General features: G+C 42.1%; 5 protein-coding genes and 1 long non-coding RNA gene across 9 annotated transcripts; 3 read left to right on the forward strand and 3 right to left on the reverse strand.

The window, feature by feature from the left end:
* Positions 1–10,753: 10,753 nt before the first annotated feature.
* Positions 10,754–28,682, forward strand: LOC115143962 (stathmin-3-like). The gene is made up of 5 exons (XM_029684470.2): positions 10,754–10,907; positions 24,933–25,028; positions 25,364–25,539; positions 25,719–25,910; positions 26,576–28,682. Exons 1-5 carry the CDS (start codon positions 10,889–10,891, stop codon positions 26,633–26,635), a joined length of 543 nt encoding a protein of 180 aa, XP_029540330.1. The 5' UTR covers positions 10,754–10,888; the 3' UTR covers positions 26,636–28,682.
* On the reverse strand, positions 11,990–30,181 carry LOC115143968 (uncharacterized). Of its 2 annotated transcripts, XR_003865756.2 has the most exons (4): positions 29,656–30,181; positions 25,691–25,788; positions 25,348–25,519; positions 11,990–12,381 (listed from the first exon to the last, which is right to left on the reverse strand). It is a non-coding gene; the product is annotated as an uncharacterized LOC115143968 (long non-coding RNA). The 2 variants fall into 2 exon arrangements; XR_010459724.1 differs by lacking the exon at positions 25,691–25,788 and having other exon boundaries at positions 29,656–30,176.
* Positions 29,454–82,817, forward strand: LOC115143955 (3'-5' exoribonuclease HELZ2-like). Its single transcript, XM_029684459.2, has 20 exons — positions 29,454–29,570; positions 51,925–53,079; positions 53,382–53,565; positions 54,103–54,210; positions 62,565–63,079; positions 64,348–64,986; positions 65,743–66,541; positions 66,663–66,738; positions 67,050–70,539; positions 70,884–70,969; positions 71,115–71,252; positions 71,345–71,500; positions 71,628–71,772; positions 72,040–72,168; positions 76,244–76,436; positions 78,887–79,030; positions 79,390–79,599; positions 79,695–79,851; positions 79,992–80,159; positions 80,454–82,817. Exons 2-20 carry the CDS (start codon positions 52,079–52,081, stop codon positions 80,567–80,569), a joined length of 8,454 nt encoding a protein of 2,817 aa, XP_029540319.1. The 5' UTR covers positions 29,454–29,570; positions 51,925–52,078; the 3' UTR covers positions 80,570–82,817.
* A 1,756-nt stretch (positions 82,818–84,573) lies between these two features.
* LOC115143973 (ADP-ribosylation factor-related protein 1) lies at positions 84,574–88,607 on the reverse strand. The gene is made up of 7 exons (XM_029684486.2): positions 87,982–88,607; positions 87,783–87,870; positions 87,589–87,671; positions 87,368–87,449; positions 86,878–86,948; positions 86,133–86,233; positions 84,574–85,623 (listed from the first exon to the last, which is right to left on the reverse strand). Exons 1-7 carry the CDS (start codon positions 88,072–88,074, stop codon positions 85,536–85,538), a joined length of 606 nt encoding a protein of 201 aa, XP_029540346.1. The 5' UTR covers positions 88,075–88,607; the 3' UTR covers positions 84,574–85,535.
* Positions 88,608–99,786: 11,179 nt separating this feature from the next.
* LOC115143982 (NACHT, LRR and PYD domains-containing protein 12-like) lies at positions 99,787–118,165 on the forward strand. Of its 3 annotated transcripts, none has more exons than XM_065004064.1 (12): positions 99,787–100,582; positions 108,694–108,812; positions 109,468–109,709; positions 109,894–110,028; positions 110,596–110,623; positions 111,187–112,953; positions 113,252–113,425; positions 114,048–114,209; positions 114,293–114,466; positions 115,609–115,773; positions 115,931–115,980; positions 116,183–118,165. In XM_065004064.1, the coding sequence occupies exons 2-12, from the start codon at positions 108,802–108,804 to the stop codon at positions 116,830–116,832; spliced, it is 3,558 nt and encodes a 1,185-aa protein (XP_064860136.1). In that variant the 5' UTR covers positions 99,787–100,582; positions 108,694–108,801; the 3' UTR covers positions 116,833–118,165. The 3 variants fall into 3 exon arrangements, with proteins under 3 accessions (XP_064860136.1, XP_064860137.1, XP_064860135.1); XM_065004065.1 differs by lacking the exon at positions 99,787–100,582 and adding an exon at positions 106,198–107,227 and having other exon boundaries at positions 115,931–115,984; positions 116,183–116,265; XM_065004063.1 differs by lacking the exon at positions 99,787–100,582 and adding an exon at positions 106,205–107,227.
* On the reverse strand, positions 116,583–127,833 carry LOC115143989 (neuronal acetylcholine receptor subunit alpha-4-like). Its single transcript, XM_029684524.2, has 6 exons — positions 127,454–127,833; positions 126,774–126,925; positions 126,417–126,461; positions 126,204–126,313; positions 119,254–120,604; positions 116,583–118,616 (listed from the first exon to the last, which is right to left on the reverse strand). Exons 1-6 carry the CDS (start codon positions 127,512–127,514, stop codon positions 118,479–118,481), a joined length of 1,857 nt encoding a protein of 618 aa, XP_029540384.1. The 5' UTR covers positions 127,515–127,833; the 3' UTR covers positions 116,583–118,478.
* Between the last annotated feature and the right edge of the window lie 16,346 nt (positions 127,834–144,179).

Raw genomic sequence — 144,179 nt, forward strand, 5'->3', positions numbered from 1 at the left:
AGCTTGTCACGACTTCCGCCAGAGTCGGTCCATCTCGTTGTTCAAGCAGCGTTCGGCGGTCGACATCACCGGCCTTCTAGCCATTGCAGATCCACTTTTCATTTTCCATTTGTTTAGTCTTTGTTTTCTACTCACCTGGTTTCAATTCCCCCCATTACATGTTCATTATTTAACCCTCTGGTTTCCCCCATGTTTGTGTGCATGTTTGTTCTATTGTTCAGGCTGTTACTGACGGCTGGTATTTTGTTGCCGGGTTTTGTTATTATTCCTGTTTATTTTGTGGTACCGGTATTTTTCCCGCAGCGTAATGTTGTGTTTATATTGGTGTTATCTTGTATTAAATACCTTGTCCACACATCTCAGCTCTCCTGCGCCTGACTCCTTTCACCAGTTACCCACAGCCTTGACAGAGCTCTCCAGTAGGTACCAAAACATTCAAGCACCCAAGCTAACTGGCTTAAGTTGGCTAGCTTGCTAGCTACTTCCAGACACAAATGAGAGAACAGCTCACTGACCACTTTACTCACTCTAGCAGAGCTGGTTAGGCTGTTGGTGACTGCAACTGTGCTGCTGGCAACAATTTACGCTTACTGACACCGGCCATATTCGTGAGCGTTCATAATTTCGTCAGTTTTTCTGAGCTCTGGCAATACCAGTGAGAGTACTCGGAAATCAGAGTAGATAGCCAGAGCGAATTTACCAGCTAAGTCTATCAACCGTTGTCGCAGAGACATTCTATTGAAATGGTTACTTGCATATTGGAGTCTTTTGTTAAGACATGTAGTTAGCTAGCTAGCTAAACAATGAACCATAATCCCAACTCATGACCTTACTACCCTGCATGTATCTGTAGGTCGCTAACCAACCAGGTTCAATGTTAGCTAACTGACATTAGGCTATAACTAGTAGAGCAAATGGCTCTGAGATATGAATCATAAGTTCATACACGTAACGTTAGCTAGCGAGCCAGCCAGCTAACGTTAGCTAGCTAGCTAACAGTACACTTTTAACTTGAAATGAAAACGACATTATCAAAATTAGAAACGTGTAATATCTGAAAATGTGGCAAGCTGGACTATCTTACCCATATACATCATGGATGGATGCTTCTCCCTGTCACGGATTCCATGGTTGCCCTTAGTTTGAAGATATAATCTGGAGACCGGTATTTTTTCTCAATCTCCTTAGCTATCATACTCTAATTTCACTGATTTCAAAACTCGGTCCTCCAGAAAGTGGAAAGCAACACTTATCAATATATATATATATATATATATATATATATAAAGCTGTGCTAGACAGGATTACCAGCCCAAATAGACAGAAGCGTGCTATATGGCAGACCAATCCAAACTCATCTCTCCAAAAAAAGCATTTTGATTAAAAAATACATTTGTCACTAACCTAAACACAATACCCCCATAATGCCAAAGTGGATTTTTTTCTTCTCCACAATTTCGTGATATTAAATTGATAGTTAGTCTTGTCTCATTGCTGCAACTCCCTTACGGACTCAGGAGAGGGGAAGGTCTAGAGCCTTGCGTCCTCCGAAATACGACTATGCCAAGCCACACTGCTTCTTGACACACTGCTCGCTTCTTGACAAGCCAGCCGCACCAATGTGTCGGAGTAAACACCGTCCAGCTTGCGACCGAAGTCAGCTTGCAGGCGCCCGGCCCAGCACAAGGAGTTGCTAGAGCGCGATGGGACAAGGAAATCCTGGCCAGCCAAACACTCCCCTAAACCAGACGACACTGGCCCATTGTGCGCCGCCTCATGGGTCTCACGGTCACAGCTTGGGATCGAACCCGGGTCTCTAGTGATGCAGTGCCCTAGACCGCAGCACCACTCGGGAGGCCAAAGTGGAATTATGTTTTACAAATTAATACAAAATTAATAAAAAAAGTAAATATGAAATGTCTTGAGTCAATTCAATTCAATTCAACCACTTTGTTATGGCGAGCCTAACTAACTTCAAGAGTAAAAATGTGCTTAACAAGTCACATAATAAGTTGTATTTATCAGGTATGAAGGTAAGTGTCAGGTTCTGACCTTAGTTCCTTTGTTATGTCTTTGTTTTAGTATGGTCAGGGCGTGAGTTGGGTGGATTGTCTATGTTAGTTTTTTCTATAATTTGGGATTTCTGTGTTCGGCCTAGAATGGTTCTCAATCAGAGGCAGCTGTCAATCGTTGTCCCTGATTGAGAATCATACTTAGTTAGCCTGGTTTCACTTTTGAGTTGTGGGTGTTTGTCTTCCGTGTCAGTATTTGTTACCACACGGGACTGTTTAATTTATTCACGTTTGTTGTTTTGTTCCAGTGTTCTGTTGTGTTTGATTAAACATTATGGACACTTACCACGCTGCGCATTGGTCCTCCGATCCTTCTCGCTACTCCTCCTCAGAAGAGGAGGACGAGATCCGTTACAGTAAGACCCAGATGCAGATCACATGGAATAAACAATAGTTTACTATACCAACAGGGGCAGGCAGAGTGGTCAGGTATGCGGGCTCGGAGTCAGGAAGGGCAAGGGTCACAACCAGGAGGGCGAGGAAAGAGAGACTGGAAAAAGCAGGAGCTGGAAATGGGAGACAAAGAGCTGTGAGACATGGGTTTGTCTCTGGACACATGAAAGGTGGGATGTATACGAAGGGTACGGGGCAACAGAAGACGAACAGCAGAGGGGTAATGATCTTGGAGATGGGGAAGAAGCCGATAAATCGGGAGGAGAGTTTGCGGGTTTCCACCCGGAGGGGTAGGTCCCGGGTGGATAGCCATTCCTTCTACTCGAGACGACACCGGGCAGCCGGCGTCCATTGGCGACCCGCTTGTCGTTGATACCTGGAGGTGGTCTTGATGAGTGCCGACCGGGCTCTCCTCCAGGTACGACGACAGTGGCGGACAAACATTTAGGTTCTAGATAGCACCTTTTTTTCTAAGAGTGTATCATACTAAATGGAGTGTCTCCAGATTTACATACAGAATCATACAAAATGCTCTGAGACCAGGTTTCCCACTGTATGAGCTTTCGGTAGCCTGATTGCTTCCAGATTGAGGATGAATCTGCACACAATGCATCCCTGATCACCTTCTGAAGTGGTCAGCCAAATCTGAGCACAATCCAGCCACAATGCAACTTTGTGCGTCTAGACCTGTCTTTTCAACGCGGTCTTTGTATTCTGATAGCAGAAGTTGCATGTGAGTGTCAAGTGTAGACACAGCTTGAGTTGTATGAGTAGGTTTGAGTTGAATATATTAATGTCATTGTGTACAGTATGAGATTGTATGCTCTGACAATGCCACCATAATTGCCATGACTGGTTTGATACAGTTGTATTGAATTGAATGCACAACCTATTTGAATTCCCATAGGAATATTCATAATTTATGTCTGTCAAATGAATATCTCATCTTGCGTACCATAGTAAGACCCTTGTGATGTCTTCGGTCATGTATGTAGTAGTGGTGTCTGGGTAAAATCACTGGGGAAGGCAAGCCTGTAGAAAAGCCATATTGTGGTATTTGCGTTGTTGCTCAATAACCCATTCGTTCACACACCCACGTGAGAGACAAGAAGGCTGTGAAACAAAAAGACAACAGTCACACAGTGGTGGAATAAATTCAACTGCACATATGTTTGTTTCATCACAAAACCGGAGAAGAACATTTGTCTGGTGAAGTCCACAAAGCAAATATTGCATGTAACAGACCTGCATCATGGTTAATGTTTGACAGTTTACTAAACTACTGATTTAGAACCACAGAGTTCTAAATCAGCACAAAGACATCAGGAGCACTGCCTCCTCTATTCCTGCACCATTTTAACTTAAACATTTAAACATCATCAAATCTATATGGCTATACGGTTTAATACACTGAAAATATTAGAACAGAATATCAGATTAGGGACAGTTGAAACTAAGTATCATAGAAAAACTGTGTTTACTTTTTATGTAGGCACGATACCAATTTGGACGAGCTCTCCAGTGGTTCAACAGGGTTTGAGTGTTGCCGAGGATGTGTCGCAATGGCCCTGCTTAATGGATGGAAACTTTCCAGAAGAAGGCACCCACAGTGTCGTTAAGTTGAAATTAGTCAGAGAACAGTTGGAAAAACTAGGGAAAGGCAAGAAAAATAATATACGATGGGATAATTTTAGAAAGTGGGAAGTTGAAGCAGAGACAAGGATGGAGAGAGAGGAAACGTGCATAGAAGGGTGCAGAGGTAATGATGAAAGCTGAAGAAAGGCAAAGCAAGTAGGAACATACGTAAAGAAGAACTGTATCAACATCGTCCAACACCCTACGCTCCCCCACCTCAACAACAGCTACCACCTCCACGACATGGACCCCCAGCAGCAGGAGTGGGGGCTGTGGGGGCGGACGGAGGAGAATCTGAGGAAGACCAAGAAGAAAAATACACGCCTCTGACCACCATACACACTTGAGTTCCAGAGTAGAATTCCGACACCTCAGGACCGCCCCCGCCAAGACCCTAAGCCTCCCGAGCGACTAGTCACCGAAATGACTTGTGAACTCTATCCAGATTTACAACCCCTCCCCCTCCTGTTTTCACACCAACCTCTGCCACACTGTTTCCCCTCAATACCACATCCATTGGCGGGTCATGACGCGAACGCCGCTCCAACCATCCTAGTCCAGCGGAATTGGGAAATTGGAGAAAGGATGGACATCATGAAGGATCTTCCCACTCCCCCTCATAGAGGGGCACAATGGTGGACCCAGTTTTCCACCATAATCTCATCCCCAGACTACAGTCTGGTCTCATGCTGTACACAAGCTGCAGGAAGGGAGGAACAACAGAAGAAACTGGCAAGTGCCCAGCTGATGTTTTATGAGGAAGGGAACATAGGGAACTTGGGAGACAAAGGAAGAGGAAGGGGGGCTGGAAGAGCAAGAAAAGGAAGGGGCCGTGGAGGAGGAAGAGGGCCATGGAGGTGTTATAACTGTCAACAGCCTGGCCACATTTCAAGAAATTGCCCCCAGAACAGGGGTGCTATGGGTGGTTATGATGAAGCTGAGGACAATGATACCTGCTATCCATCACCACCACATGTGACAGCATCTAACCCGCAGGGTAAAGGGGGAAATTGAGGTAGGATGAGGAGGAAGTAGAAGGAAAAGACAGCCAACAATGCCACTTTGGGGAGTATCCCATTTTATCTTCTAACAGTGCAGATTCACCTAATAGGAATGTGTGTGTGGGCGGTGTGAATATTTCCTTCCTGGTCGATTCAGGGCCAACCATTTCTATTTGATCTAAATGTAACAATTTAAAAGTTCTGTTGTCAAAATATGTAATAAAGACCATTGGGGCATCTGGCAATCCAATGGTAGAGAACCTTACTAAACCTCTCTTGGTCAAACTTGGTGATAAAACTTTTGTTTATTGTCCTACCTGCCCTGTAAATCTAATGGGAAGAGACCTATTGTGTAAATTAGGAGTTAGCATTTCTTGCAGTGAGGAGGACCTGGTTGTAACAAGCATCGGTGTCTATACCACGCTGGAAGTACCAGGCCACCATTGGTATTATTCATGGGACTTTCCTGACCCCTTTGACCCACTGAATGCATTTGCTCGACCAGGCCAAACTAAGTGGGAACACTTACACTGCACTGCCAAATGTAGTCATGGTCGAAGGGCCATTTGTTTGAATCGCTTTGCCATTATGAGAAAGAGCAGGAAGAGTTGAAAATATGTTATTTATATGAAGGAACTTTGGGTGTGGTAGCTGTAACCATTGAACTGCAACAGTTTTTCTCTGTGCCCCAAATCAGTTCCCTGTATCTCTATCTCCAAGATAAAGGATACCAAATGGGAAGAATTCGGTACATGGGTGAGGGGCTTGAGGTTGGCAATGCATTGGGAGGCTCAGCCAGATGGGAGAGAATTCTCCTCTGTGGTTGGGGCACGCACGCAGTGCACAGATGGGACAATAAAGTTCCTGTTCCCCTTGCACCTAACCAGCCCGCCCCTGATAGTGCACTGTTGTCTCAGGTTCCGGACTGTTTATGGGCAAAGGATGAATATGACATAGGGAAGATGAGAGGAGCAACGCCTGTGACCGTCTCTCCTAAAGGCACATATTGACCCCACACAGCGTAGTACCCCTTGCATAAGTAGGCAGAGGCAGGCATTGGCAAAATCCTGACCTCTCTTCTGAGCAGGAGGGCTGTTGTCACCTGTACGTCATCACCTTGCAACACGCCAATTTGACCTGTTAGAAAAGCATCTGGTGAATGGAGAAGGGTAGAAGATCTTAGAGCTGTTAACGATGCAGTGTATGGCAGGGCCCCAGTCCAGCCACTATTCTTTCTTCTGTCCCGCCAGGTTCAAATTGGTTTACAATTGTTGATTTGGCTAATACCTTTTTTGGCATTCCTGTGCACCCAGATTCTCAGTACTAGTTTGTGTTTTCTTTTCAAAGACAGCGCCAACAGTGGGCGGTTCTGCCCCAAGGTTACGTTGCAAGCCCCTCCACAATGAGCGCCAACTTGCTGCAATTTGTGCCCCCTAAAGGGAGCACTCTTGTTCAGTGCATTGACAAACTCCTCATTTGCTCTCTTGACAAATAATCATGTTAAATTGATACTGTTGCACTGCTAAAATTTCCTAGCTAATAATGGCCACAAGGCCTGAAAAAAAACAACGAATGTCAATGTGTCCAACAAACTGTTAAGTATTTAGGCCATGTGATTACACCAGGGGGCAGGAGTCTGGCTACGGACAGGGTTCCTAAACCAAGTACAAAAGAACAGATGTTGTCACTGCTGGGAATGACAGGCTATTGTAGAGTGTGGTTAATTGATTACTCTGAAATTGTCAAAAATCTCTCTGATCTCATTCATTTGAAACCCTTGGCCATGGGGATCAGTTTGAGTGCACTAAAGATGGTGAAAAAGCGCTAATTCGGCTTAAACGGGCACACCTTGTTTGGGGTTATCCGATCACTCCAAACCTTTCCATTTGTTCGTTTCAGAAAATAATGGGTTTATGTAATCGGTACTGACTGTGGTAAGATGAGACCTGTTGGTTTCTACTGGAAACGTTTCCATACTGTTGTGCGTGAACTGCTCCCCTGCCTCCGCTCTGTGGCGGCAGCAACGGAGGCAGTGTTGGCCTGTGCTGACATTGTAGCTATGCGGCCATTGACTGTTCATGTGCTTCATTCTGTATTCTTCCTTATCTCACAGGCAAGGACAGAACAACTCACCCCCGCAAAGGCTGTTACATTGGAAGAACGTATTATTAACAAAGCCCCAAGTTACTCTGAAACTCTGCACTGTCTTAAACCCTGCAATCTTACTCCCCACACAGTCTGACGGTGATGCACATGACTGCAGTGAGGTGGTTGACCTCTTTTGTAAACCACATCCTGATCTCAAAAGATGGGCCAATTCCTAGCAGTGATTCAATCTATTTTGTGGATGGTTGTGCTTAACGTTCTTCTTCAGGTGATCCAGTTGCATCTTATATTGTGTGTACACCCCGCAGTATTGAGGAGGCAGCTAGACTGCCCTCCCACTTCTCTGCACAGGCAGCAGAGCTTTTTGCTCTTACAAGCGCATGTGTGTTGGGAAAAGGGAAAATCCCTCACAGTGTATGCTGACTCTCAGTACGCTTTTGGTGTCTGTAGCATATTTGGAACCCTGTGGCAACATTGTGGTTTCCTCACCTCAACTGGTAAACCAATAGCACAGCATAACATGATTAAATAACTGCTTGAAGTAGTACTCCTCTACACTTGCAATTTGTAAATGTCAAATCTAATCAAATCAAATCAAATTGCACATGTGCCAAATACAGCAGTTGTAGACCTTACAGTGAAAAGCCCTTAAACAACAATGCAGTTTTTAGAAAAAATAAGTGTTAATAAAAAATAGATAAGTAAAAAATAAAAAATAAATAGATAAAGACAGCAGTAAAGTAACAGTAGTGAGGCTATATACAGGGGCTACCGGTGCAGAGTCAATGTGCGGGGGTACAGGTTAGTCGAGATAATTTCGGTAATGTGTACATGTACTGTAGGTAGAGTTAAAGTGACTATGCATAGATAACAAACAGAGAGTAGCAGCCGAGTAAAAGGGGGGGGGGGGGGGGGGGACAATGCAAATAGTCTGGGTAGCCATTTGATTAGCTGTTCAGGAGTCTCATGGCTTGGGGGTAGAAGCTGTTAAGATGCCTCTTGGACCTAGACTTGGCGCTCCAGTACCGCTTGCCGGTAGCAGAGAGAACAGTCTATGACTAGGGTGGCTGGAGTCTTTGACCATTTTTAGGGCCTTCCTCTGACTGCCTGGTATAGAGGTCCTGGATGGCAGGAAGCTTGGTTCCAGTGATATACTGGGCCGTAAGCAGTACCCTCTGTAGTGCCTTGCGGTCGTAGGCCGAACAGTTGCCATACCAGGCAGTGATGCAAGTCAGAATGCTCTTGATGGTGCAGCTGTATAACTTTTTGAGGATCTGAGGTCTGATAGCAAATAGGCTTTGTCGTGCCCTCTACACAACTGTCTTGATGTGTTTGGACCATGTTAGTTTGTTAGTGATGTGGACACCAAGGAACTTGAAGCTCTCAACCTGCTCCACTACAGCCCTGTTAATGAGAATGGGGGAGTGCTCGGTCCTCCTTTTCCTGTAGTCCACAATCATCTCCTTTGTCTTGATCACGTTGAGGGAGAGGTTGTTATCCTGGCATCACATGACCAGGTCTCTGACTTCCTCCCTATTGGCTGTGTCATCGTTGTCGGTGATCAGGCTTACCACTGTTGTGTCGTCGGCAAACTTAATGATGGTGTTGGAGTCGTGCCTGGCTATGCAGTCCTGAGTGTACAGGGAGTACAGGAGGTGACTGAGCAATCACCCCTGAGGGGCCCCCGTGTTGAGGATCAGCGTCGCGGATGTGTTGCTACCTACCCTTACCACCTGGGGGCGGCCCGTCAGGAAGTCCAGGATCCAGTTGCAGAGGGAGGGGTTTAGTCCCAGGGTCTTTACTTAGTTATAAGCTTTGAGGACACTATGGTGTTGAATGCTGAGCTGTAGTCAATGAATAGCATTCTCACATAGATGTTCCTTTTGTCCAGGTGGGAAAAGGCAGTGTGGAGTGCAATAGAGATTGCATCATCTGTGGATCTGTTGGGGCGGTATGCAAATTGGAGTGGGTCTAGGGTTTCTGGCATAATGGTGTTGATGTGAGCCATGACCAGCCTTTCAAAGCCCTTCATGGCTACAGACGTGAGTGCTGTGGGTCAGTAGTCATTTAGTCAGGTTACCTTAGTGTTCTTGGGCACAGGGACTATGGTGGTCTGCTTGAAACATGTTGGTATTACAGACTCAGGGACAGGTTGAAAATGTCAGTGAAGACACTTTCCAGTTTGTCAGCGCATGATCGAGTACACATCCTGGTAATCCGTCTGGCCGTGCGGCCTTGTGAAGGTTGACCTGTTTAAAGATCTTACTCACATCGGCTACGGAGAGTGTGATCACAGTCTTCTGGAACAGCTGATGCTCTCATGCATGCTTCAGTGTTGCTTGCCTCGAAGCGAGCATAGAAGTAATTTAAATAGTCTGCTAGGCTTGCGTCACTGGTCAGCTCACGGCTGTGCCTCCCTTTGTAGCCTGTAATAGTTTGCAAACCCTGCCACATCCGACGAGTGTCCGACACGTTTTTCTGACAGTGATGATGTTTTGCTTATAATGTGATTTCATTGGTGTGAAGCCAAATCCAAACTGGCCTCTCCTGTTTGGCTAACTCTGATATATTTTCATCCAGAGAGGCTAAATGTTTGCTGGCATCAATCATACAAATGCTCTAGCTCCAACATACTCTTTTGTTTCAGACAGCACGCAAGCGGTATTGGAGCAGATCTAGGTCCAAGAGGCTTCTAAACAGCTTCTTCCCCTAAGCCATGACACTCTAATCAAATGGCTACCCAGACTATTTGCACCCCCCCCCCCCCTCTTTCACACTGCTGCTGCTCTATGTTATTATCTATGCATTGTCACTCTAATAACTCTACCTACATGTACCTCGATTAACCAGTGCCCCCGCACATTGACTCTGTACTAGTAGCCCCTGTATATAGCCTCGCTATTGTTATTTTACTGCAGCTCTTTAATTATTTGTTACTTTTATTTCTTGTTCTTTTAGGTATTTTTCTAAAAACGGCATTGGTTAAGGGCTTTCTAAGTAACCTTTTCACAGTAAGTGTCACACCTGTCCTCGTGACTGTCTCCACCCCCCTCCAGGTGTCACCCATCTTATTTTTTATTACCAGTTTTTTTTCTCCCCAATTTCATGGTTTCCAATTGGTAGTTACAGTCTTGTCTCATCGCTGCAACTCCCGTACGGACTCGGGAGAGGGCGAAGGTCGAGAGCCACGCGTCCTCCGAAACACAACCCAACCAAGCCACACTGCTTCTTGACACAATGTACATCCAACCCGGACGCCAGCCACACCAATGTGTCGGAGGAAACACCGTACACCTGGCGACCTGGTCAGCCGGTCAAACCCGGACGACGCTGGGCCAATTGTGCGTCGCCCCATGTCAGAGATAAATCCACTTAAATCACTGTAGATGAAGCGGAGGAGACGTGGATTGTGTATGTGTGCCATTCAGTGGGGGAATGGGCAAGACAAAATATTTACTGTATGTGCCCCTCCCCCCCCCTCCCCGGCAGGTTGCAGCAGCCCCTAGTGCTGAACCGGCTGCACAATGTTAATGCAGCCACGCAGAAAAGCTTGTGCACTGCGCCACTCGTGGGCAGATATATACACTCAGCCCTCTGTCTCTCCTTCTCCTCCTCCTCGCTCACATTCTCTCTTCTCCTCCATCAGGCAACATCCTGCTCTCGCCTCCATCTCCAGCAACCATGTCCAGCACTGTATCAGGTAAGGCATATGTTACAACCTATCGTTTATAAAAGGGGGGGATATAATCCTTCTGTTGTATGTTTTAGATGGAATATCTAGATGTTATTGGAGATGCGCTGATGGGTATTTTGATATGTATTGCTCAAATAGGTTCTTCATTTTACATGTAAAATAGATCTTCAGAGCATGTTTTGTTTGATCTAATGTCTGGCCACATCAAATTCCACCATTCATGAATGGATGAGATCTAGGTTTCGCATTTGTTTCATTTGAGTGCTTCTAAAGGTCGTATGTTGAAACTGAGTATGTTTCTCTAAAATGACTTTTTGTGGATTATTTCAGGGGATCAGATGGTTTCCATTTGTGATTAGAGATCTCAGGGATTTACCTCCAGTCATACCAAGGGCTGCGTCTCAATTGGTACCTTATTCCTTATGTAATGCACTACCTTTGACTAGGGCCCCAGGGGGAATTGAGGGGCCATTTGTGACACAGCCAAGGTGTGCCTGCTGGTAAACTGCCGGCTTGATGACGCAGATCTGAAGCAGTAAAAAAGGAATCTCACATTGCATCTTGCACGCAGCAGATTATACAGTTCAAATTCTAAGTCCTATACAGTTCATTATATAGGAATCACCAGGGTATAAACCTCTGACAAAACTATGGTACAGTATCGGATACAAAATATTATATTGAATTCATCTGATTTGATATAGTTTGATACTGACCTTTATTTGCTAATCCCTCTTTTGATGGCGTTCATGATCATGACATTTCACTTTTGTGCCTGTGTGTGTGTGGTGGTGGGGGGGTGGGGGGGTGTGTGTGTGTGTGGGGGGGGGGGGCGTTTTAAAGTGTGTTGAATATGATAGTGAATGAATTGTCTTTGAAAGGCCTAATGGTTTAAATTGGCATGTGGGTAATTTGCAGTGATCTCTGACATGATTACCCCATCCAATTAGACATGTACATAGGATGTCAGTTCAGTTGGATGTCAATATACATTTTCAGCCCGAAAAGTTAAATCTAACATTTCTGTTATTATGAATTGTAATTTGCAACCTTATATTTAAAATACAAAAATGTTCCTTAACTATTGATCAAATCAAATCAAATGTATTTATATAGCCCTTCGTACATCAGCTGATATCTCAAAGTGCTGTACAGAAACCCAACCTAAAACCCCAAACAGCAAGCAATGCAGGTGTAGAAGCACGGTGGCTAGGAAAAACTCCATAGAAAGGCCAAAACCTAGGAAGAAACCTAGAGAGGAACCAGGCTATGTGGGTGGCCAGTCCTCTTCTGGCTGTGCCGGGTGGAGATTATAACAGAACATGGCCAAGATGTTCAAATGTTCATAAATGACCAGCATGGTCCAATAATAATAAGGCAGAACATTTGAAACTGGAGCAGCAGCACGGCCAGGTGGACTGGGGACAGCAAGGAGTCATCATGTCAGGTAGTCCTGAGGCATGGTCCTAGGGCTCAGGTCCTCCGAGATAGAGAAAGAAAGAGAGAAAGAGAGAATTAGAGAGAGCACACTTAAATTCACACAGGACACTGAATAGGACAGGAGAAGTACTCCAGATATAACAAACTGACCCTAGCCCCCCGACACATAAACTACTGCAGCATAAATACTGGAGGCTGAGACAGGAGGGGTCAGGAGACACCGTGGCCCCATCTGAGGACACCCCCGGACAGGGCCAAACAGGAAGGATATAACCCCACCCACTTTGCCAAAGCACAGCCCCCACACCACTAGAGGGATATCTTTATTGATGGCCTATTGCAACCCCCATGGGCCACCGCATTAACACGAGGGATATTAACCAGCGCTAACTCAGTGTTCCATGTTCTGTGCAGCTTCTTTAGGTCTTGTCCTTCCATTCATCTGTTCACACAGATTAGTCTTATCTCTGTCTGAACATTGACCTACAGTATAATAGCTCCACGCTTGATTGAGGAAAAAGAGAATTGGCACCTCATTGACAACAGCTATAGGATCTGGAAGCATCATTCCCCATGCATCCGGCTAAAAGTCAGGCAGATTAACAACAATACTAATTTCACCACTTTTTCATCAAAGAATAACAGTTCTCTGCACAGGTATTACGGATGAAGTATATATACAGCACGGGAAAAAGTAGTAAACATCTTATGGCAATGTGGATTATCATCCTTTCTTGTCATTACTGTTGTTACAGTGTCAAAAGAATGTCTCAAGTAACCGTTTACATAACAATATCCTGTCAGTCAATCATGTATTTTGTGGGAGTATGGTGTCATCCTAACCGCTGTGCTCTCAAAGCTTCAGGGTGGTTGTACAAGGCTAGTATACTGTATGTTCACATTAGTGATCTTTTAGCTAAAACCATGGTAAATATACATTTTCAATCATGTTAATAGGACGTTCATAGTATCCGTTTATGAAATTGAAGCGTTTGATCAACATAAATCCCCAAAACCTCAGGGAATCGCTAAAACATTTATTTGCAGAAACCCAGTGAATTATGCATTTGCTCATAGCCTAGCTGATCATTCTAGTGATACTCTTTTTGTGGTTTGAACCTGTTCTCAAACACACAGATTGTTATATGCTACTGATTAAACACACCTCTATCACACAGTAGGGAGTCAAAAGGAAAGACTATAGGAGAAAAGAGATGCATGTGAATTTGTGTCTAATTTATGCCCAGATTGTCGAGCAAGACAAGAGTCCACATTCTGAAAATGAATCACTGAAACATTTCCTTAATCTCCTAAACAGGTCTTGAAATAAGTCAGTTATATTTTCAACCGGAAAATGGGTTGTGATTACATAGAGTGCAGCAACGGCCGGAAGGGACTTTTCGTGGCAGGTTAGGAGAGCAGTTTAGCTAATGCAATTAAAATGGTATGACTGCCTTAATTTCACTGGACCCCAGGAAGAGCAGTTACTGCCTTGGCAGGAACTAATGGAGATCCATAATAAATACAAATACAAACCCTATGTTACATCTGCTCCTGCCATGCCCTCTACTGCTCATCCTGTGTCTCCTTGACCTGCCACCCCTCCCCCAGTACTCTCTCCCTCTCCCCCTCTCTCTGTGTGTGTGTGATTGTGTGGTCGGAGACAGGTGTGCTGGAGTCAGAGCAGATCCCCACCAGTTGCAACCTGTTCCTCTACAAATACTTAGTCCTGCCACTTCCACACTGCCAGATCGTAATCTCTGCTCAGTCAGTTTATGTTTCTAGCCGTTTGTTACTATTTAGATCCTGTTATCCTGTTGTGCCTGTTTTCCTTGCCTGACATGGTTTTCCACTACGCTACAATTCTGCCCACATCTCCTCATCCTGCTACTCTGTCCTGGACCCCCCACTCCACTGCATCCTTGGATTCCTCTCCGGACCTGCTTACCCTGTCCCAACCCCTCCCGCTCCAGCCTCAGCCTCCGCACTTGGTTTCCTGCAACCCACCTGAGCTTCCCCTGGCCTGCACTCCATCTTCCCCCCGTGTTTCAATAAATACCATGGTTACTTCATCCCAGTCTCCTCGTCGGAGTCTGCTCTTGGGTTTCCCTGTTCCACTCCGTGTAACACACTAACCCTTTTCCTAACCTTAACCCCAGTCTCCTAACCTGCTACGTTAATTCTCCTAACCTGCTGCGTACCTTCTCTTAACCTCCTAAAAAGTAAATTCTGGTCAACCTAGTCAGCACCCTGAAAATGACCTGGTATACAAGGCGGCCATTTTGAAGTATTTTGGGGGAATAATGACTTACAGCTCACACAGTAGGTGTCTCGTTAGGCGTTCAGTTTTTTCCAAAGAGGTTTAGTTTTCAAGTCCTCCTTTTTCACATTAGGTACATAACAATATACTGTATGTCATAGATCCATAGGCTTCTCAGCTCATCATTTTGAGAGAGAGAGAGAGACAGGTGTAGTCTGTTTAGTCTCTCTCTCTCTCTTTTTTTTATTTATTTTACCTTTATTTAACTAGGCAAGTCAGTTAAGAACAAATTCTTATTTTCAATGACGGCCTAGGAACAGCGGGTTAACTGCCTGTTCAGGGGCAGAACGACAGATTTGTACCTTGAACTTGCAACCTTCCGGTTACAACAGTCCAACGCTCTAACCACTAGGCTACCCTGCCGCCCCTCACTTTTTGTAATATACAGTGAAGGCTGCAGATGGGCAATCTGCAGTGAAATGACATGTTTTCGGCCTGGGGCTGAGAGGCTGGATATGATTCACCACTATGTCCTCTGCAGCTCAGATCTGTTTTAATAGAGCTCACAGAGGTAACAATATACATCTTAGTTCTGTTTTAATAGAGCTCACAGAGGTAACAATATACAGCTTAGTTCTGTTTTAATAGAGCTCACAGAGGTAACAATATACAGCTTAGTTCTGTTTTAATAGAGCTCACAGAGGTAACAATATACAGCTTAGTTCTGTTTTAATAGAGCTCACAGAGATAACAATATACAGCTTAGTTCTGTTTTAATAGAGCTCACAGAGGTAACAATATACAGCTTAGTTCTGTTTTAATAGAGCTCACAGAGGTAACAATATACAGCTTATATACAATATACAGCTCAGAGGTAATAATATGGCTGTATCAGTCCAAGGCTATTACCTTAGGGATTTGTCTGTCTAGAGAGGGGTCATTTTTCAGCCATAGAGCCATGCTGTTTCACCAGGCCGTTTCATAGATAGCTGACCACAGGGACTGATGTATGAAGATGTCACGCCCTGACCATAGTTTGCTTTGTATGTGTATGTGTTTTGTTTGGTCAGGGTGTGATCTGAGTGGGCATTCTATGTTGTATGTCTAGTTTGTCTGTTTCTGTGTTTGGCCTGATATGGTTCTCAATCAGAGGCAGGTGTTAGTCATTGTCTCTGATTGGGAACCATATTTAGGTAGCCTGTTTTGTCGTTGTGGGTGATGGTCTATGTTAGTTGCTTGTGTCAGCACATTTGGTATATAGCTTCACGGTCGTTGTTCATTTATTGTTTTGTTCAGTTTACTTTGTGTTTTCGTCATCCATTAAAATGATGCATTCACACGACGCTGCGATTTGGTCCGCTTCTTACGACGATCGTGACAGAAGATAAAACCATGATCCATCTCTGTGGAGGTACTGAACATTTGGTCCTGTCAGAAGCTGCCCTCTGGTATTCTAGGGTACAATTCTATTTTTTTTGTGCATACTACCCCCTCTCCACACATATGCACGCACACATGCAAGAACACCCTAACCCTAAAATTAATCCTAGCTCCTAACCCTAGCTCCTGACCTTAAAATGAATCCTAGCTCCTAACCCTAGCTCCTGACCCTAAACCTAACCCTAGCTCCTGACCCTAAAATTAATCCTAGCTCCTAACCCTAGCTTCTAACCCTAAAATTAACCCTAACACACACACACACACACATGCACAAGCAAACACAAACGCATATTTTCCTGAGTGGGTCTAATATTTTCCTGAGTGCATCATACTCAGCCGAGCGTGTCAATAATTGATGATGGTGCCTGTGAGGATGCCCTTTATCCGTGATGTAAGCAAGGAACATAAAACTAGCAATCTGCTCCACTGTTATTACATCACTAGGCCATTAGCTGTAATGCATCTTGCCATCTTGATGTAATACATGTATCACTAGCCACTTCAAACAATGCCACTTTATATAACGTTTACATACCCTACATTACTCATCTCATATGTATATACTGTACTCTATACCATCTACTGCATCTTGCCTATGCTGTTCGGCCATCACTCATTCATATATTTTTATGTCCATATTCTTATTCATTTCTTTACACGTGTGTGTATAAGGTAGTTGTTGTGAAATTGTTAGGTCAGATTACTTGTTAGATATTATTGCATGGTCGGAACTAGAAGTACAAGCATTTCGCTACACTCGCATTAACATCTGTTAACCATGTGTATGTGACAAATAAAATGTGATTGGATTTGTATATCTAAATAGCTTTATGTATGTATTGATGATGATTGAATGTTGTGTCTAGGGTTGATCCTGCCTTGAGTTGAACGATTGTTGTCCAAGGTCCTTTTGGGACAGAATTATACCAATCTATACCAATAATATGTGTATGCAACAAGTGAAATCAAGTTGAATCTGCATTTTACAGATATATATATATATATATATATAGTGCTTAATTCAAGTAGTATTTGGGATTAAATGAACCATTTAATGACAATACTTGACACACTACTGCTATTCTCTGTTTATTATCTATGCATAGTCACTTTAACTCTACCTACATATACATATTACCTCAATGACCTCAACTAACCGGTGGCCCAGCACATTGACTCTGTACCGGCACTCCCTGTATAAAGCCTCCCTATTGTTATTTTTTTCTTGCATTTCACTGTAAGGTGATACCTGTTGTATTCGGCGCATGTGACAAATAACATTTGATTTGACTTGTATGTGGTATGATTTGAATAATGAATGACGAATCAGAATGAAGAAACTGATTTGTCAGTGAAAAGAAGCCCTTGAATAGCCCGATAGCCAGTTGTTATTGTTGGGGCACAGTACTAGAGGTAGACCACAGCCTCAGGGTGTTCTGTCTATGCCTGCTGCTTCAGACATGGCATCCTCTAGCTGATAGAGAGAACCTGTTCCCTGCCTAGCAGCCAGAGATGCCATCTTGGCAGCACACTGTGATTGTAGACATTGTTAGGAGCACTGAACTCACAGACACACAAGCTACCCCTCCACTCTCTCTCTATCTTGCTCTCTCTCGCTCTCCCTCTCTCTCTCTCTCTCACTCACTCGAATGCACACACACACACACACACACACACCCACCCTCTGTCTCTGAGCTGCTGATTTGAGTAGTACTGCTGCAGTGAGTGGAGAGAAAGGGAGGGTTGGGTTGGGTTTGCACTCTGCCTAGCTAAGACTGCGATTTCCAGAGTGCCTTGCTGCCGCCCACGCCCATCAGACATCTACCGCAGTGACAATGCTTTCAACTCGGCACAGCACAAACCCACTGACCCACATACTGTGTCGCCCGGGAAACGGTGCCTGTGTGTGCCATTGTCTGATTACACCCGCCTCTATTCAATTACCTGGGGTGTCTGTGAGAATTTACAAACATGCATTCAATGATAAAAAAGTACATTCATCTAAGTATACGGTTTCTTAAAGCAGGAAGACTGTTCCTTTGGACTCCTGCTAGATAACACCTGCCTGGATTTGATTATAAGGTTCATTGTGTCATCCTAACATTTCTCTATGACTGCTGCCTGACTGTGTCCAACACCTAACAACAACAAAAAAGTCAAACAATGAGGATGCACTCTGCATATTTTCACAACATTATTTTGATATGAGGAAATCTCTGTGGCTTCCCCCTCCCAAGGCAGGCTACATACCAACACAATGACTGGATCTTTGCGGTATTTTGGATTGTTTAGATATGATTCATTTGGATAAAGTGATATTTTGGGGAGAGGAAATGAGTAATACACATGCATAACAATTACCTCTATGAAGGTGATATAAACGCTAGAAGCTGGTTTCATTAGCATAGTGTTTGTTGTACATTCAGATAAGATGTGCTGTTCATACTCTACTGGGGTGATTTATGTTCATACAGCATCATGACTCATGTCAGAGAAAAGCTAACGTTTGTGTCAGTTGTGGGCCTACCAGTATGTCCAGTTCTAACACTGTGTTGTATACACAAAAATAAATGGTTCTAAACAGTACCAGATAGGGGTTCTTTGGCTTACAAATATTGTTTAACCTTTTTTTGGTGCTATATAGAACCCTTTTAAAAAAGCTCTATAAAGAACCATGCTCATAAGGTTCTAAATGGAACCTGTATGGTGCTATATAGAACCCTTTTTAAAAAGCTCTATAAAGAACCATGCTCATAAGGTTCTAAATGGAACCTGTATGGTGCTATATATAACCCTTTTTAAAAAGCTCTATAAAGAACCATGCTCATAAGGTTCTAAATGGAACCTGTATGGTGCTATATAGAACCCTTTTTAAAAAGCTCTATAAAGAACCATGCTCATAAGGTTCTAAATGGAACCTATATGGTGCTATATAGAACCCTTTTTAAAAAGCTCTATAAAGAACCATGCTCATAAGGTTCTAAATGGAACCTGTATGGTGCTATATAGAACCCTTTTTAAAAAGCTCTATAAAGAACCATGCTCATAAGGTTCTAAATGGAACCTGTATGGTGCTATATAGAACCCTTTTTAAAAAGCTCTATAAAGAACCATGCTCATAAGGTTCTAAATGGAACCTGTATGGTGCTATATAGAACCCTTTTTAAAAAGCTCTATAAAGAACCATGCTCATAAGGTTCTAAATGGAACCTGTATGGTGCTATAAAATTTTTTAAACTTTCCTAAGGTTCTATAATGAACCATTAAATAAGATTATATAAAGCACCAAAAAGGGGTTCTACTATGGTTTCAACCCTGATTGGGGCTATATAGAACACTTTTTGGGGTTCTTCATAGAACCTTTATAGAGAATGTTTTTTAAAATCTTTACTTAACTAGGCAAGTCAGTTAAGAACACATTTTTTATTTTCAATCACGGCCTAGGAACAGTGGGTTAACTGCCTTGTTCAGGGGCAGAACGACAGATTCAGCTCAGGGATTCAAACTTGTAACCTTTTGGTTACTAGTCCAACGCTCTAACCACTAGGCTACGCTGCCGCCCCAGGTTATATAACAGACCTTTTTCAATCTGATAGGTTCTTTGTGGATCCTTTTGAAGAATCATACAGTTATTTTTTTTATTCTAGTCAGCCATTTTATATTGTTAAAATTCCATTGGTGTTATTATTGTGTTAATTCACAAGTTGCGTTGTTCTGTGAAGGGAGTAGTACAGTCGTGGCCAAAAGTTTTGAGAATGTGTCTTTAGATATTTTTGTCAGATATGGAATACTGAAGTATAATTACAAGCATTTCATAAGTGTCAGAGGCTTTTATTGACAATTACATGAAGTTGATACAAAGAGTCAATATTTGCAGTGTTGACCCTTCTTTTTCAAGACCTCTGCAATCAGCCCTGACATGCTGTCAATTAACTTCTGGGCCACATCCTGACTGATGGCAGCCCATTCTTGCATAATCAATGCTTGGAGTTTGTCAATCAATCAATCAATATGTGGGTTTTGTTTGTCCACCCGCCTCTTGAAGATTGACCATAAGTTCTCAATGGGATTAAAGGTCTGAGGAGTTTCCTGGCCATGGAACCAAAATATTGATGTTTTGTTCCCCGAGCCACTTAGTTATCACTTTTGCCTTATGGAAAGGTGCTCCATCATGCTGGAAAAGGCATTGTTCATCACCAAACTGTTCCTGGATGGTTGGGAGAAGTTTCTCTCGGAGGATGTGTTGGTACCATTCTTTATTCATGGCTGTGTTCTTAGGCAAAATTGTGAGTGAGCCCACTCCCTTGGCTGAGAAGCAACCCCACACATGAATGGTCTCAGAATGCTTTACTGTTGGCATGACACAGGACTGATGGTAGCGCTCACCTTGTCTTCTCCGGACAAGCTTTTTTCCGGATGCCCCAAACAATCGGAAAGGGGATTCATCAGAGAAAATGACTTTACCCCAGTCCTCAGCAGTCCAATCCCTGTACCTTTTGCAGAATATCAGTCTGTCCCTGATGTTTTTCCTGGAGAGAAGTGGCTTCTTTCCTTTCCTTCTTGACACCAGGCCATCCTCCAAAAGTCTTCGCCTCACTGTCCGTGCAGATGCACTCACACCTGCCTGCTGCCATTCCTGAGCAAGCTCTGTACTGCTGGTGCCCCGATCCCACAGCTTAATCAACTTTAGGAGACAGTCCTGGCGCTTGCTGGACTTTCTTGGGCACTTCTCGCCTTCTTCACAACAATTGAACCACTCTCCTTGAAGTTCTTGATGATCTGATAAATGGTTGATTTAGGTGCAATCTTACTGGCAGCAATATCCTTGCCTGTGAAGCTCTTTTTGTGCAAAGCAATGATGACGGCTCGTGTTTCCTTGCAGGTAACCATGCTTGACAGAGGAATAACAATGATTCCAAGCACCAAACTCTTTTTGAAGCTTCCAGTCTGTTATTCGAACTCAATCAGCATGACAGAGTGATCTCCAGCCTTATCCTCGTCAACACTCACACCTGTGTTAATGAGAGAATCACTGATATGATGTCAGCTGGTCCTTTTGTGGCAGGGCTGAAATGCAGTGGAATTTTTTTGGGGGGATTCAGTTAATTTTCATGGCAAAGAGGGACTTTGCAATTAATTGCAATTCATCTGATCACTCTTCATAACATTCTGGAGTATATGCAAATTGTCATCATACAAACTGAGGCTTCAGACTTTGTGAAAATTAATATTTGTGTCATTCTCAAAACTTTTGGCCACGACTGTACACAGCGTTGTACGAGATTTTCAGTTTCTTGGCAATTTCTCGCATGGAATAGCCTTCATTTTTCAGAACAAGAATAGACTGACGAGTTTCAGTTCCTTGTTTCTGGCCATTATGAGCCTGTAATCGAACCCACAAATGCTGATGCTCCAGATACTCAACTAGTCTAAAGAAGGCCAGTTGTATTGCCTCTTTAATCAGAACAACAGTTTTCAGCTGTTTAAACATAATTGCAAAAGGGTTTTCTAACGATCAATTAGCCTTTTAAAATTATAAACCTGGATTAGCTAACACAACGTGCCATTGGAACACAGGAGTGATGGTTGCTGATAATGGGCCTCTGTACGCCTATGTAGATATTCCATAAAAAATCTGCTATTTCCAGCTACAATAGTCATTTACAACATTAACAATGTCTACACTGTATTTCTAATCAATTTGATGTTATTTTAATGGACAAAAAAATGACTTTTCTTCTAAAAAACAAAACAATTATTTTCCTCTAACTCCACCACACCTAATGGACAACAGCACTTAGGCTTCTACTTCCAGCTTATACATACTACTGTATATGCATTCTGTGGACACAGTATATTTTACAATAGTTATCTTATGTTTGTTTTTAGTCCCATCCTTCAGCTACCATACAAAACTTTAGTGAACTGTAAAGAACCGTTGAAGAGCTCAAAGGGTTCTTGAGTCCTTATGGTTCCACATAGAACCATCACCCTTCCCAGAACCATTGAGGAACCCTAATATTTTTGTGTGTGGCATATTGAACATTTAGACACTCCTCTAACCTTATTTTGTTGTGCTGGTCAGTAATAGATCAGTGAAGATCTCTTATGATTTCATACAGATACGGGTGTCATTTCTATGAAGTAACTTAAACCCCTGTTGAAAGAGCTTGTGATACTAATAGTCGCTGCTACAAAGTCAAATGAACTTGATGAACCTAGCCAAGTTCAGTTGTGATGAGGCTATCCTTGCTAACATGGTAAGCCTGGCACATGCGTTGCGTGAGGGCCCTGCTGCTCATCTACACTATATAAATATTACATGAGCCAAAGCACAGTGAGTCGAGAGGGAGGAGGAGGTTTGCGGCATACAAGTATTACTTTAAAGTCATTCAACTTGTAGCCTGTGTGCCAGTTTGTTTCTGCCTCAGTCAACTCCTTCATCGCTGCCCAAACATGATTTGGCATGAAAATGACAAGGGAGTTGACTAAAGCCTGAACAACTTACTTTATGTTCATTGTTGAGTTGGTTGGAAGTATTTTTTCAGCATGAACCAGTTCTATTGTCACTTACTTTCGACGACAATGGAGCAGAACCAACCGCTGACTCCAAATGTCAACATGGTTAGCGTCATTCCCAAACCTGAGTCAATATGTTTACTTGAACATCAAGATGTATATTTATATTTATTGTGGACCCCCATTAGATGTTGCCACGGCATCAGCTACCCTTCCTCCGGTCCAGCAACATTAAGGCAGTTTTATACCATTTGAAAAACATTACATTCACAGATTTCACAACACACTGTGTGCCCTCCGGCCCCTACTCCACGACTACCACATACTGTATCTGCAGTACTAAATCCATGTGTATGTGTGTGTATAGTGTGTATGTTATTGTGTGTGTGTGTGTGTCTGTGTCTGTGTGTGTCTGTGTGTGTGTGTGTGTGTGTGTGTGTGTGTGTGTGTGTGTGTGTGTGTGTGTGTGTGTGTGCAAGAGGTGTCAAGAGGTGAAACAAAATATAATTATCTGCGGTTGTGAATAAACACTTGTTATAATTATATATTATTTACACGAGGCACAGGGTTCAGTGGAGATGCTACTGGCAGCTCGGGCTGTTTTTGTGGCAGTGCTCCTAGTAACTTGTCTGCACGGCCTCCTTAGTAAGTTGACTGAACGGCCTCCTTAGTAAGTTGACTGAACGGCCTCCTTAGTAACTTGTCTGCACGGCCTCCTTAGTAACTTGTCTGCACGGCCTCCTTAGTAACTTGTCTGCACGGCCTCCCTAGTAATTTGGCTGAACATTTTTTCTGGCAAGCGTCATCCATATCCATTTAGAGTGGAGGGAACCTAACCCACCTGCACGCACACGCGCACGCGCACACGCACACGCACACACACACACACACACACACACACACACACACACACACACACACACACACACACACACAGTCCCAGTGGGGCGAGTTAAGACCAGAGATAAAAGTATATGTATGAATAATTGAGAATACTTCACGTTACTGGAAGTCGGGTAAAAAAAAAACATTTTTTTTTAAATTTATGAAATACCTCCTGGCATATACAGCAAGTATTCAGACCCATTTACTTTTTCCACATTTTGTTACGTTAAAGCCTTATTCTAAACTTTATTTAAAAACAATTCCTCATCAATCTACACACAATACCCCAAAATAACAGAGCAAAAACAGGTTTTTATTTATGACAAATAACAAAAGGAAATATCACATTTACATAAGTATTCAGGCCCTTTACTTGGTTGAAGCACCTTTGGCAGCGATTACAGCCTCAAGTCTTTTTGAGTATGACGCTGCAAGCTTGGCACAACTGTATTTGAGGAGTTTCTCCCATTCTCCCACTCGATCCTGATTAGTCTCCCAGTCGATCCTGATTAGTCTCCCAGTCGATCCTGATTAGTCTCCCAATCCCTGCCGCTGAAAAACATCACCACAGCATGATGCTGCCACCACCATGCTTCACAGTAGGGATGGTGCCAGGTTTTCTCCAGACGTGATGCTTGGCATTCAGGCCAAAGAGTTCAATCTTGTTTCTCCTTCTGGAAGGTTCTACCATCTCCACAGAGGGACTCTGGAGCTCTGTCAGAGTGACCATTGTTTTCTTGATCACCTCCCTGACCAAGGCCCTTCACCCCGATTGCTTAGTTTGGCCCGGCGGCCAGCTCAAGGCAAAGTCTTGATGGTTCCAAACTTCTTCCATTTAAGAATGATGGAGGCCACTGTGTTTTAAGGACCTTCAATGCTGCAGACATTTTTTTGTACCCTTCCCCAGGTCTGTGCTTCGATACAATCCTGTGATGGAGCTCTACGGACAATTCCTTCAACCTCATGGCTTGGTTTTTGCTCTGACATGCTGTGGGACCTTATGTAGGCAGGTGCCTTTCCAAATCATGTCAAATAAATTTAATTTACCACAGGTGGACTCCAAGTTCTAGAAACATCTCAAGGATGATCAATGGAAACAGGATGCACCTGAGCTCAATTTCGAGTCTCATAGCAAAGGGTCTGAATACTTATGTAAATAATGTGGGTTTTTGGGGTTTTGCTTTGTCATTATGGAGTATTGTGTGCAGATTGATGAGGGGGAAAAAAAATGTAATACATTTTTGAATAAGGCGTAACCAAATGTGGAAAAAATCAAGGGATCTGAATATTTTACGAATGCACTGTACAGTACAGCCTTGATTCACCATTTTACCATTAGACTGTTCACGCATACATTATCTAGTCATATGACGATATCAGCCAGTTTAGCAAATGCTAAATTACTGTGGCATTCACAATAAATGACATATGCCATTTTAAATGTAAGGATAACCGTGGATGTGTTTTCTCGTCTCCCTGTTTTTCAGCCTACTCCGACAAGATCAAAGAGATGTCCATGCTGTCTCTGATCTGCTCCTGCTTCTACTCACAACCACACCCCAACAGCCTCTACCAATATGGAGGTTAGTAGTGAAGAGCTCTGTGTTTGTCCGTGTCCCATAGAGATTATATAAATGCTGTATATGATCTCTCCACTTGTCTGTCTGTCTGTCTGTCTGTCTCTCTGTCTCCCCTTCTATGTCTGCCTGTCTGTCTCCCTCACCTTCTCTGTCTGTCTGCCCTTCTATGTCTGCCCGCCCGCCCGCCCGTCCATCCATGCCGCTCTCTCTCTGTCTCTCTCTCTGTCTCTCTTCAAGCTGCTGTGTGTTAGTACCATAGCATGGTGTACAAACAGGCCAGTAATTCTGAGTCCTGGCCGCCACAGCCTTACTGCCCTAATACCTGCTGTTCTCCACAGACATGGAGGTGAAGTCCCTGAACAAGCGGGCATCCGGCCAGGCCTTCGAGATCATCCTGAAGGCCCCCGCTGACCTCTCTCCGGACAGGCCCCAGCCCCTGCTTTCTGCTCCCAAGAAGGACCTCTCCCCGGACGAGCTCCAGAAGAGGCTGGAAGCTGCGGAGGAGAGGAGGAAGGTAAATGGAGAGCATGACAGAGAATGGGTCAGCATCTCTTCTCACCCTTCGATTCTTCTCACTCTTCACAATCTCTCATCATCTATCCGGTTTCCTCTCGCCCTTCTCTCTTTCTCCCTCTTCGCTATCATTGTCTCCTTCTCTCCCTCACCATCTCTCTCCCTCGTCTCTCTCTGCAGTCTCAGGAGGCCCTGGTGCTGAAGCAGCTAGCTGAGAAGCGGGAGCACGAGCGACAGGTGCTCCACAAGGCTGTGGAGGAGAACAACAACTTCAGCAAGATGGCCGAAGAGAAGCTTAACTACAAGATGGAGGTCAACAAAGAGAACCGCGAGGCCCAGCTGAATGCGCTGAAGCAGCGGCTCCGGGAGAAGGTAAGACACCCACTGACTGTCAATCAAAGCTATGGCCTAACTTAGAAAAAGTGTTTTGTGGGTAGAGAGTAGAGTATCCAAAACAGGATTGGAGGTGATCTTTTGTTTAGGGGTCTTACTGTAATGAAAAAACAAGGAGGACTAAGGCCGTAGTCATGGGCATTGTGAATACTTACTGGAGGAGTGTGATGACCTAGCCGCCTTTCTGGCAACAGGAGGATATGCATTAGTATGAAATTATTAGCCTGAACGCCAGTCTGTAAATGGATGACCAGTCTGTAACTTAAATTGGCAAGGAAACAATTTAGCATTGCTGAATGCAGAAACAATCAGATCCCTCCATTCTTCACTTTTGTTTGATGGCAGTTGATGTTGAAACTCTAACCAGTGTTAATAGAAGAATAAAGGAAAGAAGGGCGCTAAGGAGTATTTCTCTCCACTCATACAGGAGTAATAAAGGCCTAGTTCACTAATTTTGTGGATTTTTTAAATATATATTTTTTTACTGCAGTACCCTCAACACCCCTACTTCCTGCGACTAAATTTCTGTTTAAAATATGGAAATAAAAAGAGAATAGAGAACAATGGTGGTGACTATGTAAATGACCTTCTATTGCAGTATTTTATAGCACATCTTCTCTAATTTTCACTTTGTTTCATCACAGGAAATCCATGCCGCTGAGGTCCGTAGAAACAAAGAGCTCCAAGCTGACCTCTGTGGTTGAAAACATTTTCTACAGTTTTGTCAAGAGATTCTCATCTGATGGGTTTTGGTTGGAGGAAATGCTACTTTTTAAAATCTCAATGTCTCAAAGGCTCTTGCATTGTTCAGTATACACTGGTTTCACAAGATAATAATTTACACAGATTGTTTCTCATCTCTGTGTGTATTTTTGTTGAAAATGACAAACATTTTGAAATGCGATTCACAGTAGGTTAAAGGTTAGATTTACTAAAACTTTGTACCTGTGTTAAGACTGCACCTGTGAGTTCATACAAAGGAACAACATGAAAACAATTGAAAAGTTATTTCTCTGACCTTTTTCTTATTTATTTTTTTAACCTTTTGTTTAAAATAATTATGTTTGGTTCTGTCCAGAAAAATGACCAGTTAATTTTTGCACTAGTGTAAATGCTTGGAAAATCTGTCTCTGTGTCAGACCTAAAAAGCTACTGTAAAAGTGTGGCGTATGTAAAAGTGTGAAATATTTGATTGTTTTGGTGCATGGGGCAGGCGAGAAGAGCTGGTGTGTGTGTACATCTTTACTGTTTGTTTCTGTGTTGGGGATGTTAGGGATTTTGTACAGATGCTAGTTTTATGCGTGTTCATGCACACCTTTTCAGAAGGGTGTGTGTGCGCCTACGTCAGAGAGAAAGGCTGTGAGTCGATTCAAAACATAGTAGTTCAATAGGTAATGTTCAATTCTCATAGGAAGTCAATGTCTGCACTGCATCTGTACTGTGAGTGAATTTGTTCCACATATTTCCAAACTGTCATTATCTTGAAAAATGAGCTTGAGGTCATAACACAATCCCTAATTCTATTGCATAAGGTACTTTATGACATGGGAGCAGAGCCACGCTAAATGGACTCAAGAGTTGCCCCTGTGCTAGAGGCTTGCTCAGACCTCGTGAAACGGGATAATATACCATATTCAGCACAATCTACAGGCAAACACACTAACCTGGCCATTCATCATGTATAGTGACACCCATTGTCAGTTTGTGCAGCTGTCTTCAATCAAACTTGTAGTTAAATTAATCAATTGAGTGAATAAAATGGAGCATAGTCACATTTAGGCCTCAGTTCAATAAAGTTCAGTATTCACGTTGCTGTAGGTCAGGAAATGAATTAGGTTACGACACATATGTTTAATTTGCTTGAAGAGTGGCTTTCGTTCTCGCTTCAGTTTCATTTCCGAGCTACTGAAATCTCCCACACAGTCTGTTTATTTCTGACAGTCACTCACTTGTGACTGTTGAGTAAGTGCCACTGTAGGGGACTACATTGAGTAAAAATATGACTCCACCACAGAATGCCGTAGTTAGTTTGCAGTGAGTTAAGAGTCAATGTGACAGAACTAGTTTTATGCAAATCATATGCAAATAAGAAGGTTTATGATGTGAAGTTTGGCATGCGATGTAGAGGTATCAAATGCTGACATAGCCTGAATGTATTACCAGACACACTTGCCCTTCTAGCAGCATATAGGCAGGCCTAGGTTACTCGTGCCAGGTTTCCCTATACAGTATTATACAGGGATAATGCTGGGATAATGCTGCTAAGCTTCAGTGGGGTTGCGCTAGGACACACAGTGGGGTTATGCTAGGACACAATGCCGTTATGCTGGTGCTTGACTTGGTTGGTTGTCGCCTTGCCTTAAGTAACCTTGACATCGTGCCAACTACTGTTTTAATTATCTTTGTCTAAGATGGGTCCACCAGTCCATTATGCTTACATACACACAGTCTCTGCACATACGACTCTATGTGAATAACTCAACAATAGCTCACCTTTGATACAAGGTCAGCCATTGTGGCTTGCATATAAAGTCTGATAAACTATAATAAAGTTGGTGATACCTTATTTTTTAAATTTACATTTGTGACATTTAATAATTTACATATGTATTGTTTACAATGGTAGTAAAATATGTCACATGAGATCTGATATCATAGCTTTCACACGTCTTTGAAAAATCTAGCCTGGTAAAAAATGATGCTTCAGAATGAATTTCACTGGATCAATAAACCCTTCATGGCACGTTCAAACATGTTTGATTATCTGGTTCATCCGAAGAGCAGGGGACTGGTGCCAAATCACCCACAGGTAACGAAATGGATGATGAATCATCATGTGATAGTTATCTGCTATTTCTCGGACTATTAATCAACGTTTGCATGATTTGTCTGTCATAACGTTTGACCAGTAAAATGTGTTATGTTATAACGGATATAATCGAGGGTCTATAGCAGAGATTATGGAAGAATTCTCTAGTCTTATTCGTATTATTTATCAACTGTATGTTTACACTAGAGTCATTCTGCACAGTATCATATGATGATGCCCTCATGCTGACGCCCAGAATGACAGAAACGAAACTTAACTGTGCATACAATACTAGTGATGGGCATTCCGAGTCTTTTCGGTGTAGGCCAAACGGTTCTTCGTTGAAAATGCTTAAGAATCGACCTACAACCACAAAAAAATAGCTAAATTGCATTCAAATAAACGTTTACCTGGCCAAATTAGATGGCTTGCAAAAAAATCTGGACTAGATTGACGCATTCTCCCCCCTATGGGTTGTTTCTGCCCTGAATATTCACCCTCCTTAGATAATTATTTTGTAACTTCTCTGCAGGAAAAAAGTTATTTTGTGCTCAAAAAGCAGTAGCAGGAGGGGAAAGCAGTACTAGCAGTATGCAAATCAGGGAGCCAAATGATCGGCTCTTTCACCGATGCGATTTGGTTGCCGACGTTCACCAAAAAGAGCCGTTCAAAAAGAGCCGTTCGTTCGCGAACAACCCATTACTAAATTATATTCCAGCGATGGGAGGGATTTATTGTCCCCATATCCACTATAACAGATACAACGGAAGAAACTGGAGTTTCAATTTAATGTGAAATGTCTGACTGTTAAAACTCCTGAAACTATTGAGGTGAGTTCAGCATTTTAAAATGAGTTAATTAACCATGTGTGGGTTATAAGCGAACGTTCTGTAAATAATTGTAAATGTGACGTACCTGCGACTTCCTTCTAGATCAAACCAGGAATTACTTGATGTTGCATTTTTTTTATTTATGAAAACAAATTATCTAATTGTTTCCTGGTGAAAGGTATGCAAGGTAAAGCGGTCTATAAGATCCGTCCAAAACGTGTACGCACAAATATTGGACCATATGTGTCTTTCATACTTTTCGCATTCTTAGCTCGGCTCTAACAATTTCTGTAAACTGTAAACACATTCAAATGAATAGAGGACGGGTACGGAGCCGCGTTGGTTGGGAATTTGAGCTGTGCGTCCATCGTGGACCGTGGTCAATAGATCCATATAGCAAGTTGGGGGCGATGAAACAACAGAAGCACATTAATTTTCAATGAATGAAGCGAAGTGCGCGGGAGGACCGTTGGGCGATGCTAGAATGGCCAGAGAGGAAGAGGAAGAGAGAGGCCCAGCTCGGCAGAAAATCTGTCTCCCTCTAGCAGGTGGCGTTTTTTCGCCCACCAAGCAAGTAGTTTGGTCAACAAAAACATGTATGGCTTATTTGCTACACGAGGCTTATTTGATGGAATAGACGTTTTGTAAGAATGTACTGATATAAATAGGACACGTGACATCCCGGTCACTGAGAGAAAAAAAAACTTCATATCAGAGTTGTCTCAATATGGCTTTGCATATTCATGACATGAGGCTAGTAGCTTAGCATATATTTCCATTGAATACTGGTGTTTGACGTCAACAACCTAATCTAATATTTAAAACATTAAAATAATGAGATGTATTCACCAATCCAAAGAAAGGATAGGTGGGAGCTAGACAGCCAGCAGTGGCGCTTTGTGGACAAAGACTCCCATTGTTTAGGGCGGAGAGAAATGTATCTTGTCAGTATATCCATAATCTTTGGAATGGGCGAGGGAGCTTGAACAGGGCTGGACCAAAGTTGGGAAAACTTTGTACTTGCTATTGACCAATCAACTCTCACTATAGTTTCCAACCCCTAGTGGATTGGCTGTTGATACTTAGCACTACCTAGCCTGGTTGCTAGCTTGCTATAACCAACATGAGGGTGAAGAAATCTTGACTATCTGAATTTACGCGTTAAAAGGATCTCGGCTATCGCAATCGGACGCAGCGTCTGTGGACTATGAATTAAGTGTAAACAATAGTCCACAGACTGCTTTACTAAAGAAATCTCTGTTGGCCAACAGCCTATCGACCAAACAATCGACCAGTCGACTAAATGGGATCAGTCTTAGTTGACTCCATTGCTTCCAACAGTTGTGTCAAGTTGTCTGGGTGTCCTTTGGATTGTGACCATTCTTGATACACACATCTTTTGTCTTGCCTATTCACCCTCGGAATGGCACACACATACACAATCGATGTCTCAATTGTCTCAAGGTTTAAACATTCTTCTTTAACCTGTCTACTCCCCTTCATCTACACTGATTGAATTGGATATAACAAGTGATATCACTAAGGGATCATAGCTTTCACCTGGACTCACCTGGACAGTCTGTTATGGAAAGAGCAGGTGTTCCTAATGTTTTGTACACCGTCTTTAAATAGGCCTACCTCCTTTCTGCATTGGACTCAGGCCTCATGTCTGGGGTGGAAAATTAACTCCTGAAAGTACAATGCTTAGATTCATAATGACATCTTAGATTTAAATCTTTACAAAACAGCGATAGTTTCTTTGCAAAGAAGACACACAGGTTTGGCATTGGAGAAATGCTGTACGATGAATATCTTTTAATAGAGTAGGTAGATAAAATCTTTCCTCATCAATAGCGCTTCAAGCTTGGCACACCTGAGCACTCTGGAGCAGGTTTTCATCAAGGATCTCTGTACTTTGCTCTGTTTATCTTGGCCTCGATCCTGACTAGCCTTCCCCAGCATGATGCTGCCACCGCCATGCTTCACCGTAGGGATGGTGCCAGGTTTCCTCCAGACGTGACACTTTGCACTCAGGCCAAAGAGTTCAATCTTGGTTTCATCAGACCAGAGAATCTTGTTTCTCATGGTGTGAGAGTCTTTAGGTGCCTTTTGGCAAACTCCAAGCGGGCTGTCATATGCTTTTTAGGAGGAGTGGCTTCCGTCAGGCCACTACCATTAAAAGCCTGATTGGTGGAGTGCTGCAGAGATGGTTGTCCTTATGGAAGGTTCTCCCACAGAGGAACTCTAGAGCTCTGTCAGAGTGACCATCAGGTTCTTGGTCACCTCCCCGATCAATGCCATTCTCCCCTGATTGCTCAGTTTGGCAGGGTGGCCAGCTCTAGGAAGAGCCTTGGTGGTTCAAACTTAAGAATGATTTAAGAATGATGGAGGCCACTTGTGTTCTTGGGGACTTTCAATGCTGCATACATTTTTTAGTATCCTTCCCCAGATCTGTGCCTCGACACAATCCTGTCTCGGAGAACTATGGACAATTCCTTCGACCTCATGGCTTGGCTTTTGCTCTGACATGCACTGTCAACTGTGGGACCTTGTATAGACAGGTGTGTGCCTTTTACAAATCATGTCCAATCAATTGAATTCACCACAGGTGGACTCCAATCAAGTTGTAGAAACATCTCAAGGATGATCAATGCAGACAGGATGCATCTGAGCTCAATTTCGAGTCTCACACGGAACCCAAACCGGCTGCGCACGTGCACCATCGTGCATAAATATATATTTTTTGTCCCCCCACACCAAATGTGATCACGACAAGCAGGTTAAAAATATCAAAACAAACTCTCAACCAATTATATTAATTTGGGGACAGGTCGAAAAGCATTAAACATTTATGGCAATTTAGCTAGTTAGCTTGCACTTGATAGCTAATTTGTCCTATTTAGCTAGCTTGCTGTTGCTAGATAATTTGTCCTGGGATATAAACATTGAGTTGTTATTTTACCTGAAATGCACAAGGTCCTCTACTGCGCCAATTAATCCACACATAAAACGGTCAACCGAATCGTTTCTAGTCATCTCTCTTCCTTCCAGTCTTTTTCTTCTCTTGACTTTATATTGCGATTGGCAACTTTCATAAATTAGATGCATTACCGCCACTGACCTCGTTCGTCTTTCAGTCACCCACGTGGGTATAACCAATGAGATGGCACGTTGGTACCTGCTTCTATAAACCAATGAGGAGATGGGAGAGGCAGGACTTGCAGCGTGATCTGCGTCAGAAATAGAACTGATTTATATTTTAGCCCTTGTTAACGCAGACGCTTGTTGGAGCGTGCAATAATTGAATAACATAGATTTCTACATTTATTTTGCAATACGTACGCGACCGGTGTGGTCAGCCTGTCATACATAGCAAAGGGTCTGAATACTTATGTAAATAAGGTATCTGTTTTTTATTTTAATAAATTTGCTTTAAAGTTTCTAAAAAACTGTTTTTGCTTTTTCATTATGGGGTATTGTGTGTAGATTTCTGAGGGGAAAAAATAATTTTAATCAATTTTAGAATAAGGCTATAATGTAACAAAATGTGGAAAAAGTCAAGGGGTCTGAATACTTTTCGAATGCACTGTAGCTCCCCAATACCGTCTGATGAATATATTTAATTTAATACATGAATGGTGACCACAGCCCTTCAAAATACCTCTGAATCGTGTTCTAATGCAATTTTTCCCACCCTGCTCCATGTATTCACTCTATTTCAAATTTGGCTCCCAGTGCAGCTAGTTCCGGGGGTGTTTTGACGCTTCTGACAGTTCCTTCTCTGCATGTTCCGAGACGCGTACACGTTTGCTACCCTGATAGACTGTCTCTCAGACACAGCATGTTGGTGGCACCTTCATTGGGCAGAACAGGCTCGTGGTAATGACAGCAGTGAAATTAGTGGAATGGTATCAAATACATCAAACACATGTTTTCCAGGTGTTTGATGCCATTCCATTTGCTCAGTTCCGGCCATTATTACGAGCCGTTCTCCCCCCCAACAGCCTCCTGTGCTATCAGAGTACCAAACACATAAGCACAGCAGAGTTACAGAATATTGGACCGTTGGCTTTCATACTTTTCTAATTCTCAGCGCAGCTCCAGCAATTTCTCCAACTGTCAACACATTCAAATGAATAGAGGACAGGAACCAAGAGACACGTTGCTTGGGTATTGTGGGGAGGTGCGCATTCAGGCTGTGCGACTCCCGTGGATGGTGGGGGCCGGACTATCGCTTCCTCATTAACGCTTAAGATTGAACAGTCAAAGACAAAGTTTTCCTCTGAAGTAGCCTTCATGACAGCAACTTCAGATATTTTACTGTTACTGGAAGCACATTGCTGGACTGTTGGGACTTGAAGTGAAATGTGATGGGAAAGTATACACTGTCTTTTTTCTTTAAAGAGTGACTGAATGCACAGATGTGTTAAGAAAAACGAGATTTCAGTCTTGGGGGTGTGGTTCATGTGGCAGTTACTGATGTTTGTCTTCCATGAGACACCCTAGTAACAAAGCCAGTATTACTTCCTCAAAATAGTAGTGCTGAGCGATTGTGTTTTGAGGTCATTTCGGTTCGATTATAAAAAATGTATAATGGTTTTCGATTTCAATTTTGATAATTTTTTAAGACATTAAATGCATTATGAAATATAGCTTTTTGATGGAAATTACAAGGCCCAAAAGAGTTAGCATTCAACTGCCAAAACATTGTAAATATTCCATTGTCTCTGTCAAGTCCACATTGGGTAGACATCAGTAGGGAAATAGGAAATTAATATGAAATAATACAATATTTAAGGTGTGTATGTTATTTAGTTTTTATTTGATGACTTTATTATTTTTCATTTTATAAAGTCTTCATCTGATCTCTGCTCAGGCAGTAGCAGTCTGCCAGCCAGACCTAACGTCATCTATGTACTCCCCATACTGTATTGTATGTCTTTAGTCATCCTATTTAGCTACCTTGCCTAAGTAGCCTATGCCAAAGAGCTGTCTGACAAAATAATTTTACTACTTCTTCAAAGGCATACTTTCACGAACTGTCTCTGTCCCTCTCGTCATTGTGTAGATTCCTCTCTCATGCGGTCTATATGGTCTGTGTGTATCTAAACTAATGACACGTTTACATCTTAAAGTATTTCATTATGCAGTAAGTCTTCCTCAGTCTTGCCCCGCTACTGAACAAACAAGTTTAGTGTTTGTGCAAAATGGAGGAGAGACTTAAAAAAAAATTCAAGACAGGATACATATATTATTTCAGGTGATAAAAGATTAAACATGTTTTGTTTAACTACTTTATCCACAACTTGTTTCTGTAAATTTATAGCAAGTCAAGCAAACTTGCACTGCAGAACAACTAGCTAACTAAAAGCTAGGCTAGGTTGAAGATACCATTGTAGCTAGCGAAAATACCGATAATACCTAATAATTATCATCAAAAAGCAAATGTCATTACAATCACAATAAACTTAGATGCACTATGCAGAAATAGCTCTGCCACTTTGACCAATTCAAAACAGTTCTGTAACAATACGATTTGTGCAGTAGGCTATAGGCCCAATACATTATCACTGCACATTGGCTATGCTTGAATTGCCCTGCCAATGTTTTTCTTCTCAGACCATTTTGAGAACATTTTTAATTTGCTGTGTCTCTCTAGTCATGGTTTTAAAAGTTTTGAAATCTCACAGTATCAACTTTTTACAGTCTATGTCTTGAGGAAACTTTGCAGGCACAGTGATCTGAGCTATCTGATGGGCCAGTTTATAGGTGCAGTTGATTTGCTCTCTGGGCCTGCCAGATAGGTGGAGTTCTACCTACAGACACATGAAATTGGTCAAAATGGGAACATTTTGCCTTCCTGTTGATAAGGCTGCTGAAGGAAGTGCATCTACCGCCAACAGCGCAAAACAAATAAAAAAATTGGAACGCAAGGCATTATCATATATTTTTTTTTACAGAAATGTTTGGTAATCGACTAGGTTGGTGACCACTGGTGTAGAGAATCATTGTACCACCTTAACCACTGTGAAATATATTTTCCATAAACCAAAATATTGTAGATTCATCTGTCTGGAGCTGGTGTACAAAACCTAAAGTTCAAGACAAACAGGAAGCATAGAAATGTCGCACATAGAACAGTTCTACAGCTTCTTAGACATGCTTTCAATGAGAATGACAGATCTATAACACAAATTTCTATGGTCATTTGGTTGGGTCGCCCAAAAAGTTAAGTATTGCAGCTTTAAACGGGAGGCAACAGTCATATAATATAATTGGCTTAACAGCCAATGTGTATTATTTAACATGAACTATTAAAATAGTACGTACTTTATAGGAATCGTAGTTGTTTACAAGTTGCCAGCTATCTTATATGTGACTGACCGCCTTTTTTCGCTCTTAGGAAGCAACATTTGAAATTGTGTTTTTTACATTGGATAAAAGCAGAGACACAGAGCTACTACATTTGCATTTGAGGAACAATGGGAAAGTAATTCTGCTTTAAAAGTTGATCAACTTGTATCTTCACTTTTGAGAAAATGGCTCTTCTTTGTCTAGACCCATTCATCATCTCTTTAAGGGTTGATCCGAGTGTTCTGTCCTAACTAGTGGTTAGAGCGTTGGGCCAGTAACCGAAAGGTTGCTGGATTGAATCCCTGAGCTGACAAGGTAAAAATCCATCATTCTGCCCCTGAGCAAGGCAGCTAACCCACGAAGACGTGGATGTCGTTTATGGCAGCCCCCTACACCTCTCTGATTCAGAAGGGTTGGGTTAAATGCGGAAGACACATTTTATTTGAATGCATTCAGTTGTACAACTGACTAGGTATCCCCCTTTCCCTAACAACAACAATCAAGCTAACTGGCTAACGTGAGAGAACTGTTCACTCACCCTAGCAGAGTTGGTTAGGCTGATTTTATGTGCTGCTGGCATAAATGTACACTTTTTTGCCAACGTTTACTGACACCGGCCATTCAACGGGTGTTGAGTGTTCGTAAATTCGTCAGTTATCCTGCGCTCTGGCACACTCAGACTAGAGTGCTCTGAAATTGGAGTAGATATCCAGAGCGAATTTACCAGCTAAGTCTATCAACAGTTGTCGCAGTGACCATTGGAATGGTTACTTGCATAGTGGAGTATTTTGTTAAGACATCTAGCTAGCTAGCTAGGTAAACAATGAACCATTATCCCAACTCATGACGTTGCTACCCTGCATGAATCTGCAGGTAGCTAACCAACCAGGTTCAATATTAGCTAGCTAACATTAGGCTATAACTAGCAAAGCAAATGGCTAGTGAGCCAGCCAGCTAACGTTAGCTAACTAGCTAACAGTACACTTTAACCTGAAATGAACATTTTGAAAAAAGTGTAAGATCCAAAAATGTAGCTAGCTAGACTATCTTACTCGTCCGTATACATCATAGATGGATGCCTCTCCCTGTCACAGATGCCATGGTTGCCCTTAGTTTTAAGATGTAATCCTGACACAGGTGTTTTCTCCATCTCCTTAGCTATCATACTCTAATTCCACTGATTTCAAAAACTCTGTCTTCCAGAAAGTGGAGAGCAACACTTATGCAGTTGTACTACGCGATACATTAAAAGAAAAGCCGCGTTAGAGACGATTACCTACACATACAGACCAGCTCAAATAGACAGAAACGTTGCTATATGGCAGACCAATCCGAACTCATCTCTCGGCATATCCCGTACACTTATTATCTCAGCCAATCATGGATAGGGGGAAGGTTGTCGGCTTTTTCTGTGGCTAAACCACCTAGGTTCGTAATTTAACAATTGTATTCATATTTACAGATGGCATACAAGTCTGTTATTAAGGCACATGAAAGCTCACATTCTGCCCCCCAAAAAGTTTATGTTCAAATGGCTCTCCTGTGAAGTAGTGGCCCTAGTTGCCTAGTTTTCTGAAACGAGTCATATATTCGCAACAAAGCCTCCCTCACTCATGGTGCCAAGCATACCTCGTAAAACTGACTATCCTACTGATCCTTGACCTCGGCGTTGTCATTTACAAAATAGCCTCCAACACTCTACTCAGCAAATTGGATGCAGTCTATCACAGTGCCATCCGTTTTGTCACCAAAGCCCCATATACTACCCACCACTGCGACCTGTATGCTCTCGTTGGCTGGTCCTCTCTTCATATTTGTCACCAAACCCACTCGCTCCAGGTCATCTATAAGTCTTTGCTAGGTAAAGCCCCACGTTATCTCAGCTCACTGGTCACCGTAGCAAGCGCTCCAGCAGGTGTATTTCACTGGTCATAAACAAAGCCAAGTCCTCTTTTGGCCGCCTTTCCTTCCAGTTCTCTGCTGCCAATGACTAGAATGAATTGCAAAAATAACTGAAGCTGGAGTCTTATATCTCCTTTAAGCATCAGCTGTCAGAGCAGCTTACCGATCATTGCACCTGTACACAGCCCATCTGTAAATAGCCCACCCAACTACCTCATCCCCATATCATTCTTTTTTTTGCTTCTTTGCACCCCAGTATTTGTACTTGCACATTCATCTTCTCCACATATATCACTCCAGTGTTTAATTGCTAAATTGTAATTATTTCGCCACTATGGCCTATTTATTGCCTTAAATCCCTAATCTAACTACATTTGCACACACTATATAGATTTTTCTATTGTGTTATTAACTGTACGTTTGTTTATCCCATGTGGAACTCTTTGCTTTATCTTGGCCAGGTCGCAGTTGTAAATGAGAACTTGTTCTCAACTGGCCTACCTGGTTAAATAAAGGTTAAATAAAAAAATATACATATATTTTCATATTTTTCTGTGGTTTAGTAACTTCTTGTTCATCGACGAACTCCGGCTGGCCTGAACATTTACATTACATTTAAGTCATTTAGCAGACGCTCTTATCCAGAGCGACTTACAAATTGGTGCTTTCACCTTATGACATCCAGTGGAACAGCCACTTTACAATAGTGCATCTAGGTCTTTTAAGGGGGGGGAGGACAATGTAGAGTTAGAAAAATGTCAAAGTATGCGGTGTCCTTCAACCGCAAATTGCGTTTCCACTCTATTGTGGATGTCCCCATTGAAATGCATGACATCCATCGCAACGTAACAGAGTGCTTATGGGTAATATGAACAAGGCTTAACGTAGCAGGCTTAAAAGTGTATTCGTCCAGAGATCTGCATATAATGACGAGATGCTCATGTCTCGTTGTCCCAAAGGCGGAAAGGCAGGCGACAAGATTAGGTCCAAAAAAACCCCAATAGAAATGCATTAGGATTATTTTTGACAGATTTTTGGTGATAGTGAAACCTCTCTCTTCACCTCTTGCTCTATGATTCATCTCTGTCTTGAAAAAAACTGTCGCAATGGATTATTGTCATTGTAGTTACTACATTTCTGAGCTGAACTAGATTTGAACTAATATTTGCTGAATGAAAACTACAACTCCCTCCAGCCCAGCATCCTACATCAAATAAAATAAAATGTAATTGTATTTATCACATGCGCCGAATACAACTGGAGTGGACTTACAGTGAAATGCTTGCTTACAAACCTTTCCCAATGATGCAGAGTTAAAATAGTAACTAACATGAGGAATAAAATAAAATACACAAGAATGGAGCTATATACAGGAAGTACCAGTATCAGATCAATGTGCATTGGTACTAGGTACTAGGTACTTGAGGTAGATATGTACATAAAGCCAGGGTAAAGTGACTAGGCATCCAGATAGATAATAATACGAGTAAAATATAGAACAGAGTACCAGCAGCAAACGATGAGAGTAAAAGTGTGTGTGTGTGTGTGTGTGTATGTACAGTATGTTTGTGTTGTGTCGGTATGCGTGTGTGTGCGCGTATGTAGTGTTTGAAAGTTGGAGAGATTTCTGTGGAAGTGACAGTGGAGTGTGTGTGAGTTAGTGTGTATATAAAGTCTAGTGAGTGTGCATAGGGTCAGTGCAAGATAGAATCAGTGCAGATAGTGTGGTTACTATTAATTAGCTATTTAGCATTTGTTTCAGAGCCTGTTGGTCCAAGAGCCGATGCTCCGGTACCGTTTGCCGGATGGTAGCAGGGTGAACAGTCTATGGCTTTGGTGGCTGGAGTCTTTGGCAATTTTTTGGGGTCTTCTTCTGACACCACCTTATATAGAGGTCCTGAATGGCAGGAAGCTCAGCCCCAGTGATGTACTGGGCTGTTCGCCAACCATGTTGAGGGTCAGCGTGGAGGAGGTCTTGTTGCCTTCCCTCACCTCCTGGGGCCGACCCGTCAGGAAGTCCAGGATCTAGTTGCTGAGGGAAGAGTTCAGTCCCAGGGTGCGTATCTTGGGGATGAGCTTGGAGTGGACTATAGTGTTGAATGCTGAGATGTAGTCTATGAACAGCATTCTCACGTAGTTATTTCTCTTCCTCAGGTGGAAGAGGGCAGTGTGAAGTGCAATTGATATGGCGTCATCTGTGGATCTGTTTGGGTGGTATGCGAATTAGATTGGGTCTAGGAAGATGGTGTTGATGTGTGTCATGACCAGCCTTTCAAAGCACTTCATCATTACAGATGTGAGTGCTACAGGGCGATAGTCATTTAGGCAGGGTACTTTGGAGTTCTTGCGAACAGGGACAATGGTGGTCATCTTGAAACATGTTGGGATTACAGACTGGGACAATGAGAGATTGAAAATGTCTGTGAAGACACCTGCCAACTGGTCTGCACATGCTTTGAGAATGCGCCCTGCTATTCCGTCTGTTAACCGGTTTAAATGTTTGGCGAGATCACATTGTCATACGATGAGCTTCGTAGCTGGTGAAATAGTATTCCACCTTCCTCCTATATTGTCCTTTTGCATGTTTGATGTCTCGTCAGAGGTCGTAGCGGGATTTCTTGTATACGTTCATGTCTGTGTGTTGCTCATCGTAAGTGGTAGTTACAGCTTTTAGCCCAGCACTGATGTTGCCTGTAATCCATGGATTTGGTTGGGATATGTTCTTATAGTCACTGTGGGGATGACATTGTCTATGCACCTATTGATGAAGCCTGTGACTGTTGTGGTAAACTCCTCAATGTTATCGGATGAATCACAGGACATATCCCAGTCTTGTACAAGTAAAACTTGTAGACTTGTTGCTAATTCGTCTTACCACTTCCGTATTGAGCGGATCACTTGTACTTCCTGTTTACCTTCCTGCTAAGGTAACTGAGCTAAACGACTACCGCCCCGTAGCACTCACTTCCGTCATCATGAAGTGCTTTGAGAGACTAGTCAAGGACCATATCACCTCCACCCTACCTGACACCCTAGACCCACTCCAATTTGCTTACCGCCCAAATAGGTCCACAGACGATGCAATCTCAACCACACTGCACACTGCCCTAACCCACCTGGACAAGAGGAATACCTATGTGAGAATGCTGTTCATCGACTACAGCTCGGCATTCAACACCATAGTACCCTCCAAGCTCGTCATCAAGCTCGAGACCCTGGGTCTCGACCCCGCCCTGTGCAACTGGGTACTGGACTTCCTGACGGGCCGCCCCCAGGTGGTGAGGGTAGGCAACAACATCTCCTCCCCGCTGATCCTCAACACGGGGCCCCACAAGGGTGCGTTCTGAGCCCTCTCCTGTACTCCCTGTTCACCCACGACTGCGTGGCCACGCACGCCTCCAACTCAATCATCAAGTTTGCGGACGACACAACAGTGGTAGGCTTGATTACCAACAACGACGAGACGGCCTACAGGGAGGAGGTGAGGGCCCTCGGAGTGTGGTGTCAGGAAAATAACCTCACACTCAACGTCAACAAAACTAAGGAGATGATTGTGGACTTCAGGAAACAGCAGAGGGAACACCCCCTATCCACATCGATGGAACAGTAGTGGAGAGGGTAGCAAGTTTTAAGTTCCTCGGCATACACATCACAGACAAACTGAATTGGTCCACTCACACTGACAGCGTCGTGAAGAAGGCGCAGCAGCGCCTCTTCAACCTCAGGAGGCTGAAGAAATTCGGCTTGTCACCAAAAGCACTCACGAACTTCTACAGATGCACAATCGAGAGCATCCTGGCGGGCTGTATCACCGCCTGGTACGGCAACTGCTCCGCCCTCAACCGTAAGGCTCTCCAGAGGGTAGTGAGGTCTGCACAACGCATCACCGGGGCAAACTACCTGCCCTCCAGGACACCTACACCACCCGATGTTACAGGAAGGCCATAAAGATCATCAAGGACATCAACCACCCGAACCACTGCCTGTTCACCCCGCTATCATCCAGAAGGCGAGGTCAGTACAGGTGCATCAAAGCTGGGACTGAGAGACTGAAAAACAGCTTCTATCTCAAGGCTATCAGACTGTTAAACAGCCACCATTGAGTGGCTGCTGCCAACACACTGTCATTGACACTGACCCAACTCCAGCCACTTTAATAATGGGAATTGATGGGAAATGATGTAAATATATCACTAGCCACTTTAAACAATGCTACCTTATATAATGTTACTTACCCTACATTATTCATCTCATATGCATACGTATATACTGTACTCTACATCATCGACTGCATCCTTATGTAATACATGTATCACTAGCCACTTTAACTATGCCACTTTGTTTACTTTGTCTACATACTCATCTCATATGTATATACTGTACTCGATACCATCTACTGTATGCTGCTCTGTACCATCACTCACTCATATATCCTTATGTACATATTCTTTATCCCCTTACACTGTGTATAAGACAGTAGTTTTAGAATTGTTAGTTAGATTACTTGTTGGTTATCACTGCATTGTCGGAACTAGAAGCACAAGCATTTCGCTACACTCGCATTAACATCTGCTAACCATGTGTATGTGACAAATAAAATTTGATTTGATTTGAGCTTTTGTTTGTAAACAGGAAGCAGGAGAATTAAGTCATGGTCAGATTAACTGAAGAGAGGATGAGGAAAGGCCTTATATATGTTTCTGTGGGTAGAATATAAATTGCATTCAGAAAGTATTCAGACCCCTTTACTTTTTTCACATTTTGTTACGTGATAGCCTTATTCTAAAATTGATGAAGTATTTTTTTCCCATCGATCTACACACCATTATGACAAAGCAAAAACAGGTTTCTATACATTTTTTCACATTTTTTCATTTTTAAAAACTGAAATATCACATTTACATAAGTATTCAGACCCTTTACTCAGTACTTAGTTGAAGCACCTTTGGCAGCGATTACAGCCTCGAGTCTTCTTGGGTATGACACTACAAGCATGGCACACCTGTATTTGAGGAATTTCTCCCATTCTTCTCTGCAGATCCTCTCAAGCTCTGTCAGGTTGGATGGTGAGCGTTGCTGCACAGCTATTTTCAGGTCTCTCAAGAGATGTTAGATTGGGTTCAAGTCCGGGTTCTGGCTGGGCCACTCAAGGACATTCAGAGACTTGTCCCGAAGCCACTCCTGCGTTGTCTTGGCTATGTGCTCTGGAGCTCTGGTTTTCATCAAGGACCTCTCTGTACTTTTCTTTGTTCATCTTTGCCTCGATCCTAGTCTCCCAGTCCCTGCCACTGAAAAACATCCCCAAAGCACGATGCTGTCACAACCATGCTCACCTTAGGGATGGTGCCAAGTTTCCTCCAGACTTGAAACTTGGCAATCAGGCCAAAGAGTTCAATCTTGGTTTCATCTGATCAGAGAATCTTGTTTCTCTTGGTGTGAGAGTCTTTAGGTGCCTTTTGGCAAACTCCAAGTGGGCTTTTGTGCGCCTTTTACTGAGGAGTGGCTTCTGTCTGGCCACTTTCCCATAAAGGCGTGATTAGTAGAGTGCTGCAGAGATGGTTGTCCTTCTGGAAGGTTCTCCCATCTCCACAGAGGAACTCTAGAGCTCTTTCAGAGTGACCATCAGGTTCTTGGTCACCTCCCTGACCAAGGCCCTTCTCACCCGATTGCTCAGTTTGGCCGGGCGGCTAGCTCTAGGAAGAGTCTTAGTGGTTCAAACTTCTCCCATTTAAGAATGATGGAGGCCTGTCTTCTTGGGGACCTTCAATGCTGCAGACATTTTTTGGTACCCTTCCCCTGATCTGTGCCTCAACACAATCCTGTCTCTGAGCTCTACGGACAATTCCTTCGACCTCATGACTTGGTTTTTGCTCTGACATGCACTGTCAATTGTGGGACCTTATATAGACAGGTGTGCCTTTCCAAATCATGTCCAATCAATTGAATTTACCACAGATGGACTCTAATCAAATTGTAGAAACATCTCAAGGATGATCAATGCAAACAGGATGCACCTGAGCTCATTTTCGAGTCTCATAGCAAATTTTACATACCGAGTATGTCCACATCACCGTCAGACCATTTTATTGGTAATGTAAAAGTTATATTTTTTTGTGATCCAATTAAGTAATAAAGGCCCGATTGGGAGTGGTATATGGCCAATTTACCATGGCTAAGGGCTGTTCGAATGCACTGTGCCTGGATACAGCCCTTAGCCGTGGTATATTGGCCATATGCCACAACCCCCCCGAGGTGCCTTATTGCTATTATAAACTGGTTACTAATGTAATTAGAGCAGTCAAATGAAATGTTTTGTCATACCCTGGGTATGCGGTCTGATATACCATGGCTGTCAGCCAATCAAGCACAGGCTTGAATCACCCAGTTTTATAATACATAATATAGTACACTTGTAATCCAGAGAGGTTAGAAAAAGTATCTAGATCCTCTGTAAGGCTTGTGGAGGGATCCAAATTGTGGATTTATTTAAAAAAACATGAATCATCAAAAACAAATGACACCTTTGTTTTTAAGCCATGGATTTCGAATCCCTTAATATTATTGTTGGATCTGCTTTTAGTAGCTAACATTTCAATGTCCATAATAAATACAGCTGAAGTTGGAAGTTTACATACACCTTAGCTAAATACATTTACATTACATTTACATTTAAACTCAGTTTTTCACCATTTCTACCATTTAATCCTGGTTAAAATTCCCTGTTTTATGTCAGTTAGGATCACCACTTTATTTTAAGAATGTGAAATGTCAGAATAATAGTAGAGAGAATGATTTATGTTCAGCTTCCCCCCCCCCCCATCACATTCCCAGTAGGTCAGAAGTTTACAAACACTCAATTAGTATTTGGTAGCATTGCCTTTAAATTGTTTAACTTCTTATGGCTTGGGGGCAGTATTTTCGACATCTGAATGAGAAGCGTGCCCAAAGTAAACTGCCTGTTACTCAGGCCCAGAAGCTAGGATATGCATATAATTGGTAGATTTGGATAGAAAACACTAAAGTTTCCAAAACTGTTAAAATAATGTCTGTGAATATAACAGAACTGATATGGCAGGTGAGGAAAATCCATCCATTACATTTTTACATCCAGGAAGTGGGATTTTTTTTTATGTGGGAAGTTTTCAATTGAATGCCTATAGAGTATCTTTTTAATTTAATTTTACCTTTATTTTACTAGGCAAGTCAGTTAAGAACAAATTCTTATTTTCAATGACGGCCTAGGAACAGTGGGTTAACTGCCTGTTCAGGGGCAGAACGACAGATTTGTACCTTGTCAGCTCGGGGGTTTGAACTTGCAACCTTCCGGTTACTAGTCCAACGCTCTAACCACTAGGGTTAGGCCCCAGATTGCAGTTCCTATGGCTTCCACTAGATGTCAACAGTCTTTAGACATTGTTTCAGGCTTGTTTTCTGAAAAATGAAGAAGAATGTGACCTTTCTGTCAGTGGACTGGAGAATCATGCAGTGCTGGGTTGCGCGCGTGACCGAGTGCGAGCCCTTCGTTATTTTTCCTTTCTATTGAATACGCTATTGTCCTGTTGAAATATTATCGATTAATTAGACAACTGACAACCTACGGATTAATTATGAACATCGTTTGACATGTTTCGACGAACTTTACCAGCACTATTAGGATGTATTCGTCTGCATGTTAACCGCCTTTGAGACAGCTGCGGTCATCCCCCGCTTCAAAGGGGGGGACACTCTTGACCCAAACTGCTACAGACCTAAATATATCCTACCCTGCCTTTCTAAGGTCTTCGAAAGCCAAGTCAACAAACAGACTACCGAGCATTTTGAATCCCACCATACCTTCTCCGCTATGCAATCTGGTTTCAGAGCTGATCATGGGTGCACCTCAGCCACGCTCAAGGTCCTAAACGATATCATAACCGACCTTGAGGTCTACAAATGTTTTTTTCTGAGGTCTTGGCTGATTTCTTTTGATTTTCCCATGATGTCAAGCAAAGAGGCACTGAATTTGAAGGTAGGCCTTGAAATACATCCACAGGTACACCTCCAATTGATTCAAATTATGTCAATTAGCCTATCAGAAACTTCTAAAGCCAAGACATCATTTTCTGTAATTTTCCAAACTGTTTAAAGGCACAGTCAACTTAGTGCATGCAAACTTCTGACCCACTGGCATTGTGATACAGTGAATTATAAGTGAAATATTCTGTCTAAACAAGTGTTGGAAAAATGACTAATGTCATGCACAAAGTAGTTGTCCTAACCGGCTTGTCAAAACTATAGTTTGTTAACAAGAAATTTGTAACCTAAATGTATGTAAACTTCCAACTTCAACTGTATGTCCCCATTACCAGTAAAACATAATCTAGACCTATTTCTTTCACTTACTTGCTGTGTTGTTTCGTTGTTGATTTGTTCAGTCGTTTCATTCTCAACCAGGATTTCTGTGGAACGCCGTTTGGGCCTTTGCGTGTCAAAAAAGATACTAGAGTCAAATAACACTTTCACATGTCAAATAAGCTTGTTGACCAATCTGGACCTAAATATGACTGCATGTCACATGCATTAATACATTTTGTACGTAGTTATTACACATTGATTACAGTATCACTCGTATTTCATATGTCACAACGATTAATCGATACGTATGCTATGATGCTGGTAAAGTTGTCTCGCGCACCTACAGGGCTGGTCATAAAAAAAGCTAGCTAGCTCATGGATGCAAACAATGTTCTTCCTAAAAACATAGCAAAACGACAATCTGGTTCAGTAGCTATATTTAGCTAGCTAACTATATAGCTAGGTGTCATCTAAAATAACCCTAATTTATAAAACAGTTGTTATTTGATTAATGGTGGTCGGACCCATCTATGTGAAGCTAGCCACAATAAGGATTAGCCGCAATAGTGAATTGTGCGGTTAGCCTTCAAAATAAAAGTATGTCATTGACATTTATGCTAATTAATACAAATAGTAGAATTATGCCTTAATTGAATAGATCATGCTAAACGAGTTTGGAATGTTGTCATATAAAATCAACATATAACATATAAATCAACATATAAAATCAGACAATAATTTGTTAATTTGACAAAAATCTGTTGAAATCACACTGGATGTATTATACTTTAGAAATGCATTAGGGGCAAACGTATTTCACTGTACAGCCTTACTTATGGATTGTGGATCAATGACATGGGTTATCAGTCTACTCAGTGACACCCATAGAACATTAGAATTGTAGCTCTTATTGCAGGACTCTGAAACAACTGTGAATTGAGCCACATTTATTGTCAACCTATGTGTATTGAACACTATTCCTGAGGATAAACAATACTGCGTGGATGTTTTGGAGTCTGATAACTCTGAGGAGGACGTTAGAAAAAAATATATTGGGTATTGAGAAGACTGATACCTCATTTCATGGATCCCCAATCGTTAGGTAAAACTGTACAGTGCAATATGAATGTCAATACACACAATAGGCTGACTGGAGAGGTGATTTCACACAGTCACAGTCCCGCGATAAGAGCAACAACGCAAATATTTGCATAAACTCTTCAGAGTTGTGTTCTGTGGGTGTTACCGAGTAGACTGAAACCCCATTTCATTGTTTCACATTCCAACCTTGTTTAACATTATCTAGTGTATTTATGGCATGATTCCACCAATTGTAACTTTCAAAGAGGTACTTTTTATTTTGAAGGCAAACCGCAAATCCACTATTGAGCCTAATCGTTATAGCTTCACAACACATAACCCGGTCCGGTTGATCCTCACTAGCCAGATGAAGCTAGCTGGCTGCTTATAACATTAGCTTTGGGCAACAGGGTTAAGTAGCTGGCTAGCTATTTATTTTCATGAACTGAAGTTAATACTTACTCACAAGGATTCCTGTATCATTGCTAAGAATAATGAAAATGACTGCAGTTTCTACTGGTCATTGTTTTCAGGCTGGTTATATTGGTGCTAGCTAGATACCAAGCCAAAGCTAGCTAGCTACCCCAGAAGTTGCGGTCGAACAAATAATGCTTTATTACCAACACGGTATTGTAAACACATCGTTCGTGGCCGGTGTTTGCTTGTTTGCAGACATTTTTGTACAGTTTTGACGGTACTACTGATAGTAGTGGTGGTGCTTGGCTTGCACCTGCAAATTCAGACCTCAACATTCTACACTAGAACTGTGTTATTTAGCGCGTCAAATAGTGTTATTTAACGTGTATCTTTTTTGACACGCAAAGACCCAAACGGCGTTCTATAGTATGTCGTGAAGCTAATAACAGTGACGCTATTACTGTGTAACTCCGGTAGGGCAACATCTGAAAAATAGCGCACTTGGTAGTGTGTACCGGTGCTCGACCAGTCGCAAAAGTCAACATCACCCACGACAGAGAACAGTTGATTGTCAAGGGCAATGAATTCCATTATCTTGGCATTAATTAATTTTGCCTTTGAGTTGTCTCGCTGAAATGTTCTTACTCTTTCAAGCGACTGCTTGACTTGTTGACTGCTCTATCCACACAGCAGACATTGTGGGCTAGGTTAGGAATGCTGTGCTGCACCTGTAGCGCAACATTTTACGTGGCGTTATTATGTCATGTACCTACGTTATATACGTATGCATGTCAGCTTTGACATCGGTTTTGCACATCGGCGTTTAACTTCACATTGGGCCGATACCAATGTTGGCATTTTTAGCTAATATCGGCCGTTTCCGATATGTTCACCGATATACCGTGCATCCCTAGATGGAAGTTAAATATGTAGCTAGATGTAGAAGGCTAATGTTAACTAGCTAACATTATTGGCAATAAATGGAATTTAGGCTAGTGAGCAAGAATTTAAAAAAGATAACCTAGGACATCAAAAACTAAAAGAATGACATTTGCGTTTCTCTACAAGTAGGGTGAGTCAACATGTTTCTTCTACTTGCACGAATGCACACACAAATCAGAACCATTGACAGCCACATCATATTTAGCTTACAGTGATTGAAAATATACTATTTTTGGTATCTTTCAGTTGTCACTGTATTCGACTAAGCATAGGTGATTTAACAATGTTGAAATGAGGCTGGAATAGTGGAGGCAGCTCCTGTTTTCTTTGTGACTTGTGGTATCTCTCCGTGGTTCTAAATGAATTTAGTAGTCCGAAAATGTCGGAAACATTAACTTGCTTGACCATGCTGTAGGTCATGTAACTGTTTGTTACATGCTAAGTATACTTTGTGGACTTCACAGGGCAGATGTTGCTCTCTGGTTTTGTGATGAAACAAAGGTGTGGTTGAATTAATTCTGCCACTGTGTTTTCTCATTGTCTCGGTCCTAGGTCTATATATCACGGTCGCAAGGCATATGAACTATAGAACAAACAATGCAATTATCACAACACATACGTTGTAATATGGTATTTTTTTCTGGCTTGGCTTCCCCAGCTATTTTACCCACGCACCGCTACTGGATAATAGTATGAACATTCTGTATAAAAAAAGTAAAGATACATACGATAAAACTAACTAAATAGCAAAGTTGGGTTGGAACTCGTAAGATGTCAGCCTTCTCCGTTGGCGCCATCTTCATCCAGTTAAAAAATGAAAAAGGGAAGGATTTGATTTCTCATTCGAGAAACGGTGCGTTGGGCTCACAAAGAAACAAACTAAATGGAATTCAAGTAATTGTTTAATAACCCAAAATAGTCAGAATGAAGCAACATCGCATTAGTGGAAACCAAGACTGTTCTTAGGGCAGGCCTGGTTGTAGCTACATTTTTACATTTTAGTCAGTTAGCAGATGCTCTTATCCAGTGCGACTTACAATTGTATCAAGTACATTTTCCCTCAACAAAGTATTTATCAGCAAAGTTTGTGCTAGTGGGAAAGACAAGTTCTGTTTATTTTCAAGATACTCTTCGAAGTTGGGTTTCGGACGTTTTCTGAAGATGGGCACCTGCCCTGAGAACAGTCTTGGTTTCCACTAATGCAATACAGCCAGAATGAATTCCACTAATGCAATACAGCCAGAATTAATCTAAGATAACTCAAGAAATCTTGAATTAATTTTGAAGTTATTGCCGAGGAGGTTTTAGTTACTCAATTTTACATCTAGCTAAGGTGTTTGGTGCAGTATTTCTCAGGTATTTTTTTTTTGCATCATGTTGTCTTGTCTTACGCCAAGTTAACAAACAGATTACGGACCATTTTGAATCACATCGTACCTTCTCCGCTATGCAATCTGGTTTCCGAGCTGGTCATGGGTGCACCTCAGCCACGCTCAAGGTCCTTAACAATATCATAACCGCCATCAATAGGAGACATTACTGTGCAGCTGTATTCATCGACCTGGCCAAGGCTTTCGACTCTGTCAATCACCACCACTCTGTCAATCTTATTGGCAGACTCAACAGCCTTGGTTTCTCAAATGATTGCCTCGCCTGGTTCACCAACTACTTTCCTGATAGAGCTCAGTGTGTGAAATCGGAGGGCCTGTTGTCCGGACCTCTGGCAGTCTCTATGGGGGTGCCACAGGGTTCAATTCTCGGGCCGACTCTCTTCTCTATATACATCAATGATGTCGCTCTTGCTGCTGGTGAATCTCTAATCCACCTCTATGCAGACGACACCGTTCGGTATACTTCTGGCCCTTCTTTGGACACTGTGTTAACTAACCTCCAGACGAGCTTCAATGCCATACAACTCTCCTTCCGTGGCATCGAACTGCTCTTAAACGCAAATAAAACTAAATGCATGCTATTCAACCGATCATTGCCCGCACCTGCCCGCCCATCCAGCATCACTACTCTGGACGGCTCTGACTTAGAATAAGTGGATAACTACAAATACCTAGGTGTCTGGCTAGACTGTAAACTCTCCTTCCAGACTCACATTAAGCATCTCCAATCAAAAATTAAATCTAGAATCGGCTTCCTATTTTGCAAAAAAGCTTCCTTCACTCATGCTGCCAAACATACCCTCGTAAAACTGACCATCCTACCGATCCTTGACTTTGGCGAAGCCCCGCCCTATTTCAGCTCGCTGGTCACCATAGCAGCACCCACTCGTAGCACACGCTCCAGCAGGTATATCTCGCTGGCCACCCCCAAAGCCAATTCCTCCTTTGGTCGCCTTTCCTTCTAGTTCTCTGCTGCCACTTCCTGGAACGAACCGCAAAAATCACTGAAGCTGGAGATTCCCATCTACCTCACTAGCTTTAAGAACCAGCTGTCAGAGCAGCTCACAGATCACTGCACCTGTTCATAGCCCACCTGTATACAGCCCATCTATCTACCTCATCCCCATACCGTATTCTTTATTTTTGCTCCTTTTGCACCCCAGTATCTCTACTTGCACATCCATCTTCTGCACATCTACCATTCCAGTGTTTAATTGCCATATTGTAATTACTTCGCCACCAGGGCCTATTTATTGCCTTAACTCCCTTATTTGCACTCACTGTATATAGACTTTGTTTTCTAATGTATTTTTGACTGTATGTTTTGTTCATTCCATGTGTAAATCTGTGTTGTTGTATGTGTTGAACTGCTATGCTTTATCTTGGCCAGGTCACAGTTGCAAATGAGAACTTGTTCTCAACTAGCTTACCTGGTTAAATAAAGGTGAAATAAAAAAATAAAAATGTAATGATCTGCTGCGCTGGGCAGGTGTTTCACTGTCCGTGTGTTCTGCCATACGATTGGATAGAGCGCAATCACCGCAGCTGTGTATCTGTATTAGTGGGCAAGTGAGCATTGTCGAATCAACACCAAACCCTTAAGGAAGTTATCACTTGCAAAACTCAGTTTTTAACGAGACTGACCTTATGTATAAGAATAGCCCTTATTGTCTATCCTTTTGTAGTCAATTTTGACTTCACTGTGTTGGAGCTCCCAAGTGGCGCAGCGGTCTAAGGCACTGCATCTGTGTGCTAGAGGCATCACTACAGACCCTGGTTCAATTCCAGGCTGTATCATAACCGGCCGTAATTGGGAGTCGACATAGGGCGGTGCACAATTGGCCCAGTGTCGTTAGGGTATGGCCAGGGTAGGCTGTCATTGTAAATAAGAATTTGTTCTTAACTAACTTGCCTGGTGTTTTCATCTCCTCTAGAATCAACTGGCGAAAGGAGGCCATGGACATAGATTACATTGTCTTTGAATAATTGCCACATTCTTGACATTTGCAAATCTTGAACACCATCGTTGTGTTCCCTCCATAACGTAAATCCCACTGTCTTTATATCGGATTCTATGAAGATTCAACAATGCCAGCCAAAGGGACAAGTAGGTCCAACCTGACTGATCTCTTGTTGACATATAACTTTAAAGTTGTGTGTTCTGCATGCTCTGTAAAAGAAAACGAAATCTCGTACACCTTTAAAGCAGTCGACCACCAATGCAGCAGAGAACTTCTATTGGCTAAAGGCAAAGGTACTAACAAATGGAGGCTTGTTTCCCGTCGCCCTGAATTTCCAAACCCAAGCCAGTATGAAGTTTGTTGGTTCTTCAAGGAGGGCTCTGGGTGTATGAAGCACAGGAACCGCTGCACCTTCGCAAGGAGTCACGAGGAGGCCACAGTATGGAACTTTGTAAAGCACCAGAGGATAGATCACAGCACGTTGATTAGACTGATAACCGAGTCGGATAGAAGTGCCGTCCAACTGCAAAACATGGCTGAAAACATCCTCACTGAGTTCTCAGGGACATTTCAAGAGCTTTGTAAAGACTGCTTCCTCGGCACTCCACCAACAATTACAGGTAAACGGTGGAACAACACTTGCTCAGTGGATGCAGCCCATGTCTGGAGCCCAGTCTTGGTTCATCACCTGGCAGAAAGTCAGGGGAAGGAAGTCTACAATCAGATAAGGCCTCTGCCCCCAGTCTGCCCTTTCCAGTACTGCAACCATGTCATGCAAGGTATGCCCTGTTGGCATGGGCCCAGACAGTGCCAGTTTGCCCACAGCGAGGTGGAGATGGCTGTCTGGCGAGCAGAGGCACATGGGGGGAGTCGCCAGGAACTCCTGCAGCTCTCCCAGGAGAGGCAACGTCAGAAGCCACAGTCGGCTCAAGACGTAGTGCCCGCCCCTAACCTGCAGGTGGCGATCTACTGCAAGGCTTGCCTCGTAACCCTCTCCTCCCGGGAGAGCTTTTTCAAGCACTGTGCCTCATTGGAGCATGCCCAGATGATCTCCGGGGACACGACCACAGATTGGAAACATCGTCCCCCGCCCCACGGCCGCAAAGCAGAGTTTTGGCTGTGCGAGAGGTAAACGTGTTTTTGTAAACTCAAGGAGACAACCTCCACACACAATGCACATTCCAGAACGTTTTTGTATACACCTGAGTGACTGCGAACACTGCAAAGCCTAAAAGTGCAATCTGTATGATAGATTCATATGTAAATAGCCCTTATTGTCTATATTATATTGTCATCAATAAGCCATTTTCTTAACAAATCATGGGATATACAGGAAATGTAATTTGTTGAAATGATCAATAAGCAGCAATAAATCTTACTGATTGTGCCTTTAGCGTCTTATTATAGTTTGTACTGACATTTCTTTTCAGACCTGACACCTGTGAATATGGCACCAACTGTGTGAAAGCTCACTCTGAGGAGGAGCTTGAAGAGTGGGTAATGCGAGCCAAAGAAGACAAGGAGATAAGGCGCAACATAGAGGCTCAAGGCCTCATGTCTTACAGGGATCGTCTTTTGGAGGAGTACAGACACAGCAGCAATGAAGTGCACATTGTAAGTCATCATAGTTCAGATCAGGAACAAATGTCTCCATGCAATTGAGATTCAATCAAACCTGTACTTGATAAACCTGTACTGCTTAATAATAATAATGCTCCTGCACATTTCCACTGAGGCAAATAATTAGATGATGCCTCACATGTGAAATGAACAAATCAATATTAAATGTTGACAAAGTGGTGCATTTTTCCAGGAACAGAGTGATTAGTCAGCAACACAGGTTTCCTGCATTGTGGATTTGACTGAATCTGACAATGAGTGTCAGTTAGGTTTCAATGTAAAGAACAAATGGTTGATTTATTCAAGTGGGCAAGTGACATGAACTATTACATCTGTCAACATATGCCATAATAACACCAGTCATAACTGTTTCCAATATATTTAATATGACACTGTTATACCGTTTTGTTACTGCGCTCCAGCACACTGATATAACTTTTAGATATTCTACCTACTACATATTATCTACATTTGTTTACTATAAAATGCTCATTGTCCCCAAACAACTAACAGTGTGACTAAATGTTACAGATGTCAGAGCAAGTTGATGATGTGACTGTCACTTTTGAAGAGGATTTGTGTGTGGAGTGTGTGGAGACTGAAGCAGAATGCCAATGGAAGTTCCAGATCAAAACAGAGGTAACAGTTGGCCAGAAGTATGACATTCTGTTGTTTTGATGGTTATTCCTAACTGCCCATTATGTCAATATATAGGGCTCTTGAATACAGTCAATACACTGTGAGAACATTTCTCTGCTCAGTGTCTGTGAATATAATACGCTGTGCTTTTACATTTTCTTCTTTGTGTCTACTCCATCTAAGTTTACTGTTGGCAGTAAAAGATTCAAGGCCAGGACTCTTTCTCACAACTGTTTCCACTTTTTTGTCCTTCATTGCTATCTCTTTGGGCTCTGAGAAACAAGAGTACATTCTCTCCACTAAAGTTTCTATGTCCAACCTCTAATTTCAAGTGGAATGATTCTCATATTCGTGATTTTTATCAACTGGCTGGGGTAGAAACAAATTGGGCTACTAATAATTAATTTTGTCGTACAAAACAATAAATGAATTATTTTCGCCCTGTTGATAAAAGGATATTAGAAGGGTGAGCCGGTTAAGGATCGATTCAGACCAGGTGTTAAAATTGTACGACAAGCGACAGTTTATTTCAGAGGGAGAATATCTGGTACACGTAAATACGGCTCTTCCGTTAGTTCGTGTTGGAACAGCAGGCAGAGAGCGTAAACAGTCAGCACAGCCCTTATATACGTCACAGAAAGTAGGTTGACCCTAGGAAGATCGGATCTCCGGATTGGTTCAGCTGGTTGTAGTCTGTAGTCTTCCGCCATTGGCTCAGTTGTCTGTCCGTCATCGTAGGATCTTCTTCGGGCACAGTGTTCGGTTAAAAAAGGGAGATTATGTGTGTAATGTGGGAGCTATCCTGTAGGGGACCCCACAGGCTTTTACTGTGAGTTGTAGCCATGTAATTAGCAGTAAGTTTAGTCACCTGCATACGAAATAGCAATTCCTTACAAATCCCTCTCTTCACGTCTCCTCAGAGACGTGACACCACCTAACTAGATCCAGACACAACACAAAAAAAAAAAAAAAAAAAAACAAACAAAAACTTCTCCCTAAGGGACTATGAAATAAGGCACGGTACTAAACAGAAATAGATATATATGTATTCCCATCATGTTCTCCATTCAATCCCACTATGTACTAAGTTGGCTTACAACCCTCATTTAACAGAGCGGAGAACAGCTCAAAATAAAAGTAAAAATTATTGTCCACATTAGCCAGCTTTTCCAGCAGGAAAAAGTTTCTGATACCCTCTCTTCACATCTCCTAAGAGATGTGATATAGTCCAGATACATTACTCCAAGCAAAAACGAAGACATAATCCAAAAAGGAAAAATATCCTAAACTAGGTATGTCTATCCGGAAATGGCCCACAAAGAAAAATAATTTCCCCCTCTTCCCATCCCAGATGGGACACGACATACAATGGAGAAGCTTAATCAATAAAAGCAACTGGATCCCCCTTTTTACTCCTGCTAGGGTGTCACTCAATTATCCTTTATTCCAGCAGTCATAGCATTTCATGAAAATAATAAAAAGTTTATTACTAATAACAAGTTATATATGCCTTTGTTGTATGCCTTTGTTCCCCCAAGGGTGTCACTTATCAAAAACAGGATAAAACTTTATTGTTATTGACATGTAAGATGTAGGATAAAACTTTGGTCATGGAAAACAGAGTAAAGAATTATTAGAAACCATCTGGTCCTCTCAGCTACTTCTATCCTGTACCAAGTGGGCACCTTGCCACCCAGGGACTCCAAACCATGTGTCATCATCAGTCAGTCCCATCCTCCCTGAAAGCATGCTTCCGTATCGGCATCGCCAACTGGAGCATCAAGCAAAGGCATCATGCCTGAAGCCCTCACCACATCTGTAACAGACTTGTCAAAACACAGTATGATGCAAACAGCACATCACATCAATAACAAATAATACAAGAATTAGGGTCAGAAATCCAGTAACCATCCTACCAGTGCACTTACCAAACCAGGCCAAGAGAACAGACTCCTCCACCCCCCCGTGGACCTCATCTTAGCAGATAGTGCATCAACCCCGCCTTAGATTGTGAAGTTTAAAAACTATCATCTGGACTGGTATTAGGAATATACGTGCAACATTGTTTACCGAACATCTTGCAGACGTCCCCTGACTGGCAAGAAGCATATCCAAGGCAAGTCTATTCTGTCTGGAAACCCCAAATGTGGCCTCAAGCTGTTCAGACATACTAGTGAGTGCATCACGGAGTAATTCACAAAACGCTGTTGATCATAGTAGATATAATTAATCCATGCAGTCTGTCCAGCATCCACCATGGCTGGACCCATAGTAGGTAGTAAGTGCCAGAGTCCATCATTCCTACCCAAGGCCTGAAACTCATGAGGAATCCCCACTGACACTCCCAACAGGTTAGTGTGTATGTCAACTACATCCTCTGTCCATGGAGCACTACTACATTTGTCTCCCATGGGATGGAATGTTTTCAGGTCCCCTGGTTACAGAACTCAGCAGCTGTTCAGCAACAACATCAACAATGGTCCGTGGAATTATCAAACTGGTCAGACCACACGTACCTTGCCATTCTCCTCTAAGAATGGGTCTCAGCCCTCTTTTGGCTCCACTGGTCCAACATACATCAGCCAGACCACTCGTTTGGTTTAGGCCTGTAACTGGCCAAGTGGAATTAATGGTTATGTTACTCCTGCAATCAGCTTCAGGCAATCTCCCATAATCAATGCCATTACCTGTACCCGTGATGCACTCGTAATTGCCCCCATATGCCTCAACACCCCAAGAGGCCCGATGAGGAGGTACTGCAGGAAACACAAGGCTCAAAGAGGAACAGAGGGTTGAATTGGGCTCAACCTGGTAAAAACTTCTCAAAATACACAACCACCCCTCTCCTTCTCCTACAGCAAATGGGTGTAGCCAGAACAGGTCTAGCATAACTTCAAATAATACAGTCCTTTCCTCTCAGGGTTTTAGCTGTGTACCTCATATAAGACAGCCACAAATTGTCCCTACTATCAAAACCAGTCTCAGTTTCTAATTGATCAATAGCCGAATAGACTCTAACATTAATTACCTGAATGGTATTTTTAACACAGTGGTGGTAGAGGAGTGTGTCCGGTTACCTCTGGTCTTGGCAGTACCTTGATAGAAAACACACCCATCATGTCTGTCCTCGTCCTTTGTAGTCCGAGGGTGTGAGTGCCTGCATCAGAGAGCTTAATAGTTTTGATGGTTAGTAGGATTTCATCACCTTTACAAAGTTCAACATTGCTCCCAGGTTTCCCCATATCATGGAAAACCTATCCACCCTTGTGGGATCCTCCATGTTATACGGATATCCTCTTCTCCAATCCTAGAACTGTCCGAAGTCGGTTACCGTGTAATCTCTATTCTAACTTCTTATCTACCCAGATCTAGGGATCTCTTATGCTTATTTTGGAACAAAATACACATCACTTAGCCAGAGCCAGACACATCTTCACTTCTATGAACAAAAACAGGGGTGATAGGACAGGTAGGGTTACTTCATTCGAGAGTTGGCCCCCGGAATTCTGTTAATTCCAGTTCTTCTCCCGAACTCTGTTTATTGTCCGACAGTGAAAAAAGTGTCTTACCCTTCCGCCGTGCGATATGAATCTGGGTAGCTCTTTCAGCTAGCTGTCACCAGGGGTCTTCTATGGTCCCCAAGCCTCTGGGACTGGATTGAGTGACTTCACCTGTAGTTCACCTGTAATGCATACAATCCTGGACATACAGGCTTGGTTAACAAACAATTTCTCATATGTTTTATCTGATTATATCTTTAACTTCTATGCCCAATTGTTAGCTTACATTTTTTTTTTTTTTTTTTAGTTTCCTATCCAATAAGCCCCATCCTATCCTAGACCACAATTTACCCATCCCCCTTTTGATACCTGACTCTGCCCAGGTATCAACCTTACCTACTCTAAATAATGACTTAGGTAAGATTAGTATATTATCTTTATGTCTGACATCATGAAGGAGCCCTTTTAGTTTTCCACAATGTCCAATTCTCCCTTGGGCGTCAATCCAGTACCAATTCCCTGTCAAGTTTCTTATCTACTTAAGAACTATCTGCGCTACTTATATATTTTCTTAAATATATATTTACCAATTTAAACCTTTTCTCTCATATTTCTCAACTACCACTAAGCTTCTAACTGTTTGACTTTATCCAAAATCATGTCTATGAGTGTCAATCTCTAAAGTCCTTACATTTCCTTAATCAACCTAACAATAATCCTAAATCATCACAGATGTCCTATATACCTGTTAAATTTAATACTATATATTTTTTTTTAAACCCCCAATGGTCAAAAAAAAAAAAAAAATCAAAACAAATGCTTATCATATCAAAATCCTTCCTTCAAGGACTCTCAGTATTCTATCTGACAATAACATGAATTTAATATATGTTGCAGAGTGCAGAATTCCTTGTCTACAGTGATTTATCACCCCTAAGAACTGAAACTTATTTTTCTATGTAATTCCCTGCCCTATTGGCTTAATATATATCCTATCCTAACCTCATAACCCAAACTCCTTTATAATGAATTTACCTTAAAACTAGTACTCAATATGACCACATTCATTATACCAATGACTCTCCCCTAAGGCTGATCAGACCTTAGAAGACAGTCATGATAAGGTCCATGAGTCAACCCACCCTTTTATAGTCAAGTTCTATACTACACTAGACATATTAAAGAACCCTTTATCCTTAAAATCCAAATTCACTTGTGTAATTTAAAACTCATAAAATAAAAACTCATAAAGTTCCATATTTGAGCGTGTCTCTTTAAAATACCTTTGCACCAAAACAAATAGTCCTAACAAATGTTTTATGTGTATATATTTGCAAACCTTAATGATTAATCAAAACTTCCAGGCCTTTCCAATTTGGTCGTTTATGGCCTCATTCTCCCCAATATTATAATCCCTGATATTTAATAAAAATAACGTATTTTCCCTTGGCTCCTTCAACTCACATTTACATCTCAATAAAACAAAACACCATCTGCGTGCTCCTCAAGGAAAAACAACTTGCCCCTGTTACGTATCAAGGGAAATGTTCAAATAACCAAATTCAACCTCGCTAGTTTACCGAAACATGTACAATTATGTTTTACCATAGAGGTTGCTTTTCACCATTAATACCCTGACACCGTTCCACATAATGGAAACAGTGCTCAAATTCACTGGTGCTATTCAAACGATCAAACCAAAAATCAACAACCATCAGAATCCACCATCACGATGTTTTATGACTCAGACATCCAATCCCTCTCTCTCACGGCCCAATTACAGTCCAAATAAACGCCACAAATCAATGATACCCACCCAGCGAATCAGCTGCTAGTTTTTAGCATCTTTCCTGACGATTTACATACTCCTTTTAAAGGACACTAACCATTTTCTCTGTCACCCCAGTCAAGACATCATTTCCGTGGCGACGGAAACCTCGCTAGTGATGTCATCAACAAGCGCTCAATCTTACTCATTTCGCAACGATTTTCAACTCATTGTAAATAATGGTTGGCCTTCTGCAACAACAGTATTTCGGGTTCGATAAACCAAACCTAATTTATCACATCTGTTGAATCCTGATTTAGAGTTTACAACATCAATCAACATCTCTCAATTCGCTAATCTTATAAAAACATTTCGATGGACACAAATCTATCGTAATTGTTCCCCGTTATTATTCAGAATTAATTTGATTTAAATTACTGTCTCGTCTTTGAATTAGCATTTTAATTACGACTCTTTTCCCAATGTATTATTCCCAACAAATCATTTAGTGAACAGACATCGCCTTGCATCAAAATCTCCGTTCTTATATTAAGTTGAATGAATTAGTCTTTCAATTTGAACCAAACAAACTATTTAAAACGTTCAGTTTATATCTTATACCAATACTAGTGACTATAACTTTCTCTGCAAAACAACCAGTTCAATTACAACCAAAGACTCAGACATATATAACTATTCTTTACACCTCAGCTGGGAACCGAACCCCGGCCTCCCACGTGGCAGGCGAGAATTCTACCACTGAACCACCAATGCTTATGGAGATTCTCCGCAAATAGACCCAATTTACAGTTATCTGTATTTGTTAAAAATAGCACTAATTTAAACGCCCAAAGTTTTCCCTTAATTAGGATTCTCATTAATCTCGCTCCCTTCGTATCTGACCCTTCTTTCTTAAATACGTGAATTTTGTTCTTTTCTGCCTCTTTCTCTCTTAACCCACATTCAATTGTTTTCAACTGGACCCCGGTTGGCAGTCCCCCTCCTAGGTAACCTGCTTGCGTCCATCTTAACTTTACTCCCTCCCAGACTTTCTTTATATCCTTCCACTGTCCCTTTCCCCCTGATCTATATTCCATATTTTTTTTTCTAGGAACTCATTAAACTTCAGCTTTGGAGTATTGGGGGTCGCCATTGTGAATTTTTAATCGTGATTCAATTTAATTCAATCGGAATTTTACCAGACTACTTGAATATAATTAGAATATACTTAGTCCGTCGTTAGTTAATAACAACGATGTATTCGAGGAGACACTATTGCTCACACTCTGCCTTATCTCAGAGCTTTTCCTTGTATATTCAGTTCGAGAAAAACGATTTGGTTGGTATAGCTTTCGTGGAGCGCGCAACCAAGGGATCTATTCGACTATATAGTCGCAATATTAAATATTATATTCAGATCTTATTTCAATTATACATCAGTCATTTTGTTCCTGATTATACATTTTACACAGAAGTTATAGATACACACAACATGGAAGTTTACATATTATACATTTTACACAGAAGTTATAGATACACACAACATGGAAGTTTACATACAACACAGAATTTTCAGATTTATTCAATAACCCTTCTTGAGTTCTCTCTCTCTCTCTCTCTCTGTCTCTCAAACCATCAACAATCTTAATGGAGACGATTACAACCACATTACATTTTAATATAAACCGTTACAAATACACGTCATCTCTCTGACCCCTATCAGCTTATCTTTATCATTGGACCTCTATCAGACTGGACTTCGACCGAGCAGCGGGACAACCTCGGCGCCAGGTTTAATGAATAGCAATTTGCTATTCCCTTACCGATATCTATCCCTATGGACCCCCTTATCAGACTGGACTTCGACCGAGCCGCTGGACAACCTCGGCGCCAGGTTTAATGAATAGCAATTTGCTATTCCCTTACTGATATCTATCCCTATCTCTATCGTGCTGATCCCTTATCAAAATTGTACACATGTCCGACCCCTATCGAAACTGAATGTATATATATATATATGTTCGACCCCTATCGGAACTACAGGCCTCAAAAGTGATCCCTCATCATTGAAAGCTATCAGACTGCGCTGACCGGGTCACGGGACAAAATTACACAATCTATCCCCTCGCTGATATCTCATCAATGATTTAATCACCCGGCCGTCGCCGGTTCGTACCACATATGTTCACTCTACTGTTCTTTGACTCGTCAGCAAATTATAAATTTACACAAGAATTCATACTTACTCGGAAATACTGATCAGAATTTAGACAGACTATACGACAATATGCAAAGTTTGATTTAACAGGTTTTGCTTACCTTGTTTATGGTGCACCTTTTAGATCAGTTTCCCGAGTTGAGCAGAATTATTGTCCTCCCCCGAATTTCTTTCACCCGTCTCTTTTTTGGAACCGTCCTTCCGTCACTCTCCTTCTCACACCCAATCAACTCACTTCGACCGGACCGTTTTTCAACCATCCTCTGGCTACCATGTTTTGTTGATAAAAGGATATTAGAAGGGTGAGCCGGTTAAGGATCGATTCAGACCAGGTGTTAAAATTGTACGACAAGCGACAGTTTATTTCAGAGGGAGAATATCTGGTACACGTAAATACGGCTCTTCCGTTAGTTCGTGTTGGAACAGCAGGCAGAGAGCGTAAACAGTCAGCACAGCCCTTATATACGTCACAGAAAGTAGGTTGACCCTAGGAAGATCGGATCTCCGGATTGGTTCAGCTGGTTGTAGTCTGTAGTCTTCCGCCATTGGCTCAGTTGTCTGTCCGTCATCGTAGGATCTTCTTCGGGCACAGTGTTCGGTTAAAAAAGGGAGATTATGTGTGTAATGTGGGAGCTATCCTGTAGGGGACCCCACAGGCTTTTACTGTGAGTTGTAGCCATGTAATTAGCAGTAAGTTTAGTCACCTGCATACGAAATAGCAATTCCTTACAGCCCCTCAGCTAGCCAAGTTAGCGAACTAGCAAGGATGAGGTGACTCTAGCGAATTTAGCATTTTGCAAACATAATTCATATTGTATTATGTTTAAGTGTCATTGGTCACCTGTATATTTTGCCTGTGTCTTCACAGAGACTACTTGCACATGTAGCATTACTGAAACAGGAACTTGGAGCCTCTTTCTCCCTGGATGAAAACAGTCCTGAGGCCTGCACTTACTCCACGGGTGAATCGTTCTGTAACTCAGACATGACCTATGACATCACCGTGTCCTTCAAGTCCAACAACCCGGGTCTTTACGAACAGTGGTTGGTGTTCGACTTTGACATGAGGCCAGTGCTCCTGCAGAAACTGAAGGTTAAAGTCGGACAGCAGCTATCCCCTAAGCTCGAGGAGCCACCTGAGGACGTTGGGCCCCCTTCCCAGAATCTGGTACGCTGGCATCGGGGGAACAGGGTCTTCATCCCCTGCTTGGAAAAGACAGAAGTACAGGAAGAGCTTCTGAAGGAGTACAAGCCTCCTCAGATTAGTTTGCGGTATAAACCACTTGACGACCGCAACACGCCCATGAATCACCAGAATTACAAAGAGAGGATGCACAGCTTCCTGTACACAGAGGAGCAGGCAGAAGATCAGGTGGTTTCAAGGTAACTTTTTCATGGTTTTATTTCCTAGCTGATCATCTTTAATAGTATTGTGTTGTTCCACAAAATGAGTGCACATTTTAATATCCCTTTGATATTTTAAATAGAAATTGTTCACTAATATTAAATCTTAAAAGCCTGTTTTATTCAATGAAGTGCCCATTATTATAGACCACATGGAGAATTCAATGAATCAGATTGTAGACACTATACTCCAGTAGGCTCTGCCCTGTGGCCCCAGTAGAGATTTATGATGATCTATAAAGATATGCTAAAGTCCCAAAATGTCCTTCTGTGAGTTCCAGGAAGATTTGAACCCACTTCACCCTAACATTTCACCTAGTTATTTTGTTGCTTTGACAAAGTAATTTATTTATAGATTTTTATTTATTTCATGTGTTTAAGGTCAAAGGTCAAATAGGGGATAACCTGCACGAGTGTGAGATAGAAATGTGAGTGGGGTCGCGGCCAGGGATCAGCCATTATTAATGGCGACCATGGATCAATTATGGTTAAGTGCCTTGCTCAAGGGCACATTGGCAGATTTTTCACCTAGTCAGCTCTGGGATTCAAACCAGAGACCTTTCGTTTACTGGCCCAACACTCTTAATCACTAGGCTACCTTCCGCACCTAGTCATTCATTAAAAAAATGTAAGTTCAACCCTGTTACGTGAACTGAACTCTCATTTTAATATGGTGAGACTATTTTTAAATACCTTTTATTTTATTGAACATGTAATAGTCAAATCATAGTGTAAAAGCAGGTGAGCTGGTTCTACTCTATTTGGCCATTTTCTGGTGTTTTGTGTTAGAAAACTGAGTGGATCACGCATAACACTCCAACCCTGTTACCTATAGATAGGTAGGCTAGACATTTTTTCAACTATACATTTTTTTTTGGTGAAGCTTGCATTCAATTGCCCCTCCCTGTTGCAGACAAGCTTCCATTTCCTCTTTCACAAGGGATTTATGGCTGATTTAAGATTAAATCGTCAACCCGGTTACAGTCAACCTTGTGACTTTATTTGGCACTTATACTATAGTATATATTCTTTTTATTTAACCTCTTGAGATGGGAAAACGTATGTTTTATTAGGTTGAATGTGTGCTCTTTATGACAGAATGTTACATTTATGTGAAATCAAACGTTTTTCTTCTCACCAAGTTACACATCTCAAAAGACAACGAATTGGGGGAACGACCCTATTATAAATTATCTTCGGTTAAAATGACAACAACCTCAGTCCCTCCATTTTATTTTGTGTTTTAGACTCAATGTTCGAGGGACCATCACCTTGTCGGCCACCCTAGACAACCCTCTGTTCGGGATGAAGATAGCTCCTCTGGGGGAACTATTCTGTGCCGTCTCAGTTCCTTATAATCTCACCCCAGACACCCCAGAGGGTTTGATGCTGAGACGAGGCATCCAATCAGCTCTCATAGCACCAGTATCTTCAGATAATCAAAGTAACAAGGTCTACGAAGCCATCATTCTCAGAGACGCCACCAGTGAGTATAAAATACACTTGCAGCTGTCTAAAAGATGCTGCTCTGACCTGAAGCTCCAAAAAAATGAAACATGTGAAATGGAAGTTCAGTTCCAGCTGAATCGTCTGAAGTTTTGTGAGATGCACAAAGCCATAGATCTCCTTCCAGACACAGAGAGAGTGTTACCAGACTTCAGGAACTGCAGTGTCCCTGTTAACAAAATACAATACCCCAAACTCAATGCAAAGCAGCAGGCAGCCATTGATTTCATCATAGGGGACTCCGATGGAAGAGAAAGTGTGGCCCCCCTCCTCATTTATGGACCGTTTGGAACTGGGAAAACCTTCACACTCGCTACAGCAGCCAAAGAGCTGGTACGGCAGCCTCACACCAGAGTACTGATCTGCACTCTTACAAACAGGTAATGACCCCAATGTTCTATTGACCCCAACTCACTTACACCGAGTTCAACTTTCTAGTCCCTTCATGTATTTTCAGTCTTACCTAATGCAATTCATTGACTGGCACAGATACTCATTTTTACATAATACATAGTGCTTAAGACTGGTAAAAACTTGTTTGTGCAAGTATTCCTAATTATGCGAGCTTTTTGTAAACATTAGATTAGCAACAAAGGAAGTTTATTTGACATCTTTGTAATGATTACTTAAAAGAACACAGTGAGGCTGTTGCACTATTATGAGTGGGTCATCAATCATTTGTATTGTGTAAGCCTCATATCAGTTTGACAGTTACAGTATACACTGACATTTAAGTATTATTTAACTAATTGTGAAAATACACTGGTTAATAATCCTGCAGCAACATGAAATTTGAATTATGTGGATTATAATAAATTGACATTTTGTTGATACATTTTTCATTAGGACAAATCAAGTCAGAAATGTTGAAGTGGAAATTACAAACTTTATATACTCTTAAATTGGCATTTTCTGCGACAACAGAATGATCAAATTAAGATGGCACATCTGCATGCCATGTATTAATCCCAATGTTAACACATATTTGAATTCCACTTGTAGTTACAGTGTACCTGCTTATTAATTACTTGTAAAGCATCAATTTCATTTAAAAAAGTAGGGCAAGCAATTTTCAGTTCTGGGTTTAAGGACAATCACTGTTAAAAATTAAGCACGACTAAACTCTCTCTTGTCAGCTCTGCAGATTTGTATGTCAAAGACCACTTCCACCCATACATTAACTCTGGACACCCTGAGATGAAGCCACTGAGGATAAAAGCAAATAAACTAGGGGTTCCAGTGAGTGCCACAGATGAGATCACACAGAAGTACTGCCTTCTATCAGAAAACGGACAGTTTTTCCTACCTCCTGCCAAATGTGATTTAGATTGCCATCGAATAGTCATCACAACTACTGCAATGGCAAGGCACTTCCAGGACCTGAAGCTCCCTGGCAGCTACTTCACCCACATCCTGATTGACGAAGCGTCCCAGATGCTTGAATGTGAAGCTCTGATGGCCCTTGGTCTGGCTGGGCCAGTAACTCGAGTGGTTCTAGCTGGAGATCACATGCAGATGGGACCAAAGCTCTTTTCAGTGGACGATGACCAACGCTCCAATCACACCTTGCTGAACCGTCTGTTCCACTACTATCAAGCCCAAGAGAGTAGTGCAGCTTTGAAAAGCAGAATAATTTTCAACGAAAACTATCGCTCCACCAAAGAGATAGTAGAATTCGTGTCCACTAACTTCTATGTTGGCAAGTCTGATGCCATCAAGGCTGTAGGTAATGTCCCAGCTCATCCGAACTGCCACCCCCTGAGGTTCCACCATGTCAGAGGAGAATCTCACTTGGACAACACATCCATGTCGTGGTTTAATCTTGAAGAGGTTACATGCGTGGTTAAAATAGTGCAAGATCTACTCAGAGATTGGCCACCCGCATGGGGGAATAAGGATCAACGCTCAGTCTGTGTTCTCTCTGAAGGATGCCAGGTAAAAATGGTTATATGTCATTTGAACTTAGTTTAGGAAATCTAATCAATTTCTTGAGTAAAAAGGGGAACACCAAAAAAATTTTATGTGACTTTTTTGTGTCATCGTTCTTTTTTCGTAGGTTCCAATGATCAGGAAAGAGCTTCGGAAAATATCCCTGAGCCGAGTGACTGTGGAAAATATTGCCAATGTTCAAGGTATTTATCATTAGATGTTAGATATTACTACACTGTTGGAGCTACTGTATTGTAGGAACATAAGCATTTCGCTACACCCACAATAACGTCTGCCAAATATGTGTATGCGACCAATAAAATGTTATATGATTTGATTCATTTGCAAACATTGGTTCCAATCATTTGTTATTGTTTCCTAGACATGTATATTAAATAACACTATTTTGTAGATTGAACTACTGGTATGTAATTTTGATCTTTGTATAGAAACCTTTTTATCTGTCAAAATAATGAGTCCTTAACCATACCATTTTTTCATTATTTCTTGACAGGCAAACAGTTTAGAGCAATAGTATTGACAGCCGTTCAAACCCGTGACAGCATTCACCCTTCTGACTCACATTGTGTGGAGTTTTTCAACGATGCTCGCGTGCTGAACACGGCCATGACTAGGGCTCAATCCCAGGTTGTTGTGGTTGGAGATGCTGCCGCTCTGTGCTACTTTGGAAAGTGCTCAAGAATCTGGAGGAACTACATTGACCAGTGTATAACAAAGGGAAGTGCTGAACCGAAACACCTTACACAAGACATAATTGATAGTGATATCAAGGAAATGTCAAGATTCCAACGGTCAGAAGACCTGGATGAGACCAGCGCTCAGTCAGTTATGTTCGGCACAGGGAACAACGTGGATGCGATTCTCCAACAGCTGCAAGAGGAGCAAAACATGGCAATCTACAATTCATCTGATGGAGACAAATCAGAATCAAAAAATGTAGACCAAAAAAGATCATACGATAGTACCAAAGATGAAAGAGTTGAGTTGTTGCGGTTGTTGAGAGAGCAGCCAAATGTGTACAAGCAAGGTGAATTGGTCATGGAGAAATATAACGCAGGTTATATCATACCATTTGACAACCCAACTAAGCACATTATCATCAAAGGTAGAGCTAACCTCGGCAAGTCCTTCGCTGGTGACGAAGTGGTGGTAGAAGAATTTCATCGTGAGGGCCATTCACAGGGAAAGGTGATAGGCACCATCAAGGCAGCTGCATCCTCTCGTGTGTTTGTTTGTACCCTCGAAGATGAAGATTACCATAAACGCAAAACGTCTGACTATCAACATCTCAGAAAGATAATGGTACCCCTCAATAAGAACACTACCAAAATTTGCACCTTGGTCAATAAGAAGAGTCACAATTTTATTACAATATGGAAGCACGATGACGGAGAATGGGAGTTTGTCAGACATCAACACCTTGATGAAGACATCAAACGCAATCATGTCTTTGTGGTGGAGGTCTTTGACTGGAAAACGAAAAAAGAAAGCAATGAAATCTATCCCTTTCCGTTAGGGAATGTGATAAATATTGTTCCCATAGGATTATCTTTGGAACTGGGCTTAAAGATTTTGGACGCAGAATTTCAAGTCGAACCATCGCCTCCCAGACATGTTTTAGATGAAGTGTGTTCCTGGGAAGACACCCACATTGGTAACAGAGAGGACCTCCGAAGGTTGACTACTTTCACTGTTGACCCAAAGAAGTCCCAAGACTTGGATGATGCAATTAGTGTCATTGACAAGGACAGCTACTATGAGGTTGGAGTCCACATAGCAGATGTGGCAAGTTTCGTGAAGATTGGTGATTCGTTGGATGATTGTGCACAAAAACAGGGTGCTACATATTACAGTCCTGAAGAACCAGTTTACATGTTCCCAAAACCATTTAGCCTCAACCACTTGAGTCTCCTGCCTGGTCAAGATCGTATGGTGATTTCATTAGTGGTACAAGTAGACAAGGCAACAGACAAAATCATTGACAAGAACTTCAATCTTTCTCAGATCAATTCTGATAGAAAGTTCTCTTATGAAGAGGCGGAGGACATCATCAGTAAGCAGTCAAGAGAAGAGGCCAAGTTTGATACTGTAGAAGACTGTGTTGCTGTGGCATATCGTTTTGCCAAAGTCCAAAGGAAGGCCAGGCTGGGCAAGGATTGGAACTATAAACGACTGGATGATCACCAGATGCCGGGGAAGAGGAGATCCCGTCAGATGATTGAGGAGCTTAGTGTACTGTTCAACAATTCTGTGTCTGAATTTTTGAGCAACGCAAAAGAAACCATGCACTGCACTCCTCTCCGATGTCAAGCAAGACCTGACCCTAAAATGGTCAAAGACTTGAAAGCGCAGTGCAAAGACATCATATCACTGTCCTCACACCTAAGGCACAACCTTGACCACGACCATGACCAAGAGGTCTTGGAGAGCAAAAGCTTCCCCGTGCTAACATCAGTGTGGAATGAGATCCTATCAGCTGCTGGGAACGGGGAAGTTGACACTGACAGAATGATTGATCTGATAGCTACAGATGACATCTATCCCCAGCTCCTTCCAGTGATATATAAGTTTAGGAAGTGTCTTGGCAAAGCGTATGTCATCCGTTCCAATTCATCCCCTAAGGCAACTGTTGGGCACTATTCCTTGCATCTGAAGTCCTATACACAAGCATCCTCGCCCATACGTCGCTACATGGATGTTATCCTGCAAAGGCTTTTGCATTCAATTCTAAGCGGCACTCCAGTCCAATATTCTCCACAAGACATTGACATTCTGGGTCAGAAGAATGAAGAAAGATACAAGAAGGCCAATGAGTATGAAAAGAGGGCTGAGATGATTTCCTTTGCCATAGACGTGAAGAAACAAAATGTTTTGAAGATAGCATTTGTTGTTGGTGTTGAGGTAGGAGACAGTTTCAAGTTGTCATTTCCATTTGACAGTCACTCATTTCCAGACAGTTTGCCTGTTATGTACAGAGATTTGCAACTGGAGGATCAACCACTGTACGACTCAAACGAGAATCACATGACTCTAACATGGAGAAGACGAGTGTACTCAGTTGACACTGCCAAAACTCACCAAGAGCTAAAAAGGGTGCAAAATTCTTCTGCATGCACCGAGCTTTCACAAAAGACTTGGCGAGACATTGTTGATGCAATTGACCAGGAAAAATGGAACATAGCAAGGTCTCTCATACTAAGCGCCACAACAAAGCAAATGGAACATTTGAAGAGTGTGCCAAAACATACCACAATGGATTTGCTTGACACTGGGAATGACTCTCATAGAACTGCACATGGACAAGATGAAAAAATTGAAATGGAGCACTATGTTGATCTTACTCTCCAGTTGAAGCCAGGAGACACACTTCCGGTCCAAATTACATCTGAAAGAAAGCGAGGTTATTGGACACCCACTCTTCAGTTGGTGTGCATCAAACCAACATTTGAGGTGTGTGTAGACCATGCCCACAGCCCTATCACATGCTTCTCCAAATGTGCAGACCGTCCATCCAAGAGTGAATATAGAAACGCTGAAGAGTATGTGAGGATCTGGAAACCACTTTGTGAGATGGAGTCTGCAGCCAATGCTGTGGATGAAAGTGACATCATAATCATTGAGGACCTGGAGCTGAACTTGCAATGGAGCAAACGAGAAGGAAGTTTTGACCTTCCTCTCGAATACATTAAAGAATGGGCCATTGAATGCAACCTTAACAAGTGCTTACTGTGTATCCGAAAAAGAGGGTTGAAACTGGCCTCAACCCCTGACCAATCAGATGAAGTAGTTGACCCTCAAAACTACACATGGGTGGCCCATGGTGTTACAACCAAGTTCGACGAACCAAAGAAGAACTCTCCAAATCAAGCCAGAAAAGTGCACTTCTCCATCAAACATTTGCCAATGGATACCATTCCAGAGTGTGTCTCCCAGAGAAAGACAACATATACAGTTGAGATAATCCCAAAGCTTCTACCAGACGTGTAAGTATTACATTAATTAGTAAGAGAAAGAAGAGAGAGCCATGAATTTATCAATTGTCATTTCAAATGTATAGACATTTCTATTACAGTTCCGGTACTTATTTAAAACTAAGTCAACAAAATGTTGCTTAAAATGTAATTACCATTTAAACATGTAATGTTTTAGAAAATACCTGGTAATTTCTGCACCATAAAATACATTGTTACCAACGTTGCATTCTGTTTAAAATAAGGACCTAATGTAAAAGTACTATCATCCCATATTTGTATTGGATGGGGCATAATGTTCCTATATTAATTCAGTATATTATAATTAATGATGTTTAACATTTTCTACTATCTAGACGTAAAGAAATGGCTGTGAACAATGTTGTGCATGCAAATGAGCTTGTGCAGAAAATAGCCCTAGGACATCCTATTCCAAAAGGAGGTAAGTGCTGGACAATAAAATAAATAGACAAAAAAAAAATTCTCAAGTAATCCCATTTTACATCTGAGGAGGTTTACAGTTCACAATGTCATTGTTAAACTATATGTTTGAAAGTATTGTTTTGTTGTCTTTTTTGGGATTGTAGCTTCGCAATCTGTTGTACCACGACACCTACTCATGAGAGAAAAGGCACCAGAAGGTCTCCCAGAGCTGAATAAGAGTCAATATGATGCAGTGGAGAAAGCTCTGGATAACAACTTCACACTCATACAAGGACCACCTGGTAAATTATTAAATTGTACTACCAGAGTACATGAAGCTGTTATATGGCTCTTTGCTATGTTTACTAGAATAAAAACCACACCTGTTTCATAGGGACTGGAAAGACCGTTGTAGGAGTGTACATTGTGTACTGGTACCATGTGCTAAACTCCCACAACCCCAGGATATTTGAAGATCCCAAGGACAAGGACAAGAAAGAAGTTATTCTCTACTGTGGTCCTTCCAACAAGTCTGTCGATGTGGTTGCTGGCAAGTTTCTTAATGCATAAATTTAAATTGTCATTACAAAATAATGTATAATACATTCACAGCTTAAACATGAGTAAAGTTCTGTATGGAACATTCTATCATTCTATGAATTGTGAACATTCTGTAGAGTACCTGTTGAGGTTTGGAGACAAGCTAAAGCCCCTCAGGTTGTACAGCCGACAAATGGAGATGCTGGAGTACCCATACCCAGGCAGTATCCTTCAGCTGTCTCCCAGGTCACTTCGCCAAGAGCGGTCCAAGCCAAAACTCAGGTATAAAACACATGAAATCACTCTGCAGTTGTGCACTGTAAAAAGTCATTCAGCTTTTTAGTTGTTTCGGGTCATTTTCCAATATCGACTCAACTGAAGAAAAAAATGAAATTGTTTACTTTTTCAGGGAAACCATCTCAGTTGTCTTTGATAACCTGGTCGTAGTGCTGGCTTCATCATTTGTCTGACCGGTGTCAACATGTTTTTTGTCAAATGTTTCCTGCAATCGTTAATGAATTTGGATCTCACACTATGTACCATTTTCAGAGCTATTACCTTGCATCATCGCATACGGGAAGAACAAAATCCGCATTCCGGGGAAATACAAGAGTTTGACCGCAGAATAAACCTAGCCAGAGAGGAGGGAGAGGAGCTGACAGACGAAGAAGTTGAGGAGTGAGTAAAGATGTATTACAGTTTTCCCTTGTAATATACAGTACATTCTTATTGAATTTTCTGTGAAACCTACATCTGATAGAATTGGTAATATGTATTATGTAGGTAAAATGTATTCTCTTGTAATGTACAGTACATTCTTATAACCTACATCTGATAGAATTGGTAATATGTACTACAGTATTCCCTTGTAATATACAGTACATTCTAATTTCTTTGAATTAGTCTAATAAATTAGTCAGTGCATTCGGAAAGTATTCAGACCCCATGACTTTTTCCACATTTTGTTACGTTACAGCCTTATTCGGGAAAAAAAATGTTAATTGTTTTTCCCCCTCATCAATCTACACACAATAAATACCCCATAATGAAAAAGTGAAAACCGTTTATTTTTTATTTTTAGCAACTGTAAAAAAAAATATATATAAAATGAAATACCTTATTTACATAAGTATTCAGACCTTTTGTTATGAGACTTGAAATTGAGCTCAGGTGCATCCTGTTTCCATTGATCATCCTTGAGATGTTTCTACAACTTGATTGGAGTCCACCTGTAGTAAATTCAATTGATTGGACATGATTTGGTAAGGCACACAGCAGTCTAAATAAGGTTCCACAGTTGACAGTGCATGTCAGAGCAAAAACAAAACGATGAGGTCGAAGGAACTGTCTGTAGAGCTCCGAGACAGGATTGTGTCGAGGCACAGATCTGGGGAAGGGTACCAAAACATTTATGCAGCATTGGAGGTCCCCAAGAACACAGTGGCCTCCATTTTTAAACGGAAGAAGTTTGGAATCACCAAGTCTCTCCCTATAGCTGGCCACCCTGCCAAACTGAGGAATCGGGGGAGAAGGGCCTTGGTCAGGGAGGTGAACAAGAACCCGATGGTCACTCTGACAGAGCTCCAGAGTTCCTCTGTCGGGATGGGAGAACCTTCCAGGACAACCATCTCTGCAGAACTCCACTAATCAGGCCTTTATGATAGAGTGGCAAGGCGGAAGCCACTCTTCAGTAAAAGGCCCGCTTGTAGTTTGCTGAAAGGCACCTAAAGGAATCACAGACCATGACCATGTGGTCTGATGAAACCCAGATTGAACTCTTTGGCCTGAATGCCCAGCGTCACATCTGGAGGAAACCAGGCACCATAACTACAATAAAGCACGGTGGTGGAACATTTACATTTAAGTCATTTAGCAGACGCTCTTATCCAGAGCGACTTACAAATTGGTGCGTTCACCTTACGACATCCAGTGGAACTGCCACTTTACAATAGTGCATCTAAATCTTTTAAGGGGGTGAGAAGGATTACTTTATCCTATCCTAGGTATTCCTTAAAGAGGTGGGGTTTCAGGTGTCTCCGGAAGGTGGTGATTGACTCCGCTGTCCTGGCGTCGTGAGGGAGTTTGTTCCACCATTGGGGGGCCAGAGCAGCGAACAGTTTTGACTGGGCTGAGCGGGAACTGTACTTCCTCAGTGGTAGGGAGGCGGGCAGGCCAGAGGTGGATGAACGCAGTGCCCTTGTTTGGGTGTAGGGCCTGATCAGAGCCTGGAGGTACTGAGGTGCCGTTCCCCTCACAGCTCCGTAGGCAAGCACCATGGTCTTGTAGCGGATGCGAGCTTCAACTGGAAGCCAGTGGAGAGAGCGGAGGAGCGGGGTGACGTGAGAGAACTTGGGAAGGTTGAACACCAGACGGGCTGCGGCGTTCTGGATGAGCTGTAGGGTTTAATGGCACAGGCAGGAGCCCAGCCAACAGCGAGTTGCAGTAATCCAGACGGGAGATGACAAGTGCCTGGATTAGGACCTGCGCCGCTTCCTGTGTGAGGCAGGGTCGTACTCTGCGGATGTTGTAGAGCATGAACCTACAGGAACGGGCCACCGCCTTGATGTTATTTGAGAACGACAGGGTGTTGTCCAGGATCACGCCAAGGTTCTTAGCGCTCTGGGAGGAGGACACAATGGAGTTGTCAACCGTGATGGCGAGATCATAGAACGGGCAGTCCTTCCCGGGAGGAAGAGCAGCTCCGTCTTGCCGAGGTTCAGCTTGAGGTGATGATCCGTCATCCACACTGATATGTCTGCCAGACATGCAGAGATGCGATTCGCCACCTGGTCGTCAGAAGGGGGAAAGGAGAAGATTAATTGTGTGTCGTCTGCATAGCAATGATAGGAGAGACCATGTGAGGTTATGACAGAGCCAAGTGACTTGGTGTATAGCGAGAATAGGAGAGGGCCTAGAACAGAGCCCTGGGGACACCAGTGGTGAGAGCACGTGGTGAGGAGACAGATTCTCGCCACGCCACCTGGTAGGAGCGACCTGTCAGGTAGGACGCAATCCAAGCGTGGGCCGCGCCGGAGATGCCCAACTCGGAGAGGGTGGAGAGGAGGATCTGATGGTTCACAGTATCGAAGGCAGCCGATAGGTCTAGAAGGATGAGAGCAGAGGAGAGAGAGTTAGCTTTAGCAGTGCGGAGCGCCTCCGTGATACAGAGAAGAGCAGTCTCAGTTGAATGACTAGTCTTGAAACCTGACTGATTTGGATCAAGAAGGTCATTCTGAGAGAGATAGCGGGAGAGCTGGCCAAGGACGGCACGTTCAAGAGTTTTGGAGAGAAAAGAAAGAAGGGATACTGGTCTGTAGTTGTTGACATCGGAGGGATCGAGTGTAGGTTTTTTCAGAAGGGGTGCAACTCTCGCTCTCTTGAAGACGGAAGGGACGTAGCCAGCGGTCAGGGATGAGTTGATGAGCGAGGTGAGGTAAGGGAGAAGGTCTCCGGAAATGGTCTGGAGAACAGAGGAGGGGATAGGGTCAAGCGGGCAGGTTGTTGGGCGGCCGGCCGTCACAAGACGCGAGATTTCATCTGGAGAGAGAGGGGAGAAAGAGGTCAGAGCACAGGGTAGGGCAGTGTGAGCAGAACCAGCGGTGTCGTTTGACTTAGCAAACGAGGATCGGATGTCGTCGACCTTCTTTTCAAAATGGTTGACGAAGTCATCTGCAGAGAGGGAGGAGGGGGGATTCAGGAGGGAGGAGAAGGTGGCAAAGAGCTTCCTAGGGTTAGAGGCAGATGCTTGGAATTTAGAGTGGTAGAAAGTGGCTTTAGCAGCAGAGACAGAAGAGGAAAATGTAGAGAGGAGGGAGTGAAAGGATGCCAGGTCCGCAGGGAGGCGAGTTTTCCTCCATTTCCGCCTCGGCTGCCCGGAGCCCTGTTCCGCAACATTCTGCTGCGGGGATGTGTTTCAGTGACGGACTGGGAGACTAGTCAAGATCGAGGGAAAGATGAACGGAGCAAAGTACAAAGAGATCCTTGATGAAAACCTTCCCCAGAGACCTCAGCACCTCAGACTGGGGCAAAGGTTCACCTTCCAACATTAAATGTTTTATTTCACCTTTATTTAACAAGGTAGGCTGGTTGAGAACAAGTTCTCATTTGCAACTGCGATCTGGCCAAGATAAAGCAAAGCAGTGTGAACAGACAACAACACAGAGCTACACATGGAGTAAACAATAAACAAGTCAATAACATAGTAGGGGGAAACAACATGACAATGACCCTAAGCACACAGCCAAGACAACGCAGGAGTGGTTGCGGGACAAGTCTCTGAATGTCCTTGAGCGGCCCAGCCAGAGCCCGGACATGAACCCAATCTAACATCTCTGGAAAGACCTGAAAATAGCTGTGCAGCAACGCTCCCCATCCAACTTGACAGAGCTTGAGAGGATCTGCAGAGAAGAATGTGAGAAACTCCACAGATACAGGTGTGCCAAGCTTGTAGCGTCATACCCAAGAATACTCTAGGCTGTAATCATTGCCAAAGGTGCTTCAACTAAGTACTGAGTAAAGGGTCTGAATTCTTATGTAAATGTGATATTTCAGTTTTTTATAAATTAGCAAACATTTCTAAAAACTGTTTTTGCTTCGTCATTATGGGGTGTTGTGTGTAGATTGATGAGGGGAAAAAACAATTGAATACATTTTAGAATAATGCAGTAACGTAACAAAGTGTGAAAAAAGTCAAGCAGTCTGAATACTTTACGAATGCACTGTATATACATTGTTTTTTTTGTTTTTCTTCTAGCTACAAAAAGCTTCTGAATAAAGCTCGTGTGTATGAGCTGCAGAGACACGATGTCATTCTGTGCACCTGCACAGCAGCCTCCACCCCTAACCTGATTAAAACAGTCAGTGCACGCCAGATCCTTATTGATGAATGTGCTATGGCAACGGAACCTCAGGCCCTCATCCCATTGGTCAGCAACAAACCAGAAAAGGTAAGTTAATATAAGGTAATATAATTCAGCAATAAGGCCCGAGGAGGTGTGGTATATGGCCGTATAGCACAAACCTCCGAGGTACCTTGTTGCTATTATAAACTGGTTACCAACGTAATTAGAACAGTAAAAATCTATGCTTTGTCTTACCCGTGGTATACAGCTTTCAGCATTCATGTCTCGAACCACCCAGTTTATAAGAGACAATATACACTACATGACCAAAAGTATGTGGACACCTGCTTGTCAAACATCTCATTCCAAAATCATGGGCATTAATAAGTTGGTCCACCCTTTGCTGCTATAAAAGCCTCCAGTCTGGAACTGAGGGGCCTAGCCCAAACCATGAACAACAACCCCAGACCATTATTCCTCCTCCACCAAACTTTACAGTTGGCACTATGCATTGGGGCAGATAGTTCTCCTGGCATCCGCCAAACCCAAATTCATCCATCGGACTGCCAAATGGTGAAGTGTGATTCATCACTCCAGAGAACGTGTTTCCACTGCTCCAGAGTCCAATGGCGGCGAGCTTTACACCACTCCAGCCAATGGTTGGCATTGCGCAACACCCACAATAACATCTGCTAAATATGTGTATGTGACCAATAGAATTTGATTTGATCTTAGGCTTGTGTTCGTTCGGCTGCTCGGCCATGTAAACATATTTCACAAAGCTCCCGACTAACAGTTATTGTGCTGACATTGCTTCCCGAGGCAGTTTGGAACTCGATAGTGAATGTTGCAACTAAGGGCCGACGACATTTACTCACTTCAGCACTCAATGGTCCCGTTCTGTGAGCTTGTGGCCTACCACTTCGCATCTGAGCCGTTGTTGCTTCTAGACGGTTCCACTTCACAATAAGAGCACTTACAGTTGACCGGGGCAGCTCTAGCATGGTATACATTTTATGAACTGACTTGTTGGAAAGGTGGCATCCTGTGACTTTGCCACGTTGAAAGTCACTGAGCTCTTCAGTAAGGCTATTCTACTGCCAATGCTTGTCTATGGAGATTGCATGGCGATGTGCTTGATTTTATACACCGGTAAGCAACAGGTGCGGCTGAAATAGCCTAATCCACTCATTTGAAGGGGTGTCCACATACTCTTGTGTATATATAGTGTACCAACGGTATGACACAAAACGACTTGTTTACTGTTCTAATATCATTGGTAACCTGTTTATAATAGCAATAAGACATCTCTGTTTTTTTCATATGGCCAATTGCTTAAATATATACCATAAATATTTAGTTACCTTTCCTTATAGAATGGTGTGTACATGTTTAAAATAAAGGTAAAACAGTTATAGGCCTATGTTTGTGATGCTGCTTGTTCATTATGTAGTAGAATGACTTTGTCTTCCATCGGTGTTCGATCCAGCAGCAACTGTTTAGGCCTGGGCCATACAATGTTCATCCCAGTGGGGCTCCTCAGTAAGATTTTCATTTGTCATGTTGTCTAACCCTTGATTTTGGACATGGAAACAGTGCATTGTTATAGAATCACACTGCTAACCTTAAATAAAGACCAAAAAGCACATTTTGACTGTGGCTATAGATTCTAGTGTAAACCCAACTGGAGGGTTGCTGGCATCAATTTCTCAGGTGCTACCTACTCCCTATGTTCCCTTGAGCAAGGAATTTAACCCCCTTATCTGCTCACTGGGCACTGCACTGCAACTGCTCTCTGCTCCAGCTTCTCAAACCTAATGTGTGTGTGTGTGTGTGTAAACTGAGTGGACAAAACATTAAGAATACCTGCTCTTTCCATGACAAAGACTGACCAGGTGAGTCCAGGTGAAAGCCATGATCCCTTATTGATGTCACCTGTTAAATCCACTTAGATGTAGATGAAGTGGAGGAGACAGGTTAAAGAAGGATTTTTAAGCCTTGAGACAATTGAGACATGGATGGTGTATGTGTGCCATTCAGAGGGTGACTGGGCAAGACTAAATATTTAAGTGCCTTTGAACGGGTATGGTAGTAGGTGCCAGTCGCAACGGTTTGAGTCAAGAACTGCAACGCTGTGTTTTTTTTTCAAGCTTAACAGTTTTCTGTGTGTATCAAGAATGGTTCATCACCTAAAGGACATCTAGCCAATTTGACACAACTGTGGGAAGCACTGGAGTAAACATGGGCCAGCATTTCTGTGGAACACTTTTGATACCTTGTAGAGTCCATGCCCTGACAAATTGAGGCTGTTCTAAGGGCAAAGGTGGGGTGCAACTCAATATTAAGAAGGTGTTCTTAATATTTTGTACTCTCAGTGTATATGTATATCAGATCGGTTGGAAAAAAGGCAGAAGACAAAATTCCATCTCATATGGACTAATAAAGTAGATGTTATTTTAAACTAAGCTTAACAGCAACCCTGTTTTATCAACTGCATGCCATGGCCAATGTAAGTCATCGTTTTGATGGCCACATAACCTCTTTCCACTTCCAAGATTGTGTTGCTTGGTGACCACAAACAACTGCGTCCCATCATCAAGAATGAACTTGTGAGGAAGTTGGGGATGTCAAAGTCTCTGTTTGAGCGCTACTTTGAACGCCGGTCCCAGACAGTGATGCTGGATACCCAGTACAGAATGGTAATATCGTCTTCATATTTATATTTATTAATTACATTCTTTTACTTTTAGATTTGTGTATTGTGGTGAATTGTTAGATACTACTGCACTGTTGGAGCTAGGAACACGAGCATTTCGCTACACCCGCAATAACATCTGCTAAATTTGTGTATGTGACCAATGAAATGTGATTTGATTTAAGAGGGGGGTCATATTTAGTCTTTCATGAATTCATTCAAAATGGTACTCTTAATTCACATCATAAAATCTCATGATTGTTGATCAAGGGTAAAATGCTACGGTGCCTTTGACTATACAGATACGGATAGAGATGGATTGATATCCAATGAGAAAATACAAATACTTCTATCTTTTTGTAGCATGAAGATATATGCAAGTTCCCATCAGAGGAGTATTATGAAGGCAAACTGAAGACTGACGTGGATCGCCCAAATAGTGTCCTTCAGGTTGACGGCAAGCATGTGCACATTGTTTTCGGCAACGTCAGTGGAGAAGAGGTCAGCCTGGTTGTGAGCACAGAAAAAGGAAATGAAAACTCCAAAGCGAATATGGAGGAGAGAGACATAGTGGTAAGGAGGCTCTTGGTTTTCTCAACTCCAACACTCAAATCTTGCCATGCCACTGGTACACCGAGATTCCAAAATGAACTTTTTGTTTATTACAGGTTCGGCTCGCCGAGCAGCTGGTGACAGAATCCAAAGTAAAACAACAGAGTATGGCGATCCTATCTCCCTACAATGCCCAGGTGGCCGAAATTAAGAAAGAACTGAGAAAAATGAAACTGGACGAAATCACGGTCACCACCATCACAAAAAGTCAAGGTGATCATTTTACTCTTTCTTACTTTATCTTCAGTTCCATCTTGATTGTGATTCTATGGTTGTCCCCCACTGTCCTTTTGAACTTTGAACTGGTTAGGTTAGCCCTGGGTATAACCAACGCTGCTTTGTCTCCCATGCAGGAAGTGAATGGCGCTATGTCATCCTGTCCACTGTGCGCTCCTTACCCAGCAAGGAGATCGAGACAGAGCCGGACAGGGCCTGGCTGTCCAAACATGTGGGCTTTGTTCGTGACCCCAACCAGATAAACGTGGGCATTACCAGGGCCAAAGAGGGACTGTGCATTATCGGTGAGAGAGATGTTTCCTCAAGGGATAAATGTTAAAGATCACTGGAACGAGTATGATCTAAACCAATGTTTCCCAACCCTGGTCCTCCAGTACCCCCAACAGAACACCTTTTCATTGTAGCCCTGGACAAACACACCTCATTCAACTCATTGAGGGCTTGATGATTAGTTGACAAGTTGAATCAGGTGTGCTTACAATAAAGATGAGTACTATTGGGGGTACTGGAGGACCAGGGTTGGGAAACACTGACATTACAGTGTCATTGTACTCATTTATTTTCTTCCCTTCTCAAAGGTAACCAGGAGTTGTTGAGCCGCAGTGGCGCTTGGAGACAACTCCTCAAACATTATACGGCAAGGAACTTTGTCACAGAAGCTAAAAAGATCTCTGTGCGCAAAGTAGCAAAATAGCCTGTAAGCACTGTCTACATTGAGCGACGTGGTCTCGGCACCAGTTCGGTGCACAATGAACAGTAAAAATCACTTTTTCAGGATACATTTATGATGTTGCTTGAGTTTCAATGTTGAGTCAAATGAGTTAAATACTGCACTCACTGTCATTTTTAATGTGACCTTTCAATGTCATTCAATGGTCTCCTTTTTTAATTACTACCTATGCTCTTAATGTCTGGTTTTGGTGTTTAAACTGTGAGATGTTATTCTGCAATTATTTACATTGAAGTTCAAATTATATTTTTTGAGAAATGTTTTATATTTTTGTTGAATCAAATACTGTGATCTTTAAAATCAACTGTACTCGATAGTGTACATTTTTAAATCAACTGTACATTCGTATGGCTGTATTCTCTTTTACAATTTAATTTCAACTGTGTTCTTCTACACTGTTTTTTACTGCAGACCTTTTCGGTCACATTTTTCAAGGTATCACATTCCATTTATATAAATTATCGTATTTTCCCAAATGAAGCTTAAATCTGACTGAAATGTTACGCTATAAAATAGGTTTCATAGTAAAAGAACTATGCATTAGATAATCCTAGTCTGACTGCTGTAGGTGTATTCCAGTGTGTAGACTAGATATAGATTATATTAGATGTAGTATGGTAAAGATTGGATTCTTTTTGATCTAAATCATTTAATAAAGTAATAGCTGATCATAAAAATGGCTTTGTTATTTTTGTGATAAAGCAGTTTTTTTTCTGTTCACAGGACTTTACCTGAATATTGTTTGCCATGTCTAAAACTAACCTTATATACATTTATTATATCCATATCAAAGAATCACTGACTGACAGACTAATATATAGTCATCTGAGTAATCCCCACACTTATGCAAATCTAATCAGTCATATACAAATAGTATGCTAGAGGGAAGATTGTGATTGTATGCATTGTAGACTAGGGGGCATGGTATTAGTCTGATTGGACCTTGGCCAGCACACTGAGAATTGGTCCACTACTGATTAATAATGACTACAGTGAGTCAAGGTGATCATGTTCTGGCATGTCATCACTCATAACTGGATGGATGAAATGGAATCCAATTGGACCAGAGGGAGTCACTGGTGCGCGATAAGACAAGGATATCCCTACCGGCCAAACCCTCCCTAACCCAGACGACGCTAGGCCAATTGTGCGTCGCCCCATGGACCTCCCGGTCACGGCCGGTTACGACAGAGCCTGGGCGCGAACCCAGAGTCTCTGGTGGCACAGCTGGCGCTGCAGTACAGCGCCCTTAACAACTGCGCCACCCGGGAGGCCCCGAAATGTGGGACTCTGATGACTATTCCTATGGGGACTAAAATAGGTTGTACCTTCAATTCAGTACAACTTCATCAACCCAGTCGGAACATAAGCATACAATAACATGAATACGTATATACCAGAGGAGGCTGGTGGGAGGAGGTATAGGAGGACGGGCTCATTGTAATGTCTGGAATGGAATTGGTGGAACGGAGTCAAACGTGGTTTCCATATGTTTGGTGTGTTAGATACCGTTTCATTTATTTCATTCCAGCCATTACAATGAGCATGTTCTCCTATGGCTCCTCCCACCAGCCTCTTCTGGTCAAATTCCTTCTGGCATCTCAACTTATTTTAAGGTCCAATACAACAAGTAACCTTTAATGTGTGTACATGCTTTAGCATATTGTAAAACAGCTGGCTGTTACAGGTGTATACTCGGCCCTAATTGATGTGCTCTCTGACACCTGGAGCTGCATGGCAAATGGTCAAGGAACATAGGACTAGTCAGCACTTCGCCCTCTGAGGTGCCAAAATGTATATCTCTGTTACAGTATCCAGACCACTGAATATTGACTGTGATAGAATAATACTATAGTATCCATGTAGGGTTTCTATCTGAAACTCTGATGCTATCTATATGCATTTATGATCTCTGTGGTTACTTGTATCTGTATAGGGTGAACTCAATTACTATATGCAAAAAGGTTTTATGGTCCTCTCAGGAATTCTGTCTTATTTACATTGGTTTCATCCCCCACACAAGCCTTTAAATGCTGTGACACCCTGTGGAGATTAGGCCTGGGTGTGTTTAGGTTACTGTAAACTTGGTATTGTTTTGATTGGTTAATGGTGGTTGGTTTTGGGTAGGAAGGGTACACATTCAGTACCCAATTTTTCAGTTTTTGATTTGTTAAAAAAGTTTGAAATATCCAATAAATGTCGTTCCACTTCATGATTGTGTCCCACTTGTTGTTGATTCTTCACAAAAAAATACAGTTTTATATCTTTATGTTTGAAGCCTGAAATGTGGCAAAAGGTCGCAAAGTTCAAGGGGGCCGAATACTTTCGCAAGGCACTGTAGTTAGTAGGCCAAACCATTCAGACGCTAAAGACGATTTTCAGAATGTCTGTTGGTCTGACAAACACTGCTCTAGCTGTCACCTTTCATCACAGATGATGTGGTGGATTGAGACGCATCCAATGCACAAAACATATCTCTGTCTTGAACTGACAGATTTAAGGATTTTATTTTATTATTATGATAATTAGATTATCACGGGGGGTGAGGACATCGACTCTAGGGGGTTAAAAGGAATTACATTTTTCAGAGGATACATTAAATACAAAGACTGGTTAAATTGGCACGATTTCTTATATTTTATGGTTTTATTATTGTGCCAGTTTTGCATGTAAGCATAATGACTTTGGTGTGTGAATCCCTTCCTGATAAACAAAACCAGATTTCCTTGCAAAGCCATCCTCCAGCTGTGGTGGACACTGCAGTATCTCAACAGTTCATCCAGGAAAGCCATCGTCAGAATGGAGAATGGAGCTGAACACAGGCAAAATCCTAGAGGAAAACCTGTTTGTCTGCTTTCCACCAGACACATGGAGATGAATTCACCTTTCAGCAGGACAATAACCTAAAACACAAGGCCAAATCTACACTGGAGTTGCTTGCCAAGAAGACTGTCAACGTTCCGGGGAGGCCAAATTATAGTTTTGACTTACACCTGCTTGAAAATCTATGGCACGGCCTTAAAATTGTTTTCTAGTCACGATAAACAACCAATTTGACAGCTGTAATCGCTGCCAAATGTGATTAACATTTTTGACTTGGGTGTGAATACTTGTGTACATTAAGAGATATTTCTGTATTTCATTTTCAATAAATTTGCCAACATTTCTAAAAACATGTTTTCACTTCGTCATCATGGTGATCCGTCATTGTAAATAAGAATTTGTTCTTAACTGACTTGCTTAGTTAAATTTATAAGATATGGATGAGAAAAAACACATTTAATCCATGTTGAACAAAATGTGGTATAAGTCAAGGGGTATGAAAATTTTCTGAAGGCACTAAGTCAAATAGATAGATCCAGGGAACTTGTGAAGTGGAAGCAATATGTTTGAATAAAGCGATGGGAGACCACCACTACCTCAGTCCAATATTTAGGAATGCAAGCATTTGTATAAGTAAGGTCTATAATAAAGAGATTGGTGGTCAAATGTATTCAAACAAGTTTACACCCTGGAACAACGGATATCGCAGTAACACTGCATAACTTGCCGTGATGGAATACGTTTTCTTATTTAATGTAATAAATCACCAGATAGCATAATAAACATGTTGAACTTGAACAGAACGTAATAACTTTTTCTCGATAACGTAATAACTTAATAGATTTTCCAGTGGGTATTACATGCAGGTGACTAAGAACATTCTGATGAAAAATCAACTAACTTCAACTGATAAAGTATTACCATTACCCTGGTGACTAGGCTTTGAATCCCATCATGTCGGTTTTCCCCTCTTCATGTGTATCCCACTCTACCTTCCTAGTGGTCTGTCTCAGAAAGAATATAATAAAAGGAACCGGAATTTCCGATCTCCTTAAAAAAAATTTTTTTTTTTAAATGCTGACATTCTATATATGATTCATCACACCAACGGAAATCTAAGAACCAAAGGTCAAGTCAAACTACAGTTAACTGTTCTGAAATGTTTATTACATAATCTTCTTCATACTGTAATTAAAATACGTTTTCAGCCTGATCATCGGCATTACTTTACATATGTCACCAGGTTAGACTGACCGAGTAAAAAGTGAGGGCGAGTCGCAAATGGCATCCTATTCCCTATACAGTGCACTACTATTGACCAGAGCACTATGGGGTGCCATTTGGTACTCAACCATACAAACACCACACACAGCATTGCAAACTCGAAAACTAGTATTTCCTGTCTATGAATATATCATTGACCCTCTGTTACAATGTACAATTCCATTACATGTAGTGTCTTTGCATAATATGAATCATAAAGTTGTCATGTTTCATCCTCTTGACCGTTAAATGAGACTACTAAACCTAATTGGGTTGAGAGTAATATAATCGATATAAAATCTGATTCTTTATGATCTAAAAGGCTAAACTGATCTTAGATCAGTACTCCTATTCAGAGATGCTTTATGAATAGAGGTCCTGGAATTATATTACCGAAGGGAGGTACTTAGAGCCAGGGAGAAACTAACGACACGATGACACTATAATAGTTTGATCAGAAAGACACACATTAGCTGAGGCCAAAAGGAAAAAGCCTTCAAAAGCTTTACACCTCAAGGTACATCTCCAAATAATACACAATAATCAATTGTATCCCCTTGACGCTAAGCTGCATCTGAAAACTAAATGAGTTCAGAGCACCCGAATAAGAGGACAAGGAGCCGGGGCTTGGGTAGAGTTCATCACGGTTTCTGGAAGTCACATTGTAGTAAAAGGGACACCTGGGTCGTTCGTATTCATTAAGGTTGCATTTCAATCAAACGGTTCATATTAGACAGTAAGTCCATATAGTCCCTCCCTGTTTCAGTCTGTTTTCTACCATTTGGTGCCAAATGAATACCTCCTGGTTGTGGGAACTCTGGAGTTGGGAAGGTCATGGCTTGTTCTATGTGATGTCCTTCTGTCTCGGTGTCCGGTGAATGTTTCTGATGACGCACTTCACCATCCACTCAATGCCTTCGTTAACCCCCTGCCTAAGAGAGAATTAATGCCTTCATTAACCCCGTCTGAGAAATAATTCATTATCAGCAAAGAGTACAGCTGTTCTTTGAGCAATGATGATATACAGTTAATTTGTGCACAGAGACAGAAACCGATTACATGTAATCTGATTTTTTTTTAAACTAATTAATCAGTTACGTTACCAGCTAAAATATTGTAATCAGATTACAGATATGAAAAACTAGATGACTTCTTGGAGTACTTTTAAACTCTGAAAGGATGTTTGTGGGGATGCTTTCTGTCTTTAATGCCTCTTAAGGGGAAAGTAATCCAGAAATAACTCAAAGTAATACAATGATGATACGGAGTTTGGGTTGTCCAAAATTACATTACTGATTACAATTTTGGACAGGTAACTTGTTACTAACGGATTACATTCAGAAAGTAACTTAACCACTCCTACGGCCGGACACACACACACTTAATGGAGTTCTCAAATCAGACCCAATATACAACAGAGTAATGCGGACTCTGTTCTTACCCCGTTAGGGCTGTGCAAGGCTGCACCAGGCAATCTCTTTTCCCAATCTTTGGAGAACAGTCGCTAAAAGCAGTTTTGATGTCTGGCACAGACATGCAGTTCTAGGGGAGAAACAAAAACAGAAGTCTAAATGAATACAATCCTAGAGGATCTTCTAAGAGAGAATTCACCCATCTGTACCCTAATCACATGGATTTAGATTAAGATAACTTTATTGGTCATAGACACACAGTCCAGCTGAAATATGACTTCCACTTCTACCCCAACCCCTCTGAAAGACAAGCATACATACACATATAGGTTTTTGGAGAGGTGCAGGGGGCTGCCATACTGGGCGCCCGGGGAGCTGTTGTAGTGGGGGGTTAAGTGCCATGCTCTAGGGTACAACAGCAGGCAAATGGCATCTAGGATTTGATACCAGCAACCCTCTGGTTGCCGGCTCACTTCCCCACAGATTTTTCCTGTCAGACCCCAGTTTCAAACTGTTAACTCTCCTGTTGCTGGCTTGCGTCTAACTGCCAGGCTGAATTTCAAAGAGTTAAAAAAATGATGCATTATGCTGAGCTTGGCAACATATAGTATGTTAAACACTGTTTTTGTCATCTACCAAGGTGTGCATGAGGGATGGATCATAGAGGCAAAACAATTTCTTTAACAGGCCTCGTCATATTTTGTTTATACAAGACGTGGTCAGTTTAGACAGGGCTACTCGTGATTTCAAAACAACCAGACATGACTGTAATACCTCCACATCCTGCTTGTTGGCGAGCACCAGGAGAGGCACACCTTCCAAAACCTCACTGCTGATCATTTTCTCTGGAAAAAGAAAACAGAACTGTCAGTCCAAGCTAAGGTTGAATTCTCTACCCTTCTCTTATGAGTGGATCTGCTGACAGCCTCTCAACAGTTTCTGCTCTGTACTGAAAGTGCTCTATCAAATCAAATCTTGAAAAGGTCATTGCATTGGGATTGTATTAAGAGTAAACTAATGAACAAAATACTAATAGACAGTTTGAGTGAACTATCCCTTTAAAGTCATTTGGTTGGTGTAAGCAGTGCCTAAGGAGTTTCTACCATATTCTCACACCAGTCCATTCCTTTGACAGCTATGATATGGAGTGAACAAGTGTACACTTCAGGAAGTGAATCAGACTGTAGCCCATGACAAAGATAAGTCCATAAGCCTTGTTGACATTCTTCACCAAATGCCTTGGACAACCTAGTGAGAAACTCACCAAAGGCCTCTTTTGATTCTGATAGGCGCTCCTCATCGGTGGAGTCTATCACATAGATCACTCCGTGGGACTCAGCATAGTACTGTGAATTCAAAGTTCACAAAGCCATGTTTCAGCAATCAACCTCAAATCAATGTAATCAGTTGACAGATAATGAGGCATATTGCATCATGCTAGATATCATTTATTTTGAGTGTGTGTAATTTGATATTGGTGTTCACTTTGTCCCACAGCGACTGAAGCTCCTCTTGACCACCAAGGTCCCAGAACATTAGACGAGCCTTGCCCACATCAATTGTGCCGACTTGTGAGGAGAGAGTAGCAGAACATATTACAATGGCATGAACTCATGGAAAGCAATGTACTACAATTGAATGCAACAAACAAATGTCGGTCTTGTTGGTTGGCTACTTACTGTTAAGACCAACTGTAGTGGTGATTTTGGACAAATTCATTCCCTTGTAGTTCTTACTGAACTTGGTCTTAGTCTGTTCCAGAAAGGTCTGTGTGTGTAGGAAAGACATGCCTAATCAAACAAGCAGCAGCACTTTCTCCAACAAAGAGACAAACAATAAACAGTAATATCAACCTGCTCTTCTAACTAAAAGACTAACCGTTTTTCCTGCATTGTCCAGTCCTAGGATCAAGATGCAGTATTCGTCCTTCTGGAACACGTATTTGTACAGACCAGATAATAAGGTGTACATCTTAGGATTGTAAACAAACACTAGCTGATGCGCAAGGCGAGCACCAACTCACATCGTGGAAAGATCCAGCTGTGAGGCTAGCCAGAGTTAGCAAGTCGAATTAGCTAACTGTTACCTGACTAGCTGTTCAGCTAGCTAACGTTACCTGTGGTTTGAATCAAGCAAGTTAGCTAACGTTACTAGTTCGTAATCGATACTAGCTAGCTGACTTGACACCAAACACTAAAGTAAAATATAACTAATGCGCCAATCAAGGAACAAATACTTGGCTAACTACAGTAGCTTGCTAATGCTAACTTTTATAGCTGTATATCTCGTTAATGCCGCTGACGAGTATAAACAGATATTTGCTAGCGGACAATTTCAGCAACTCACAAATCGCAAAAGGAGATCAAGGGCACGCTAGCTATCTCAACAACATGACATCATGCTATATCTACTTTGACAGAGGTATCGTATTTTATCTAGTCTTATTTTAGTAAACACGGTGGCCACCTGAATTTACGAAGGCACAAAGCAGTGCATTGTGGGACTTGTTGTCTTGTGGCAAATTAAATAGCAACTGACCACTATTGCCCATAAAGTGTGTGGCTTTAGGACGTACGCAGCAAAAAGTTACACGTTTGTAGTTTTTACCACATATATTCCTCTTTTCTTTTTGGGGAAATGCTATTATAAAGTACCACATTATGAGTCATAATACCCATAAAAGTTAGCAGTCAAACAAGAAAATGATTCCTATCGTTTTTCCACCATTCATTTTTCCAGTAGCGGATTTTAGAAACACTTAAAATAAGGGCTGTGTTTTGTGTAGGCTTACCCTGGTCAATATATTCACCTGTATTGACCCCCGAAAAATGAAATGCCAATTAGCTGCTAATGTGGCTATCATAAATAATTACCAATTTGTATTTAACCTTTATTTAACTAGGCAAGTCAGTTAAGAACAAATTATTATTTACATTGACTGCCTAACCCGGCTAAACCCTAACGACGCTGGGACAATTGTGCGCCGCCTTATGGGACTCCCAATCACAGCCGGTTGTGATACAGCCTGGAATCAAACCAGGGTCTGTAGTGACGCCTCTAGCACTGAGATGCAGTGCCTTAGACTGCTGCACCACTCGGGAGCCCCCAAATGCCATAATAATCTGGGCAAGATTGACGAATCAAGGCAACGGTAAGAATCTCTGGATTAACTATCTAATGTTAGCTAATTTTAGTAATGAATAAATTAGCTACATTTAAATTTAAATGGACAATTCTGTGAAATGTCTTGTGCAAGGTTTAAATTGACATTGATACCTGTTAACAAAGGTGTCAGCCGGAGAGAACGTGCAGGAGCTTGCAGGGATTTGTAGTCTATCACAAATCAATATCACCAATCAATGACAGGCAAACATCAACAGTAAATTAAATTGATAGACCCCTTCTGTGCCCTTAACTAAACCCTTATCGGGGTGTGCCAAGAAAATATTTTTTTGTCTTTTATAATTTTATGAAAGCACAATATTTAATAACAAGAAAAAACGTCTACTACGTTCTACAACTGTATAAACAGTCACTTAGATGGCATCTAAAAACTCAGCTAAGCTACTTCAGCACACTTCCATCAATGAGGTGATATTAACTGAGTACAATAACAAAAATATACACTACCATTCAAAAGTTTGGGGTCACTTAGAAATGTCCTTGTTTTTGAAAGAAAAGCACATTTTTTTTGTCCATTAAAATAACATCAAATTGATGAGAAATACAGTGTAGATTTTTAATGGAATATCTACATAGGTTTACAGAGGCCCATTATCAACAACCTTCACTCCTGTGTTCCAATGGCATGTTGTGTTAGCTAATCAAGTTTATAATTTTAAAAGGCTAATTGATCATTAGAAAACCCTTTGCAATTATGTTAGCACAGCTGAAAACTGTTGTGCTGTTTAAAGAAGTAATAAAACTGGCCTTCTTTAGATTAGTTGAGTATCTGGAGCATCAGCATTTGTGGGTTCGATTACAGACTCAAAATGGCCCACTTTTCCCATTGAAAAAGTATTCAGACCCGTTACTCAGTACTTTGTTGAAGCAACTATGGCAGTGATTACAGCCTCAAATCTTCTTGGGTATGACACTACAAGCTTGGCACACCTGTATCTGTGGAGTTTCTCCCATTCTTCTCCGCAGATCCTCTCAACCTCTGTCAGGTTGGATGCGGAGCATTGCTGCACAGCTTTTTTCAGGTCTCTCCAGAGATGTTTGATTAGGTTCATGTCCGGGCTCTGGCTGGGCCACTCAAGGACATTCAAAGACTTGGCTGTGTGCTTAGGGTCGTTGTCCTGTTGGAAGGTGAACCTTCACCCCAGTCTGAAGTCCTGAGAACTCTGGAGCAGGTTTTCATCAATGATCTCTCTGTACTGTGCTCCGTTCATCTTTCCCTCGATCTTGATTAGTCTCCCATTCCCTGCTTCTGAAAAACATCCCCACAGCATAATTCTGTCACCACCATGCTTTACCGTAGGGATGGTGCCAGGTTTCCTCCAGATGTGACGCTTGGCATTCAGGCCAGAGTTCAATCTTGGTTTCATCCAACTAGAGAATCTTGTTTCTCATGGTCTGAGAGTCTTGAGGTACCTTTTGGCAAACTCTAAGCAGGCTGTCATGTGCCTTTTACTGAGGAGTGGCTTCCGTCTGGCCATTCTACCATAAAGGCCTGATTGGTGGAGTGTTGCAAAGATGGTTTTCCTTCTGGAAGGTTTTTCTATCTCCACAGAGGAAATCTAGAGCTCTGGCAGAGTGACCATTGGGTTCTTGGTCACCTCCCTGACCAAGGTCCTTCTCCCCCAATTGCTCAGTTTGGACGGGCGGCCAGCTCTAGGAAGAGTCTTGGTGGTCCAAACTTCTTCCATTTAGGAATGATCGAGAGCACTGTGTTCTTTGGGACCTTCAATGCTGCAGAAATGTTTTGATACCCTTCCCCAGATCTGTCACTCGACACAATCCTGTCTCGGAGCTCTTCGGACAATTCTTTCGATCCAATGGCTTGGTTTTTGCTCTGACATGCACTGTCAAGTGTGGGACCGTATATGGACAAGTGTTTGCCTTTCCAAATCATGTCCAATCAATTGAATTGACCATAGGTAGACTCCAATCAAGTTGTACAAACATCTCAAGGATGTTCAATGGAAACAGGATGCACCTGAGCTCAATTTCGAATCTCATAGCAAAGTGCCTGTCCTATTGTAAATAAGTTACTTATGGGGTATCATTATGGGATATTGTGTGTAGATTTCTGAGGAATTGATTGTATTTAATCCATTTTAGAATAAGACTGTAATGTAACAAGATGTAGAAAAATCTATATTAATTTAATTATTAAAAAGCTATAGAAAAATCTTCCAGCATTTGACAGGTTCTTCTAGCAAGCTCAAAGAGTTTTACCTCTCCCAAAATTCATGGCTCTTTTAAACCCTCCATTTCTCGTTCTGCTAACTTATTGAGGCTAACACCTGCTCCGATGACGCATTCAGTGGTTAACACCTTATGCAGCCATCGCTCAGAATGTGCTTTCTCAGCACCCACCTTTCCTCGCCTAGACAGGATGTTTGCTTTCACAGGATGCCTGCCTTGACAGGATGCCTCCTTCTGGCCATTCTGACTTTCTGGAATTCATACATTTTTAAACATAATTTTAAAAAAAAGTAACATTCCCTACTTCACTCCAATATAATCTCACTCTATGTTCAAACATTTTTGCGTGTTATTTCTTACATTATTAGCGCAGAATTGTTTTTGTGTTATTAAATGCAGCAGGAAATAACTTTTAGATATCAAAGCGGTGATAACTCACCAGCATTACGATCAGGAATACTACTTTCCTGAATTGGATCCTTTGTTCGTACCCCCCAGGGCAATTTAATTGAACCCAGAGGCTGATCCAAGATGCCGGCGGCGGAGAAGAGGTATTCGGAGTGGACTTCTAGTCCGACTCAGGAGACGTGCACACCATCCACCGCTTCCGAGTATATTACTGTTCAGTCTCTGGACAATAAAGTAGATATGCTCAGGGCGAGGATCTCCTTCCAGAGCGACATCAGGGACAGTAACATACTCTGTTTCACGGAATCATGGCTCTCTCCGGATAGACCTTCCCCTTCCATACAGCCAGCTGGGTTCTCAGTACATTGCGCAGACAGGAATAAAGAACTCTCCAGGAAGAAGAAAGGCGAGGTGCATGTTTCATGATTAACTACTCATGGTGTGATTGTGGTAACGTACAGAAACTGAAGTCCTTTTGTTCACCCAACCTAGAGTACCTCATAATCAAATGCCGACCATATTACCTCCCAAGAGAATTATCTTCGGTTATAGTCACAGCCGTGTATATTCCCCCTCAAGCCGATACCACGACAGCCATGAAGGAACTACACTGGACTTTGTGCAAACTGGAAACCACATATTCTGAGGCCGCATTTTATTGTAACTGGGGATTTTAACAAAGCAAATTTGAGGAAACCGCAACTGAAGTTCTATCAACACATTGACTGTAGTACTCGTGCTGCTAAAATACTCGACCACCGCTACAACTTCCGCAATGACCACAAGGCCCTCCCCACTCCCTTTGACAAATCAGATCATGACTCCATTTTGCTCATCCCGTCCTATAGGCAGAAACTCAAACAGGAAGTACCCGTCTATTCAAAGCTGGTCTGACCAATCGGAATCCATGCTTCAAGATTGTTTTGATCCCGCGGACTGGGATATGTTCCAGGTAGCCTCTGGGAATAACATTGACTTATACACTGACACGGTGACTGAGTTCATCAGGAAGTGTATAGCGGATGTTGTTCCCACTGTGACTACCCAGAAACCGTGGATAGATGGCAGCATTTGCACAAAATTGAAAGCGCGACCCACTGCATTTAACCATGGCTAGGTGACTGGGAATATGGTTGAATACAAACAGTGTAGTTATTCCCTCCATAAGATGTCAGTACAGAGACAATGTGGAGTCTCAATTCAACGGCTCAGGCACGAGACGTATATGGCAGGGTCTACAGACAATCACAGATTACAAAGGGAAAACCAGCCACGTCGTGGACACCGACGTCTTGCTCCCGGACAAGCTAAACACCTTCTTCGCTCGCTTTGAGGATAACACAGTGCCACCGAGGCGGCCCGCTCCCAAAGAATGTTGGCTCTCGTTCTCCGTGGTCGATGTGAGTAAGACATTTAAACGTGTTAACCCTCGCAAGGCTGCCGGCCCAAACGCCATCCCTAGCCTCGTCCTCAGAGTTTGCGCAGACCAGTTGGCTGGAGTGTTTATGGACATATTCAATCTCTCCCTATCCCAGTCTGCTGCCCCACTTGCTTCAAGATGCCCACCATTGTTCCTGTACCAAAGAAAGCAAACGTAACTTAACTAAATGACTTTCGCCCCGTAGCACTCACTTCTATCATCATGAAGTGCTTTGAGAGGCTAGTTAAGGATCATATCACTTCTGCCTTACCTGACACCTTAGACCAACTTCAATTTGCATACCGGCCAAATAAATCCACAGACGATGCAATCGCCATTGCACTGCACACTGCCCAGTCACATCTGGACAAGAGGAATACCTATGTAAGAATGCTGTTCATTGACTATAGCTCAGCCTTCAACACCCTAGTACCCTCCAAGCTCATCATTAAGCTCGGGGCCTTGGGTCTTAGCCCCGCCCTGTGCAACTGGGTCCTGGACTTCCTGACGGGCCGCTCCAGGTGGTGAAGTTAGTAATCAATACCTCCACTTCGCTGACCCTCAACACAGAGGCCCCTCAAAGGTGTGTGCTCAGAATGTGAATGCGTTGGGACTGCTTTCTGTTCTTCTTTAAACAGCTTTATTTTGGCATACAAGCACCTTGGTTTCTCACATTCAACACCATTGATGGTAGCTTTCACCTTTGCACTGATCATGGCAGCACTCCTTTTTACATGTTCTATATTTCTCGTCAGAGAAGGCCTATCCTTGTCAGTGGTGTCCAAGCTGTACAGATCATCAAATGTCTGGTACTCACGTCTGTCTGAAGTCAATGTTTGATCGGGCACAAACCTTCATTTCTTAAATTGTTCTTCTGGCAAGCATGAAGGATTCATTAAGCAGTACCAGCATGGATCTTCTCCCTCGCATTTATTGATCTGTACCATGTATAGTGACATTTTGAAATGTCTGTCCTGGAATTGCTTGTACTGTTCCTTGTCAAGGCCTTTTCTGCTGAGGTCATGCATCATGTCAACTTTTGTATCAATGATGTTGAATTGTTGTGAAATATTGGCAATTTCTTCCTGTGTTGTGGGCTGATGTACTCCTATGTGTGTTCCTTTCCAGGCGCTCAAACCGACCAATCACAAGAGCTGCAACAGGATGCATACGCTTTTCAAAAGCCTCTTTCATATCTGGTTGTTTGGTGGCTGCTTCATGTAGGCTTGTCATTGTGCCTCACTTCTTCACACGCTTCTCATTTGATTCTTCCATCTTCTACCTAGCCAGGGCTGTTCCCTGAAACCCCAAGTTTAGAAGGGAATTAATTATCTTGGCAGAGTTGGCCCAGCTGTCACCTGATGCTGTTCTACAAGAGATAAGCATGTCAAGATCCAGTTGAACAAACAGGAGTGTGTGGAATGCTTGAACAGAGGCAGAAGTTCTGTGGTCTGGCCCACCATCAGATCGAATGATCAAGCTTGACTTGTTGAGAGACACATCTTCACTGTAGTTCTCTCCTCTGAGGATGCTGAGATTTTTAACTGTGTGTCGAAGGTGGCTGGATGGCTGGAAAACCTTGTCCTTGACAGTGACATGAACGTTCCCATCATAGAATGAACTAGATGGAGATGCTGGGATCAACATGATAGATGGTACAAGTCTACTGATGTGGTAACCATGGTCGGCAGCTGCTAGAACTGGCCCACTCACAAGAGCAATGCTTGGGTGTAAACTGCAGTCTTATCCACTCTATTGATGGGATTTTAGTTTCTTGTGGAAGCCGCTTTTCCACTGCGTCAAGCAAATCCTCAACTGATATAGCAAAAAAGGTAAGTACAAGTACTCCCCATGTCTGCGATCGTTGACCTGAGCTGTGAATTCGTTAGAATACTTCTGTACTTCCTCCCAAAGGGGCTGGAATGAGGATTGTGGTCAGGGCGTGACAGTAACCCCCCGCCCCAAATGTGCGGACTCCCGGCCGCAAACCTGAACCTATAGGGGAGGGTCCGGGTGGGTATCTACCCTCAGTGGCGGCTATGGGAGAAATTATGTACATATATGGAGGAACATAAATACTGTAACACAAGAGAGAGATACACTTATAGAGTGCATTTGCCATTCTGGTAAAATGCATTGTCTATTGTATAGGAGAGGAGAACTAGAGGAGACACACAGGCGCCAGGACAGCTGGACATACAAAGGTCAGAGGGATATACAAAGGAGGGGGTCAGCCAAATGACCAACTGATGGATTATAGACATAACTCACATATTCTTAGGACATGGAGATGCTGAAGGAATGACAGGGGAGACACATAGTCTGCTGATCCAAGATAAAGAATACATTAAGCTAAATGCAGGGACAAAGCAAGCCTAGAAAATAGAGGAATGTATAGTATTTTTAGTATAGCTGAGCATGCTAAAAACAGAGGAGACACATAGTTTGCTGACCCTAGATAACATACATACAGAAGAACGCATTGAGCTGAGTGCAGGGACAAAGCAAGGGTCTTGTCATCATTAGGATCTAATGGAAAGCAGATGTGGGCGTTATTGGACTGAACAAGCAGGATGCACGGATTGGGATATAACTTCATTTGCATGTGGGATGAACTCATATGTTGTGTGTGTATAAAATCAGAGCGAGTGCTCTGAAAAAGTGTGTGTTCCGCGGACCACTCCGGCTTGCGATACTTCTTTTATTAAAAGCCTATTGATTTCACAAAGTTCTTGATAGCGTCATATTTGAACCGATTTTCCACGACAGACTTGGCGAGCTTTTGCCAGAAGTGACAGGGACCGAGGCGTTCTTGGCTGACGGCGGGTTCTTTGGACAATCTGGCAAACAAGGGTGGCCGCCCAACTATAACAAGGTAAGCAAGTACTTACTATAGTTGAAATGTTTGCGTAGATTGCTTCAGAGATCCTGTCTCAGCAGGAGGGACGTCAAGTAGGTCTCTCTCTCAAATTTCCTAAAAACTATAGAAACGAAAGAACTTTTTGAAATTCAATGAATTTGCATGCATGTGTGTAAGCTTGGGAATTGTATAGCAAATACGAATGTGCATGCATGTCTAGTGAGTAAGTAAGCGGGGGCTGTGAACTTCGCTGGTGTCGGGTGTGTGATTCGGCATGTTCGGGCGCAGGGCTATAGCTGCCTGCTTATATGGTTAAGTAGTTAGAAAAATCCTGTAATACCGCTTCAATAAAATTAGTAGAAGGGCTGAATGGACAGGTTACTTATGAATACAGCTCTAAAAGAATAGAGATCTGCATAATTAACCTGTTAAGCCCACCCGACACGCAGGCATCTCATCTAGCATCTGGAAATGCAAATGCACTACGCTAAATGCTAATAGCACTCGTTAAAACTCAAACGTTCATTAAAACACACATGCAGGGTACTGAATTAAAGCTACACTCGTTGTGAATCCAGCCAACAAGTCAGATTTTTAAAATGCTTTTCGGCGAAAGCATGAGAAGCTATTATCTGATAGCATGCAACACCCCGAAATACCTGAAGGAGACGTAAACAAAATAATTAGCATAGCCGGCGCTACACAAAACGCAGAAATAAAATATAAAACATTCATTACCTTTGACGATCTTCTTTGTTGGCACTCCTAGATGTCCCATAAACATCACTATTGGGTCTTTTTTTCGATTAAATCGGTCCATATATACCCTAAATATCGATCTATGAAAAGTGTGTGATCCAGGAAAAAACAGCGTTTTAAAACGCAACGTCATTTTTTTAAATTAAAAAAGTTGACGATAAACTTTCACAAAACACTTCGAAATACTTTTGTAATCCAACTTTAGGTATTAGTAAACGTTAATAATCTATCAAATTGATCACGGGGCGATGTGTATTCAATAGCTCCACGTCTTGAAATCATGTTCGGAAATTTCTACTCCAAAACATCCTGTCGGAGACCGGAAGGAATGGGCTCTCTCTTACTCGTTTGACCAAGAAACAAAGCCCAGGCAATTGACTGGTGACATCGTGTGGAAGCTGTAGGACTTGCAATCTCAGCCCCATGTAATTTGCTTTCCAATAGACAATACATGCAAGTGGCGCATTGATATATTTTCCAGATTTTGGTGATCAGTTTTTCTTCCGCTTTTCGATGAAACACACGTTATGTTATAGTCACAGCTGTGATTTAACCAGTTTTAGAAACGTCAGAGTGTTTTCTATCCACACATACTAATCATATGCATATACTATATTCCTGGCATGAGTATCAGGACGCTGAAATGTTGCACGATTTTTAACAGAATGTTCGAAAAAGTAGGGGGTAGGCTTAACATTAACTCTCACTGGGAAGAGGAACGAAATCGATAAATATTGGGCAAGATAAGTTATACATAAGGATAAAACATTGACTGGATAATGAGTTAAAAGACCATTGTAAAAATTACAATAGGTGTTAAAAAGAGGTATTAAACAAGGCATGGATAGTATAAAACGGTTGCGACGTAGGAAGAAATAACTTAAAAATATACAGATAAACTAAAATATACTGGTTAAAATAAATCTAGGCGGTCTAGAATAAAGTGAGAAAACTGGATGAAAATAGAAGTCTAGAACACATATTAAAAATATCACGAGCCCCGTAAACGAAATAGGAAGCTGCAATTTAAAAACAGCCTCAGGAATTAAACAATAAAATAGGCTAAGAGAGAATATAGCAAGCGGATAAATAAAGAGATAAGAAAGTGCAGACATTATAAATAAGCTGAATTAGAAGGAAAATGATATGAAATGGGATTTAATACACTGAATAAAGTTAAAGTAATAGTATAAGCAAAGATAAAAACACAGTGATATTTGAGGTGCTGTACTAGAATAAGACATTAAGGCTTCTGTAATATTCAGTAATACAGTTGTAGACATTATAGGTTTTAATAGGAGGTATTAAGTGATGTGACAAATGAATTATTATCTGGGAAAGTAGGGTAGCTCTACCTTGGAAGATAGTAAATAAAGTGTATAATGCGATGGGAGTGTTTAGGGAAAATAAATAGTTTGTACAGGAGTTTGTACCCTTTTCAAAAGAGCAACAACTAATTGTTTTAAGGTTAGTACGAATGGAATTTTCACCAAGCAGTGTATAGTCTCTGATTGATCAATAAGGAAAAAAACAGCCCATAAGAGGCCAGATGGAAGGGCATGGGCTGAATTCTGGAGACTGAGTGTACATCAAGATACACCGGGCTGGGGATATACTTCTTACAGCACCTGCAGTGGTAAAGATCGTCACGTCTCTCTTTGGTGGGTGCATAAGGTTCACAAGAAGTAAGGTCCAGCTGAATAATGGGTGAGCTTGAAAACACCATGACAGAGGTGAAACAAAAGAGAGAGAGAGAGACTAGATTCCACTGTAGACATACTGGGTTGAGTTAGGGGTTACTTGTTTTATTTTGTTAATGTATCATGTGAAAAAGGATAGATGTTAGGGTAGTTGTACTCTAAACAACATGTTGAAGTCTCGATGTGAAAGCCCATTCAGTGTTGATTTACTTCAAGAAGAAATAATGTTGATTAAGGTTATGCACATGTTTATCAGTTGAAACAGAGCAGATGGGGAACTAAGTAAAGAATGACATGATTTGGGAACACCTCTCAGAACCTGCGGCCGAAAGGGGAAGACTGGATGAAAGCACGAGGAAGCTAATTAGGGCGTCCATTTTTGTGGAGTCCAGCAGAAAAGTATCCTGGAGGCATAGAGTCAGGTGAAGAGAGAGTGGGAATTGTCATGGTCTCAGATTTAAGTATTCATGAATACAGTCATGCATAACACATAACATTGTCAATACTGTTATGTTTTGTCCTTTGTTTTCCAAGTCTTATGTTTAGGAAACCAGATGGAGAAGGGTTCGCCAGCTTCAGCTGGAATGTCAGTTTGTGTGATGAGTGATGGAAGTAAGAGAATGTATGGTGCAATCGTAGAACAGAGGCCATAAGTCTCTAAGTCTGAATGCCCCACAGAAATAAGGCAGAAACCTGAACCAGGACGAGAGGTTCCACATCTGATGATCCAAGGGGACCAGAAGGACCTCTCCCAATGATACCAGGAGATCTAGTCTACGTTCGAGTGTTCCGAAGGAAGTGGGATCAGCCGAGGAGGGAAGGACCCTACGAGGTGGCAACAGCCACAAACACGGCCCTCCAAGTGAAAGGAAGCAAGACGTGGTATCATCTAAACCACTGCACCCGAGTCCCGACGGAGAGAAGGACACAACCATACAGAGGACACAGAGGATGCTGATTCACCAGGCGGGACCCTGGAGGGAGCAGGAGCAGCGGAAATGATCAAAGCGCCAGGGAGGAATCAAGAAAATGGCAGACCAGATACAAAGAGTGCATCAACTAACGCACTCAGAAGAAGCACCAGGGGAAAAGAGCCTGAAAAGAAAAGAGACAAACAACCAAAGTTTCCTCCAGTATGGCTGGAAAGCCCAGAAGTGGGGGGGGGTAACATGTCTGCCACTCCTGATGATATACCTGTTGGGGCAGACCTCTTTGACAGAAGCCCTCTACAGTGGGACCCCGAGGTATCGCCTAAAGAATGGGAACATCTCTTCCCTGAAATGGACACCTTCCAGATGGAAGCCCAGTCCGGCCTGAGGAGGGAGCCTCAGGGGAAGAAAGAGGAGGAGAGGCCTCACAAGGAACAGAAGGAGAGACCCCACAAAGAGGAGGAAAAGTCCAGCAAGCTGAAGAAAATGGGGATTTCCCCAAAATTGACTTTTCAGCTCTTGAATTGTCTCCATAATGAACAATTGAAGTTAGAACCACAGAAGAACAATGACATTGACATAACAGAAGTGACAGTGAACGCTAGTATAGCAACAACAGACTCACGCACAATCAAGATGTAGGGTGGAAACAGGAAGAGAAGAGAGGAACCTGTCGAACGAGGTGAAAAGACAGGATATTTTGACAGGTTTAAGTTTCATGTTCCGCCGCAAATTCTAACAGAACCAGGGGAACAAAGGACAGTTTCTGTATGGAAGAAGAAACCTCTACCGGAGGAGCCACTCTGTGGAAAGACGCATCATATAACAAAGGGTGAAGTTGTTTGGGACCCCAAAGGATGTGACCTGACACATCAGAACCAAAGGGATTCTTTAATGTGATTTGGAACTTTTTGACAAACTCTAATGACCTACCTCAAGACAAGAACATTGCAAAGATGACAGATATAGATGTATCAGACTCAGAACCGTTCAAGGACACCACACAGGAAGAAGAGGTGAAAAACGAATGGTACAAATGGGCTAAGTATACAGCAAACAAACACATAATGGACAATTGTATATTGTGTAGTAAATCACCTTTGTCGGATCTCATAATAGTTCCTGAACCAGCATCATTTAAAAACTGTGCAAATTGGAAAAATGATCATTGTACCAAGACAAAGTATTTTATTCCCTTGTGTGACATAGAATGTAGGATTGCTCGAGGGAGCACTAGAGGCAGAACCATATTAAATGAGACTGGGTTGGGAGACAAGGATTGTGCTGCCTATGACATTAGAACTGAATTAAATGGACCTCAATTAGACAGAAGTACTGTGGTTAAAGGAAAATATGAATGTTTTTACAGCCATAACACCGAAGGAATTGATGTAGGAAACACCACTGTAGAATGTGATACTATTTGGGTACTAGAGACTGCAGGGGTTCGTAGAAATACAGATAAAGGGTTGGTGGTAAATAGAAAAGGGGTGTGTGGTACAATAACTCAGGTTGCGCCATCTCTTATTATGCAAAAAAATCAGGACAGAGGTATTGCGGATAGTTTCTGGATGTGTGGAAAAAACAAACTGTTGAATGTACTGCCAGATGGATGGACGGGTCTTTGTACCTTAGTTAGAGCAATTCAACAGGTAACCATTATTAAATCACCCCATGATGACTATGTTAACTCTAGAGTTAAGAGGGCGTATGAGAAAGAACCTGAGGTATACCTTGATGCAATTGGACAGCCTAGAGGGGTACCTCGGGAGTTCAAGGCAAGAGATGAAGTTAAATCTGGATTTGAATCTATATTTTTGTGGATAATACCAAATAAGAACTTAGAGTGGATTAATTACATATACTATAACCAACAGAGATTCATTAACTATACTGACTCGGCTCTAACGGCGTTGGGGGAACAGGTACAGGCTACCAGTAAAATGTCTTGGCAAAATAGACAGGCTCTCAATTGGCTTTTGGCAGAGAAGGGTGGAGTTTGTGTTATGTTCGGGGATGATTGTTGCACCTTTATTCCCAATAACACTGCGCCTAATGGATCCTTTGCAATCGCTATGGCTAAACTTAAAGGTTTACGAGCAGAGGTTAAAACCTGTTAAGCCTACCCCCTACTTTTTCGAACATTCTGTTAAAAATTGCGCAACATTTCAGCGTCCTGCTACTCATGCCAGGAATATAGTATATGCATATGATTAGTATGTGTGGATAGAAAACACTCTGACGTTTCTAAAACTGGTTAAATCACGGCTGTGACTATAACATAATGTGTGTTTCATCGAAAAGCGGAAGAAAAACTGATCACCAAAATCTGGAAAATATATCAATGCGCCACTTGCATGTATTGTCTATTGGAAAGCAAATTACATGGGGCTGAGATTGCAAGTCCTACAGCTTCCACAGGATGTCGCCAGTCTTGTCAATTGCCTGGGCTTTGTTTCTTGGTCAAACGAGTAAGAGAGAGCCCATTCCTTCCGGTCTCCGACAGGATGTTTTGGAGTAGAAATTTCCGAACATGATTTCAAGACATGGAGCTATTGAATACACATCGCCCCGTGATCAATTTGATAGATTATTAACGTTTACTAATACCTAAAGTTGGATTACAAAAGTATTTCGAAGTGTTTTGTGAAAGTTTATCGTCAACTTTTTTAATTTAAAAAAATGACGTTGCGTTTTAAAACGCAGTTTTTTCCTTGATCACACACTTTTCATAGATCGATATTTAGGGTATATATGGACCGATTTAATCGAAAAAAAGACCCAATAGTGATGTTTATGGGACATCTAGGAGTGCCAACAAAGAAGATCGTCAAAGGTAATGAATGTTTTATATTTTATTTCTGCGTTTTGTGTAGCGCCGGCTATGCTAATTATTTTGTTTACGTCCCCTTCAGGTATTTCGGGGTGTTGCATGCTATCAGATAATAGCTTCTCATGCTTTCGCCGAAAAGCATTTTAAAAATCTGACTTGTTGGCTGGATTCACAACGAGTGTAGCTTTAATTCAGTACCCTGCATGTGTGTTTTAATGAACGTTTGAGTTTTAACGAGTGCTATTAGCATTTAGCGTAGCACATTTGCATTTCCAGATGGCTAGATGGGACGCATGCGTGTCGGGTGGAGTTAAGAGGTTAAGGCAAATGCTGGGGTTGACACTCATGTTTGGGATTGGTTGGACTTAGCATTGGGAAAATGGGGAGCTATGTTTGCTAGGAGGGCCATTATGCTGGTCGGGGGGTTATTGGCTCTGGGTATTGTATTTTGTTGTGTTTTACCCTTGGTGAAATCACTTGTGATCCAGACAACGGTTAAACAGATGTTTGTAAGAAGAGCTGACCCTCCGGTGATAGTTAATCCTGTGCCGGGTAGCCCAGGCCACTATACGGATGAAAATGGACAGTTATGCAATGCGGTTGGTGGACCCCTTGACTGCCCCTTTGGTAATCCAAACTGCCTGTATGGAGTGGTCCCTGGAGGTGGTTACGCTTGCCATGATTTTCGTAAGGATGGTTTACCTCTATATGCTATCATTCCAAATTCATAAGAAAGTCTACTGATACACATCCACAAAAAGGGTCATTTCCGTAGTAAATACAAGAGATGCTATGTAAGGTCTACTTTTGCTCACGGCCTTGTGTTTTTGTATGTTTTGTTGAATGTTTTTGATAGGTATATCAATTAATATATCTGTTTTCTTTTAATTAAAAGTTAGTTTTGCCTTCTAAATACTAGGTTAATTTTAAAAACATGTAGGTAACAGTGGGATATCCCGGTTACAAGTGTCTACGGATCATGTCCTGAATCTTCTAACAGAGGTTGGTATCGCTGGTATCACATTTGTTGGAGAGGTGTCTGAGAGGGAGGATCATGCTGAAAACTTAAATTTAGAATGATGTTGTGTCAATTTTATTTTGTAACTGCATGGAGGCCTCGTGTTTTCTCAGATTCAATTTATTATTATACTCATTGCTTTATTATATATTTTTTTCTTTTTCACGTAACTGAGATAACCTCAGGCAAGGCTTTGTACTTACATGCTCATGCTTCAACAAAATGTTATGTATTATTTTTATTGTTTCTAGACCGAACTAGATCTTTTACTCTTATGAAATACTAGAGATGTTTGGTCTAGTTAGGGTTTCTTTAAATGTTTTTAATTGGATCTTATACTCCTATCTATGTTATTATTTGGAGATGTTTGGTGTAGGTGATTTGTAAGCTTTATTTTTGTTAATCAACTGTTGGAATTATGCTCCACCATATATGTCCTTTTTGTGTAATTTTTGGTGCTTAATAAAGCACCAGAGGAGGGTTATATGGGAGAAATTATGTACATATATGGAGGAACATAAATACTGTAACACAAGAGAGAGATACACTTATAGAGTGCATTTGCCATTCTGGTAAAATGCATTGTCTATTGTATAGGAGAGGAGAACTAGAGGAGACACACAGGCGCCAGGACAGCTGGACATACAAAGGTCAGAGGGATATACAAAGGAGGGGGTCAGCCAAATGACCAACTGATGGATTATAGACATAACTCACATATTCTTAGGACATGGAGATGCTGAAGGAATGACAGGGGAGACACATAGTCTGCTGATCCAAGATAAAGAATACATTAAGCTAAATGCAGGGACAAAGCAAGCCTAGAAAATAGAGGAATGTATAGTATTTTTAGTATAGCTGAGCATGCTAAAAACAGAGGAGACACATAGTTTGCTGACCCTAGATAACATACATACAGAAGAACGCATTGAGCTGAGTGCAGGGACAAAGCAAGGGTCTTGTCATCATTAGGATCTAATGGAAACCAGATGTGGGCGTTATTGGGCTGAACAAGCAGGATGCACGGATTGGGATGTAACTTAATTTGCATGTGGGATGAACTCATATGTTGTGTGTGTATAAAATCAGAGCGAGTGCTCTGAAAAAGTGTGTGTTCCGCGGACCACTCCGGCTTGCGATACTTCTTTTATTAAAAGCCTATTGATTTCACAAAGTTCTTGATAGCGTCATATTTGAACCGATTTTCCACGACACGGCTCCGGTTCGGGACGTAGCCCCCGCTCCCTGCGCTGATCCCTCCGCTTCTGTGGAACCGGACCGTGAATCATCGCCGGAGGCTCTGAATTGGGAACCACCGCTGGAGGCTCCGGACTGCAGATCGTCTCCGGTGGCTCTGGACTGGGAACCCCCGCTGGAGGCTCTGGACTGCAGCTCATTGCTGAAGACTCCGGACCATCGCTGGAGGCTCCGGACTGCGGACCGTCGCTGGAGGCTCCGGACTGCGGACCGTCGCTGGAGGCTCCGACCTGGGGACCGTCGCTGGAGGCTCCGGACTGGGGACCGTCGCTGGAGGCTCCGGACTGGGGACCGTCGCTGGAGGCTCCGGACTGCGGACCGTCGCTGGAGGCTCCGGACTGGGGACCGTCGCTGGAGGCTCCGGACTGGGGACCGTCGCTGGAGGCTCCGGACTGGGGACCGTCGCTGGAGGCTCCTTGCCCTGGATTTTCACTGCAGGCTCCGGGCCATGGATCATCACTGGAGGCTTCGTGCCATGGATCATAACTACAACCTCCGGGCCATGGATCATCACTGGAGGCTTGGTGCCATGGATCATCACTACAGGCTCCGGGCCATGGATCATCACGGGAGGCTCCGGGGCCATGGATTATCACTGGAGGCTTCGTATGTGGAGCCGGAACAGGTCTCACAGGACTGGGGAGATGCACTGGAAGCCTGGTGCGTGGCACAGGCGCATAGGAGGTCTTGAGCGTAGAGCTGGTACAACCCGTCCTGGATCCGCCCGGCAAATGAGGGGCGCTAGCACAGAGCGCACCGGCCTGTGAATTCTCACTGGAGACACCTTGCACATCACGGTGCCTGACCAGTCACACGCTCCCCACGGTAAGCACGGGGAGTTGGCTCAGGTCTAAATCCTGACACCACCAATCACCCCGTGTCCCCCCCAAAACATTTTTTGGGGGCTGCTTCTCGGGCCCCCGTTGTTGTCGTGACTCCTGGTCTCGTCGCCGTTCCTCTAATTCCTCGTATCTTCGTCGTTCCGCTCTTGCTGCTTCTATCTCCTCCCTTGGACAGCGATACTCTCCAGCCTGCGCCCAGGGTCCTTTCCCGTCCAGGATCTCCACTCGTCCTTTTTACCACGCTGCTTGGTCCTTTGGTGGTGGGTAGTTCTGTAACATCTCATGTTGGAAGGCATGGACAAAACGCAGCGTCCTAAGTGTTCATGATTCTTTATTACTCAAAAACACTCGAACAAAATAACAAAGCAAAAAAACAAAACAGTTCTGTCAGGTGCAGACACTAAATAGAAAATAACTACCCACAAAACACAGGTGGGAAAAAAGCTACCTAAGTATGATTCCCAATCAGAGACAGCAATAGAAAGCTGCCTCTGATTGGGAACCTCACTCGGCCAAAAACAAAGAAATAGGAAACATAGTATGCCCACCCTAATTCCACCCTGGCCTAACCAAATAGAGAAATAAAACGGCTCTCTCAGGTCAGGGCGTGACAGTACACCCCCCCCAAAGGAAAAAAAAAGTGCAATCCAATCTCATCATTTAATGTGATGTATAGGGTAATGGAGTAGACTATTTAAAATGTATATATATTTCCTAGAATGATTGACAATAAATAATTGTAATTAAATTAAAATGTTGATATATATTGAGTTCATTACCTGAATGCATCTCGATAGCCTACAAATATGACTAGGCCTCTCAGACTAGGCCTAGTAGAAAGATCAATCAAGTTAGGTCTGGCAAATTCATGTGGAATTGGTAAATAATTCCAGCCATAGAGTATAGCCTATCACCATCAAAATAAAAAATGCTGTTCTTGACATGCACAATTAGAAGCATCAATCTATATAGTTCAAGCTTGACTAAATTTGAGCCCAGTAACTTTGCTCATCGCATCCTCCTTCGATTGTCTCGTCTGGCTGCCACGAGAAGCCCCCACCTTGGAGACAGTCGATCACGTCATTGTGGAGCTGCAGATCTGCACAAATTAGTGTGCGCGTGCCAATGGTAATGTACTTTGCAGGACATGCTAGCTGTTCTTGGCGGCGCACCATCACTTCAAATGCATTCCATCTTGGTGTTAACGGTTGGCCTAGACTACTGTTAGTACCGGTAAAACGTAAATTATGAATCTCAAATCACCCTACAGCTGACACACTTCGATTTCATCAATAATTTTGACTTCAATTTGGTTGTCCAAAATACTATCAGTCTTTGCTGATGAATGCCCTGATCTCTGGACAGTGAATTGGTTCAATGACATTGTTGTTTCGTCTCTTAATCACTTTTAATATATCTGAAAATGATGCATTAACCATGAATTTAACCGACTGTTTGTTTATAATTCAACTTTGCTCGGCCTTATTATCGATTTCACTTGCTTTGGCAATGTAAATAGAGAGAGAGAGAGAGAGAGAGAGAGAGAGAGAGAGAGAGAGAGAGAGAGAAAATAAATGCAGATTGGCGCTTGTAAGGACGGACTGTTGATAAGTACAGTCAATATCAACCTGACAATAACTGAAACGAAACCAGTCAGACTCAGGAGGTCTTGGGTGTAATAAGCAGGAAGAAAATCGCACATCATAACCATCAAACGAACAGAGGGTAAGCAGAACAGACCAGATGATATCACTATACATTTCCAGTTGGTTCGTTTTTGTTTTCTTAAAAGGGAAAATGTTTGGTTTTATATTACAGGATTCACTATGACCTAGGCAACGAAGTTGTGGGCACATACTGTTGTGGCGGGTTGGACTGGAATGTGCTTTGGAGATGACTTATTGGCCCAGTAATGCATTTCATTGTTGTCCACATGATATAGTAATACCTCTACTCTGATGTAAAGTATTACTGCTCCAGACGTCATGGCTTAGGAATTGTTCAACTGTTTTCTGTAATGCATTTGGCTACTCACCACTGTGGCTAATGATTGACAGAAGTTTTACAGTAACCAAGTTATTTATCAGGAAGAGACATATAAACCTCAACGTATCCAGACAGATTGGTATTTGTGCAATGAGACTGATCAGAAAACATTTATTTATTTTTTAGAGTAAACAATTGTACAGTTAATAAAGGACAAATCAAATAGAGAATAACACAATCATGTTTTTTTTTATACAACACTTGTTTTCAGTGTGGGTCTCAGGCTTTCAAGCTGCCCACTTGACAAAACTAGAAATATTGGTATGGCTGCATACCAACCGTCAACATGACGTTAATAGCATGTGGCTAGACTGTGCACATACCTCTCTTTAGGCCAGGCCAGTCGAACAAAGTGTTCTTTTATCACGTGTCCATGTTATGTAAGATATCCGTAGATAACACATACCTAGAGAAAGCAGTTTAAGATAGTGCCGTGTTCCAGGCCGACTGCATTGCGGACGCCTAGCTGCCAGATCTCACAACGCATGGATTGGTATTTAACATATCAGCTAACCACATCTTATGATATAGCAATCTGATGCCCGAATACACAGTCAAGGACGTGGCACACAACCATTGGTTAATGCAATGTAATGCCTGAAATGTAGTTTGTCTGGAACGTGACTATTATAAAAACAGTGGTGGCATTGTGAGATCTGGCAGGCATCTGAAATATAGTCAGCCTGGGATGTGCACAGCACTAATGACTGTATACGTGCTGCCCTTTTAGAGAAAAACAACATATTTGTTCACCAAACTGATAGAACAAAAGCAAAGGGCACAGCTCCACTGCATCAAAACTAGTTTTATTTAGAGTGGGACACCTGTGTTTGTCCCACTGTGTGTAAGAAATAATCAAATAAAGATCTCACTGCTCCGGACCGAAACGTTGCTGCTATGGATTTATTCTGTAAATAGAAAGTGAGTTCTGAAAAGAGCAAAATTGCGCCCTTTAGTTCTGAAGTAATAATAGGAGCAGATAGAGAGAAATAAATTGGTTATGAGTCTCAGTTTTACAGAGTTTAGTTCTCATCTGGTGGCCATGCTAACGTGTATGTTTCAGCTTGTCAACATGACACACTCCCTTATAGACCTTCTGGGTGTCCTGGAGATGAGTTGGTTCAGGTTTTTCTGTGACTCTCTAGGACTTCCCACCCATCCCAAGAGGCGATGTGACAGACATTGTTGAAAAGATGTTGAAGGTCTACAATGATGAAGGATCCAACTGCATGTGCTGAGTAATATCCGCTGTAATGGAACACAGGTGGGTTTTTGTCCTCTATGGGTATTGAAGAAGAGGGGGATACATGGTCTTATACACATGTTTATTCTACCTCCCGACAATACAACACCCTACGTGTGGACGCCTGTCATGAAAATAAACAATGACTTCCTATTAGTGACAATGACAATGACTTCCTATTAATGGTATTGATTGCTAAACACTCGTGCTGGCTCAGCAGGCAGTTTCGCCACAGCAGAGGGATGGCACAAGCTTTCTTAATTTGTCGTTCTTCCTGTTTTTTATTTGTTTCCGTCTTTTATGTTGCGTCAACATCCCTCAATAAAGCCACAACGACATGTGACAGACACATGACACTCACGCACAAAGCTATGTTTTTGTGAAATTCCAGAAGTTTTTGGACTGTACAAATGCTTGAACATTAAAAATCCTATTTTTCCTAACCTTACACCTAACCCTAAATCTAACCCTAACCCTAACCTTAATCCCAAAAACCTCAAATTAACCCTAAAGCTTAAAATAGCATTTGATCAAATTCAGGACCTGAAAAATGTCCTGACTTGTTTTCTTACCTTTTCAGGACATTAGGGTGAAATGTTAGGACAATGAGGTCCTGATAATGTAGGAAAACAAGTAGACACACACAAACACACTGAATAGCTCTTCTCTCTCTCAGCGGAGAGTGGAGCTGGAGGGCAGGTCTGAACGAGCATCAGTCCAGCTGTTCAGTGTGTGAGCAGGGGCTGAGAGACCCCGTCTCTTTTAACTGTGGACACAGAGTGTGCAGACAATGCATCGGCAGCTACAGGGACCAGCCTGCTCCATCAGGAGACCCTGGCTGCCCCGAGTGTGGAAAGAGATCCAGAACACATTCTGAACCGAACCTACTACAACAACATGGTATTAGACACCAAGAAAGTAAGACACCTTTATGAAAATTATGATTATTTTTCCGATTTATTTGTAAGAAAAAGTATCCTTAAAATGTTTATGGCTCAAAATGATTGACCAAGTACATTTGGATCTACGTGCAATTAGAATGTTCACCACCAATTTTCAAGTCACTATGCCAATGTTGTTCTGTTTGATTCTCAATTAACAGAAGACCAGCATGTTGAGGAGCATAGAGTAGTTTCTATCCCAACCTCCATTAGAGCTCAGGACGGAAGCACTATCATCGCCCCATTCATCTACAACTCTACTGTAAGAGACATCATCATCACTGTGCCAAAAACAGGTGAACACTTTATCATTCTCACACAGTTGATGTCTGTATGAACAGATACCGGTTTTAGTGAAACATCTCAGGTCAGATGTTATGTTGTGTTGTGTTGTGCAGACCTGGGATAACTATAGTTTTAACTATGCTTTGTGGAAAGTAACTATTTTCCCTGGGGAACAAATAGTTACTTTGGAGGTGACTACAACTATTTGAATACAGTATTTGGCAGCCATCAAATACATTTTTTTTTCAAATAACTTGCATATAATCAAATACTTTCAAATATTATTTGGTTTTCTGAGAGTTATTCAAAATACTTTCAGATATGATTCGTTTTTTTGAGACCTGTATTTGAATATCGAAGAAAAAAGTTGCCTTTAAGTTGAAACTCTATGTAAACTATATTTGACTACCTTACAGTAAGTATTTGAAAAGTTGGTATTGACAACTATTCTCTGCCCAGGTCAGATGGTAGCTGATGTGTTGTCATACGGTTGATTTACTTACTCCAGGATTCCTTAAATTCATATTCAGAACTGTAGGATTCCTACAATAATTATTGTTTTTCTTTATTATTTCTAGAAGCCCCACATAGCTGTTCCACACAACAAGGGTGAGGCATCAAACATTGTATTTCTTGTAATTCTATCTACTGCCTATTCTTCATCAAGTGTTGCTACTGTTCTATATACTACTAAAGTACGGCCCTATACACTTTATTGTGCACATTCAATTTCCTGACACCTTATATCAATGATGATTGTCCTCTTTAGGAATAGAATGGTGGACTACTTTAACTCAGTCTCTGTCTTTTCTCTCTTTTGTTTCTCCAGTGAGTTGAGCATCAGTTCATTACGCCTGCCCCAGGCGTACCATACAACCTGGTATTTGACAGCACAAAAAAACAACACCACAGATTTAGGCATTTTCCCCAGATCTAATTCATTCAACTTAGCATAAATATATTTTGATCTGGTGTTAATTCAAAATGGTGATATAAGTTTGATTCTCAGAATCAGTTAGCTGGAGCAATATACTCCACATGAATTTTTGTTATGGGACTTTGAGTATCTTCTGAGTGACAGAGTAAACTTATTCAAAAGAGGGTTACAATAAGAGTAAGGTGCTTTACTTCATAACTTGAACTTCATGTTTTTGTTTACATTTCATTCTAGTGAATGATATTCTCAAGACATACAAAGCCAGTCTGAGGAAGAAGTTTGCATTGGTGTTAGAAGGCACCGCAGTAGATCAAACTCCCCTTAACAGGATTTACACACAGCTCTACATCACACAGGGGGAGTGTGAAGGGGTTAATAAAGAACATGAGGTTCGGCAGATTGAATATACATCCAGGAGAAAAACATCACCAGACACCCCTATCGACTGTAATAACATTTTTAAACAATCACATGGAGAAGAGGAACGCATAAGGACTGTGCTGACGAAGGGCATCGCTGGAATCGGAAAAACGGTCTCAGTGAAGAAGTTCATCGTCGACTGGGCAGAAGGACAAGCCAATCAAGATGTAGATTTCATATTTGTGCTTCCTTTCAGAGAGCTGAATCTGATTAAAAAACAATGCAGTCTTCATGGACTTTTAAATGGCTTTCACCCTGAACTTTCTGAGATAGAAGATGTAAAGAACTACACTGATGGTGAAGTTCTGTTCATCTTTGATGGTCTGGATGAAAGCAGACTTCCCTTGGATTTCCAAAACAACGAGACACTGTTTGATATGACACAGATCTCATCAGTAGACGAGTTGCTGACTAACCTCATCAAGGGGACTCTGTGTCCCAAAGCGCTCCTCTGGATAACCTCCAGACCAGCAGCAGCAAATCAGATTCCCCGTGACTTGGTCAGCCGGATTTCAGAAGTACGAGGATTCACTGACACGCAGAGAGAAGAATACTTTAAGAAGAGATTCGGTGAAGGGAAACTAGCCAACAAAATCATAACACATGTAAAGACATCAAGGAGCCTCCACATCATGTGCCACATACCAGTCTTCTGTTGGATCACTGCAAAGGTTCTAGAGGATGTGTTTTGTAGACAGAGAAATGAGAGAGGAGAGATCCTTACAACTCTGACTGAGATGTACGCTCGCCTCATGGTCATTCAGATAAACCTGGCAAATGAAAAGTATCAGGGGCAGAATGAGAGGGATAGACAGAAGATCTTGGCATCAAAGAAAATCTTCATTTTGAATCTGGCACGATTAGCATTTGAACAGCTGCAAGAGGGCAATATCATATTCGACGAGGAAGACCTGAGAAACTGTGGGATTGATGTTAGTGAAGCCTCAACATACTCAGAGTTTTGCACAGAATTCCTGAAAGAAGAGTGTGGGTTGTATTCAAAGGTGTACTGTTTTGTGCACCTGACCTTTCAGGAGTTCCTTGCTGCACTGCATGTCTTTCACTGCTGTGTGAGCAACAACATCAAGGCCCTTGAGTCTTTCCTGGAGAATACTTCTGCAGCGCTTCCCTTGCATGAGTTGCTGAAGATGATGGTGGACAAAGCCATGAATAGTCTAAATGGACACCTGGACCTATTCCTCCGCTTCCTTGTTGGCATAACACTGGATTCCAATCAGAGATTGTTGCAAGGCCTACTGCCAAAGACAAAGATCAGCTCAGAGACTGTTGAGGAGATTAGAAAATACCTCAAGAATCCTGGTGCACATCATGTGTCACCTGAAAGGTACATCAACCTTTTCCTCTGTTTGACTGAGATGAAGGACAATTCAGTTCAGGAGAACGTTCAGAAGTTCCTTGAGTCTGGAGAAGAACTGTCACCTGCTGACTGCTCAGCACTGGCCTATGTGCTTCTGATGTCAGAGGAGGTGCAGGATGAGTTTGACCTGGTGAAATACAACACATCAGAGGAGGGGCATGACAGACTGCTCCCAGCTGTAAGAAACTGCAGAAAGGCAATGTAAGGCTTCAGTCAAGACTAATCTCACACATACCAGAAAATGATGAAATCTGAATAATTCTAGTCCACATTTTTCATAATATGTATGTATGCTGAGAGACCTAATAGCCCTAACCATTTGTGTGCGTTTGCTTTCATTTCACTTATATATATATTTTTTTATCAGAACAACAGGTTGCATGAGATCAAGTTATTATGAACCGATCCTACTCAGCAGACACCAAATAAAATAGGATTCAACAGTTTGCCATGGCCTGCACAACATCAGACTGAAATAATATGTTCTCTGTTTCTGCAGACTGTCTGGCTGTACTCTTTCAAATCAGGTCTGTGACACACTGGCCTCTGTTCTCCAATCTGCATATTCACCTCTGAGAGAGTTGGACCTGAGGAACAGTGAGCTGTTTGATGATGGAGAGTTTATACTTTTTGCTGGACTGGAGGATCCACACTGCAAACTGGAGACACTGAGGTCAGTACATTTGGAGACATCTTTATATCACCAAATCAAATTGTATTTGACACATGCGCCAAATACAACAGGTGTAGACCTTACAGTGAAATGCTGAATTACAAGCCCTTAACCTACAATGCTTTAAGACGTTTTAAGAAAACCAGAAACTGTAATATTGTTGGATTGTTTTGTTAAAAGACATAGTTTGGAACTTTATCTACTTCCCCAGAGTCAGATAATCTTGTGAATACCATTTATATGACTGTACAGTGTAAAGGAAGTTAGAGGCTAACTACAGTAGCATTTGCTTGCCCTAAAGCTAGTTTCAATTGCGCTAACGCAAGTTGGCAACGTCCATCACACTGAACACAGAGACATAAAAATGGTTTACACAAGTTCAACTGACTCTTGGGAAGTAGATAAAGGGCATCGTTGCCAATATCCCAAACAATCCCTTTGAGGTTGATTTTCAGAGCTCTAATGCATTCTGTTTTCCTTGATCATAATTAGCAGTAAGATCATCTTAAAAGTACACTGGTAGAAAATGGACGAACAATAATCTTAATGCTAAAGATGATGTTTATGTTTTTGGGAAGTTCATCCCAGCCTGTTTCAATGGTATGTTCTCACATCTTTATAGACTTACTGGCTGTGGCATCACAGGAGAGTCTTGTGAAATATTGGTCTCTCTTAACTTATCTCTTATTGAGTTGGACCTGAGTTACAACAGACTGAAGGATTATGGAGTGAAGCTGCTTGCTGCTGGATTGTTGAGCCTACACTTTAAACTGGAGAAACTGAGGTCAGTCATTACTTTGTGATTTTCCTCTTTTTATGGCTACTTGTTGCCTAGTGTGTTGTAATATGATTATTTCTCTCATTTAGGCTGAATCGATGTTGTCTGACAGAAGACTGTTGTGAAGACTTGGCCTCAGCTCTCAGCTCAACCTCCTCTCACCTGAGAGAGCTGGATCTGAGTCACAATGACCTGCAGGATTCAGGAGTGAAGTTGCTCTCTGCTGGACTAGGCCATCAAAACTGTAGACTAGAGATACTGAGGTCAGTATTTACGAACATACTGTACATTACTATGGCTTGGATTCAATCAGATTGAGCGTTAAGCAGCGTCAACCAGCGTTGGAGGTGTAACTGCAGTATGAGGTGACATCGGTGAGCATCTGCTCTTGTGTGTCACAAACCAGTCCCTTTCTTATATCCCTACTGTGTTAGATGTTCAAAATGGCGCTAGAAAGTGTAGGCTCTATCGATGTTAGAAATAATGACTCTCCAATGTCAAACCATTGATGTGAGGCTAATGCATGTTTTCATGTTCATTTAGACGGGGGATTTATGCATCAGTCTAATTTGAGTGTTTGTAACGCGGCTGCATGGGATTTGTCGGATTATAGGTGTGGTCAGGTGTGGTTTCGTTGTATCCAATGGCAGAGTGTCTGTGATCAGGTAACGCACCGAGCTGATTGTGGATTTGACAGCTCTAACACAGTTCCACCTTTGACACTGCCAAAACAAAGCTATGCGTATGTCATTCTGATGTCATCTAGCCCTTAGATCATAAAAACACCTTACTGTCTTTCTTGCTCTAACACTTGTCTTTCCTCACTTGCTCTGATTTCTCTGATAGATGTTTTAGAAAGTTTATACTTACAATGAGTGTGATATGTGGTTCTCTTACCTACCCTATTTGAATGCTGGATAAGCGTGCCTGTGTCATGCCCTGACCTTAGAGATCCTTTATTCTCTATTTTGATTAGGGTGGGCATTCTAGTTTATTTACTTCTAGGTTGGCTTGGATGGTTAACAATCAGAGGCAGCTGTCTATTGTTGTCTCTGATTGGGGATCATATTTAGGCAGACTTTTCCCACCTGTTTGTTGTGGGATCTTGTTTATGTATGGTTGCTTGTGAGCACGGCACGGCATAGCGTCACGGCACGGCATAGCGTCACGGTCGCTTTTTTTTTTTTCTGTATTGTTTTGGTGAGTTTCATTAATTAAACATTTGGAACTCTATGCACGCTGCGCCTTGGTCCATTTATTCATTACACGATCATGACAGTCTGCTAAATAACCAACATGTAGATGTAAATGCTTTAACAGTAGTGTATCTCTGAAAAGAGGTTCATATTTCAGCTCTCACCAGCCTCAGTCATGTTGTAAAACCCAGAATTGTTTTTCTCTGCAGGCTGTCATTCTGTAAAGTCACAGAGGAAGGCTGTGCTGTTCTGGCTTCAGCTCTGTGGTCAAACCCCTCCCACCTGAGAGAGTTGGACCTGCGCTTCAATCACCCAGGAGACTCAGGCGTGAAGCTTCTTTCTGCTAAACTGGAGGAGGCCCATTGTAATCTCAAGTTAGTACAGTAAATCTGTGCCAATCTTTTCATTTGTATGCATATTTCTCTCCTATTTGAACCACAAGATTGAATTCTGACCTTCAGTAATTTCAATGGCAACACTTTACTTGATTCCTTGTCACTCACTCACTCACTCTCTGTTCCTCTGCCACAGTGTGGACCATAATGAAGAGATCTGGATAGAACCACAGCTGCTTAAGAAGTGTATGTATGTTTCTTTGTTTTAACATCTCATCTATTTTGGTCAATGTACTAAAATAACACATTCATTATTCCTGTAAATGTAGTGGAGGTAAGACACTTTAGTGATGAGGTAGTTCAGATCCCACCCATGACTTAAACATACGGACACATTGGGTTGATCCAGCTTATTTCCCCTCCTCTAAACCTCTCTTTTCATCCACAGATGCCTGTGAGCCCACTCTAGACCTAAACACAGTAAGCAGACTCCTATCTCTGTCTCAAGGAAACAGACAGGTGACAGGGGTTCGACAGCAGCAGCTGTATCCTGACCACCCCGAGAGATTTGACTGTCCACAGGTGCTGTGTACAGAGGGTCTGAGTGGGCGCCATTACTGGGAGGCAGAGGGGAGTGGCCACTTGACTGTCATAGGAGTGGCATATAAAGGAATCAGCAGAAAAGGAAATGGTCGTGTCTGTAAGCTTGGATCCAATGGCAATTCCTGGTGTCTTGCCTGCTCTAAATACCATGACTCTGCCGACTACAATAATGAAACCACTAAAATAACCTCCCCTCCAAAGCTATCTGAGCAAAACAAGAGAGTAGGAGTGTTTTTGGACCATCCTGCTGGAACTGTCTCCTTCTATGAGGTCTCCTCTGACACAATGACCCACCTTTACACTTTTCAGACCACATTCACTGAGCCCCTCTATCCAGCATTTGGAATCCAGAGTACAAACTCCTCAGTGTCTTTTGGGGTTGCCAGTAATCCTGTAGAGGCTAAGAGGCCATCGGTTGAAGAATTTCAAGAAATGGGTGGTATTTCCTTAATTGGAGGCGTTCTTCATAAAGATCTTTTCCATTACAGAAACTGAAGAAGCACAAATGTTTCTCTATTCCTAATTTGACACAATGATTGTGGTAGATGTTTCAATCGTAAGGTGACCCTGAAGAAATCACAATAACATTCACAAGAGGGAAAAACGTCTGCATTGTGAATTTTAGTTTTCTTGCAAGTGAAACAACAACAGCACTAGAGCACAGAGAAAGAGGATAAAAACGTGAAAGTCAATGTGAAAATGTGTTGATTACAACAAGATTTAAGAGCACGTTAAACCTTACAGCTTTAGGAAAATACCACCTACGTAACATAGTAGCTGCTGTAGGGCACAGCTGGATTGAATAGGCGTAAGTTTCAGGTATAAATGACTTAATGCTAGAAGTAGAGGAATATTGTTGAGACCTAATTTCCAAGAGAATGTACAGTATTTACCTTCACCCACTGTTACCGGACAGAGCCACTATCCTCTATGTTCTCTTCTGTTTAAGAATAAGATTCCTTGTTTGGATATTAAAATATGTCCCATCTAGGCTACTTTAGCTGAGTTTACACAGGCAGCCCAATTTTGATATTTTGACCAATCAGAACATTGCCAGTAATTGGACAAATTATTAGAATTGGACTGCCTTTGTAAACTTAGCCTAAGGCTCTGTGTTTTAAACTAGCTTAAATATTGTTAGAAATGATGCTCTAATGCTTTATTAAGCTGTTTTTAAACATAATTTTATAAAACTTTATTTGCTTATTATTCCTATTGTTTCCGGATAGTATCAGGTAGAGATACAGGTAAATGCCGAAATAAAGGGAACACCAACATACACCAACAGCTTCAATGCACTTTGGCATAGATTCTAGTGTAACTCTATTGGAGGGATGAGACGCCATTCTTCCACAAGAAATTCCATTATTTGATGTTTTGTTGATGGAAAACCCTGTCTCAAGGCCTCGCTCCAGAATCTCCCATAAGTGTTCAATTGGGTTGAGATCTGGTGACTAAAAAAGCCATGGCATATGGTTTAAATCATTTTCATGCTCATCAAACCATTCAGTGACCACTCATGCCCTGTGGATGGGAGCATTGCCATTCTATGGGGGCAGAGCCATAGTAGCCAAAATAATGGCCTGTCCAGCATTTTTATAAATGACCCTAAGCATGATGGGATGTTATTTGCTTAATTAACTCAGGAACCACACCTGTATGGAAGCACCTGCTTTCAATATACTTTGTATACCACATTTTCTCAATTGTTTTCATTATTTTGGCAGTTACCGCTATGTTTCCACAATCCCAATGTAACTTCTCAGTCCTTCACATTAGAGACCTTTGGCTCCATCTGCTTCTGGAAAATAAAGCATTGCCAAAACAATTATGTGTCACTTTTTATCTACAAATGCCTTTTCACAATTAATTAATTAATGAGAAGGTTTCCTGTCCATTGGTGACATCCGCCATGGCCCTGTTCACACTCAGGTCTGCACAACTGATATACAATGCATTTGACACAATGGTTGTCATTACAACTGATATTTTCTGCACACAAATGTTTACACAAGCATTGTGCAGTCTCCACAATGCTTGTGTGATTAATGTTGTGCAGAACAAAATTGTGGCAAGTGAGTTGTTCATCAGTTGTACAACTTGAATGTGCATAGGGTCAATGGCTTCAGAAGTGTTTGGAGTCAGACAGATAGGTCTATCATTCCAGCCAGCCAGGGAGGGACGAAGAGTCCGAGGGTCCCCAGGAGACACACCAAGATGAACAACCACAGAAAGATCCGGTCTAGGACCATAGCCACGTACTTCCACTCCTGCTTCACCTGAATAATGACAGAAATTCGTTTTTAGTTACTTCAAACACAAAATGAATCACTGTTGAAATATTGAAATTTATAGAATTTGTGTTCCTACGGTTCAGGTTGTTCACCATTTTTTTTTTAAACCTTTATTTAACTAGGCAAGTCAGTTAAGAACAAATTCTTATTTTCAATGACGGCCTAGAAACAGTGGGTTAACTAACTGCCTGTTCAGGGGCAGAACAACAGATTTGTACCTTGTCAGCTCGGGGATTTGAACTTGCAACCTTCCGGTTACTAGTCCAACGCTCTAACCACTAGGCTACCCTGCCGCACCGTTGAAATACAGTATGCAGCATTGTGCTCTGAAATATATGGCATTGTGCGGCAAATGCCAAGTCATGTATCCACTGGCATTCCTAACTGTAAAGCCCGATTGAGTTTTGTGCCATGTACCTTTTTTGATATATTTTAAATAATTATCCGTAGAAATAAACAATATATATCTTCAGCACACAAATTGCTAAAACTGAGGGTGCCCTGACGCACCATATTCTCTATTTTCAGAGTGCAAATAGTGTAGATAAACTGAAGGGGCCTGGGTCTGTGCTTATAGATCTGCCTCATCAGTTTACATGTTAATGATGAGACCCTTGCTTACAGAGAAGTCGATATCCTCTGAACGGAGGTGGTCTGCGATGTACTGCACACCTTCCATGGCCATCTTCATGGATGGGGATAAGACGAGGAGCCGCTGGTCCTTGGTCATTGCTTTGGCTTCCTTGGCCAGGCCTGAGTGATACTTGCAGACAGCTGAGCAGCTCTGCTTCCTCTCCTCCATCAGGGACGGGTGTTGAGAGAGAGGCCGCTGCATGCCGTTACCCATGGAGGAGACCTCCTCATGCAGGCAGCAGTACTGGATGCTGCGCGAGCGACAGCGGATGCTGGTCTGGGGCTGCTCCCTCTCACACAGGCCGTACTGTAAGCTGAGGGAACGCATCTTGGGCCTGGCCGCGTGGTGCTTGTCCCTGGGCGGGAAGAGAGGGTGGAGGAACAGAGGAGAGCAGCCTGGCTGGGACGAGGTGGTTGGCTCCTCCGGGAGGATAGAGTACTGGCTGGACTTGTCCAGGGGCTGCTGCTGTTGCTGGGGAAGCTTGGGGGGCAGGGAACCCTCCATGGGTCGGCCCAAGAAGAGAGAAGGGGAGCGGGCCAGGATCTCCTGGACCTCCAGCTCAGCCTCCAGCTCACCCCATAGCATGGCCCTCTTCTGCATGGCCTCCGCCAGTCTCTTCTTGTTGTCCTTGACCGCGGCAGGCCGCCGGATGAACAGGAAGCCGGGGACAACGTCCAGGAAGACGCGGCGCACCCAGCGGGGCATGGTGTCCGTGCGCGGCGAGCGGTGGTGTACGTTGAGCACGAAGATGGTGATGCTGATGGAAAGGGTGACGAAGATCATGGTGAAGAGGAGGTACTCCCCGATGAGCGAGATAACCAGCGAGGTGGACGGGATGATCTCGGTAATAAGCAAGAGGAAGACGGTGAGAGACAGCAACACAGAGATACACAGGGTGATCTTCTCTCCACAGTCAGAGGGCAGATAGAACACCAGGACAGTCAGGCAGGAGATCAGCAGGCAGGGCACGATCAGATTAATGGTGTAGAACAGCGGTAGTCTCCGGATGATGAAGGAATAGGTGATGTCAGAGTAGACCTCGTGGCAGCACTCGTACTTCTTGATGTTGTAGTTGCCCACGGCGTCCACCAGCACCCACTCGCCACTTTCCCAGTAGTCCATCTGGTCCACATTGCCCGCCATGCTGATTAGGTCGATCTTGGTGCGGTCATAGGTCCACGAGCCAAACTTCATGGTGCAGTTCTGCTGGTCGAAAGGGAAGAAGGTGACGTCGATGCTGCAGGAGGACTTGTAGATGGCCGGGGGAACCCACTTGATGCGCCCGTCGTGGAACAGGTGGGCCTTGGTCAGGTGGGTCACGGAGAAATCACCATCTGCACTAGAGATAAGAAGGCAAGATAGAGCTTGATTGTATGTTAAAGAATGGCCTGACAGATTACACAATAAAGATAAATTGCCCGTCCACTCTCATTGTTTTTTAGTCATCAATGGTAGAAAAGAGTGGCTGTGGCTATATATACAAACATTACGTTTGTATTGCAGCATGTCCTAGTGAAGTCGAATTGCAGTGGGTTCGCCACATAAAAAAATACAATTTTATTTAGATATACCAGGGGTACGACACTTAGACTCTTAGTGGTGTGTATTCATGGATGCCAAGTGAAGCCAAGTGAAGTCAGGCTTCACCCAAAAATGGATATTGAAAAAATAAGAAAAGATACAAAATCTTTAGTCTCTTTGTGTTTCATACATTTCCTTCAATTCGCAAGAGGCTGAATATATCTCACCGGAGAAAGCATCCAAGCGAATGAAACAGCGCTCCTCTGTCTCTGTATGTGTAGCCCATCTATGTCTATGATGTTGCCGCCAGTAGCATAGATTGCAAGGGAAGCCAACGAGCATTTGGCCTCCCTTGAAATTGTTTTATTTTAAAATAATAGCCAATCAGCGTTGAGCTAAACTGAGTGAGCTCAGGTGTGGATGGTCCTTCCATCTTTTAGCCATTGTAGTAGACTTAACATAGGTGATTAGATGATGTTGAAATGGTGCTGGAAAAGTGGAGGCAGGGCTTGTTTTCTTTGCGAGTTGCGGTAACTCTCCATGGTTCTAATCAATAGTTGTTTAGTAGTTAGAAAATGTTGGAAACATTAACTTTCTTGAACATGCTGTTGTCATGTAACTGTTTGTTGTGTGGACTTCGCCAGACAGATGTTTCTCTCTGGTTTTGTGATGAAACAAAGGTGTGGTTGAATTTATTCTGCCACTGTGTCTTCTTATTGTCTCGGCCTTAGGTCTTACATCATGGTTACAAGGCATATGAACTAACAGGTTATAGAGCAAACAACGCAATTATCACAACACAGGTTGTAATATGGAATTTTTCTTGCTTGGCTTCTCCAGGGATTTGACCCATGCAACGCTATTGTTGACTGGCACTGTTGATTGGGCAGGATGATCTTAGAGTGGACTGGGTCAATCAGGTCACTTTAGGGATTATTCTATTTCAGAAATAATGATCTACTGTGGTATTGCCGTATTATATTTCCATGACTATGTTGGTATAATAGTAAAATCTACCTGTACCTATCATCTAAGATCATAAGAGTTGGTATAAGAAAATATTAACTTTGAACTGTAAAATGGTTTGGTCCATTTCCTGTGAACTTGTTGCATTGCCCATTTGACTTCCTCTTTCCTTCTGCTCTTGTGAGAAGGTTTCCACTAGTTACCACAGTCACAAAGTCTATATCGTAATAAATCACGAGAACAAACATTTGTTTTTTGGTCTTAATTAAAGTTAGGGTTAGGCATAAGGTTAGCAGTGTGGTTAAGGTTATGGTTAAGGTAAAAAAAGAATCCGATTTTTGGGAAATAGGTGGGATTTATGAGTTGGTGTGGTAACTAGTGATGACCTTGTGAAAAGGTATGTATTGTTTCTGCTCTGCTAATTCTGTCATTTAATCAGCTAATTCTGTCATTATATCTTCTAATTATGTCATTAAAAGAGTGACAATATCATTACATGTCCAGTAAAAGAAGTGAAATGTGTTGCCTGTGTTATATAAATAATCTAATATAAAGCGTTACTAGCAGACCAAAGCTCTGGTTAAACCGGATGCCCTCAGATAACTCTGGGCCCAGTGTCCTCAGTCAAGTCTAGAGCCTGTGTGCAATAACATGATTATCCGAAGGACACACAGCTGCCATCACGCAAATATACTCCCCTGTAAACTACAAAGAGCAGCCTGCAACACTAACGAGCTTAGAAGTGCCAAACTATCTCACTGACATTGAACCCTACATGCACTCCTGCAAAGACAGGAAACACCTGGGCCTAAAGCAGACATTACCAGTCCCTAAATCCACGCTTCCTTGACACACATACATCTCATGAAGCACTGTACACTCACACTCTACCCCCCCCCCTTCTGGTCGGGTGCCAAGAGCAAAGGACTTTGCTGTGCACCAATGGGGCCCGCTCTGGCTAGAGCAAGGCCCGCCTCCAACTCTTCAGGACCAGTCAGAAGACCAACACGACGAGACTCCACCTACATTATTCTGTGTATACATTCTGCTGTAAACTCTGGCTGAGCAGCCTAATTATTCTGACTCCTCACAGAGTCGCATTGCTTAGGTCCGTGCACGATAAACGGCAGGACAAGATAACTTTGACCAATAAACTGCCTTTTTGATACACCTGATTCCACTCTGTCCAGCGTCGTTGTTTTGCATTCCCTCTTCAGTATGAAACACCAACACCTGTAAGCGTTATTCTTACGTTTAGTCTGAATTCTGTTTGTTTAGAATTTTCTCTTCGTACACAGTCATAATGGAATGTTCACCGAGCACGAGCTGCTAGCTCTCTGTGTTGTTTTTAGCATTCTATGCTAGCTTTACAGCCCAGCATGTTAGCGTTGTGGCTATGCTGTTATTGCTGTTGGTCAAACGAAATGAGTATTCATATTCTCTATGGGCACGGAGTTATATTGTTTTAGGTGAGCTGGGGCGAAAGTAAAGTGCCCATTTTCTCAGAAGCTAGAATGACATAATGAAGTCAGCATGTTCCTAATGTGGAGGAGGACCTCCCTGCAAAACAAAACTGTCTAATCTGACCATATTCCGCCGAGTTATCAACAAAACGTTTTGATGTAAGTAAAAAAACGGACCCGGAGGTGTTTTTAGTTGTAGAGTTGTGTTTAGTTGTTTAAGGTTCCAAACATATGTAATTTTCTTAACCAATCTAGTGACTAAATGATACCACGGGTTTCAAATATCATTCTAGCTGGTCTTGGCTGTTAGCCTGGGAGAAGTTTCAGGAGAGATGGTGGGATGAAAGTAACCCAATGTAAACGGATGACCTAGAATCAAATCAAATAAAACCATTAAGCTCAGGCCAATGTTTCCTCTAGTTCATGTTGCTGTTAGCAAAATATCAACAAGTGACTGAATGTTTGAAAATGATATAAGACATCATTAGAATTATGCCTTAATCAATTGACTTGATGGATCAGTTTCTCACATAAGCTTTTATTGACAGGTTAGTGGTTAAAAATATACACTGAGTGTACAAAACATTAAGAACACCTGCTCTTTCCATGACATAGACTGACCAGGTGAATCCAGGTGAAAGCTATTATCCCTTATTGATGTCCCTTGTTAAATCCACTTATCAATGTAGATGAAGGGGAGGAGACCAAGTTAAAAAATGATTTTTAAGCCTTGAAATAATTGACATTCAGAGGGTGAATGGGCAAGGCAAAATATTTAAGTGCCTTTGAACGGGGTATAGTAGTAGGTGCCAGGCGCAACGGTTTGTGTCAGGAACTGCAATGCTGCTCGGTTTTTCAGTTTCAACAGTTTTTTACTGTTTCTATCAAGAATGGTACACCACCCAAAGGACATCCAGACAACTTGATACAACTGTGGGAAGCATTGGAGTCAACATGGGCCAGCATCCCTGTGGATGCTTTCGACACCTTGTAGAGTCCATGCCCCGACAAATTGATGGTGGGGGTGCAACTCAATATTAGGAAGGTGTTCTTAATGTTTTGTACACTCAATGTATATCTTTATAATTCTGTCAAGCCATGGAAATGGGATATGCCTGATGACTTTGCTGTTTATGAAGAGAATGAAGACGTTTATTCTATTAGGACACGAGCGTGCATGACAAGGACAGCTGGAGCACCAGATTGGTAGGGCTAAGCATGAATAGTCATTGAAAATGGTGAAAAAACATTTACAACATTCCAATTAAAGCGAGATGAGAAAATTATGGTTAATAGGCTGTGTTAATCTCGCCCTGCCGGCAGGTACAAAAGTAACGTTGCGGTAGTTCTGTTCTCGGTCTATTTAATTTGAACTCAATTACAATAGAAATGAAATTACAGTTGATAATGGTAGAGGACATACATTGGCTTCAGAATGTATTGAGACCCATAGACTTTTTCCACATTTTGTTAGGTTACAGCCTTATTCTAAAATGTATTAAATAGTTTTTTTCCCTCATCAATCTACACACAATACCCCATAATGACAAAGCAAAAACAAGTATTCAGACCCCTCACTCGGTATTCGTTGAAGCACCTTTGGCAATGATTACAAACTTGAGTCTTCTTGGGTATGACGCTGCAAGCTTTGCACACCTGTATTTGGGGAGTTTTTCCCATTCTGCTCTGCAGATCCTCTCAAGCTCTGACAGGTTGGATGGGGAGCGTCTCTGCAAAGCTATTTTCAGGTCTCTCCAGAGATGTTCGATCGGGTTCAAGTCCAGGCTCTGGCTGGGCCACTCAAGGACATTCAGACACTTGTCCCGAAGCTTCTCCTGCATTGTCTTGGCTGTGTGCTTCGGGTCGTAGTCCTGTTGGAAAGTCACCCTTCTCCCCAGTCTGAGGTCCTGAGTGCTCTGGAGCAGGTTTTCATCAAGGATCTCTCTGTACTTTGCTCCATTCATCTTTCCCTCGATCCTGACTATTCTCCCAGCCCCTGTTGCTGAAAAATATTCCCACAGCATGATGCTGCCACCACCATGCTTCACGGTAGGGATGGTGCCAGGTTTCCTCCAGACATGATGCTTGGAATTCAGGCCAAAGAGTTCAATCTTGGTTTCATTAGACCAGAGAATCTTGATTCTCATGGTTTGAGAGTCCTTTAGGTGCCTTTTGTCAAACTCCAAGCGGGATGTCATTTGCCTTTTACTGAGAAGTGGCTTCCATCTGTTGCAGAAATGGTTGTCCTTCTGTAAGGTTCCCCCATCTCCACAGAGGAACTCTAGAGCTCCGTCAGAGTGACCATCAGGTTATTGGTCACCACCATGACCAAGGCCCTTCTTCCCCAATTGCTCAGTTTGGCACAGGTGGACTCCAATCAGGTTGTAGAAACATCTCAAGGATGATCAATGGAAACAGGATGCACTTGAGCTCAATTTTGAGTCTCATAGCAAAGGGTCTGAAATCTTCTGTAAATAAGTTTTTCCTGTTTTTTATTTTAATACATTTGCAGAAAAATAAATGAACCTGTTTTTGCTTTGTCATTATGGGGTATTGTGTGTAGATTCCTGAATCATTTGTTTTATTTAATCAATTTTAGATGAAGTCTGTAATGTAACAAAATGTGGAAATAGTCAACGGTCCTGAATACTTTGCGAAGGCACTGTATATAATTTGCTTGACATAACATATTGTGTCTGTAGCTCTATTGATCTGAGTAATTAGGGGAAAAAGAAGTGTTACTTTCCTCTCAGTTCTCCCTTACTATTCATCAGGCAGTTTAGACACATAAAACTAATGCCTGTTATTTCTATATATAAAAACTAACAGAAGTCCATCCTGTACTCTACACACAACACAGAAGGGAACTATTAAACCACTTTTAAAGGTAAGGAATCATGTAAGTAATTTCCTAATATGGGTGAACATTTAGGACATGTTTCAAAGTATATACTTAGCATGCATACTTAGCATTAAAACGTTACATACTTGTTGTAAAGAACTATATCTGGTCTCCAGATTAGATGGGATGGGATGTGCATGGAGGTGACATTCTCGTATTCCTTTGGATTCCAGCAGAGCTTGTAGTCATTCCACTCCTGGTGGAAACAGACCAATAGAAACTCAGTGTGAGCAGATCACACTACAGATACAATAGATCATTCAGACACAGAAACGTTGTGTCATTTTGATTGGACTCACATGTTTCACCCAGACATTGGTGATCATCATTTGATTTTTCTCATCCTGATTTTGAGAAAAGACAAACAGTATAAAGATGGTTGATGATGGTATGCACCTACTCATTGTAGTATCTGCATAGACAGGCTGGGAGTCAGTGAACCTTGTCATAACGATGTTTTCAAAGTGTGTTAGTTCTGACCATGCACTCAAACAGTACAGTCCAGAACCACTGTTTGATTTTATTTGATCTCAAGAAAAAGAGCTACTGTGTAAATGCAGATTTGACTGAATCGACCATTAGTATTCTCCAAACAATAGTAAATTAAAATCAACATTTTTGGCATTGAAGGATTTTAAGTTTTATTTCCTCCTCACCACATCAATGAGCTGGGCAATGGACAACCCAAAGTGCACATGCACCACATCAGAGACATTGGCCACAGGGCGTGCCAGTTTGTTGTAATGGCTGAACAGAGTCCTCAGTAGCCTGTCCTCTGCCTGAGCCCGCACCCTGGGGTGGCTACACACTGGAGGAGGAGGAAGGGGGAAGGAAGGGGAGAACAGAATCATAGTTAACCTCAAATGTTCCCAACGTATTACTGTAGTTTTCCACATTGGGCTATTTCCCATAAATATACCCATGAGCAGTACATATACCTTTTAAACAGGACACTAAAATGCTGATTCCATGTATGAGGAACCCAAAGTGTGACCAATAATAACTAAATAAATACTTAACTACAGATACTGTTATCATCAAATAAAATAACATTATTATTTGACTGAATTTAGATTATTAAATGTACTCTAAACTTCAAAATGTCATTAGCAGTCCTTACAATGTTCACTATCCATTGTTCACAAAAGTAGATGCATCCAACTATTTGGCAGCATGATTTCTTAAATTGTTATACAGTAAATCACCTGTATACTAAACACAAGACTGAAAGTGGAATCCACATTAATTAAAACTTTAAGTACTTTGTACAATACATTTGTGTGCATCACAATTATCATAAGGATATCTACAACACATTAGTTTAAAAGGGACTGACCTTGAAAGGGAAGAAGAGACATTAAAATTCCTACAAGAGGATAACACTTGACCGAAGACATTTTATTGACTATGTGAAATTCTTCTTCTACCCAGATTTGAAAACTCTTTCATCTGCTTGCGTCCACTGTTGTCATAAAACAATTACAGGTTCACCTTCTGTGCTCTTTCTTCATGTTCATGATGCATTTAAATGATTCAATGGATATCTCTTTTCGCTCTGCGTAAAAAAAAGAGCAAAAGGTTGTCATGTCCCTTTTGTATGTTGATTTGTTTCTGACGACATTCCTCTGGAATCCAACCTCCTCTTTAGCACAACATCCTTGGCTGCAGGTTGCACAAAAAATGGACTTCCACCCTCTGTTTCCCTTTGTGCCACCACGCTGTCAGATGGTCCTGTCTCTCTCTGTCCTCTTTATAAGGTACATCCTTTCACTCAAACACAAGACAAATGCTGCCAGTCCCTGTCCTCTTTCAACCCAGGACACTTAACCCTAAGGCACTTACACTCTCACTTCAAATGGGTTGGTACGTTGTACTGTATTGTATGCGTACCATTATCTATTGAAAACGCATCCCTTAGAATGTGTTTTATCTCCATACAATACATATTCATATTTGAAAACAGATTTTTTAAGTACATGGAAAATTGTATATAAAAAAATATAACATTAGATCATGTATTCAGCAAACGTATTTCCCAGGTCAAAATGGAACTTATATGGAACTTTAACTTAATATATTTTTTGTCCATCTTTGCCATCGTGTACAAGATCATCGAGACTGAAAAATGTGCTACTGTACATCAACAATTAGTTATGGCACTAAGTTAAGGCATGTGATTTATTGTCATGATAGGAGTCATGCATATACATTATTATAATATATCAAGCCTTTCCCTCAGAAAAACAGTGGCGTACTAAAGTATTTAATTCTGAGCTTTAGGTGAAAACATCACCGATGAATAAGGAAAACCAGCTTTGTTTCTCTCAGAGAAGAGGAAGAATGACTAACACCTCCATTTTGTGACACTAGCTGCAGCCTGAGAGTGTGAAATGTCCTCTGGTTTCCCTGGTGATTCTTCACCTCTTGGGTTTGGTCAAGAAAACAACACATCTGCACGCACCTACCTGTACGCTTCTCTGAAAGTGTGGGCATTTTTTGTTCAGAAAAATGAATTGTGTAGAACAGGCACGTATTATGAAAATGTTGATAATATTCAACATGTATTATTCTTAAATGTATTGAGAATACTTGGGATATTGCAAAACATATATACATACAGTTGAAGTCGGATGTTTACATACACCTTAGCCGAATACATTTAAACTCAGTTTTTCACAATTCCTGACATTTAATCCTAGTAAATATTCCCTGTCTTAGGTCAGTTAGGATGACCACATTATTTTAAGAATTTGAAATGTTAGAAGAATAGAAGAGAGATTGATTTATTTCAGCTTTTATTTCTTTCATCACATTCCCAGTGGGTCAGAAGTTTACATACACTCAATTAGTATTTGGTAGCATTGCCTTTAAATTGTTTAACTTGGGTAAAACGTTTTGGGTAGCCTTCCACAAGCTTCCCACAATAAATTGGGTGAAGTTTGCCCCATTCCTCCTGACAGAGCTGGTGTAACTGAGTCAGGTTTGTAGGCCTCCTTGCTCGCACACGCTTTTTCAGTTCTGCCCACAAATTTTCTATAGGATTGAGATCAGGGCTTTGTGATGGCCACTCCAATACCTTGACTTTGTTGTCCTTAATCCATTTTCCACAACTTTGGAAGTATGCTTGGGGTCATTGTCCATTTGGAAGACCCATTTGTGACCAAGCTTTAACTTCCTGACTAATGTCTTGAGATGTTGCTTCAACATATCCACGTAATTTTCCTTCCTCATGTAGCCATCTATTTTGTGAAGTGCACCAGTCCCTCCTGCAGAAAAGCACCCCCACAACATGATGCTGCCACCCTCGTGCTTCACAGTTTGGATGGTGTTCTTCGGCTTGCAAGCCTCCCCCTTTTTCCTCCAAACAAAACAATGGTCATTATGGCCAAACAGTTCTATTTTTGTTTCATCAGACCAGAGGACATTTCTCCAAAAAGTACGATCTTTGTCCCCATGTGCAGTTGCAAACCGTTGTCAGGCTTTTTATGGCGGTTTTGGAGCAGTGGCTTCTTCCTTACTAAGCGGCCTTTCAGGTTATGTCAATATAGGACTCGTTTTACTGTGGATATAGATACTTTTGTACCTGTTTCCTCCAGCATCTTCACAAGAACCTTTGCTGTTGTTCTGGGTTTGATTTGCACTTTTCGCACCAAAGTACGTTCATCTCTAGGAGATAGAATGCGTCTCCTTCCTGAGCGGTATGATGGCTGTGTGGTTCCATGGTGTTTATACTTGCGTACTATTGTTTGTACAGATGAACGTGGTACCTTCAGACATTTGGAAATTGCTCCCAAGGATGAATCAGCCTTGTGGAGATCTACCATTTTCTTTCTGAGGTCTTGGCTGATTTCATTTGATTTTCCCATTATGTCAAGCAAAGAGGCATTGAGTTTGAAGGTAGGCCTTGAAATACATCCACATTTACACCTCCAATTGACTCAAATGATGTCAATTAGCCTAATTTTCCAAGCTGTTTAAAGGCACAGTCAACTTAATGTATGTAAACTTTTGACCCACTGGAATTGGGATACAGTGAATTAAGTTAAATAATCTGAGTGTAATTTTTTTTTGAAAAATTACTTGTGTCATGCACAAAGTAGATGTCCTAACAGACTTGCCAAAACTATAGTTTGTTAACAAGAAATTTGTGAAGTGGTTGAAAAACGAGTTTTAATGACTCCAACATAACTGTATGTAAACTTCAGACTTAAACTGTATATCAATTGAACAACATTTTTTTAAGTTAACCAAACTGTCAATGCTAGCACTTGTACAGTGTGGGTAGTCAAGCAGAACGATACCTGAGAGGAGGGGAAATACTTATTCTTAGAAGACTAGACAGCATTCCACCCATGGGATGTCAGAATTAGCAGAGCAGAAACCAAAATATCGATGAGTCCACTCTACCAAGGCATCTGGGGAGCAGCGGCAGTTTGACTTCCAAGGACACGCTAGAGTGCTTTTCCTCTAAGCTGTTCCACTCATAACAACCCCCACCAACCCACACACATCAAGAAAAATCTATCATTTGCTTTACTGCATGTTGCAAGTGTGTCAAAGTGCACCATTTTCAGTTCAAAACAGACCATTTTGTTTAAGATGTGGGTTACTTTTGTGTCATATATATACTGCAAATGTGGCTTCCTACTGCATGTGACTCAAAGTCGCTCTGGATAAGAGCGTCTGCTAAATGACTTAAATGTAAATGTAAATGTAAAGTCCTACTGAGGGATGGTATTTTCCAGAGTGGTCACAAGTGCATACGTGTTAAAAAAATAAATGCATTTAAAGTGCATTTACGTGTATACAGATGATTCATGTTGGTATGTCTTTGTTTTCCTACATCTTATTTACTCTCTGCCTCCCAATGGTCATTGGCTTAAGATGCTACATGGATGGCCGTGTAGTTTTAGTCTATTCTGCATCACTGCACCACCGCGGATGTGTGTGTGTGTGTGTGTGTGTTTTAGTAGGGGGAGGGGGGTTAACAAATCTAAAAAACAAGCTGCTTGTGGTTGATGTAGAATGGTAATTTCTGCATAAAGTAATTCTGAGAATTGTTAATCATTTGACACAACACAGAATGCAATGTATTTCAAATGTATTTGACAGAAAACAAATATTTGAAAGCAAAAGCCTGGTGACAGTGAAAGAATGGGCCAAGTTTGTGTTATTGGGTGTTATTAATTTAGCAAAGCCGTGGACATTTAGCTGTAATTCTTTTGCCAGTTTCTCTTAATAGCATTTATACCTGATGCAAATACATAAATACACATTTAGCTACACTACATGGCTTCCCTGAGTAGCTGCATTCTCAAATGTGCAGGACAAAATGTATAACATGATGAAAATAGAGACACTAAGGGCTCCATTTTAACACACCTAACACAAATAAATAATGTAAATCTAAGCGCTGGCAGTAGTGCTTTAGGTTTGGTTTTCACAATCAGAATTATGGGAGCAGTAACTGGTGGTGGCACGAAAGGGCTGGGTTTTGATGATTAAACAAGTTGAATGTGTGTCGAGGCTTGACCCCTCACTGGCCAATCAGAATGTGCGCCACGGCTAAATATGGTGCCTTCAGAAAGTATTCATACCCCTTGACTGTTTACACATTTTGTTGTGTCACAGCCTGAATTCAAAATGGATTAAAAAAAAATCTCACCCATCTACACACAATAGCCCATAATGACAAAGTGAAAACATGTTTAGAATTTTTAGCAAAGTTTTGCTAATTAAATATAGAAATATCTCATTTACATACAGTACCAGTCAAATGTTTGGACACACCTACTCCTTCAAGGGGATTTCTTTATTTGTACTATTTTCTAAATGGTAGAATAATAGTGAAGACATCAAAACTATAAAATAACCCATACGGAATCATGCAGTAACCAAAGAAGAGTTAAACAAATGAAAATATATTTTACATCTGAGATTCTTCAAAGTAGCCACCCTTTGACTTGATCAAATCAAATGTATTTATATAGCCCTTCGTACATCAGCTGATATCTCAAAGTGCTGTACAGAAACCCAGCCTAAAACCCCAAACAGCAAGCAATGCAGGTGTAGAAGCACGGTGGCTAGGAAAAACTCCCTAGAAAGGCCAAAACCTAGGAAGAAACCTAGAGAGGAACCAGGCTATGTGAGGTGGCCAGTCCTCTTCTGGCTGTGCCGGGTGGAGATTATAACAGAACATGGCCAAGATGTTCAAATGTTCATAAATGACCAGCATGGTCCAATAATAATAAGGCAGAACAGTTGAAACTGGAGCAGCAGCACGGCCAGGTGAACTGGGGACAGCAAGGAGTCATCATGTCAGGTAGTCCTGAGGCATGGTCCAAAGGCTCAGGTCCTTCGAGAGAGAGAAAGAAAGAGAGAAAGAGAGAATTAGAGAGAGCACACTTAAATTCACACAGGACACCGAATAGGACAGGAGAAGTACTCCAGATATAACAAACTGACCCTAGCCCCCGACACATAAACTACTGCAGCATAAATACTGGATGCTGAGACAGGAGGGGTCAGGAGACACTGTGGCCCCATTCGAGGACACCCCCGGACAGGGCCAAACAGGAAGGATATAACCCCACCCACTTTGCCAAAGCACAGCTCCCACACCACTGGAGGGATATCTTCAACCACCAACTTACCATCCTGAGACAAGGCTGAGTATAGCCCACAAAGATCTCCGCCACGGCACAACCCAAGGGGGGGGGGGTGCGCCAACCCAGACAGGATGATCACATCAGTGACTCAACCCACTCAGGTGACGCACCCCTCCCAGGGACGGTATGAGAGAGCCCCAGTAAGCCAGTGACTCAGCCCCTGTAATAGGGTTAGAGGCAGAGAATCCCAGTGGAAAGAGGGGAACCGGCCAGGCAGAGACAGCAAGGGCGGTTGGTTGCTCCAGAGCCTTTCCGTTCACCTTCCCACTCCTGGGCCAGACTACACTCAATCATATGACCCACTGAAGAGATGAGTCTTCAGTAAAGACATGAAGGTTGAGACCGAGTTTGCGTCTCTGACATGGGTAGGCAGACCGTTCCATAAAAATGGAGCTCTATAGGAGAAAGCCCTGCCTCCAGCTGTTTGCTTAGAAATTCTAGGGACAATTAGGAGGCCTGCGTCTTGTGACCGTAGCGTACGTGTAGGTATGTACGGCAGGACCAAATCAGAGAGATAGGTAGGAGCAAGCCCATGTAATGCTTTGTAGGTTAGCAGTAAAATCTTGAAATCAGCCCTTGCTTTGACAGGAAGCCAGTGTAGGGAGGCTAGCACTGGAGTAATATGATCAAATCTTTTGGTTCTAGTCAGGATTCTAGCAGCCGTATTTAGCACTAACTGAAGTTTATTTAGTGCTTTATCCGGGTAGCCGGAAAGTAGAGCATTGCAGTAGTCTAACCTAGAAGTGACAAAAGCATGGATACATTTTTCTGCATCATTTTTGGGCAGAAAGTTTCTGATTTTTGCAATGTTACGTAGATGGAAAAAAGCTGTCATTGAAATGGTCTTGATATGTTCTTCAAAAGAGAGATCAGGGTCCAGAGTAACGCCGAGGTCCTTCACAGTTTTATTTGAGACGACTGTACAACCATTAAGATTAATTGTCAGACTCAACAGAATATCTCGTTGTTTCTTGGGACCTAGAACAAGCATCTCTGTTTTGTCCGCGTTTAAAAGTAGAAAGTTTGCAGCCATCCACTTCCTTATGTCTGAAACACATGCTTCTAGCGAGTGCAATTTTGGGGCTACACCATGTTTCATTTAAATGTACAGCTGTGTGTCATCCGCATAGCAGTGAAAGTTAATATTATGTTTTCGAATTACATCCCCAAGAGGTAAAATATATAGTGAAAACAATAGTGGTCCTAAAATGGAACCTTGAGGAACACCGAAATTTACAGTTGATTTGTCAGAGGACAAACCATTCACAGAGACAAACTGATATCTTTCCGACAGATAAGATCTAAACCAGTCCAGAACTTGTCCGTGTAGACCAATTTGGGTTTCCAATCTCTCCAAAAGAATGTGGCGATTGATGGTATCAAAAGCAGCAATAAGGTCTAGGAGCACGAGAACAGATGCAGAGCCTCGGTCTGATGCCATTAAAAGGTGATTTACCACCTTCACAAGTGCAGTTTCAGTGCTATGATGGGGTCTAAAACCAGACTGAAGCATTTCGTATACATGGTTTGTCTTCAGGAAGGCAGTGAGTTGCTGCGCAACAGCCTTTTCTAAAATTTTTGAGAGGAATGGAAGATTCGATATAGGCCGATAGTTTTTTATATTTTCTGGGTCAAGGTTTGGCTTTTTCAAGAGAGGCTTTATTACTGCCACTTTTAGTGAGTTTGGTACACATCCGGTGGATAGAGAGCCGTTTATTATGTTCAACATAGGAGGGCCAAGCACAGGAAGCAGCTCTTTCAGTAGTTTAGTTGGAATAGGGTCCAGTATGCAGCTTGAAGGTTTAGAGACCATGATTATTTTCATCATTGTGTCAAGAGATATAGTACTAAAACACTTGAGCGTCTCTCTTGATCCTAGGTCCTGGCAGAGTTGTGCAGACTCAGGACAACTGAGCTTTGAAGGAATACGCAGATTTAAAGAGGAGTCTGTAATTTGCTTTCTAATAATCATGATCTTTTCCTCAAAGAAGTTCATGAATTTATCACTGCTAAAGTGAAAGCCATCCTCTTGGGGAATGCTGCTTTTTAGTTAGCTTTGCGACAGTATCAAAAAGGAATTTCGGATTGTTCTTATTTTCCTCAATTAAGTTAGAAAAATAGGATGATCGAGCAGCAGTAAGGGCTCTTCGATACTGCACGGTACTGTCTTTCCAAGCTAGTCGGAAGACTTCCAGTTTGGTGTGGCGCTATTTCCGTTCCAATTTTCTGGAAGCTTGCTTCAGAGCTCGGGTATTTTCTGTGTACCAGGGAGCTAGTTTCTTATGAGAAATGTTTTTAGTTTTTAGGGGTGCAACTGCATCTAGGGTATTGCGCAAGGTTAAATTTAGTTCCTCAGTTAGGTGGTTAACTGATTTTTGTCCTCTGGCGTCCTTGGGTAGACAGAGGGAATCTGGAAGGACATCAAGGAATCTTTGTGTTGTCTGTGAATTTGATGACAGCTTTGCACACTCTTGGCATTGTCTCAACCAGCTTTCATGAGGTAGTCACCTGGAATGCAGTTTGACTACCACTTTGAAGATGCAAATTATTTTTTTATTGTGAAACAAACAAGAAATAAGACAAAAAAAACAGAAAACTTGAGCGTGTATAACTATTCACCCCCCCCCCCAAAAGTCAATACTTTGTAGAGCTACCTTTTGCAGCAATTACCGCTGCAAGTCTCTTGGGTATGTCTCTATAAGCTTGGCACATCTAGCCATGTGAAGTGTTGGTCCCCGTTTCATGATCTGAAATAAAAGATCCCACACAAATTGCTTATTTCTCTCGAATTCTGTGCACAAATATATTTACATCCCTGTAAGTGAGAATTTCTCTTTTGCCAAGTTAATCCATCCACCTGGCAGATGTGGCAGATCAAGATTAAACAGCATGATATGTGTGTTATGCATTTTATGTGTTTTGTTTGTTGTTTTGTTTCCTGTTTGAATCCCAGTAAGAGTAAGCGTTGCTGAGGCAGCGACTAATTGGGGATCCCAATAAATACAATAAATATATCCACTCCTCCCACCTCAGCGCAAGTCAGTCGATGGTAGACAGGTTATTTGCCGAACCTGGCGTAAATGCTGGAAAATGACAGGGTGCCAGTTTTTACATGACAAAATTTCAAACTAACGTCGTTTGAAACTTTCGTCTTCTTAGCACCAGCCAAAAATAGAGCCCTAGGTTGAGGATAATAAAAATGTGTCATCCCAACAGCTGAGATCCAGCAGTGTAAGCATTTTTACACACTCCTCCCGTTGCTTATTCATGCGCTTCCCCGCCCTTTTGTGGTCTACCTCTGTGTCTGTACTGACATGTATGTGTAACTGATAGATGCACACATACTCACTACATGTTAATGTTTTTAAATATATGTCAATTGTAAAGGCTTTTGTCTCTGTCTTTTTTGTTAAGTGTCGGACCCCAGTACGACTAGCTGTTGCCATTGGCTTCGGCTAATGGTGATCCTAATAAATCAAAATGCATTTCCCAAAAACTTTACAGCTAACGTCAAATAGTAGAGCTTAGCTAAGAATGAAGGAGAGGAAGAAAAGAGCTAGTGATTGGTGGTCTGATATCAAGTCATCTCTGTTCCCTTTCACAATAGTAAGGGAGGGTCAGAAGTTGTGTAAGAGCTGTGATAGAGAGTACATAAGAACCATGGAACATCTCCCAGCGAATGAGAAATGCATCAGTTATCCATATCTCAGATGTTCAAGCAGATGATGGAGGTTACTATTTTTGATGGTGAGCAATGCCTTGCTTTCAGAAGATCAGAGCTAAGAGTTTGTGTGACACATCAGAACATCTTTTCAAGTTTGGGTGAGAAGGTCATTTTACCTTACTACACAAGACGACTGAATGGACAGTTTGCATGGAAGCTATTATTAGCTAAATAATTTTACCAACCTCCGCTCAGTCCAGAAGGAATAGCAGTGAACAGCACATATACTGTACTTGCTCAATGCCAGCTCCTCTTCGAATTACTCCCTGTTACGCACGCCTCTTGGAGGGAACGCAACACCCTGCCACTCAACTCCACATGGAGTGAAAAGAGGTATGGGATTGTGGGTAAGGATGACAAAGGCAAAGAATTTTACCATTAACAGGGAATTTATTCCTTCACATGGTAATATGGGGGAAAGGGGCTGATGGAACCAAAGCAAAGAAAGTTAAAGTTAAAGAACCCCCTTTCCTACCTTACCTACCCACAACTTACCTAACTAGCACCAAATGGTGCACTAAACAAAATACAGGGGATGGCCTTTCCAGGTCTTACCTAGTGTGCATAGACAGAGTACATACTACGGGTATATGTATGCCCGCAGGCCTCTAGCCTAAGCACTCCCAAGGTGCCTTCCCCTTCAGGAACACATGAAACAGAAAAATACAAAACAATTTCAATAATCAAAAACACTGCGTCCTATTGACACACACACCTCAGAAGTAGCGGCTACAAAATACTTAACAAAACCTGTCTCTGAGCAACAGCCAAGCCATTCTCCCTGAACACCAAACAATACTGGGGCATACCCAGAAGCTCTCTCTCTCTGAGCAACAGCCAAGCTACTCTCCCTGAACACCAAACAATACTGGGGCATACCCAGAAGCTCTCTCTCTGAGCAACAGCCAACAGCCAAGCCACTCTCCCTGAACACCAAACAGTACTGGGGCATACCCAGAAGCTCTCTCCCTGAACAGCAAACAATACTGGGGCATACCCAGAAGCTCTCTCCCTGAACAGCAAACAATACTGGGGCATACCCAGAAGCTCTCTCCCTGAACAGCAAACAATACTGGGGCATACCCAGAAGCTCTCTCCCTGAACACCAAACAATACTGGGGCATACCCAGAAGCTCTCTCCCTGAACACCAAACAATACTTGGGCATACCCAGAAGCTCTCTCCTTGACCACCAAACAATACTGGGGCATACCCAGAAGCTCTCTCATTGACCACCAAACAATACTGGGGCATACCCAGAAGCTCTCTCCCTGAATACCAAACAATACTGGGGCATACCCAGAAGCTGGAGACTGAGTCTGTAATGGCAGACAGCTGTATCCTCTGAGGAGAGGGCAGGGTCAGCTCAAATTTACAAAGGGGCCGACCAATCATCTGCTTGGCGGAATCCAGGAAGCAATTTCCTGAAATACACACATATACATACAAACCCACAACAACACAGATACAATCCCTAATTAACAACAAATCACTCGGGTGGAAACGAATGCATTTCAAGGACATTAATAAGACAATATAACCTATTTTCCTGTGTTCAGCTAGACCCTATGCATCTGACATTCTCATGAGGTGACTGTGCTCTCTTGAAGTGTGATCCCAACGGAACAAATAACTACGGAGTGCAGTGGTATCAGAGAGGTCTGGAGGAGGAGGATAATGGTGATGGAGGGGGGATGGCTGCCGTTTTCCGGACTCCTAACAAACTGTGTTATTTTGTGTGTTTTTTCGCATTGTTTGTATCTTATTTTGTACATAATGTTGCTGCTACCGTCTCTTATGACCAAAAAGAGCTTCTGGACATCAGAACAGCGATTACTCACCTCAAACCGGACAAAGATTTTTCTGTAATGAGTCAAAGGATATAAGCAAAGGATATACTGCTTCTCCGAGACCAGGCCCAAATCCGCGAATTACGTGGATTCACAACCTCACCTTGGAGGACAATGGTGTGTTCTGTTGCAGAGTTTGGGCCGATAGGAAAAACCTGTATAGGAGAATACCTTCATTGTACTGCGTCTCAAGAACAAGCAGGCTTACTCCTGATCTTACCTAAACACCGATCTTACCTAAACACCGATCTTACCTAAACACCGGTCTTACCTAAACACCGGTCTTACCTAAACACCGATCTTACCTAAACAGCGGTCTTACCTAAACACCGGTCTTACCTAAACACCGGTCTTACCTAAACACCGATCTTACCTAAACACCGATCTTACCTAAACACCGGTCTTACCTAAACACCGGTCTTACCTAAACACCGATCTTACCTAAACACCAATCTTACCTAAACACCGGTCTTACCTAAACACCGGTCTTACCTAAACACCGATCTTACCTAAACACCGATCTTAACTAAACACCGGTCTTACCTAAACACCGATCTTACCTAAACACCGGTCTTACCTAAACACCGATCTTACCTAAACACCGATCTTACCTAAACACCGGTCTTACCTAAACACCGATCTTACCTAAACACCGGTCTTACCTAAACACCGATCTTATCTAAACACCGATCTTACCTAAACACCGATCTTACCTAAACACCGGTCTTACCTAAACACCGATCTTACCTAAACACCGGTCTTACCTAAACACCGATCTTACCTAAACACCGGTCTTACCTAAACACCGGTCTTACCTAAACACCGATCTTACCTAAACACCGGTCTTACCTAAACACCGATCTTAACTAAACACCGATCTCACCTAAAGACTTGACCTTTCCCATATTTACCTTTCCTATTCATTAGGAACACCTGCTCTTTCTATGACATAGACTGACCAGGTGAATCCAGTGTAGATGAAGGGGAGGAGACAGGTTAAATAAGGATTTTTAATCCTTGAGACAATAGAGACATTAATTGTGTATGTGTACCATTCAGATCAAATAAAATAATTTTTTATTTGTCACATACTGTTACGGATGCAGTTATCCTGTGTGTGTGTGTATCCTGTGTGTGTGTTTCTTTTCTCTCCTTCTCCCCTCACAGGTGAAAACCATCACTCCCCAATCAGTCAACAATCAATCATCAATCAGAAGACACACCTCCTCCTACTTCCTATCCTATCACAGTTCCTTCCCCATGGTTTAAAAACCCCATCATTTGTTTGTTCTAGAGCAATCTCTCGCTCAATCTCTCGCTCAATCTCTCGCTCAATCTCTCTGTAAATGCCATGTCTGTAGGTCTCTGTGTTTCACTCTCGCTTTGTGTCTTAACCTCTCTTTTGTTTAAGCACCTCATAGCACTTTGTCATCACCTGTGAGTATTGTTTTTGGTTATGGTGTTTGTTTGTTGCTGGTGGGAAAAGGGGAAACCAAGACAAGTCGCCCATGGGCATACACTACCCGTAGGTGAACTTTGTTAAATACACTAGTTAGAACTGGGCGGACCACCCACTGTATTTTTGGTTAGTTAGTTAGCTGTTGTTAAAGTAGGCTAGTCTAGCTTAGGGGTGTTTTTGAATACTTATTGTTTCTTTCCTTGGGTCCAGCTCAGCCCCTTTTTCCTGCTCCCCCCATTACCGTGTGTTTATAAATAAACCTAGAGTTTGACGGTAGATTTCTGTTGTCGTGATTATTTCGTGCACACTTTTACTTTGTCACAATAATAATTTGCATGAGTTATGTTACGGGTCTCATTACCATCCCCCCTAGACTGTCGAGCCAAAAGGGATTCGTAACACATACACATGGTTAGCAGATGTTAATGCGAGTGTAGCGAAATGCTTGTGCTTCTAGTTCCAACAATGCAGTAATAACCAACAAGTAATCTAACTAACAATTACAAAACTACTGTCTTATACACAGTGTAAGGGGATAAAGAATATGTACATAAGGATATATGAATGAGTGATGGTACAGAGCAGCATAGGCAAGATACAGTAGATGGTATCGAGTACAGTATATACATATGAGTATGTAAACAAAGTGGCATAGTTAAAGTGGCTAGTGATACATGTATTACATAAGGATGCAGTCGATGATATAGAGTACAGTATATACGTATGCATATGAGATGAATAATGTAGGGTAAGTAACATTATATAAGGTAGCATTGTTTAAAGTGGCTAGTGATATATTTACATCATTTCCCATCAATTCCCATTATTAAAGTGGCTGGAGTTGAGTCAGTGTCAGTGTCAGTGTGTTGGCAGCAGAGGGTGTATGGGCAAGACAACATATTTGTGCCTTTGAACGGGGTATGGCAGTAGGTGCCACCCAAAGAATTGGATTGCATTGGATTCAAAGCATTGGATTCAACATGGGTCAGCGTCCCTGTGAAATGCTTTTGCCAACTTGTAGAGTCCATGTTAGGTAGGTGTTCCTAAATGTTTTGTACACTCAGTATATATCAGTCTTTAAATGCATTGATAATCATTTTCAGGTTTTATTTTGCCAAATGTCAAATAACAATTGACTGTGTAAATTACTATTGAGGGAATAATGTAAAAAATATTACCAAGCCTGTCACTTTATCTCTTCTTTCAGCCCTAGATCTTAATGAGTTTTACATGATAAGTATGCAGTGATATAGAGAACAATATGGAAAGTAGTTGTAAGAGAAACCACTGGCATGGTAAATCTGATAATATACAGTGCCTTGCGAAAGTATTCGGCCCCCTTGAACTTTGCGACCTTTTTCCACATTTCAGGCTTCAAACATAAAGATATAAAACTGTATTTTTTTGTGAAGAATCAACAACAAGTGGGACACAATCATGAAGTGGAACGACATTTATTGGATATTTCAAACTTTTTTAAGAAATCAAAAACTGAAAAATTGGGCGTGCAAAATTATTCAGCCCCTTTACTTTCAGTGCAGCAAACTCTCTCCAGAAGTTCAGTGAGGATCTCTGAATGATCCAATGTTGACCTAAATGACTAATGATGATAAATACAATCCACCTGTGTGTAATCAAGTCTCTGTATAAATGCACCTGCACTGTGATAGTCTCAGAGGTCCGTTAAAAGCGCAGAGAGCATCATGTGTAACTCTGTGTTGTCTGTTCACACTGCTATGCTTTATCTTGGCCAGGTCGCAGTTGCAAATGAGAACTTGTTCTCAACTAGCCTACCTGGTTAAATAAAGGTGAAATAAAAATAAATAAAAATGAAGAACAAGGAACACACCAGGCAGGTCCGAGATACTGTTGTGAAGAAGTTTAAAGCCGGATTTGGATACAAAAAGATTTCCCAAGCTTTAAACATCCCAAGGAGCACTGTGCAAGCGATAATATTGAAATGGAAGGAGTATCAGATCACTGCAAATTTACCAAGACCTGGCCGTCCCTCTAAACTTTCAGCTCATACAAGGAGAAGACTGATCAGAGATGCAGCCAAGAGGCCCATGATCACTCTGGATGATCTGCAGAGATCTACAGCTGAGGTGGGAGACTCTGTCCATAGGACAACAATCAGTCGTATATTGCACAAATCTGGCCTTTATGGAAGAGTGGCAAGAAGAAAGCCATTTCATAAAGATATCCATAAAAAGTGTCGTTTAAAGTTTGCCACAAGCCACCTGGGAGACACACCAAACATGTGGAAGAATGTTTGGTCAGATGAAACCAAAATTGAACTTTTTGGCAACAATGCAGAACAGGTTGGAGCGAGCCGGTCGCATCCGCGCTTCGGTCTGCAGGTTGTATAACTTTTTCATTACATTTCATTGTATAACTTTTTCATTACATTTCATTACATTTCATTATAGTACAACGGTCTGATTTGTCTAATCTTAGCAATTTCTTCTTAGCTAGCTACATAGTCGTCGTTGTATCAAAGATAATTGCGTAATTATCGTATTTCGTCGTCTCCTATCTGCCCAACACGTTCACCGTCTACCGTAGCACTGTAGTAACTATCACACTCAACTGAACGACTTGATTAGTGTTAGCTAGCTACATAGTTGTCTTTGCTGTCTTCGTATCCAAGATAATTGTGTAGTTTAGAGTGTGGAGTCTTAGAGTGATAATTGCGTTATTATCGTATTTCGTCGTCCTCCTCTGCCTAGCAGCTAGCCAGCTAGCATACGTTCACCGGCTACCGTAGCACTGTAGTAACTATCACACTCAACTGAACGACTTGATTAGTGTAGTATTAGCTAGCTACATAGTTGTCTTTGCTGTCTTCGTATCCAAGATAATTGTGTAGTTAGAGTGATTATCTTAATTTACCGAGGTTAGCTAGCCAGCTATTTTGTCGTCCTTAACGTAGGAGACACTCCTAGCTAGCCAATAGCCAGCCAACGTCTACTGAATAGAACTTTCGCATTCCGGTCGCATTCCGCTTCGCTCCACAGGTAGTATCACATTTTCATTTCATTACAGTCCCAACGGTGTGATTTGTTTGATCGTAGCTAGCTACATAGCTAGCTACATAGCCGTCTTTGTTTCAAAGATAATTGTGTAGTCTAGAGCGATTTTCTAGGTTAGCTAGCCAGCTATTGTCGTTCTCCTAACGCAACGTAACGTAACCAACACTGCTAGCTAGCCAGCTAGCCCCCGAAAAGCAGCATTGTAGAAACTTCACACTCAACGGAACGACTTGATTAGGGTAGTGTCAACAACGCAGCTAGCCTACCTCAGCAGTACTGTATCATTTTAGTCATTTTAGTCAATTAGATTCTTGCTACGTAAGCTTAACTTTCTGAACATTCGAGACGTGTAGTCCACTTGTCATTCCAATCTCCTCTGCATTAGCGTAGCCTCTTCTCTAGCCTGTCAACTATGTGTCTGTCTATCCCTGTTCTCTCCTCTCTGCACAGACCATACAAACGCTCCACACCGCATGGCCGCGGCCACCCTAATCTGGTGGTCCCAGCGCGCACGACCCACGTGGAGTTCCAGGTCTCCGGTAGCCTCTGGAACTGCCGATCTGCGGCCAACAAGGCAGAGTTCATCTCAGCCTATGCCTCCCTCCAGTCCTCGACTTCTTGGCTCTGACGGAAACATGGATCACCACAGACAACACCGCTACTCCTACTGCTCTCTCTTCGTCCGCCCACGTGCTCTCGCACACCCCGAGAGCTTCTGGTCAGCGGGGTGGTGGCACCGGGATCCTCATCTCTCCCAAGTGGTCATTCTCTCTTTCTCCCCTTACCCATCTGTCTATCGCCTCCTTTGAATTCCATGCTGTCACAGTTACCAGCCCTTTCAAGCTTAACATCCTTATCATTTATCGCCCTCCAGGTTCCCTCGGAGAGTTCATCAATGAGCTTGATGCCTTGATAAGCTCCTTTCCTGAGGACGGCTCACCTCTCACAGTTCTGGGCGTCTTTAACCTCCCCACGTCTACCTTTGACTCATTCCTCTCTGCCTCCTTCTTTCCACTCCTCTCCTCTTTTGACCTCACCCTCTCACCTTCCCCCTACTCACAAGGCAGGCAATACGCTCGACCTCATCTTTACTAGATGCTGTTCCTCCACTAACCTCATTGCAACTCCCCTCCAAGTCTCCGACCACTACCTTGTATCCTTTTCCCTCTCGCTCTCATCCAACACTTCCCACACTGCCCCTACTCGGATGGTATCGCGCCGTCCCAACCTTCGCTCTCTCTCCCCCGCTACTCTCTCCTCTTCCATCCTATCATCTCTTCCCTCTGCTCGAACCTTCTCCAACCTATCTCCTGATTCTGCCTCCTCAACC

The sequence above is a fragment of the Oncorhynchus nerka genome, linkage group LG2 (assembly GCF_034236695.1).
Source record: "Oncorhynchus nerka isolate Pitt River linkage group LG2, Oner_Uvic_2.0, whole genome shotgun sequence".
In the NCBI taxonomy this organism is placed as follows: Eukaryota; Metazoa; Chordata; class Actinopteri; order Salmoniformes; family Salmonidae; genus Oncorhynchus; species Oncorhynchus nerka.

Bases quoted from the DNA above. Each gene is read 5' to 3' on its own strand.
- LOC115143989 (XM_029684524.2), bottom strand. From the start codon at position 127,514: ATGTCTTCGGTCAAGTGTTATCCTCTTGTAGGAATTTTAATGTCTCTT. The intron at 126,314-126,416 runs GTGAGTCCAATC...TGTTTCCACCAG, and splicing joins CCAATGTCTGGGTGAAACAT to GAGTGGAATGACTACAAGCT. The intron at 120,605-126,203 runs GTATGTAACGTT...TCTTATCTCTAG, and splicing joins GATATAGTTCTTTACAACAA to TGCAGATGGTGATTTCTCCG.
- LOC115143955 (XM_029684459.2), top strand. From the start codon at position 52,079: ATGCCAGCCAAAGGGACAAGTAGGTCCAACCTGACTGATCTCTTGTTG. The intron at 70,970-71,114 runs GTAAGTGCTGGA...TTGGGATTGTAG, and splicing joins ACATCCTATTCCAAAAGGAG to CTTCGCAATCTGTTGTACCA. The intron at 76,437-78,886 runs GTAAGTTAATAT...TCCACTTCCAAG, and splicing joins TCAGCAACAAACCAGAAAAG to ATTGTGTTGCTTGGTGACCA.
- LOC115143973 (XM_029684486.2), bottom strand. From the start codon at position 88,074: ATGTACACCTTATTATCTGGTCTGTACAAATACGTGTTCCAGAAGGAC. The intron at 86,949-87,367 runs GTGAGTTTCTCA...TTCTTTTTCCAG, and splicing joins AGAATCAAAAGAGGCCTTTG to AGAAAATGATCAGCAGTGAG. The intron at 86,234-86,877 runs GTATTACAGTCA...TTTCTCCCCTAG, and splicing joins CCAACAAGCAGGATGTGGAG to AACTGCATGTCTGTGCCAGA.
- LOC115143982 (XM_065004064.1), top strand. The intron at 110,029-110,595 runs GTGAACACTTTA...TATTATTTCTAG, and splicing joins CATCACTGTGCCAAAAACAG to AAGCCCCACATAGCTGTTCC. The intron at 114,467-115,608 runs GTCAGTATTTAC...TTTTCTCTGCAG, and splicing joins TGTAGACTAGAGATACTGAG to GCTGTCATTCTGTAAAGTCA.
- LOC115143962 (XM_029684470.2), top strand. The intron at 25,029-25,363 runs GTTAGTAGTGAA...TGTTCTCCACAG, and splicing joins CAGCCTCTACCAATATGGAG to ACATGGAGGTGAAGTCCCTG. The intron at 25,911-26,575 runs GTAAGACACCCA...GTTTCATCACAG, and splicing joins AGCAGCGGCTCCGGGAGAAG to GAAATCCATGCCGCTGAGGT.